Below are 134,136 nucleotides of genomic sequence, written 5' to 3'. Positions count from 1 at the left end.
AGCCTCTAAATTGCGAGAGAGAGTTTCATCACGAGTGAGGACACAGATATTTACTATTCAAGATTAAAGCACAGACACAGCGTAAATATATCTACCTGGTAGATATGCAGCATGCCTTCAAATAAATAACTTAACTGGTGTTGTTCCCGGTTAGCATAATTGGATTGTTAGTGAGTTTATCAGATAATTTAAACCCAGACAACCACAAGCCACAGCTTATGCACCTTAACTTCGTATTATATTAGAAATGTTTCTATAGCACCTCTTAAAATGTAGTAATGAAAATTGTAATTCATTACGTACATTATAAAAATGTTTGAGGTTGTAGGCCGAACTAATTATTGTACCCGGCCAAAATACATCAACTATAATTAAGGTAAATAACTTATTTCTTACAACGTAAATTGAAAATGACGTTCATTTCTGCCCTCTTTCTTTCATGATTTCATACTCGGGTATCACCGCAGTGATCGAGAGTGACTGGGAGAAATTTGTCCATCCTTCACGGCCTGTGACGTAGCCACGTCACTGTGGTTGAATAGCATACGGTCATCGCCTGCCCGCCCGCCCACTTACAGTGCTGGGCGCCTGCGGAACGGAACGCCCAGCGTGAGCTATACCATCAATGTATTCTACCACTCCCATCCATCACGTCAGAATACCTAGTCACTGGGATCTAACCTGAAATGTCCGCCGATTTTGTCATGATGGATTCCTGCACTCAAGTCGAGTAGGCCTACATTTTCAATTGCACCGCGCAACCATTCGTCGTATTACATACGTTATGGAAGTCGTACTGGGGAAAATTTCATTGAGTTAACTGGGACAAAGCCTGACCGAAGGAATGAGGAATTTATTTATTTCAGAGAGAGGGCAGGTTGTCTGGTATCAATTGTCCATGAGTTGATATCTTACTTCACTATATTAAAACCATTTACAGTACTGTCCTAGATTAAAGGGCGTTTGATAGCACTTTTAAATAAATCACCACTCAATGAGGAACGATAGCAAGACACACTCAGCAAATACATGTTGCCAAAATTCGGATACTCTGTTAGTCATCGGGTGCGACTATCAAAGATCGGGTCACTCAAGAACGAACGTGTACGAAAGTTAAGGGGCGTCACTAACAACGTCGAGAAAGTGGGTACTGATGAACTAAAGTGGTATGGCCATGTCCAAAGAAGAAATGAAAACCATTTGGTGGATGGATCTTTGAGAGATGATCAGACACCAGCTTGTAAAGGAAAACCAAGGGCTACGTGGAAAAGATCTTGCGAAAATTTGCCCAAGAAACAAAAATAATCGAAAGCCGGTACACAAACGAAGCGACTACACTCTCTGTACTCGCCGACCCCAGACTGGAGGGAGCTGCTGAATGTCAACTGCATTTACAACAAGTAAAGGAGAAGAAGAAGAAGAAAGAAATTACCCGCATGGCGTGCTGTCTACCTCTTCGTCAGACCCTCCTTTCTGTCATCATTCCCCCTTCACTTCAATAACAAGGGGGAAAATGCACTATCCATCTCGAGTCCGTATCATTGTAGGCTGTCAATAGAATTTTAAAATAAATGTCTAATTTGATGCATATATTAAATGTTGTTTATTGTAATCTACATCACGATATAATTATACAAACAGCGTCAATTTCTACAGACGTTGATCAAAAAATTACTTCAGTGGGAAAGAAAATTTCGGCGGAAGAACTGGGCCCTCTGAAACCCTTTCTTGATCTCTCTGAATACATGGTCTCAATATACTGTATCCATATTCAACGTACCGAGTGATTTGGCCGCACGTTCCGGGTCACGTAGCTGTGAGCATCCATTCAGGAAACGGGCTTGAATCCCACTGTCAGCAACTCTAAGGATGGTTTTCCATGATTCGCCATTTTCACATCAAGCGAATGCCGTGGTCACTTCCTTCCCAGTCCTAGTCCTGCCCTATCTTACAGTCACCATGAAACCTGAGTCCGTGCGATGGAAAGCCAACAGCAAAAGGATGTATTCAATGTTTTGTTACCTAAGACGTCAGATCTGAAAGTAGTAGGATAATCAAGAGTATATCCTAGATTATATGGTTATGATTATCCCTCTGTGAATCACTGGTAGAGTGCCAGCCTCCGCATCCAGTTCAAACATGGCAGATATGTTTTTTTTTTTTTTTTTTTTTTTTTTTTGACGGTGACAATGTTGGCATGTTGAATTTCTACGGTGGTACATTTATTGTTTACCCGAGAAAAATCGTTGAAACCAAGCCACAGACTGTGCAAAAGAGATCCGTTTCTTTGCCCCTGGTAGAGCAAAATGGAACGTCGAAACTGATATGCAGGCAGCCCTGTTGGCATCAAATCAAAACGCTTGAACACATTAGCTGCTAAGGCCATACGAGTATTATTATTATTATTATTATTATTATTATTATTATTATTATTGTTACCGTGTTTTGTGGTAGTTATGCATGAAAGAAGGTGCTGGGTGGTGAATAGGTCTCAAGCTACTAAAGTGAAATTAATTTTAAAATTTAACAAGGTTATATTTTCTTTTCAAAATTAGGTAACAACATGGCAGGTACACAATAGGAAGTCAAATAAGGTAGTTACAATATTTACAGAATTTGGGCTTCGCGCCCCGAGTTCACAATGCTTGGGCAATCAGCTCAGTTTTACCCCAAACACAAGTTTTAACAGAGGGGCAGAAAACCCCATTCATACCTAGGAGTCCTTGCTCCAAATTACACTGAAAAGCCTCCTCGAGGCATACAACATACAATTTTCAAAAGAGCCACTCGCTCTCAAATTTAAGCCTCTCCCAGGCCACACCAAACTTCACCTTCAAGCTGTCCTCAACGGACATAAACAGGGGTAAAATACCCAATCTACTGAGGTCTATTAAACGAAAAGAATGTTAATTAAATGACCTCTAAAATAACAATTTGAGAGGAGGTGAACTTGCACTCCTAATACACTAGATTAAGACATACTTGGCGCTAGGCCGTTAATACAAGGGCTAATCCCATACTACAGAGGTGACTTAATAGCAATTTGATTTACATTATCGAAGAATAGGTTAAGAAAATAAGTACACCTCAAGACAATGTGAGTGGGAGCTCGAGAGGGTTAGCACTCTCTATCCCAGTATGAAGCTTTAAAAGAGAATATATGAAAAGAGTAGTTACATTTTAGGAAAAGATTACATGGTTGAACGCTTAGAACCCGCCCCGAAAGTTAAACTGCTGAGCTAGCAAAGAAAGAAGTTATTAATCGGCCATTACCTTATTGTTGACCGCTGCCGGAGAAAGAGGCGCTTCCCGCCTCCTGCTATGTACTTAACACACTGAAAGATGGAACAGAAGTGGCGCAGAGACCCAAAAACCAGCAGTTTATATCCTCTCGTGGAAGGTTCTAGGCGTTAGGGGAATGAAAACACCCTCCCACAAACTCTTTATTGGGTAGGACCCCGCAACAGATTCAAGTTGGGGGAAGATACACCAGATTGGTCAGAAATTACTAAAAGAAATTCGGGATTGGATAAACCTAAAACAAGGGGAAAAAGAGGGGTATACAGCCAACTTAAACAATAACAGAAGGAAATTTAACAAGAAACAAACATTTGAAATAAAAATTTCTCCAACAAAAAAGTTCTTTGACTCCGCACTAGGTTGCACTATTGTAGATCTTCAGTAGTGTCCTCTAGGAGAGAAAGTTTACACTTCTTACTTCAAGCGAAACAAAAACACATCAAAAATGACACAGTTCTAAAACTCCAAAATTTACAGGTAGTGACATCTTCTGAGAAGATAGAGAATTAATAGCGTAGATAAAGTTCGGACTTCCTCCAGCAGAGGAGTTTCAACTGGCGCACATTTTAAATTAGCGGAGTGGAGGTGTACCGCCCGGTACAGACCCCCCCCCCCCAAAAGTTCCTCCAGGGATGACACATGAAGTCAGTTTGAAACAAGTTCCAAGTTATGATGTGAATATGAAGATAGATTGCAGAAGCATTTATGAGATTTTCTAAATTTAGTTTGTTTCAGTTTCAAAATTTCGTTGTTGCAAGTGAAGTAAAGTCTTTCTGTTTGTAGTAGTTGAATTCTGAGGATAAACTTTTAATACCTAAAAGTGATGAAAAATTTTGCATAGTCCACCAAATATTGCAGTTAAATTCCCAAGTGTAGTCATTACTTATAGTAACTGTCCATGTAGTTGAGGTAGGCTAAGTTGGATGGCCAGACCGGCCGTTGCAGCTTGCGTCCAAAGGGAACCGCTCGGACCCCTCAAGTACCCTGAGATACCGCTCGCCCGCACTATGAGGGGAGCAGAGGTGTTGAAACACGCCGCGCCCGCGGTGAACATATACAGGCTGCGGGCAAGTAGCAGGTCGTGCGCCGCACATCAGCCTTGGCCGGGAGGAGAGCTCCGGCTCGCCGTGCACACGTCGTCCTCGCTGGGGCCGAGGGGGCCCGTCCTCTGCTCCAGATGCTGCACAGCGCCGCGCGGCTGCGGGTGCACTGAAACATTAAAGCTTGGCGGCAGAATTGTGTTGGACCATCATCTTTTTTTTTTTTAAGGGCACAGGCTTGGTGAGGAGGTTGAGGGGTCAGCGGCGTGCAGATATCCATGGCATTTACTTAAATCAAGCCACAGTGTGTATTGAAGCAGGAGAGGGTGCTATTTGAGTTTGGGCAATTCTTGGCGATATGTGAGAAGGCCCCACATTTAAAACAGCCTTGTGCTGAACCAGCTCCACTATTTGCCCTACTAGTTTTGACCAATGGACATTTATTGCGAAGATGGTCAGGCGACCCGCAAGCATAACATTTACGGGGATTGACTGGTCGGCGAGGTGGAGGCCGAGTGTTACTAAAGGAAGGCGGGGGTTCTTTCGCGACACGCAAGGAATCGGCGTATCTAAACCTTCCGCTGAGACGGCCAATGCTTCAAGTTCAGAGAAACTTTGCGGGCACGCCGCGAAACACAAATATGACCTATAGGGAGGTGAAATTCCCTCGACAATAGCCTGTACAATCTGATCTTCAGGAAAATGAAGGGCAAACACCCTAGTATAAAACTTAATGTCCTGTATGAAATCAGCCAAGTTTTCATCCAAGCGTTGTACACGGTAATAGTACTTCTGAATAAGGGAGGACCTGGCCCTAGCAGGGATGAAGTTAGCTAGCAAATGGGCATGGAAATCCTCAATAGATGATTGCTCGGCAATGGCTCTTACTATTTTATCTGAGAGAATACCAATAGCATACGGATAGATGATTTGCAAAATTTGACATGGAGAAAGAGAAAACACAAGGGCATGATCCTGAAATTCAACTAGAAATCTTAAAAATGCAATTACATCACTGGTGGTATTAACAGAAAATTTAGAAATACCTCTGAGCAACATTGCCAAAGGATGAGGCAAGCTGCTAAACCCGGGTGACATAGTAGGTAAAGGTTTCAATGGCAAGGAAGTCAATTCAGAACGGATGTTACTCAATGATGCACGACGTTCAGATTCGTTGTCCAATGGGGCAGGGATAGTTTGAGCAGCAACAGTTATCCTATTAACTTCTCCCTTGGGAGGCGCTTCCTCACTACCTACATTCACCGTGACGGGTTGATCAGTTTTGGGAGGAACCTCCCCCGTTAACAATTGAGTGACCTTGTTCGATAATTCAGACATATTTTTAAGCAGCGTACTAGCTTCCTTCCTCTGAACGTCATTCAGTTTTAGAGACAACAGATCGTTAACTCTATTTGAAAAGTGATATAGCCTAGCTTGCACACGCTTAATTTGATTAGGAGAAGGATCATTTTCATCAAAAAAACTAACTACAGAAGCTAGACCAGTAATATTCTCCGTGATCGTGGAAAGAGAGTCATCAATTTCTTTCTCTCCCAAATTGGGGATGGAAATGGGCAAATCAAGGGACTCTCTAAGCTTGTTAGTGTCTACTGCAACCGTGCCTCCAGATTGCACATTTCTGATAGTTAGTTCATAGATCAACTCCTCTTTGCGCAAATAATTAAGATGGAGAACATCGCGAGGGCCTGGCATGGTGACAGAACAATTTTGAAAAGGTCAAAAAAAAAATTCCAGCAACTGAGAGAATGGTTAGAGTTCGGATCAAAACAATGTCTAGCCGTCAAAAGGGGCTAAATTGAGACCCATTCAACCACGCTCTGCTACCACTTGTTACCGTGTTTTGTGGTAGTTATGCATGAAAGAAGGTGCTGGGTGGTGAATAGGTCTCAAGCTACTAAAGTGAAATTAATTTTAAAATTTAACAAGGTTATATTTTCTTTTCAAAATTAGGTAACAACATGGCAGGTACACAATAGGAAGTCAAATAAGGTAGTTACAATATTTACAGAATTTGGGCTTCGCGCCCCGAGTTCACAATGCTTGGGCAATCAGCTCAGTTTTACCCCAAACACAAGTTTTAACAGAGGGGCAGAAAACCCCATTCATACCTAGGAGTCCTTGCTCCAAATTACACTGAAAAGCCTCCTCGAGGCATACAACATACAATTTTCAAAAGAGCCACTCGCTCTCAAATTTAAGCCTCTCCCAGGCCACACCAAACTTCACCTTCAAGCTGTCCTCAACGGACATAAACAGGGGTAAAATACCCAATCTACTGAGGTCTATTAAACGAAAAGAATGTTAATTAAATGACCTCTAAAATAACAATTTGAGAGGAGGCGAACTTGCACTCCTAATACACTAGATTAAGACATACTTGGCGCTAGGCCGTTAATACAAGGGCTAATCCCATACTACAGAGGTGACTTAATAGCAATTTGATTTACATTATCGAAGAATAGGTTAAGAAAATAAGTACACCTCAAGACAATGTGAGTGGGAGCTCGAGAGGGTTAGCACTCTCTATCCCAGTATGAAGCTTTAAAAGAGAATATATGAAAAGAGTAGTTACATTTTAGGAAAAGATTACATGGTTGAACGCTTAGAACCCGCCCCGAAAGTTAAACTGCTGAGCTAGCAAAGAAAGAAGTTATTAATCGGCCATTACCTTATTGTTGACCGCTGCCGGAGAAAGAGGCGCTTCCCGCCTCCTGCTATGTACTTAACACACTGAAAGATGGAACAGAAGTGGCGCAGAGACCCAAAAACCAGCAGTTTATATCCTCTCGTGGAAGGTTCTAGGCGTTAGGGGAATGAAAACACCCTCCCACAAACTCTTTATTGGGTAGGACCCCGCAACAGATTCAAGTTGGGGGAAGATACACCAGATTGGTCAGAAATTACTAAAAGAAATTCGGGATTGGATAAACCTAAAACAAGGGGAAAAAGAGGGGTATACAGCCAACTTAAACAATAACAGAAGGAAATTTAACAAGAAACAAACATTTGAAATAAAAATTTCTCCAACAAAAAAGTTCTTTGACTCCGCACTAGGTTGCACTATTGTAGATCTTCAGTAGTGTCCTCTAGGAGAGAAAGTTTACACTTCTTACTTCAAGCGAAACAAAAACACATCAAAAATGACACAGTTCTAAAACTCCAAAATTTACAGGTAGTGACATCTTCTGAGAAGATAGAGAATTAATAGCGTAGATAAAGTTCGGACTTCCTCCAGCAGAGGAGTTTCAACTGGCGCACATTTTAAATTAGCGGAGTGGAGGTGTACCGCCCGGTACAATTATTATTATTATTATTATTATTATTATTATTATTATTATTATTATTATTATTATTATTATTTGTTATTCTATTTTTTGGAAACAAGCAATCCGTTACAGAGTTCATCAGCCCCTGGCTACGTCGAGAATGCCACTGCTCGTAAGGGTACCGTCTGAAACTAGGACCGAATGAAACTCATTACATTCGATATCAGGTGAAAAACTTGTAAATACGTATTTTAGTTGTCGAGCACAAGACGAGGAGATCCATGAGAACTAGAAGAAGGTTAAGATATTAAACATGCTTTGGGGGTGACCAATCTTCTTTCGTATTTCACGGGAACTCATATATTACAGCTCTTATTTTTCGAACCTCCTGGCTACCGCAGTAACCTGTTCATTAGCAATCAAGATCGTGACATTTCAGCTATACAGTATGACACAGCTCAAACAACTCGTATACGTTAAAGAATTTGAAAATGTATCTTCACCATCAGTAATGTTAGCAAGGGGCTCATAATCGAGCTTTCAGAATGTCAATACCTGCCGAGTTGACAGTACTAACTGTGTTTATTTTCAAAACCCAGCAGGTTTTTCTCAAGAAAGTGTGTTATTCAAACATGCATTTTGAAACGAGCAACGTAAATTTATCACTTTAGCGACTGTTATGCATAATATTTTATTTTCTACTATGGTGAATTCACTTATTTCAAATTAAATACTTAATTATAAATCATTTTGACATGCCGCGACGCAAATCATCCATGTTTGATTCATGCAATGATGTTTCTTTGTTTTCTTACGTGTGTTGCTATGAAAGATATGAGAGGTTTGAGCATGGTAATAAAACATCAAAATTAATGTTATTTGAAGTAGCGAACAGTCCACTAAACTGACAGAATCGTAGATATGGACCTCCAGTCCCGGATTAATGACATTTATCTGTCGGAAATGGATTAACCTATACATTACTCAATATGGTGATGGCAGCAGATTACGTGAACTGGTAAGGCAGAGGCGACATTTTTAGTGTAGATGGGTGCAGAACCACAGTGCTGTAATCACGCGGGGAAACAGTTCAGTAATACTAAGTTTGGTGTTCCGTGATCCATTATATCTCTGACTATTCGTTTTTACATTAGTATGAAGCGGATTTCAACAATTAGAGACGATTTCTAATTAAAGAGTGCGGGAATTAATTACAGATCGGTAAAGTGCCATTTTCCGTACTCTTTTGAACAGGGAAAGAAGACAATTGTGTCCTCGTATGAAACAACATATAATTTCAGATCTTGTATGTTTAATGCGTTTTCACGTTACGAGCGACCGACACGTTGGCCGAACGAGCGACCGACACGTTGGCTGAATGGTCAGCGTACTGGCCTTCGGTTCAGAGGGTCCCGGGTTCGATTTCTGGTCGGGTCGGAGATTTTAAGCTTGATTGGTTAATTCCAGTGTCTCGGGGGCTGGGTGCGTGTGGCGTTTTCAGCATTTAGAAATCATCCTAGGTAGGGCCCTCATCCTCACAGACATGCAGGTCGCGTAATAGGCCCTCTACGAGATAAAGACCCGCACCAGGCCTCTCCGGAGGCCATACGCCATTATTATTATTATTATTATTATTACCTTACGAGGAATAATAACGGAGATATTCATGATTATTACATTTTTCACAAACTTCCAAATATATTCGGAAATATTAATTGTTCTGTCCAAATGCTGTACAAAACACAGGTTACAGAAATTCCCTATATTTGATGTCATATACATTTTCATCTCATGGGATATGATGACAGAGGTATTCACGAATTTAGGTTTTTTCTTAGAAGTCTCCCCCTTGTGAGTGGAAAGAGTAGAAAACACCTGGCGTAAAATGTGACCGAAACGGTATCCAGAGTCTTTCATCTTGAAAGTGTTGGTTCGCATCTACGGGTTCCCTAGCTGAGTCTGGCATTGCTTATACCATCTTGTACCCCGTTCTTCGCTTTCATCGTTCCTATCTGACCTCCCTTGGTCAACGCTTGTTATTTTCTGACCCCGACAGTATTACGTTTGTGAGGCCTAGTGTGTCTTTCATCTTCACGCTCTTCATGGCCCTTTTCTGTCCTTTACTCATAGGTCCCTATATTCATTCCTCGAAGTGTTGGACCTCTTCCATTTTACTTTTGATTAGCATTAATGGAGAATTGCAGCCTAGTTGTAGTTCCTCTTAAAAACAATCACCACCACCTTCTAGGAAGTCCATCTACGTTGAACATCGCTGACGTGGAAATGTTGTACAAACAAGATGGGCACGAGGTGAATGGCGATTATCAAGGGCGCTCATGCCCGGAGTCAAGGGGGAACCCCCCCCCCCCCTAGCTCACAGGGAAAGGAAAAATCTAATATAGTCAGGAGTTTTTCTTTCAAGAAAATGATTTAAAAGTCGGTATTACGTAGAAGTGGTGGGGGATACCGTGGTTGGTATTCTACCGTGGAGGTGGTGGTGGTGGTGGTGATTATTGTTTTAAGAGGAAGTACAACTAGGCAACCATCCTCTATATAACACTAAACAGAGGGAAAATATGGAAGGGGTCCGACACTTCGAAAAATGAAGGTATCGGCCAAAGTAAGACAAGGGCCACGAAGGGCATGAAAATGACTCCCTAGCCCTCGCAAACCTAATAGCGTCGGGGTCGGAAAAGAACAATAGTTGACCAAGAGAGGTCGGATAGGATAGATGAAAGTGAGGAGCCTGGCACAAGTAAGTGGAAGCAATGCCAGGACTCAGCTAAGGGCCCCGTGGTCGCCAACCCACGCTCCAAAGTTCAGAGCCCCTGGGGCCTCTTATAGTCGCCTCTTACGACAGGCAGGGGTTACCGTGGGTGTTATTCTACCACCCCCACCCACAGGGGGCTTCTACTGTGGAATACGTCGCCATTCATCTTCCAAAATATTAAAAATACTACATACCCCAAGGTCTAGACCCCGTCCCCCCTACAAACTATCCTATGGGCGCCCTTGGCGATTATGGATGTTGTCTTCGTCATTCCTTGCGTAGGATATACAACTACGTGGTTATCAGCTCATACTGGTCAGGAAGATGTAGAAAATGACCATCTAAATGAGAAGGATAATGTAAAAGAGAGGGAAAAGGAGGGAAAAGGGGCTCATGAAGGCAAGAGGGAAAGACTCCCTTCATCACGGATGCCCTAACATCACCGAGCCTCAAAACACTAAATGTGAGGGCTTACACTGTCCTAAGCTTATAAAACTGATCAACAGTAGCACAACACGGATAGTTGTTAACTCAGATGTGTTCTGTCTCTTCGGCTGCCACTCCACTGCAGATAATTGAACGTGATTAGAATTTTGACAAGTACTTAGGGAATGAAAAAAGAAAGGTCGAAATTAAATAGTCTGTCAGCCAAGAGTCACTACATTCTCTTTGAATGCATATGAATATTCGTAAAGCAATGTTTGATAACAGTTCATAGTTACGACTGACGGTATGGTACACTGCACGAAGAAATTAAGGTTATTAACTTTGAGTTTACTAGGCTTATTGTAAATAAGAACTTCATCACGGCGACATTCTTGAAAAAAACAAAAACAAAGAGGAAACATTTTTCTTTCGTGGAGGCCAAGTGAGGCTAATGTTCTCAATTACCTGTTATTGTCCGACCTTGGAGATAAATTACGGTAAAGACCAAGGTGTTCCTTGTTCTTGTTCCAGTTGGTGGCTCCACCGACCATGGGGCATGCGACGGTTGTAAATAATTACTGCAGACATCTTCCTCCTTCCGGTATTTATAACTACTACGAAGAAGAATGTTCAGAAGTCAGTTCGAAGATGGCTTACGCGACGATCTGTGTCTTCTTGGTTTTAGTGACCGTGTTGTGCGTCCTGGGAAGTTTTCTTTCACCATTCAACGCCATTGTGCCAGACATCATTCGGCAGGAACCACAGTCTGTACTGGGAATCCTGTACAGAAACTGCCATGGAATATCCCTGTCACCTGGAATGGAACTCACTCCTTTCCAGGTGAGAACTATCCCACAAGTTCTATGGAGGGCCCGGAAAGACAGTTATTATACTTTGATCATGGTGGATCCAGACGCTCCCAGCCGACAGAACCAGTCTCTGGGTGAATTCCTGCATTGGATGGTGGGTAACATACCTGGAGGAGAATTTCTTCAAGGAGAAACCCTGGTTGAATATCTTAGTTCAGGTACTGGATTCGGAACAGGATTTCATCGCTATACATTTGTGCTCTTCGAACAGCCCGAGATGTTGCCTTTTGAAGACCAGCCTCGTCTTAACTCCTCCTCCATAGCTGGAAGACCCAATTTCAAAGTACAAGATTTTGTTGAGAAATACATGTTAAAAGAACCAGCCGTAGGTGCTAATTACTACCTGGCGCAGTGGGATCCATATGCAGACGAAGTTCAGGCACGGTTGGGTATCACCGACTAGTGTAAACCAGTGCATATTTTCACGTAAATTATAGAGAATATTCATAAAACATTTTAAGGCCATTACGGTGTCGTTTAAAAATGCTGGTGAGCTGTTTTATTCTGTGGAGGGCAGTTTCAAGGACAGGAAGTATTTCGAAATTCTGTATCTGTGTATAACTGAATTCGCTTTTAGCGTAAAATGGTGAAAAGTAAAATTGACTGAAAGATTCCCTCCATGAAAACTCTTAATTGAAAGAACAATAAGTGAATTTGTACAAAGAGAAATTAATTTAACATGTGTATTTGATTCTAAAAGTTCTAAATACTGTTTGTTCAGTATTGTAGCTTTCCGTTTAGGAATAGCAAAACAAACGGACGCCTTTGAATAATACTTTAACTAAGAACCTGTTTCCTCTATTGTATCAATATGTGCTTACTTGATAGGAATTAAATTACCTACAGAATTCGATCTATGTTTGTGTTAGTGACCGTGTTTTAAGAGAAAAACGAAATTCCATCTGGTACTTCAGATTCAAGGTTGTCCACATATTCCTAAAAATATTTTGCAACACTGAACTCCTGTGTAATAATTGGCATGAATTCTACGACCGTGTACTTATTGAAAACCAAACTCCTATGAAGTTTATGAGGCAAGACTTCTTCTAACGTTCATCTAAGTACTGCCCAAGCAGTATTCAGGTAGGATCACAATTGAATGTTTTGTAATAATTCTTTGTAATATTTGTTACACCAAAAATTTGACTGGCAGTGATAAGATTTAAGGACTTTATTAGAAAATAAGACCATTTGTAGTAGATCGTTTTACTTGCTCTGTACCAAGCATGTGACAAATGTAAACAAAATAGTGTGATTTTTTTATCTAATACTGTATATTCAGTTTAGAAACTTGTGCGACCATGTGAAATAATATTGAATCTTGGATATGTAACTATCTTATTTGTTTACATGCTGTCATACTAATTCTAAATTTAAGTATAAAGGAATCAATCTAATTCGAGGCTCTGTACAAAGGTGAAAGTCATAAAAAAGAAACACTACTACACTCTTTTACTGTTTACGATGTATAAGTAAATGAAAGTTTATTATGTGAGATGGCAAAATTCCCCATGTGTAAACAATGCTCTTCATACACAGTCACAATCTAGGTTTGTTCTGAAGTTATACTTTCATTGTTGCTAATTTAGAGTTAACAGGCAGTACCCGAGAGCATTGCAACACATAAAAATCGCAATCAGTTTTAAAAAAATTCAATGGTAAATAATTTAAATAATAACATAAATGCACAATTTAGCCAGTTACACTGTATTCTTCATTTTAAAAGGCCTACATACATTCATTACGACATTATACATTATTTCCTTCCTACAGAAATATCTCACATCTATAGTTGGCCTACTGGAAGTGTTACAGGCGCTTTGTTCCTACGCATACTTACCTTACACCTACAACAAACAGAATATTCCAATGGGTGATAAAAATAGTTACACTTGCGTACTTATGCTCTTTGAACATTATTTTTCTTGGCATTCTCTGGTACTAAGTCCTAGGTTTGTAGGGCGAATGGAAATACCTCATTAATTCACATCTATTTTCAATCTTATACCCAGACCTACGTATATACATCACCACACCTCGACTTCCATCTATTAGTTCAGATTATCCTCTTAATTGAAAGAACAATAAGTGAATTTGTACAAATAGAAATTAATTTGACAAGTGTATTTGATTCTAAAAGTTCTAAACATAGTTTTTTCATAATTGTAGCTTTCCGTTAAAGAATATCACAACAAAAGGAGTCCGACTCGTTGGCTGAACGGTCAGCGTACTGGCCTTCGGTTCAGAGGGTGCCGGTTTCGATTCCCGGCCGGGTCGGGGATTTTAACCTTAATTGGTTAATTCCAATGGCACGGGGGCTGGATGTATGTGTTGTCTTCATCATCATTTCATCCTCATAACGACGCGCAGATCGACTACGGGCGTCAAATAGAAAGACCTGCACCTGGCGAGCCGAACCCGTCCTGAGATATCCCGGCACTAAAACCCATACGACATTTCATTTTACAACAAAAGGACGCCTTTAGATAATATTCTACCTAAAAACCCGTGTCCTCCATTGTATCAACGCATTCACTTGCTAGGAGATAAATTACATAATTCGATCTATATTTGTATTAGTGATTGTTGTTTTCAGGTAAAAAACAAAATTCAAAAATTTCAATCAACACTTTCTCGGGGTTAATGTCAAAAATTAATTTTGTATTTCAGGAAACGTTTAAGCCCTTGAAAACTACATGGCATCGCTTTGAAAGAGAAGTTTCCCAGTGGGTAAAATAAAATAATTATGCTCACGCTTGCGTCCTTATGCCGGTCTATTTCTGAACGGCAATTTCGAACTCCCCTCCTCCGAGCTCAGGTCCGTTGGGAAGTTTAAGAATTTTTATACGGATCCTGGGGGTATCATTTTCCGTGATCGTGGCGATTATTGCTTTAAGATGAATTACAAACCGGTAACCATCCTCTGTTAACACCATTCCCAGGAGGAAAAGTTCCCATCCTTCGAAGAATGAGGTAAAGGTAAGGGTTATTCTGCCCGAAGGCAGGTCCGAACCTCCGCAGAGGTGTTCCTGAGCCGGAGTTTACGTGCGGTAGGATGGCCAGTTCCTTTCCGCTCGTCCATTCCCTTACCCCCACCAACAGCGCGTGGCAACCCATCCAACTCCTGACCACGCCCAATGTTGCTTAACTTCGGAGATCTCACGGGATCCGGTGTTTCAACATGGCTACGACCGCTGGCCTTCGAGGAATGAATGCGTCGGCAAAAGAAAGGAAAGGACCATGAAAACGAAAGACACGCTAGGCCTCACAAACCTAATACCGTCGTGGTCGGAAATGATGAAGAGTTAATCAAGAGAGGTCGGATGGTAAAGGAGAAAGTGAGGAACCGTAACAAGTAAGTGGAAGGAATCTTAGACAAAGCTGGGGACCTATTGTCACCAAACCACGATCCGAAGCTGAGAGCCCCTGGGATCCTCTCTTAGTCGCCTCTTACGACAGGCACCGTGGATGTATTCTACCACCCACCACCCTCAGGGAAATTGTTAATTTCTCTGGTACCAACTTTTAAGATTCTAGGTTTCCTGGGTGTTCTTCATTAGGTTCTTGCCTCTTTTTCAGTTTTATAGATTGCTACATGTTCGACTGCCATTTATTTATATAGATTTAATAACATGGTATTTTCAGTCGTTCAACGTAATATGATAAAAGTTCCAAACTATTTTAAATGTGTGATCAATTTAAACAAGGCAAAACCTTTCTGGAAAGACAATGTCTTCGTTGCGCCTCGTAATACCGTTCTGTGACAATGCTAAGGGAGAAATACTGACCCGCAGCACATGTATCGCCTAGAATGAAAATTCGTTGATATAGTCCATGCAATACTGAACCTTAAATGACAGAATTCTACGCTGAACTATTATCACATAGCGTTTCTTTAAGGCGCAACAACGATATGAATAATGTCTGTCTGTTAGGTCATCAGCCCAGAGGCTGGTTGGATCATCAAATAGCACCACCAAAGGTTATGCGGTTATAAGGAAACCCCAAAAACCAATGGCAGCACCAAAATGAGGCGTACTAGGCAAGATGAGGTGAGGTAGTTTGCCATTGCTATCCTCACTGGGTCAGAAAATACTATTGCAGCACGACTGACCCCATGAGCAGCACCTTTCATAACACTCAGATGCACTAGTCATGCTCTGAATGTCATTACTCAGCACTACCCATACCCCAGCAACTTCCATATTGTTACAGCCATGAATGTTGACTGAGACTTCGGTGGAAGCTACACTTTACTCTGGCCTGTGCCAAGAGATGGATGCAAAAGTACTGTATCCATCAAGAAATGACAGATCAGTTTTTAAAATAACAGGCAAGAAATGAAGATGAAAGACACAAAGAGTGTGAGGATTGAAATATTTGGCTAAATTATAGACACCTGGAAAAGAAATTGTAATATAGAATATTCAATTCAATCTTAATTTAAAGGGAAAGAGAGCTTTCGAGTTTCAATCGTCAAGCAATCATCTAAACCGAGATAAATCAAACCACGTAACTCTCGTCATCATAAAATCAGGCCAATAATAATGCCTTGAAGGAAGAGGGTTAGCGTGCACGACTTTTGATTGGGTGCATTGTCTCTCCAGTGAGGTTAGCAATAAGTGGATTGATATCATCGCCTTTAAACCTATAACATTCAGAGGTTACATCATAGGACAGGACCAGCTTAAGGAAACAAATGTTTGTCACGACGCTCCGACACATTATGGTGCTCGGGGTTCGAACCCACTGTCTTTCAAATGTCAGCTGACAGCTACGTGATGCAAACCGCACAGCCACTCGCTCGATGGAAGCAGATTCAGAGAAGAGACTCAAATCGTTACATGACTTTATTACTCGTCGTGAAGTGACGGCTCCTGACCCTCTCCCACTTAATACCACAGCGCTGACAGGCTTGGCCTACCGAGCGACCGCTGCTTTGCCCGAAGGTCTGCAGATTACGCGGTGGTGCGTGGGTATCCGACGAATACTCTCGGCGTCTTTGTTTTCTAGACCGGGGCCACAATTTCACCGTCAGGTGTCTCCTCAGTCGTTCATCATGTAGGCTCTATGGTCCTCGAACCAGTCCTTAGATCCAGGTAAAATTCCCTTACCTGACCGGGAATCAAACCCGAAGCCTCCGCGTAAGAAGCAGGCCAGCTGCACTTTACCACATTAAGTAAAATAATTTTCCAGTAACTAGAAGAGGAAAAACAATAAACAGTCAACTATGTAAACGAACATGAAAATGAGATTAGTACTACTGATAATACAAGCAAGGTAAAATATAATTTTTAGGCAATAAGTAATGCTGTAAGACTAGTGATTAAAAGAAAAGTCCTAAATTTACGTACTAATCTCATGGATGAAATATTAAAATAGGGAATACACTAGCACAATACAAATGTAAGAAATACCTCTAAATCTTCTAAGTTAAAAAAGTTAAAAGTTTTAGAACCTAACGTTCTGTAATGTATGACAATAAACAACCATTCTACTCACATTCATGCATTCCATTCACACCCAAGTCAGAGTGGAAGTGCTTACTATAAGATGACACTGGTATGAGGAATTGAATTTTTCTTTAGATGTAGCAACGCCAATGTCACTGGGGAGTTCATTCCACCAGTTCATGGCGGCGAACGTGAACGATCTGTTGTATGTTGTGGTTCGGTACAGGGATTTCTAGGGTTCTGCCTGAGCGTATATTGAACAAGTACCGGGAGATAAGGTAGCGAAATCTGGAGGACAGGTACGTAGAAATGTTTTCAGTAAGTATCATTTTACTGTAAGAATAATAATATTTTGTAAAGGTATTCTTTACCTCTACGGCAGCCTGTAGTTGGTACAGCAAGAATATTCATTTTTGAAGGATCTGTTTAGTTTCTAGTTAGTTATTTAAACAACTAGTATCATTAGTGGTATTATTTATTTGTAGTGAATCGGTGTTTATACATTTTTTTAAAATTTACCACCCTTTGAAACTAATTAGAACATTTGATGATGATGATTATGATGATGATGATGATGATGATGAGTGTTGTTTAAAGGGCCTAACAGCTAGGTCCTCGGCCCCTAATGGTACGAAATGAGACGAAATGTAATTGCAATTCATAACTCCAAAATCATCCACTGACCAGAATTCAAACCGTGACGATGAAGAATGAATGGATGAATATGAATTTAAAACAATCAATGGATCCGACCCGCAATGCCTCACCTTCCCAAAAGCTACTGTATCTTAAAAATAGTATTACTGACCAAGGGATTGATTCTAAAGCACAAACCTGAAGCGAGGATGCTTGTTGACTAAAGGGGTCCAAAATCCAGGTCAACGGCCGCTCATAGTGGTACTTATCGCTAGAAAAGTAGAACCATGGTATTTCTCAAGCGGCGGTAATAATCAAAAGTAGCGTAGACACACGGTGTTCCACACACACATTATGGTACTACTCACAAGCATTGTAAGTCGCACAGGTAATGCAGACCTATGGTGTTTCTCACATAATGGCACAACCCATAGGCAACGCAAACCCATGGTGCTCCTCACATAGGTATAATATTCACAGGGACTCGAACTATCTCGTGGTGTTCCTCACATAGTGGGTACTAATCACAGGCAACGCAGACTCACGGTGTCGCTCATATAGTGATACTAATCACAGACCCGTGGTGTTTATCACATAATGGTACTAATCACAGGCAACATAAGCCCGTGGTGTTCCGCATATAGTGGTACTACCACAGGTACTGTAAACACACAGTGGACCGGCTCTCTGCTGCTACTAATCACAAACCTATTGTGTACCTAACATAGTGGTACTACTTGCAAGTAAAGGCAACCCATGGTGTTCCTTGCGTGATGGTAATAACCACAAGTAGTTTCATGGTTCTAATACAACCATCCCTTGGTCGCGCCTTTTAGTCGCCCATTACGACAGGCAGGGCATACGGTGGGTGTATTCTTCTTCTGCGTTCCCCACCCACAGGGTGTAATTAGAAAATTTGTCACGATCAAAGTTATTAACAATGGAGCAAATAAAACATCGAAAAGATAATGTTGTCCGTTTAACTCAGGATCCTCAATGGAAGTATATTCTACATGTGGTTAGGGTGGCGTAAATGTGAGCCTGCACTCGGGAGATAGTGGTTTTGAATCTCATCATCGGCAGCGCAGAAGATGGCTTTCCGTGGTTTCCCATTTTCACACCAGGCTGTACCTTAATGAAGGTCACTGCAGATACCTCCCTAATCGTAGCGTTTTCACATCCTTACGTTGCCGAGAACCTTCGATGAGTTAGTCCTAGGTTAAACAACTAAGAAAACAAGTATCTTCTAAGGTTTTAAACCAATCGTGTAAGGCAAAATGATGGAAAATCCATCTTCTCTGTTGTCATTGGAAGTTCTGTTAATTGAATTGATTTTAACAAAGACATTCAAAGTCACGTTTTTAAATATTTGAGTTATTGGTGGGAAGTTGCTCTTTGAAGGTACATACATACCCATAATCGTGTGTTCGGTAGACTGAAAAGCTTTCTCGATAAGTTACACTTCTTACAATTTGCTAAACGTCACACCGACGCAGATAGCTCTTATGGCGACGACGGGATAGGAATGGGCTAGGAGTTGGAAGGAAGCGACCGTGGCGTTAGTTAAGGTACAGCCCCAGCGTTTGCCTGGTGTGAAAACGGGAAACCACGGAAAGCCATCTTCAGAGCTGTCGTCAGTGGGGTTCGAACCCACTATCTCCCGAATGCAAGCTGACAGCTACGTGACCCAAACCGCATACCCACTTGCTTGGTAATTGCTTGGTCTTTGCGACTTAAAATCATTTTTTTTAAATTTACATCGATTCAATTAGGGGTTAGTAAACTATGGCGTGAAGATGAACTTTTCTAAACCTATACAAATAGAACTATCTTACTAACTACACAGTGATTCACAGAAGCCTGAAGCCAAAACTTTAAGGAATGGATTACAACTATAATTTGGCCTTGGCAAATAGTGGCTGGTCATCAGTACTTAAGTGAAAAAGGAAGAAGAAAGTTTCATGCCACAAAGATAAAGCAGATTTATACAAGAATGATAAGGTTTGCGAAAGATGAAGAATAATGAACGCCACTCTTGTGTTTGTAAACTTGACAGCGCCGAGCTCGATAGCTGCAGTCGCTTAAGTGCGGCCAGTATCCAGTATTCGGGAGATAGTGGGTTCGAACCCCACTGTCGGTCGCCCTGAAAATGGTTTTCCTTGGTTTCCCATTTTTACACCAGCCAAAATGCTGGGGCTGTACCTTAATTAAGGCCACGGTCGCTTTCTTCCCATTCCTAGCCCCATCCTGTCCCATCGTCGCCGTAAGACCTGTCTATGTCGGTGCGATGTAAAGTATTTTTTTTTAAAGATAGTTTGATGAACAAACATTTAATTATGGGAAAATTTCGCCGCACTAGTATCAGTGGCGACGGGAGATTCATAATTTCATAGTCACCCTTTCTTTCAGTTGCGTGAGCCTTACCTTCCTTCCCGCAGAGGCGCGGTGGTTACAACAGGCAGAGTAGTAGCGATATACGTGTCATCTTCCTCTTTCTTCTCTATTTCGTGCTCACTTAGGATGGCGTGACAAAACAGCATGTCAAACGCTGGCAGAGAGCGTGTCCAGCAACTCCCACCACCTGTGAAGGCACCTTCATGGTCATCAGGTCACGGTACCTAGCAACTCGAGTGTGGGACTTAAACACACGACTGTCTCCAAAGTTTATTTCCGGGCAAGCGTCCAGAAAGACGTATACTCAGGGGTTTAGTTGGACTGGTAGGCTACTCAACTAAGAAACTGCTAAATAATCACCGGAAGTTTCCATAAATGTTAGAAAGTGCGCTCCGGTACTCATGAATATGAATATTCATGTTAGTTCTAGTTTTTCCTTTTTCATTTAATGGTTCAGAATTGGTCTCAACAGTCCCAGAATTTCATGTCATTTTGTGACCCGCGAAATGATCTCCTCCTCCCCCTTTCGTCAGCAGTCAACATTATTGCAGTATTCACTGCAGAGTGTAGTCTGTCCCCGAGGCTAACTGGTTAGTATGCTGCCCTTAAGTCCAAGGGTTACTGGATTTGATTTGAATTCTTATTGGTTAATTCTTCTGGATCGGTGACAAGGTATGTGTGCCGTCTTCAACATTAGATTTCGTGCTAGGTTAGGACCTCATCCTCACAGGCACAGATCATCTATGTGCAGCTACTTAAAACACCTACGCCAAGCCTCTCCGGACGCCATGCGCCATTAGTAAAACCTCTCTATTTGGACACCCCTGTATATTAAACCCCTCGTGTCCGCCTCTCTGGTATAGTGGTTAGTGTGTTTAGGTGCCACCGCCGGAGGCCCGGGTTCGATTGCCGGCTCTGCCATGAAATTTGAAAAGTGGCACGAGGACTGGTATGGGGTCCACTCGGCCTCGGAAGGTCAAGTGAGTAGAGAGGGATTCGATCCCTACTTCAGCCATCTTCGAAGTGGTTTCCTGTGGTTTTCCAATCCTCCTCCAGGCAAATGCCGGGATGGTACCTACTTAAGACCACAACCGATTCCTTCACACTCCTAGCTCTTTCCTGTCCCATAGTCGCCATAAAACCTACCTGTGTCGTGCGACAAAAAATAAATTGTAAAAAAAAAAAAGTAAACCCCTCAATATATCGGACGTAATTTCTTGGAACCGGACAAATTTGTATGTCCAATATATCCTCTGTGTCGTGGAAACTGAATCGTGGAAACTGGATGTCCCTTATGGTTCTACCTTGGAGGATTAGCTTGTTAATAGTTCTTTGTTGCTTGTTATTCTGCGCTTCCGATCATCTGGTGTGAGAACACGGTAGAGGTATTCCTTATCAATACACTTAATTTTTTCATGAAATATAACGATGATACTAACTGGAAGCTCTGATGCTTGCAGTGTAAAATATCAGTCTCTGTTCAGTTCAGGGCCGTAGCGGAGAGAGAACTCGGGTGAACGCTGTCCCTCAACTTTCTTAAGAGAAGAACTGCCTTTTCCATGAAAAACATCGTTTCCTTTCTGTACTAGCATGTTTTTTAGTCAAACGTTTGACATCTTTGTCTGATCAATCAGTCACCACTGATCTGCATTTAGGGCAGTCGCCCAGGTGGCAGTTTCCTTATCCGTTGATTACCTAGTTTTTCTTAAATAATTGCAAATAATTTGGAAATTTATTCAACATCTCCCTTGGTAAATTATCCCAATCCCTAACTCATCTTCCTACAAACGAATATTTGCCCCCACCGCAGGAGTTCTTTTGCGTGCCAGGTAATGTACCGACACGAGGCTGACGTATTTGAGCACTTTCAAATACCACCGGACTGAGCTAGGATCGAACTTGCCAAGTTGGGATCAGAGGGCCAGCGCCTCAACCGTCTGAGCCACTAAGCCCGGCAACATATTTACTACAAACCCTAAATACCATGTGCAGAGATCTGTACCCTTTCTTTACAACCCCATTTACGTGATTACCCCAGTTAATATCCTTCCTTATATCAACACCTAGGTACTTACAGTGATCCCCAATAAGGAGCTTCCATCCCATCAATGCAGTGATTAAAACTGAGAGGACTTTTAACCCCATTTAATACCATACCATTGCCTGTTGTCCATCTCACAACATTGTCAAGGTCATATTGCAATTTTTCACAATCTTGTGACTTTGTTATCACTCTATAACAGGGCCTCTCACGCGCCCAAAATCTCACGCGTGCAGACAGCGGCGCAGAGTTCCTATGCACAGTGCATCGGTCCCGCTCGGCTCAACTCAGACCAACGCTTCGTCTCTGGGCTACTCGCCTAAGCTCAGCTCAATTCGGCTCAACTCAGCTCGTATTTGGAGCGCTACGGAGTAAGTGAGGGAGAGGGAGACAGGGGGAGCGAGCGAGACAGGCGTGGGGAAAGAGAGAGACAGTGCTATTGCTCCAAATCGAGGAGTGGGGGTCTGCACTCTGGTCAACCAAGCGAAGTCGTCTTTTGCAGCGTGCACAATGCATGCACCAGGCAGTAGTCAAATGTATCGTGCTATGTCTCAGAGTGAAACGGACAAGCAATGTCTCACTTCGTGATCTAGTGAGTGCAAGTAAAGAGTACGTCTCTATATTCTTTGTGTGCGTTTCATCAGTTGAAAAGAGGCGTCTGAATGAGGCAGAACGTGTTCGGGCAGTGACATTACTGCAGAAAGTTTGGAATATTCGTGTAGTGTCTACAGAGCTTAACGTGGCCGCATCTGTTGCTGGGAGGGTTTGGATACGATTTCGTGAAACTGGTACATACACACGAAAGTCATGCCGAGGGAGAAAACGGTGCTCTGTGACTGCCCGGGACCTACACAATTATCTAAGAGCAGCAGATGGTTGCAGTGTCAGTGACCAAGCAATATGCAACAGACTCCGTGAGGTAAGTTTAAGACCAAGAAGACTTCATCAGGTCCCTCGATTAACTATTCATCACAAGATAGATAGACTACGCTTTGCTGAGGACCATAGGAACTGGCAGCTGAGTCACTGGCGCAATGTATTGTTTAGAGACGAGTCCCGCTTTCGTCTAACACTGTGCGACGGACCAAGCAATGCTGAAAAAATGCAGTTGTTCAAAATGTCCCTCTAATTTTTTGAGCAGTAGAATATACATATATACACAATATATGAGAAAACATTAAGGTCCAATAATACTGCCTTCAGGAATTCCCCTCCAAATGATTAGGATCAGAAACAACTAACTAAGCAAATGAGCAGTAATGTTTTGTTCCGATGGCTAACATAGATTTTTAGGTTGAGTCCCTCCACTTCTTTAGTCAGGAATTAGGCAGTGGTTGAGACGTTTAACCTATGAGAGTCATTTTGTGCAGTGTGTTAAGCGTAAGTTGATGGAATAAACCATAAATTAATAAATCAACCATTCATTCATTCACATCCTAACGGCAAGACCTTTTCGCTGCAACCACATTTGTCTCTCCACTGCTGAGCGTTTCAGGTCAACGTATATTTTTTTCAAATTCAGCCTGTCCATCACGGAATCCAGATACTTCTTCCTCGGCCTTCCTCTTTCCTTCTTATCCAGAACTTTTCCTTCCAGCAGAGCCGTGAGGAATGTGCTATGTCGAAGTGTGTGGCCAAGGAACAGTAAATAAATAAATAAATAAATAAATAAATAAATAAATAAATAAATAAATAAATAAATTATCGTTTGTGTTATGGCGATAGATGTAGCAAGATTGCAGTGGATAAAGAAAAAGAGTTCACAAAACTTTCATCAACGAATTAAATGACGAATTATTTGAACGTTTGAATGCTGGACCTGTACCTTAATTAAGGTCGCTTCCTTCCCACTCCTAACCCTTTCCTATCCCATCGCCGCTATGAGACCTGTCTGTGTTGGTGCGAAGTAAAGTAAAATTGTAAAAGAATAAAAGAATAACCTCACCCTTGTGAAGCCATGTCGAAAATGCTAAAATGTTAGGTCAGTAGAGGTATTTTCTAACTAAATCACTACGTGTGCTCACGGCTGGCAAGTGAGGTGGATTCCGTCCATCTCTAAATGACTCACAATGACTCAATTCAGTATAACATCATCCAAAAAAAGCCTTGTCTGTGATTCTTGTTCTTTACTCATATCATTTATAGGTCCAAGAATCCTTTTTTTTTTTTTTTTTTTTTTTTGCTTTACATCGCACCGACACAGATATGTCTTATGGCGATGATTGGGTAGGGAAGGCCTAGGAATTGGAAGGAAGTGGTCGTGGCCTTAATTAAGGTACAGCCCCGGCATTTGCCTGGTGTGAAAATGGGAAACCACGGAAAACCATCTTCAGGGCTGCCGACAGTGGGGCTCGAACCCACTATCTCCCGATTACTGGATACTGGCCGCACTTAAGCGACTGCAGCTATCGAGCTCGGTCCAAGAATACTGTCCTGCAAGACCCTCTCTTACTGAATCAGATAATGCTAACATAGGTACTCTAAATCTCTAAGTTATATTTCCTAGAAATTTAGCCACCCATGCAGTCACTGTTTTGTTTAGTCCAATGGCACTCATTTTCATCAGTAGACTTCCATTAAATACCCTGTCAAAGGTCTAGGATAGGTCAATAGCGATACAGTCCATTTGACCTCCTGAAAATATCTGCTATATCTTACTGGACTTCTACAAGTTAAGCCTCACGGGAATAACCTTTCCTAAACCCTAAATGCCTTCTATCAGACCAGACAGTAATTTCACAAACGTGTCTACTATTGTCGGAAATAATGATTTCCTAGAGCTTACATGTCAAGTTGATTGGCCTGTAATTGCCCGCTTTATGTTTATCATCCTTTCCTTTGTACATTAATGTAGCAACACCCCATTCATTTGGTTTAACTCCTTCATGCAAACAGTAATCAAAGGTGTACTTCAGATATGGTACTAAATCCCAGTCCATAAACTTTAGTACATCCCAAGAAATCCTACCAATTCCAGCTGCTTTTCTAGCTTTCAAATTGTGTATCTTTTTGTAAATATCTTTGTTATCTTAGGTAAATTTCAATACTTCGCTAGTAATTAGTCACTTCCTCTACCTGGACATTATCCTTATAACCAGCTACATTTACATACCGCTGATTGAATACTTCTGGGTTCTGTAAGTCCTCAAATATACAAACATTCCCCTGTCCATTAATGTATGTCCAACCCTTACTCCGTTTCTCTACGGGGTTGGATATGATGTGAGATTTAAATATTCAGGAGCCGGGCTCTGTGGCTCAGACGGTTGAGGCGCTGGCCTTCTGATACCAACTTGGCAGGTTCGATCCTGGCTCAGTTCGGTGGTATTTGAAGGTGCTCAACAACGTGCCGGTAGATTTGCTGGCACGTAAAATAGCTCCGGCGGGACAAAATTCCGGCACCTCGGCGTCTCCGAAAACCGTAAAAGTAGTTAGTGGGACGTAAAGCAAATAACATTAGTACTTTTATTAACTATTCCGGACGCACAGTTTTCCAACTTACACCACTTTTAAAACAAACTACCTGCTCCATTGATCCTTCTCCTCAATCCTCTACCCTTGACAGGGCTTGGCGGCGTCCATGTTCTTACTGCCCTGATTTTCTTTCTCCAAGTCTTGCGATCTGTCGCTATAAGGCTAGTCTCGTGGAAATATTTCCCAACCAGAGGCTGCAGCTGGTTCACCCCTCTGATTGGATGTCTTCCTCGCGACCTCTTGCCATTCACCTTCCCCTCCACCACAAGCTTCTTCAAGTACCTGTTCTTCTGACGATGTTTTCCAAGTAAGCCTGGCTGATCCGCTCGAGAAGCCTAGTATGGATGCCGAGTTCTTACAGTACGGACGTATTATTTCGGTGTTCAGTCCAAGAAATTCGGAGAATGCGTCGGTAAACCCACATTTCGAAACTCTCCATTTTCCTCTTTACTGCTTGTTTGATTGTCCAGGCCTCAGCTGCTGCATAGGTGGCAATGGGGAGTATGAAGGAGTGTGCTAGTTGCAGTTTTGTGTTGCATGTACCATCAGTCCACTTAAAGGGGCTCATCCGCTCAAAGTCGTTCACTCCTTTAGCGATCGTGTTATTTTCTGCTACTCAACACTCCGCGTGCTCAATTAGCTGCAATTTGGGACAGAGATTTTATATTAATGCTCACTAATATGTAGTTGTAGTAGTGGTTTAAGTTATACGATTAAATGCGGTAGAATATCATTGAGTCCGCCTCTGTGGTGTAGTGGTTAGTGTGATTAGCTGCTACCCCCGAAGGCCCAGGTTCGATTACCGGCTCTGCCCTGAAATTTGAATCGTGGTACGAGGACTGGAACGGGGTCCACTCAGCCTCGGGAGGTCAACTGAGTAGAGGTGGGTTCGATTCCCACCTCAGCCATCCTGGAAGTGGTTTTCCGTGGTTTCCCACTTCTCCTCCAGGCAAATGCCGGGATGGTACCTAACTTAAGGCCACGGCCGCTTCCTTCCCTGCTCCCGGGCTATCCCTTCCAATCTTCCCATCCTCTAACAAGGCCCCTGTTCAGCATAGCAGGTGAGGCCGCCTGGGCGAGGTACTGATCCTCCCCTCTAGTTTTATCCCCGACCCAAAGTCTGCCCTTGAGGTGGTAGAGGTGAGATCCCTCGCTGAGTCCGAGGGATAAACCAACCCCGGAGGGTAATCGGATTAAGAAGAAGAAGAGGAAGAATATAACTGAAGAAGTACACAATAGGGGTAGAACAGATGTAAAAAAAAAAGTTTCAAGACGTGTAAACCTACATTAAATCCACCCAAATAAACAGAAAAACATAAGCATAAAAACACGAATTTTACACATAAATACAGGGGCGTAACAAATGTGATACGGGCCCGTCTGCCAAAATAAAAATTTGGGCTCCCTCAAATAAAATGTAAAACCTATGAATAAAAGAACATAAACGTAATTACAGTCAGTAGAACTTACGCAATATTTTGTCAAATTATATGAACAAAGGGATTATTCAGTATTGTAAAATTATTAAGAAATAACGTTTCATTAGGTTTCATTTGACTGTCTCCGTGATTTAACGGCTAAGTTGCTGTACTGCCAACGCAACGTACACCACTTATATGCTCGTACTTAAAATTGGTTTCATTTTTTAGTAACTACAGACTTATACTCTGTAACCGATACTGAATTCACATTTATAATAATTTATTCGATTACAACCCCAAAAAATATACGAACAAGTTAATTCAAGAAATGTTCGAATAAAGTTTGAAAAATTACAAATCGCACAATTGATAAGGTCCGCCTCTGTGGTGTAGTGGTTAGTGTGATTAGTTGCCACCCCCGGAGGTCCGGGTTCGATTCCCGGCTCTGCCACGAAATTTGAAAAGTGGTACGAGGGCTGGAACGGGGTTCACTCAGCCTCGGGAGGTCAACTGAGTAGAAGTGGGTTCGATTCCCACCTCAGCCATCCTGGAAGTGGTTTTCCGTGGTTTCCCACTTCTCCTCTAGGCAAGTGCCGGGATGGTACCTAACTTAAGGCCACGGCCGCTTCCTTCCCACTTCCTCGTCTATCCCTTCCCAATCTTCCCATTCCCCACAAGGCCCCTGTTCAGCATAGCAGGTGAGGCCGCCTGGGAGAGGTACTGGTCATCCTCCCCAGTTGTATACCCCGACCCAGAGTCTGAAGCTTCAGGACTCTGCCCTTGAGGCGGTAGAGGTGGGATCCCTCACTGAGTGTGAGGGCAAAATTGACCTGGAGGGTAAACAGATTACGATACGATACAATTGATAAGCCTATAAATTACCCCTGGTGTAAGTACACAATGTTATTACTATGATCGCCTGACGAGGAATCGCGTACATGCGGGGTAAGGGGTGAGAAGGGTGAGCATGGCTCTTGCGCATGCGCTAATCTCAAGTCTCAAGGCCTGACAAGAGACATCGGTTCCGTCCGCGGTGATTCTTGTGAACTAAGTGCTGCTGTGAAGTTTCAAATCGGCAGTGCAATTGTGCTTTAGTTACACTTTTACTGTAAGTACTCCATAATGAACAGTTTAATAATGAACACGCATCTCTTTCAGAGAGCTCGCACCGTTTATCACAACTGATGTTTGTAGCTTAGTGTAGTCTCTGTTACTCGTGGCGTACCTACAAGCTGTCACGACTCCTCGTGAGAGGCAGATAGTACCTTTGCGCAAAGAGAGCTCGTTCGAAACTGTATTGATTGATTGTTACTACATGAAGTTATTGTTAGAATTAGAATATAGAATAAATGTGTGAAAACATTAAATGATAATAAAATGTTGTGCATAATACGATCCCAGGTATAGTACACGTCAAGAAAGTGTCATTTTCTAAAATATGATATTTTGGTATCAATTTTCATTCCTAAAATTATTTTTGAATAATTTAATACAGGTCTTTTGTGATCATGTCGCGAAGATTCGACAGACGTCAAGGGCAAGTATTTTTTACAGCTGTGCTGTGTTACATTCGACACAGTTACGATAACTGCTGCTAGACGCAACCGGATGGCAATTCCTCTACGTACTGTACCCGGATGAGAGGGGCCCTAGTTTTCATGATTTGATTTTTATAAGATAAATGCATATATATGGGAATATTAAGTTATGTACAGTGTCAGTTTGGTGTGGAAAGAAGAATTTCGACATAGCCAGACGTGGTCATGACAATCCGTCGCCACAGTTAAGGCTGTCATTATGGGGAGAATATTTCTTGGTCAGAAAGTTAAGAGGATTAAATCTAGAGCTCACAGCAACAGAAGTAATGACTATAAGGAAGTGAAAGAGCATTTATTTCTGAACAAGAGCGAGGCCAGGTGAATCACCGATACGGAGAAAATGACGAACTAGACTTTCCAACGCCTCGAGGCATTTGTGTTGTCAAGTTGCAAGGAAGAGATTTTAAACTAATCGCTGCAGTGTTGACCAATGGCAAAATTTATCAGAGGCACGCAGATGAACCAACGTAAGAGAAACTCAGAGTGAACTCCAGTTAGCTTCTCCGATAACAATAATTAAATTATTCCAACCACAGAATTGAATAGAGGGGATTTTTGTGATATCATTCCCATGTTGATTAATTGTAATAAATTAAAGTAATGAATTATTGGAAATGACCTATGCTATCTCGCCATTGGTCAAGATGATCACGCCATCAGGGACGCCGACTTAGCGCGCGAAAGGTGGAGGACAGGAATCAAGTGATATCTCCGTGATCACCGAACGATATGAAAACAGAATACGACACGTGGATGTGTGTCGCCAGTTTATTAAGTGGGATAAATTAAGAGATCCAAATCCACCTGCATATGCCAATTTAGGATAACCAACCCCCTCCCTATGAGATGACCACGGATGACCCCGGCGGGAAACCATATCGTCCATAAATAACCAGCAGTGGGACCTCACATCACCAGTTGTTACCAGTCACCAGTTGTTACCAGTCACCAGTTCTTATCGGTCACCAGTCGTGTCAGTCGTATGAAGTAGTTGAGACTCTGACACGTTGACTCGGTAAGTCAGTACCTCGGGACGCATTCCAAGTCAGTTAGAGCTGAAAGTACGTGAGTTGTTATGAGAATGAAGACGAACAGTGAGATTATCCATAGTACCGAGTGTAAATAATCAGTACAACTGTATGTTGAATTTAATACATGTCATCTGATTAAATATAAATAACTAACGGAACGCCGATAGTACTTTTGGAAGGCAGTGTGCGGAGCCTGAAGTAAATAGCTCAAGATAGACGGTGAATAACTCTCCGAGCAGGGAACTGTAGGAGCTAGGCGATTATCAAGACGGCTTAGAAATAAACCAGGAAGTGCCGTTTGAAGACGCGATACGCGCCGGTTCGAATGAAATGACACTTCGTCGTAATGTGTCACGACGTGTGTTTCGGGCTCATATGAAGAATATATTGTGCGAGTGTCATGGGTCTAGACGCACCTATAAGTGTTCTTTTTTATTATTATTCTTGTATAAATCACTGTAAATTATTTAATAAGGTGTTAATCATGGGTAATCGCCCAGAAGTGTTTTGCTGTGTTAATTTTATATTGTGCGACATGATGTCCGAATAAATCACATGGGGCCATGAGGCTTCTCATCCGCTACGAGACAATGGAATTCTACATCGGAATGAGTACACAAATTTAATATTTGGGGATGTTATCGCGACTAAACGGGGTTCAGTGTAGATTAATCATGGTTACTTAACATGGTTCGCCTCCCGAATCCATGATTTATTTAAGACAGACGGACGAACTAATTTACATTAACGTAATTATGGGTTAACTTAATTAATTGAGTATTTGTTTGTTGTATATAATGCAAATATGGGATATATTTCTTTTAATTAATGCATGCTGTTTGTAATACTTTGATTTAAGTTCATTTCAAGTGTTAGATTTCTTTTTGTGCTAACCCATTTATTTGATTTTCAATCACTGCGGTGATTATTTATAGGTTAGTATGAATATTTGTTACCAGACAGCCAGATTAGGAAAGTGCCAGAGAGTAAATTTTGTGTTGCGTACGGAAGGTCATAATAATAATAATACTGCTTTATGTGCGTTGTGTGTTCGCAAGTTCTATAATAATAATAATAATAATAATAATAATAATAATAATAATAATAATAATAATAATAATAATAATAATAATAATAATAATAATAATCATATTGTGTGCGTTTGCAAGTTAAAGTATAATAATAATGACAGTGCTTCGTGAGTTGGCTAATGCATATAATAATCAATGTGGAGATGACATGTAGCGTTAAAATATTTAATTCAGGCAGTAAGTTTGATTTTACGTAAATTGTTGATTTCACGTTTTTGTACTATATCTTAACCATTAAAATTTGTTTAAAAGCGATAGAGGCACGTGAATTAGAATGGTTACGATATGTTGAAAGCCCCGAGTGGTTTGAGCCCATATTTAGAGTTGGAAGTCATGAGGGACGAAAATCCGGCTTGAAATAAAATTGAGCCGTACTGTTTGTAATGATGAATTAGATGAATCTCAAGGCCTAAGATGATATAAAATGCCGATTCCGGTGTTATGAGTGGTAGAATCCACGCACCGAGGATTAATTTACGAATTACATGTTTGAAGAGTTCCAATAAAAAAGGTGGACTTCAAATGAGTTGAAAGGAATAGTTTAGCAATCGCCGGCATTGGAGGTATTTGCCCAGCCGCGATGTGCCACAGGTTGTGAGATGTGTCTTGGGAGGACATGTGTCCCCACAAAATTAACGGCAGTACGAAACTGAAGGTACGGTCCCGAATACCGTATTGTCCCGACCGATATAAAGCAGATCTTGGTGGTTCATAACGGGATTTAACATATGTGGCAAAATAGTGGAGATTAAAACATCAAACTTCCCATTTTAATAATAATAATAATCCAAGTGAATCTTGTCTTAAATAAATTGCTTAGTGCCAAAGTAGACTGAAACTGTAAAAGCTTATGCATTAAACATAAATATCGCTAACGGTAGTGTAACACGTGAAATTAAGTTACTATAATAATAATAATAATAATAATAATAATAATAATAATAATAATAATAATAATAATAATATGAAAAGGAATAATAGGAAGAATTTATTCGATTAATTTGAGAATAATTATGGTGAGATAAATGTAAAATATTAAACCCATGATGAATAAGTGATGCGATAATGATAATCTCCACCGATGGAAATAATAATAATGATAATAATAATAATAATAATAATAATAATAATAATAATAATAATAATAATGAAAAGTTGAAGAAGCAGAAGATGAAGAACTTGCAATAGTATTTTTGAGAATAATAATAATTGATGAAAGATAATTAAGATATTTTGGACGATTATTCATTGTAAGAATAATAATAATAAAAATAATAATAATATTTTATTACGAAACTGATCATAAATTTATGAGCATAAATTACGAGGAAGAACGACCCTTCGTTTAGAACGTCCGCAAGGGTTGGCATATAATCATCCCGGATGACAAATGATAATAATCAAATATAGGATTATAATTGAAATTAATGATAATAATAAAATATTTGATGGTAATCACAGAATATGATAATGATCAGATAAAGAATGATAATTATTTAATAATCATAGGAAGATATGATAGGGACAGTCGTCATGTGTCGAACTGGTCAGAACCAGATGTTGGGTTTCCACGTGGGAGATTGTCAGCGGTAGATGCGAAATAATCCACGGACGGCACATGTCTTCGTTGTCAGAGCGTAGTAATGAACCTTTCCGTACGTCTTGTCGTATTAACAAGTGTAAATATTGAAATAGGCTTTGAGTTAATGAGCTCTACCTGGCATGTTTGTAAATCTGGAAATAATAGGCTAGAATTTGTCCGTACTATAAATTTCCGTTTTCGATACGATAACATTTCCACGGTGGATGTCCAGCTCACCAGAATGTACATACCGGAAGTGTCTCATGTCCAAACAGAACGAGGAGATGACAGTAAATAGTTACTGTCATGCCTTCGTCTCCGAAAGAAGATCTCCAGCGGTGAAACGTCCACTCATACGGATGTGAATTCGACCCCCAGTAACCAATTGGGGCGAATTCACCAAATATTGTACACTACCAGAGTAGTGAGGTGAATCCAAGTATTATGTCATTTATTTTTCAGGATGGAATTTTCCCAATGTAATAATTGTCATCATGTGTAGTTTGCAAAATAAGTTAATAAATTGCTCCTCATTGCAATTTCAATAGGAAACAGTTTCTATATCTTTTTATTGTAGTTAGTCCAGTATGCCCATGAAATTTAAGTTGTCACTTCCCAGTCCTATTGTGGAGTCTAAAATTTGTATCCATGAATGAGTCGTTTCTCGTTACCTTAATTTGCATGCCCCGTCCATCCCTGTGTTCATTTGGTGCGCCGATATATAATTTGATTTTCTTTATTAATTTTTTTTAAATTTTACGAACTGATCACCCCTGAGATTAAGGCTAGTCTGGGACTCAGGAGGTGAGGAGCGGGTGCAGTACAGAATGTAAAAACAAACTATTTCGTCGCGATCTGATCTGACAATTTCTGTACAGGGTGACATTAGGCTAGATATAATATTATTTTTATGTTTTTGGGAGGAGTCTGCGGGGCCACTTGAAAGACCGGGCCCGCCTGTATTGCAGGCCCTAACTTTAGGCCCGTGCAAAAATATACATTAAAATGCATACATATACAGAGAAATACAGGAAAAAGTGCGAAAAGTACATAAATATATAGAAATACTGAGAGCAACAAATAGGAAAATTCCCCTCAGTTTTAATTACTGCATTGATGGGGTGAAAGTTTCTTTTGGGGATCATTATAAGCACCTAAGTGTTAATATAATGAAAGATCTTCATGGGGGTAATCACATAAATATGATTGTAAATAAAGGGTACAGATCTCTGCACGTGGTTTTGACGGTATTTAGGGGTTGTAGTAAGGATGTAAAGGAGAGGGCCTATAAGTTTCTGGTAAGACCCCAACTAGAGTATGGTTCCAGTGTATGGGACACCACCAGGATTACTTGATTCAAGAAGTGGAATAAATCCAAAGAAAAGCAGCTCGATTTCTTCTGGGTGATTTCCGAAAAAAGAGTAACGTTACAAAAATGTGGCAAAGTTTGGGCTGGGAAGATTTGGGAGAAAGGAGACGAGCTGCTCGACTAAGTGGTATGTTCCCGGCTGTCAGTGGACAGATGGCGTGGGAGGACATCAGTAGTGATTCATACTGATTGATAGCATGTGATACTAGCCATATAATATAAATGTTATACCTAAATAGGATCCGTAACTGCCGCCATGATGAGTTAGCATAATACAGTAATAAGTAGACCCGCATAACATATAATAATATCTAATAGGCTTTCTAGTGACGAAAGAATTCCTGAATTTCAGTTGGACAGTTCTCGAGATTAGCTCCCGTATACAAACGAACTCATAAGCTTTCTCTCCGTGTAATATCCCCACAGATATGGTAATATTAGAGGTAGAGAAAGGTTAATTTCACCACCAGTGCAAGCACACCCAGTTTTATTACAGTAAATTAGTGGCATTTCTCATGTTGTACATTTAAAATAGTGGAACTTCGTTGAAAACAGTTGAAGATCACTGGTGTAGACGATACAATTGCCAGCTGGCGAATACCATTATACACACGCTCTCTGTTTCCCATATTGACTGGCAACTGTAGTTTAACCTCATACAGTAACAATATAATTTTTGTTTGAATTATACAGGCTACAACCGATTTATCGTTACAAATTACCGTCGTACACCTAAACTAAAGAATCCTGTAGTCTATAACTATTTCATTTGATTCTGATAACACGCAGATAATTTACCATTAATAGTCTAATGAATGCACAGCCACACGGTAATCACCAACTCTAAGATACAGTAATATAAGAGTAGTGCTGTAGGCTGGTCACTGAAACTTGCTCCTGCTGTGAAAATCTGCAGGGACTTAGACTCCACATAGTCCTTTCTAGACAACAGGCTTTACATTTGCAATTTACTAAGCCCGTTACATCCCTGTACGGCATCCAGTCCGGGTAGCTCAGCTGAACTCACTGGGTGAGCTAGACCTCGTGAGTTTGTTTCCCCCTGTGACCGTTCACAACGTCACCTATAGTATGTCATGATATCCAGGAGATGAAATATGCCGTTTTCCACGTCATTCTACGATAAAAATTGTCCAAGTTAGGATTTTTCCACCCGTTCCGGGACACGAATGACAGTACGCTGACTCGCGCGACCCAACTCTAGTTGTCGGTAATTAGCACCGAAGCATTGCAGGAGCGCTTGTACTTGAAGATTTCTCACTCCAACCGCGAGCGAGATGAAAAGAGACGCGTTATCACGTGACAGAGAATCTAGGTCACTAGCAGAGCTCATGGAGGACATCCAAAGTAAGAACTAACATTATATCGTAATTCCCTCATTCATTCACCACTGCCAACTCGCCGAATTCAATTGCTTTTCACCAGACAATTAATATAATTCACACAATACTTAACGAATAGCCACGTGCAAACATTCATTTGAATCAGAGATTTTTACACATAATTATGAAGACGAGAAGTGCTCTACATAATTTAAAGAGCGGTTATGACGCCGTAACAAGGGTGCGCCTAAATTGTTACCAGATGTTGGGTCATAACCGCGGCAACGAGCTTAAGGATTCCCCTAGCGCCCGTCATCACCCATCGACAGAGACCAAAGGACGCTTTTAAGTTTGCTTGAGAATCCACAAAGCTATTTTAATAAGATTCACTCAGTGAAAATGGGAATACAGGAGCTACAACTTGATACCCCGTTCGATACTGTACGTTACATATCACCGGAGCGCATTGCCAGTTTCAGGGTATCTTGCCTATATATTACGGAGCTGCGAAACAGACATTATCAGTTCATTTCAGTTCGACATCAGTTCGTCAGCAGTTCGTCGTGATTTGTGTGTGAGTTCTTTGTGAAGAAATCATTCTGAAGTGTGAACAGTATACTACAGTGATGTATTAAAATCTGTGATTTTATGTGGAAGTAACCACAATCTAACTAAGCTATTTACGTGTACAGTGTAAGGTACAGTGTGCCGCTAACAAATTTAGTAGAAACGGCACGAAACCGTGATGATCGTTGTCCGTGTGACGAGGGGTCATGCATCGAGCCACATATATGGCTAAACTAGTACGGCTCAATTCACATAAATAAGCACGTATTCAGATAAGTGCGTGGAGCGAGTGTATCATAAACGGAGGTGAAATATTTAGAAAAGTGAATGAACGGCCCACTGCCGGCAATGTATAAGGGCAGTGTATCGTCAGATAAATCCCTAACGCAGTAAAGAGCTCGACCTACCTATGACAAAGTGCAGTGCAGTATGCCTGAATTATTGTTATGTAGTGCGAGAATGTTAACATAGTAGTAGCGTATCCAGTGATATTTGTAAGTGAACCAGTGAAACTTCAGGGCCTAGAGTAACTATCAATAAGAAGGATAGGTAGGTGAGGAAGAAATAATGTCGGACTTCAGAGCCATAACCGTCTTAGGCTGGGGTGCTCGTGTCATTGAGCAGATCCAACGACATATTTAATCTGTGATGTATGTAAACTAACGCATTCACATGAAACAACTTCCCCTCATTTACATAAGGAGTCTACAAGAAAGTTGGAGTGAAAGAGATATCTAGCTGCCTGTCGGAATTTCTCTCTGTGTAGCAGAGAGAACGAGACATCTAGCTGCCTGCCGAAATTTCGCCTTGTATAGCAGAGATCGTCTGGAACTTCGCACGAGATCAAGCCGTCATGTGCGTGACTCACCAATTGTTCACCAAAGGACTTCACCTCGCTGAGGGCATCATGACGACCGATTAAATGTGTGCTTGTGCCATCCAGTAAAGCTGTGCTCATAGTTCCTGAAGGATGTGTACATTTCCAACTATTAGTATCTTTGAACGTCGTATCCTAGTGTAACTACAAAGTAAATTTGCATGTAGATGTAACGTAGATCGCCAATGTGCTACTTCAGCGGGATGACAGCATTTTATTTGATGGATTTTTATAGGAGATATTTCTTCATGGTTGGGGGCAACCATACTTCATTTCTGTTTATTTACCATGTTGGATATTGTCTCCCAATCCCTCACTGTATAGTTATACCATGCACAGTATCGTCTCCTTATTTCCCCTTTAAAATACATAATACCATGTTCCGTATTGTCTCTTCATCCCCCCATGTATACTTATACCAAGTTCCGTAAAGTCCCCTTATTCCTCGGTGTGTAGTTATGCCACGCTCAGTACTGTCTCCTTATCCCATGCTGAGACCAACTCGTCCGGTCCTGTATAGTTTTGCTATGTTCCGTATTGTCTCTCTATCCCCCATGTATAGTAATCCCATGCTCCATATCGTCTCCTTATTCCTCCATGTATAGTTATCCCGTGCTCCGTATCGTCTCCTTATTCCTCTATGTATAGTTATCCCATGCTCCGTATCGTCTCCTTATTCCTACATGTATAGTTATCCCATGCTCCGTATCGTCTCCTCATTGCTCCATGTATAGTTATCCCATGTTGCGTATCGTCTCCTTATTCCTCCATGTATAGTTATCCCATGCTCCGCATCGTCTCCTTATTCCTCCATGTATAGTTATCCCATGCTCCTATCGTCTCATTATTCCTCCATGTATAAATATCTTATGGTCTGTATTGTCTCCTTATTCCTCCATGTATAGTTATCCCATGCTCCATATCGTCTCCTTATTCCTCCATGTATAGTTATCTCATGCTCCGTGTCGTCTCGTTATTCCTCCATGTATACTTATCTCATGGTCTGTATTGTCTCCTTATCCCTCCATGTACAGTTATCCCATTGCATGTATCGTCTCCTTATTCCTCCATGTATAGTTATCCCATAGCCTGTATGGTCTCCTTATCCCTCCATACATAGTTATCTCATGGTATGTATTGTCTCCTTATCTCTCCGTGTAGAATTATCACATGCTCCGTATCGTCTCCGTATTCCCCCATGTATAGTTATCCCATGGTCTGTATTGTCTCCTTATTCCTCCATGTACCGAGCTCGATAGCTGCAGTCGCTTAAGTGCGGCCAGTATCTAGTAATCGGGAGATCGTGGGTTCGAGCCCCACTGTCGGTAGCCCTGAAGATGGTTTTCCGTGGTTTCCCATTTTCACACCAGGCAAATGCCGGGGCTGTACCTTAATTAAGGCCACGGCCGCTTCCTTCCACTTCCTAGGCCTTTCCCATCCCATCGTCGCCATAAGACATATCTGTGTCGGTGCGACGTAAAGCAAATAGCAAAAAAAAAAAAATTTCCTCCATGTATAGTCATCCCATGAGCTGGATTGTCTCCTTATTCCTCCATGGATAGTTATCTCATGGTATGTATTTCTCCTTATTCCTCCGTATATAGCTATCCCATGCTCCGTATCGTCTCCTTGCTCCTCCATGTATAGTTATCCCATGGTCCGTATCGTCACCTTATTCCTCCATGTGTAGTTATCCCATGCTCCGTATCGTCACCTTATTCCTCCATGTATAGTTATCCCATGCTCCGTATCGTCTCCTTATTTCTCCATGTATAGTTATCCCATGCTCCGTATCGTCACCTTATTCCTCCATGTATAGTTATCCCATGGTCCGCATCGTCTCTTTATTCCTCCATGTATAGTTATCCCATGCTCCGTATCGTCTCCTTATTCGTCCACGTATAGTTATACCATACTCCGCATCGTCTCTTTATTCCTCCATGTACAGTTATCCCATGCTCCGTATCGTCTCCTTATTCCTCCATGTATAGTCATCCCATGCTCCGTATCGTCTCCTTATTCCTCCATGTACAGTTATCCCATGCTCCGTGTCGTCTCGTTATTCCTCCATGTATAGTTATGCCATGGTCTGTATTGTCTCCTTATCCCTCCATGTACAGTTATCCCATGGTATGTATCGTCTCCTTATTCCTCCATGTATAGTTATATCATGCTCCGTATCGTCTCCTTATTCCTCCATGTATAGTTATCCCATAGTCTGTATTCTCTCCTTATCCCTCCATGCATTGTTATCTCATGGTATGTTTTGTCTTCTTATCCCTCCGTGTAGAGTCATCACATGCTCCGTATCGTCTCCTTATTCCTCCATGTATAGTTATAAAATTGGTCTGTGCTGTCTCCTTATCCCTCCATGTATAGTTATCCCATGGTATGTATTGTCTCCTTTTCCCCCGTGTATAGTTATCCCATGCTCCGTTCGTCTCCGTATTCCCCCATGTATAGTTATCCCATGGTCTGTATTGTCTCCTTATTCCTCTGTATAGTTATCACATGGTCTGTATTGTCTCCTTATTCCTCCATGGATAGTTATCTCATGGTATGTATTTCTCCTTATTCCTCCGTATATAGTTATCCCATGCTCCGTATCGTCTCCTTGCTCCTCCGTATATAGTTATCCCATGCTCCGTATCGTCTCCTTATTCCTCCATGTATAGTTATCCCATGCTCCGTATCGTCACCTTATGTCTCCATGTATAGTTATCCTATGGTCCGCGTCGTCTATTTATTCCTCCATGTATAGTTATCCCATGGTCTGTATTGTCTCCTTATTCCTCCATGGATAGTTATCTCATGGTATGTATTTCTCCTTATTCCTCCGTATATAGTTATCCCATGCTCCGTATCGTCTCCTTGCTCCTCCATATATAGTTATCCCATGCTCCGTATCGTCTCCTTATTCCTCTATGTATAGTTATCCCATGGTATGTATTGTCTCCTTATCACCCCTGTATAGTTATACCATACTCTGTATTTTCTCCTTATCCCTCCCTGTATAGTTATCCCATGATCTGTATTGTTTCCTTATCACCCTGTATAGTTATACCATACTCTGTATTTTCTCCTTATCCCTCCCTGTGTAGTTACACCATACTCTGTATTTTTTCCTTATCCCTCCCTGTACAGTTATACCATGACCTGTATTTTCTCCTTATCCCTTCGAGGCCAAACTCCCTTCGATAGGCTCTATTCACGGCAGCAGGCCATACTGTCCTCACGGCAAGGAGAAAAAATGCGGTTTGTAGCTCTAAAGTATCTTTCATTTTTAACATCCATCTCTCGTGTTATTCCGGAGCTGTGTATAATGCGGCGACATTGGCAAGCCTGTTCAGTGCATTGTGAGGTCGTCGGAGCCGTCACCATCTAGGATCTGTAACCTGTTCTTCACGAACTGGCAAGAAAAGAATGACCAAAATAACCGCATGCGCATATACAATAGTTCGTTCGTTCGTTCGTTCGTTCGTAATCTGTTTACCCTCCAGGGTCGGTTTTTCCCTGGGACTCAGCAAGGGATCCCAACTCACCGCCTCAAGGGCAGTGTCCTGGATCTTCAGACTCTGGGTCGGGGGATACAACTGGGGAGGGTGACCAGTACCTCGCCCAGGCGGCTTCACCTGCTATGCTGAACAGGAGCCTTGAGGGGGATGGGAAGTTTGGAAGGGATAGACAAGGAAGAGGGAAGGAAGCCTTAAGTTAGGTACCATCCCGGCATTTGTCTGGAGGTGAAGTGGGAAACCACGCAAGACCACTTGCAGGATAGCTGAGGAGGGAATCGAACCCCCCTCTAATCAGTTGACCTCCCGAGGCTGAGTGGACCCCGTTCCAGACCTCGTACCACTTTTCAAATTTCGTGGCAGAGCCGGGAATCGTACCCGGGCCTCTGGGGGATGGCAGCTAATCACACTAACCACTACACCAGAGAGGCGGACATATACAACAGTTATTTACGTTATAAGAAGAGGTGGCACCTATGAGTTGAATACTTGAAACAATTTCACCTTGATGCATAAAATTATAAAGTTCATTATGGTGTGGGTTACTGTAGTCACGTCCTAGTTCGTGAACCATGGGCAACGGCTGAGTGGCCTAGTGAGTGGTCTTGAGAGTCGGGATACCAGTTGCTATGGAATGGGAGTGGGCATCTCGGACATATTCTGAGTCATGGCCCTCCTTGTGCTCAGGCGGCTAGGACTATAAAATTCACCGCCGGTCCATAACCCGTTAGAGGAGAGATCCTCACTTACTTCCATTTGGCAGGCGAAGGACTCCTTGGAAACAACTTGGCGAACGAAATGGAATTCGATGGGGAGCTGTCAATATTAATGGGGCCTATGGAAGAAAGAAAGTAGAACTGGCTGAGTCAGCAAAGAGGATGCATCTGGATGTGCTAGAAGTAAGTAATATTCGGGTAAGGGGAGATAACGAAGAAGAGATAGGAGATTATAAAGTGGGTGTTAGAAAGGGAAGGGCAGAGTCTGGGGTAGAGCTCTTTATCAGGAATACCATTGCACGCAACATAGTTTCTGTTAGGCACGTAAATGAGCGAATGATGTGGATAGATTTGTCAGTTGGAGGAATTAGGACTAGAATTGTCTCCGTGTATTCACCATGTGAGGGTGCAGATGAGGATGTTGACAAGTTTTATGAAGCATTGAGTGACATCGTGGTCAGGGTCAACAGCAAGGATAAAATAGTGCTAATGGGCGATTTCAATGCGAGAGTTGGGAATAGAACTGAATGATACGAAAGGGTGATTGGTAAATGTGGGGAAGATGTGGAAGCTAATGGGAATGGGAAGCGTTTGCTGGACTTCTGTGCTAGTATGGGTTTAGCTGTTACGAATACATTCTTCAAGCATAAGGCTATTCACCGCTACACATGGGAGACTAGGGGTACCAGATCCATAATAGACTATATCTTAACCGACTTCGAATTCAGGAAATCTGTTAGGAATGTTCGAGTTTTCCGGGGATTTTTCGATGATACAGACCACTATCTGATATGTAGCGAACTACGTATCTCTAGGCCTAGTGTAGAGAAAGTTAAATCTGTCTGCAAACGAATAAGGGTAGAAAATCTGCAGAACGAGGAAATTGGACAGAAGTACAGAGATATGATTAGTGAGAAGTTTCGAACAGTAGACAGTAAGCAGGTTCAGGGTATAGAAAGTGAGTGGGTGGCATACAGGGATGCTGTAGTAGAAACAGCAAGGCAATGCTTATGAACAACTGTGTGTAAAGATGGGAAAAGGCGAACATCTTGGTGGAATGATAAAGTGAGAGCAGCTTGTAAACGTAAAAAGGAGGCTTATCAGAAATGGCTTCAAACAAGGACCGAGGCAGACATGGATTTGTATGTAGATGAAAGAAACAGAGCGAAACAAATAGTTGTTGAATCCAAAAAGAAGTCGTGGGAAGATTTTGGTATTAACCTGGAAATGCTAGTCCAAGCAGCAGGGAAACCTTTCTTGGCAGCAATTAAGAATCTTAGGAAGGGAGGGAAAAAGGAAATGAACAGTGTGTTGAGTAATTCGTGTGAACTCATAATAGATCCCAGAGAATCACTGGAGAGGTGGAGGGAATATTTTGAACATCTTCTCAATGTAAAAGGAAATCATCCTGGTGGTGTTGCGAACAGCCAAGCTCATGGGGAGGAGGAAAATGATGTTGGTGAAATTACGCTTGAGAAAGTGGAAAGGATGGTGAAATGGTGAAGTATAGTGGGAAAGCAGGGATGAAATGGCTTCATAGAGTAGTAAAATTAGCATGGAGTGTTTGTAAGGTACCTTCATATTGGACAAAAGCAGTAATTGCACCTATATATTCTAACCGTTCATTACCATGCCATAGGCATGTTAGGAGATTTAGTCAATTATATATGCCGTTTTCCGCAACATTCTGTGATATATAATGTCGTAATTAGCAGTCTACATGCCGAACCGGGGTGTGATTTGCGATACGCCAGCCCGAAGGGAGCCGTTTCCTGCGCTGTATCGAGAAAAGGATAGCGCATTACCGCTGGACCTTGAAATCGCGCTCTCTTTTCGTGCAAGTGAGGAGGAGAGATGACGCTACGCGTGGAAATGCAGGTTGCTGGAGACTGGGCTCAATTAATGTGTGTTAACCCCTGAGAAATAAGTGTCCATTACTAATTCAACACCGCATTCATTGGTGCCACTTCACCATAATTTACTAAAAAGAGGAAGAAAAAGAACACCTACATCTGAGATAATTTCTGGAAATTTATGAGTCAGGTCTCATTCGAACCGATGTATTTAATGCTGATTGTTGATGCATATAAATGCAATACTTTAATAGTGAATCGGTAATGACGCCTGTCATACAGTAGTACGCAGATTAAAGATGACTGCCGAAATCTGACAACGTGTGGAAAAAAGTGGGAGGTCTTGCGTGATGAACCATGACGCGTGAATTTCTAAAAGGACGCTTTTGAGATTGTGAATGACCCACTGATCGTTTTGTTTTTATATGAGATCAGTAGAAAGTAGGAGTCATGAGCTATTATTTGATTGCTTCCACGTCGTTGAAAGATTCCGTTTACCATAGCTTCATTTGAAACAGGGGCGTGGTTTACCTTCTCTCCCCCCCCCCCATTCAGTCCGGATGCTATAAGTAGAACTTGAACTTAGATACAATATCCCATTGTAATTTGTGTAGCCGCAGTACTCACACGTTAGGAGTGAACTTGGATATCAGTGTATGAGGTGTTGTGTCAAGGAAGAAAAACACATCAGTGCGATGTAAAATATCGCGAAATAAGCCGTGTGGTACAAGATAATGTACAGTATTGATGAATAGAAGTGTTATCTCAATATTTAATCTTTTAAATATCGATGACAGTCAGTTGCGGCTCATGATGCAATCATTAGTGAAAGGGCAAGCGCATTAGGTTGTTTAGAGGTAGTGAGACAGTTAATTACGTTCAGTAATTAATAGTGACCGATCTAAAGCATTTTAAGAGTGAGTGATGTTCAGTAAAATTGAAGAATTATTCCTGATAAAATTAGCATTTGCATACTCCATGGATACTCGTGGTGATAGACTGTGTGATTAATGGGGAAATGAACAGTGATTTATACAAACTTGCCACTCTTTGCAATAATCTATTCAAAGTTATTAGTGGATCTTATCACCAGTAGATTCCTTTGGAAGTACATAAACGGTGCTTAGTAATTGATTTCCCATTTTTGCCTGTATATTCGTGAGTGATCGTCGAACCCCGAGATCTGGAGCCTACGTGAATCGCGTCTAAGTGCCTGCAGTCATTTCTACAGGGGACGTCTACAGACTCCACTAAGAAGACGACAATTCGAGACATGGATCGTGTTAGTATGAAGAGGAACCAAGGACAGTCAAAAAGAAGAACACTCATCATGGTGGTGTAAAATCTAAGGTGTACCTCGAGATGATGGTAAACCATACCCAGCATTCGATAAGTACATTTAATTTGAATATATTAAACCACGAGATTTGCATGCCAGTAACAATTTTTATTTTGTAAATATTAAAATGTTATAATTAATAATAGTAAATGTAGGGAACACTATACGCGTGTGACTGGGAAAAGATTATTTATTATTTTGATTAGGGTTTTTAGGTGATTCAAGAATAATCATTGATATTTAGCAGGCTTATTTGCATGAATTATTATATAGATCCCATAAATTCTTAGTGTATATGAAGCACATATTTTGAGAAGAATACCGCTTTAGCTAAATTTATAATTTCTTCGTAATGTTACCATCTGGTGAAGATTTTCATAATAATTTGAATATAAACCATATGTTTGCTTCAAGGTGATTCAGGTATTTATAAATCCCATGTGATAATAGATGATCATTGAAGATGTCCCAAACCGAGGTATTGTGTGAATTATATAGATATGCGAGAAGAATTAAATGACCTGTAAGAATGGAGTCTTCTCTGTAAATTACTAGAACGGATTTGAGATGCAGTGGTATGATATGGAAGGTGAAGCTTGTGATGTTTGAGATGTTGGAATGATAAAGGATTATAATAATTATGGCTGTTCTGATATAGGCTGAATATATAGCCAGATAATGAATAACAAGAAGTGGTGGCTCTCAAATGAATGCGTACTTGAGAACGAGCCGAGATGATATAAAGGAAAAATAAAGAAAGAAAGAAAGAAAGAAAGAAAGAAAGAAAGAAAGAAAGAAAGAAATGAGGAGTTCAATGTGTTCTTGTAGCCGCAGAGCTGGACACACAGCTATTGGCATGATTGACAGATTTACAACGAAAGAACTTGTAGGGTCTGAGGGAGTTTGTGTTGTTTCCAACAAGCTTAGCGCTCACTGCAAGATTCCTTCCATTTACCAGTGTAGTATCGATTCCATTCTAATGATACGTTATGAGTAACATGGATAATTTTATGATTTTGCGAAGGATAAACCCATCCCCAGTTTTATGCATTAAATTAGCTCATGATAGGAGTTTCAGATTTTTTCACCTCGGAAGCTGAAGAACCTGAGTTCGATTCATGTTGGAACCATGGATCTAACCTGATACTATGGCTTCATTAAGCCATATCTTCAAGATGTATTGTGTGCTATATGTTTGATTATATGTTTGATATTTTTTCTGTGTAATGTGTTTACGTGTTTTATTATTCCCAAATTGTTTTATGGTTATGGGTTCGATACCAGCGGTGATTGATTTTCCTTTGAATATAATTTGTTAGGTAAACCCAGGATACGCGTATGTGTACAGTGTAATATATAATTGTCATGGCCAAACAGACCATGTGTTTGATATACGGCGATGCAATCTCGTGTGCAAAAGTAGATGTACTTGTGGGAATGCATACATTCCACAACCATGATGATTAATGGTAGTTAATTAACAAGATGGATGCCATTTAGTATCCATTATTGATCAGTTTATTAAAATAATATAGATGCCATTTAATATCATTGTTATAAATAAATGAAACCAAGTATCAATGCGTATTAATCAAATGATTTAAGGTATGCCAAGCAACAACGACAACTGTGAATAAACTAAAAGGACGTTAAGGCATACTATATATAATTAATGCTTCTGTCTTGATTATTTCTTTGTTTATGTGTTGTAATATGGCATCTTCTCGTGTGATTTTATCAGTATAATAAAATGGGGGACACGAGAGAAACCTCCCAGTAGGGTGTATTTGCATGTGATATTGTTATACATCCGGGTGTCTCCTGGGCAACGGACTAGGACTCTTCCTAGACGGTTGGTTCTCTCACACCAGAAGCAGAACTAATCAATCTTAAAATGTATTTTAAGAAACGGCTCTTTTCAGAGCCATCCATGACAATAATATCCATAAATATTGAAGGCCTGTCAGCTGCCAAAGAGGAACTCTTGAAAAAACTATGCCAAGATCAGAAATGTGACGTCTTGTGCATTCAGGAAACGCATAGGGATGAACATCAGAAACGTCCAAAGATTTCAGGAATGATTTTAGTTGCAGAAAGACCTCATGCAAAATATGGTAGTGCTGTATTTGTAAAGCCAGACATCCAGATCATCAGTACTCATCATACTGAAGATAACGACATCGAAATAATCACCGTGGAGCTAAGCAACATGACCATTACATCTGTGTACAAGCCTCTAAATGAAAAGTTCTCTTTCTCACCACCTGCAAATTTTGGCAATCAAACAAAGTCAATAGTAATCGGTGACTTTAACAGCCGTAGTCACTTCTGGGGATATGCTCAAGAAGATGAGAATGGAGAGATCGTCATTGCATGGGCTGAAACTCAGGAGCTATCCCTTATTCACGACAGTAAGCTTCCCTCCTCCTTCAACAGTGGAAGATGGTACCGAGGGTATACCCAGATCTTCTCTTTGTAAGCAACTGCTTTGTGCAGCAATGTTCTAAAGAAATGGGTTCACCAATCCCAAGAACACAACACCGGCCACTAATATGTCACCTCTCTTCATCCATAAGACCACACGAAGTTCGGCTCAGACGGAGATATAACTTTCGAAAGGCTGACTGGAAAAGGTTTTCCAGTATGTTGGATGAGAGGATAAAAACTGTGTCTCCTATACCGCAAGATTATGACAAATTCATTGATATCGTGAAGTTCTGTTCACGGGCATCAATTCTCAGAGGCTGCAGGACACGCTACCTTCAAGGTATAACTCGTGAAACAACTGCTCTGCTGCATGATTACTACAGGCTTCACGAAGAAGACCCATTTAGTGAGCAAACGATGCAAGCAGCACAAAGTGTTCTTTCCTCTATCTCCCAGGCAAAGAAGGAGACATGGATGAAGTTGATGTCTGAAGTCGATATGGGTAGGAGCAGTCAAGAAGCTTGGAGACTTTTAAAACGCTTGAGCAATGATCCTACGCAAGGTAACACACATGCCAATGTGAGTGCAGATCAAATAGCACACCAACTTTTGCTTAATGGAAAACCAAAGCTTTCCATGAGAGTAGGGAAGAATCCTATAGTCAGACAACCAGACAAGAGCAATGAGTTATCTAAGCATTTCACACTAACTGAACTGGAATTAGCTCTCAGTAAGTGAAAGATTGGGAAGTCAGCGGGACTCGATGACCTTCGAATGGAACAAATTAAGAACTTTGGTCCTATTGCGAAGTGCTGGTTGCTAGAACTCATGAATAACTGCGTTCAGTCTTCCATGTTATCTAAAATATGGAGAAAGACTAGGGTCATAGTCATTCTAAAACCAGGCAAAGATAAAAATGACCCTAGGAGCTACAGGCCAATCTCCTTATTATGCCATCTTTTTAAGATTCTGGAGAGACTAATCCTCAATAGGTTGACTGATAAAATCGAGCCACTTCTGATTCCACAGCAAGCTGGATTCAGGAGAGGGAAAAGCTGCACATCGCAGGTGTTGAAATTAAGTCAACACATAGAAGATGGCTTTGAAAGCCGGAAAATCACAGGAGCTGCATTTATAGATCTCTCGGCAGCATATGATACTGTTAATCACCGAATTCTCCTTGGAAAGGTATACAGCATGACAAAGGACTTCCATCTGACTTGTGCTATTAGAAACCTACTTCAAAATCGAAGTTTCTTCGTTGAGTTCCAGGGAAAAAGGAGCAGGTGGAGGATACAGAAGAACGGACTACCTCAGGGAAGCGTGTTGGCCCCAATGCTTTTCAATATTTACACAAATGATCAGCCTCTTCCTGCCGGGACGAATAGTTTCATCTATGCTGATGATTGTGTCATCACTTCTCAGGGGGATAACTTCGAGGCGATTGAACAAACATTGTCCACAGCTCTAGACACTCTTGCTGGCTATTACAAGAAGAATCAACTAACACCAAACCCAACTAAGACGCAAACCTGTGTTTTCCATCTAAACAACAGAGAAGCTTCCCGAACTCTGAAGGTCACTTGGCAAGGCATAACATTACGACACAATCCTACCCCGAAGTACCTCGGAGTCACTCTGGATCGTGCCTTAACCTACAGAAAACATTGTTTTAACATCAAGCAGAAAGTGGCTGCTAGAAACAATATTGTGCGGAAGCTAACTGAAACATCTTGGGGAGCACAATCAGACACAGTGAGGACATCTGCCCTTTCGCTCTGCTATTCCGCAGCTGAATACGCATGCCCGGTGTGGTACAAATCTTGCCATACCAAAGCAGTTGATGTAGCACTCAACGAAACCTGCCGCATTATTACTGGATGTTTGAGACCTACACCTTTGGAAAAAGTGAATTGCCTTGCAGGGATAGTACCTCCCGATATTCGCCGTGAAGTGGCAGCCAAGAAAGAAAAGAGAAAGGTGTTGACATCGGAAGCCCACCCTTTGTTTGGATATGAGCCACCACGCCAGCGGCTTAAGTCTAGGAAAAGCTTCTTGAGAGTAACCGAAACACTTGCAGGAACAGCGCAGCAAGCAAGAATTCAAGAATGGTGCGTCAGGAGTCAACATACGAGGATCAGTCAATGGATGACCCCAAAAGAGGAACTCCCTCCTGGCCATGTCACAGATTGGGTGAATTGGAGAGAACTGAACAGACTGCGCTCTGGTGTTACGCGGTGCAGGGTAAACCAGAAGAAATGGGGTTTCGAAGTGGACAGTACCTTGTGTGTATGTGGAGAAGAGCAGACCACAGTCCATTTGCTGCAATGCAGTTCATGCCCATTCAGCTGCACAACAGAAGACCTGGTTAAAGCGAAGCCAAATGCACTTGATGTTGCAAGGTTTTGGGATCACATAGTTTAATGTGGCTCTTCGCCATCGGAGTATTTATATTATGTTTTATGTTTTTCCTTATCTTTAATTTTAAACTTATGTATGCTTCTGACACGATATAAATAAAGTATAATAAAATGTTTAGCAAATATTTTCAACGAAGATTCTTCTCATTTAATAATATTAGTGTATGCCTCTCACATTATAGAGAACCCTACTTTCGTTATATTTTATGTAGTGCCTACTTTCTTTTTCGAACATTCCACTGCCCGTATGCTTGTGAGCTCCAGCCGTTGACGCAATGAAAGTAGGGAGGACGAGACTTCAAGCCCGGGAAATGACTTCTGAAGGTTCTCATCCAACAATTTCATCTAAACATCTATTTGTAAAACCGAATTATGTAATAGTTGCCCTAATATGCCCGGGATGGGTACAATATATCAGCAAGGGGACAGGAAGGATTGCAACAACTATAGAGGTATCTCATTGATTAGTATACCAGGCAAAGTATTCACTGGCATCTTGGAAGGGAGGGTGCGACCAGTGGTTGAGAGGAAGTTGGATGAAAACCAGTGTGGTTTCAGATCACAGAGAGGCTGCCAGGATCAGATTTTCAGTATGCGCCAGGTAATTGAAAAATGCTACGAGAGGAATAGGCAGTTGTGTTTTTGTTTCGTAGATCTAGAGAATGCATATGTCAGGATACCGAGGGAAAAGAAGTTCGCTATACTGGGGGACTATGAAATTAAAGGTAGATTATTAAAATCAATCAAAGGCATTTATGTTGACAATTGGGCTTCGGTGAGAATTGATGGTAGAATGAGTTCTTGGTTCAGGGTACTTACAGGAGTTAGACAAGGCTGTAATCTTTCACCTTTGTTGTCCGTAGTTTACATGGATCATCTGTTGAGGGCATAAAATGGCAGGGAGGGATTCAGTTAGGTGGAAATGTAGTAAGCAGTCTGGCTTATGCTGACGACTTGGTCTTAATGGCAGATTGTACCGAAAGCCTGCAGTCTAATATCTTGGAACTTGAAAATAGGTGCAATGAGTATGGTATGAAAATTAGCTTCTCGAAGACTAAATTGATGTCAGTAGGTAAGAAATTAAACAGAATTGAATGTCAGATTGGTGATACAAAGCTAGAACAGGTCGATAATTTCAAGTATTTAGGTTGTGTTTTCTCCCAGGATGGTAATATAGTAAGTGAGACTGAATCAAGGAGTCGTAAAGCTAATGCAGTGAGCTCGCAGTTGCGATCAACAGTATTCTGTAAGAAGGAAGTCAGCTCGCAGGCGAAACTATCTTTACATCGGTCTGTTTTCAGACCAACTTTGCTTTACGGGAGCGAAAGCTGGGTGGACTCAGGATATCTTATTCATTAGTTAGAAGTAACAGACATGAAAGTAGCAAGAATGATTGCTGGTACAAACAGGTGGGAACAATGGCAGGAGGGTACTCGGAATTAGGAGATAAAAGGCTGATTTAGGAATGAACTTGATGGATGAAGCTGTACGCATAAACCGGCTTCGGTGGTGGGGTCATGTGAGGCGAATGGAGGAGGATAGGTTACCTAGGAGAATAATGGACTCTGTTACGGAGGGTAAGAGAAGTAGAGGTAGACCAAGACGACGATGGTTAGACTCGGTTTCTAACGATTTAAAGATAAGAGGTATAGAACTAAATGAGGCCACAACACTAGTTGCAAATCGAGGATTGTGGCGACGTTTAGTAAATTCACAGAGGCTTGCAGACTGAACGCTGAAAGGCATAACAATCTATAATTATAATGTATGTATGTATGTAATGTATAAAATATTGTTTTCATACTATGTTGAATTTTTTTTTAATAATATAAAAATTATGTTCAGTTCAGGGCCCTCCATTCAAAAAGTCGACGCCATTCACAAAGCATTCGGTATGATTCCAGAATCAGTTGATGAATATATACTGACTCACTCGCATGACCCAGTGTAGCCATCTGGAAAGTTCCTAAGCAAGTATTTTACATGCACTGAAAGATGGTTTCTATTTTTTTTATATTCGGATAAGTTGAGTAAACAGTATCGTTAAATTTTCCACATTGTTTTGAAGCACATAAATATGTAGAATTTGTCATACTGTAGAACGAAATAACAGTAGTTAACATTTGAACTTTAATTGCATTGCTTTCCGTAGCTCGATGTAATTAATAAATCCATTATCTAGCATTAAAAACAGGAAATACTCAACCACAAAACGGGAAGTACTGAACACAATTTATACAGATAAACGATTTGTTCAAGGTAGAAAGATATGTGATACAGATAAAGATCTCCATGCGGTATCCTTTAATTAAAATATAATGCGGAAAACCAGCATTGTGGTGACAGTCCTTGTGATTTAATGAGAGACGATAATTAAAATGTTCATTAGTGTGCTTCCGTGATTATTACTTTTTTCGGTGAACAAAGCGCTGCCAATTATAGTATTGTGCTTCATTCTCTCCTAAACATGGGTCGTAATTGGCTGTGCTGTTTACTTCTGGCAGTGACCGCAGTTCGATTCACGCTTTCAGAAGACTTGTTCGACAGTTCTTCTTACGATCCATGTGAGTGTCCTGATGGTGATTTGTCTAAACGTTGCCTGTGCGTGTACATAACGAACTGCGATTCCTCCAACTACATAAAAACAGAGGGTGTGTTTGTTCAGAGGTAAATATAAATTATTGTATATTGCCAGAGTTCCTTCCATAAAATATTTTTGAGAAGGAGGATGTGCCTTAATTTTGTATATTCTCCATAATATATTCTTAACTAATTTTGTCTATCTTCCAATAGGAAAGGGTCTGGCTATGTAAGTGCCTATATATTACTAACTAGCTGATGTACCCGAGCTTTGCTACGGAATTCTACACTGTATACAGAATTCTAGGTTAGGTAGTGTACACGTTGTGAGCAGGATTGTAATAAATTGCATAGCTCTTAACGTTACCCTAGAAACGCGACGGGGAATTCACCAAACGTCTTTCCCCATATGAAGACTGGGTTAGGGAATTTTCATTGGAATGGTAGGCCCGCTTGCCTACCATCAGTCACAATCAGGTTGGGGAGTTTTCGTTTTAATGGCAGATACCCGCCTTTTTACATCCTCAGAAAGACTGTCTTAGTGGTTTTCCCAGCTGAAATAAACATAGGTCATCACAACGACGTCGGTAGGAATGGCGCGATTAAAAGTAATGCTTTCATATGAAATACTCGATCAAACCACACATTTTCTTACTTTTAACGAAGAGTACTACGTTGCCGATCTAACAGTCCAAATTTTCAGAGGTAGAATGACCAAGCTGCAGACAGCCGTGATCCGTGAACATTCTTCGTCTTTCTTCGGGGCGGAGGGGTGGGGGGCGAATAGTGGAAAGTTCCAGGATAAAAACTATGCCCTTTTACTAATCTGTTTCCTGGGAGTAACCTATGAATCGGGAAATCTCAATTCACTACACTGGCGGCGGAAAAATATATCTGACTTTCAGGCAAATTTTTCCTCCAAGCCAGAGGAGAAACCACCTTTCACTGCTAATTTGGAACAAAATGAATGTACAATTTAATATGTGTGAAGAGGAAGAAGCTTTCCTTAAGAAACGGCTCTTTTCAGGGTTGAATTTTGAGTTATTTAGTGAACTGTGGTGCTTTAATTTGGAATAGGCCTAAATAGTAATTCTAGACCACGTACTACTATTGTAAGTGAGCCTCTGCCTTAAGTGTGCACACTGCCCATCCAATCAAATCAAATCAAAATCTCTTTATTTGCAAATGAGGTGTCTACCTCGGTGGCAAATGGTACACTAAAATACATTATTGTCAAGCACTAAATTTTAAATTAACAAGAGAAGAATTTTTTTTTCTAGAATACAATAATATACAATTTATGCTAACAATTTTTTCTATTAAACAAACAGATCATCCTTAATAAATTTATATTGTTTACAAAATTCTACTTATAATATCTCCTATACTTACAAACATAGTCAACTCATATACAGTATGTGGAATTACTTCAAATAATACTATGCAAATGGTATAAGATTAAAATTTACATTGCATTTATTTACTTTTTTTGTTTTTTACCCATTTTGGAACCTAAGTAGCATAACGACCTGCTGCGTCTTAACCAGAGCCCACTTTTGCCACCACTTTTCAGAGTTCCTGAAGGGCCTTCACAGCTACGGTAGCGGTCCCAGGGCCCTCGAAGTCCCCACTGTACTTCACCCCTACAGGCAGTCCCCTACTTTGGCTGTCCAAACTCCAAGGACCAGGGGATGGAATTAATTTATTTTAACACACATTTTTTATTTACAATAGCCTGCACTGGTCGAATGCCCTCTAGCATTTCATTTATTTTCCCTGTTGCTGTTTATTCTCTTCTTGAATACAGCGCGTCAGAGTAGGTATCGAATAGCTGGAATACTATGATGAACCAGTTTGTTACGTACCAGCAGTATCAGAAAATGTATGAACCAGAGGAATGCTATGGTAAGGAAGAAAGTTTTCTAACTAACCAGCTCTTTCCCGCCAATATCCAGTCAGGCTGTTCTACTCGGTACGCAGCAGTAATCCCATCTATCGGAGTTGAATGTCAGCATAAGAGACAAAGAACATCACAACAAACAATGATCAATACCGTATCGACTATGATAAGAGTGGTATTTCAGAGTCTAAAGAAAACTGAATGTGAAGGGCTACAATATCGGATATTGTATTCTCATAACTTTTGTTATGTAGTACTTTTCGATAGGACCAATAACATACGTATTTAAATATTAAATTTTAGGCGCCTTCCCCTAACTACAGTTTCATCCAGGGTGAATGAAACTGTTTATATATTAGACTGTAGTTTTTTATTCCCCGACTCTATATACCGATTTTCATTAAATTCTGTCAACCCATTTTCTCGTGGCTCGGCGTTGATATGGACTTAGCAATACAAATACAATCTGTGTTATCATAGCCGGTACAGTAAAAATGTATAAGACATAAATGATCGGAAATTTAATTCTATATAACTTTAGTTATGTAGTATTTATCGATACGATCATTAATAATATAAATATTTGAGAATTAAATTTTAGGTCTTCCCCTAAACTACCATTTCACTCAGCGTAAGTAAAATGATTTATAGCCTAGATTGTAGCGGCTCATCCTCCGAGTATACATACCGATTTTTTATTAAATTCTCTTCAGCCGTTTTCTCGTGATGCGTGTACATACATACAGACAGAAAGACAGCCAGACAGACAGACAGACAGACAGACAGACAGACAGACAGACAGACAGACAGACAGAAATTACGGAAAACTAAAAAGGGCATTTCCTTGTTACTTTAGACATGATCAATACAGAAATACCATTCTTTTCATATTCTGAGCAATGTACAGACAAAACTCTTATTTTATATATATAGATGTCTGGTCTTCAATTTACGAGAATAATGAAGACTATGAAACACCCAAACCCCATGGTACTACAGCCCTTAAAGGACTTTGGCCTACCAAAGGACCGCTGCTCAGCCCGAAGCCCTGCAGATTACGAAGTGTCGTGTGGTCAGCACGACGAATCCTCTCGGCCGTTATTCTTGGCATTCTAGACCGGGGCTGCCATCTCACCGTCAGATAGCTCCTCAATTCTAATCACGTCGGCTGAGTAGACCTCGAACCAGCCCTCAGGTCCAGGTAAAGTTCCCTGACCTGACCGGGAATCGAACTCGGGGCCTCCGGGTAAGAGGCAGGCACGCTACTCCTACACCACGGGGCCGTCGAAGACTATGAAGGTGAATCATAGGTTATAAACTTCATGGTTCTGATCCGTATTGAATTGCAAGTACAATGTAATTATTTATTAAATTAATGTAGTAATTAATGTAGTAATGTAGTAATGGTCCACCTTTCAATTTAGAATATTACATATTATAGTATTGAAAGGTGGACCATTACTACATTAATTTAATAATTACATTATGAAGGTGAAGTAATTAAAAACTCCATAGCAGGGCATGAAATTTGAAGTAACCACTATAGATACCTTGGTCACCACTAAATTTATTCCTCACAAGTATTGTAGAATCGAAGTTATAAAATAGTATCCTTCCTTCTTTTTTAGTTTATTGTACACAGCAAAAATATTAAAACAAAATTCATCAATGGTATCCTCAAAAGTTACTATGAAATAACTTACTTCTAGACTGTTAAAACTGAGCGAGTTGGTCACGTGATAGGGGCGTGGAACTGTAAGCGGGAGATGGTGGGTTCGATTCCCACCGTCAGCAGCCCTGAAGAGTTGTGAATAGCCGGTAAAGTAGGTCGAAAGTGCACCAATGATATAATTTTTTTAACGTCTAGATCAGTATAGAAGTCTTTATGATTCATATTTATTATAAGCTGGATTTCAGCACTGAAGCATTACATGGATGTGGTTTCCTAATTTCATACCCAGAAAATGTTAGAGCTGTACCTCAATTAAGGCCATGATCAATACCCGTTCCAGTCCTTCCCCATCCCTTCTTTGCTGAAAACCTTCGATGTGTTAATGTTATATTAAACTGCTAGTAAAATTATGACTTTTACAGGCCAATTCACTCTCACTTTGTTTGGAAGACACGTGTGTACAGTACGGTGATCGCAACTTCTTCATTGTAAACATTATAAAAGGACAGAAGATTTCTTTATTCTCCAATGGTGGTTACTTAATTCCTATATCATATGAATCAAACTGACATGAAGCACTTATAATAAGCGTCGACTTGACTGAACACTGAATTCGCGAACAGTACCAGGAGCAAAGGATAAAACCATTTTTAAATAACGGGAACGGATATAAGATTTCTAATACTATAACACAGTACAAGAAACATAATCAGTAGTAAATAACTGTTGTCCACTGTCAACATTCATAACAAGTTACAAATATTAAAACTCGGTCACCTGTTTCAAATTCTTGGTAGCCAATTTCTGGCAGCAAGAAATTTCGCAGCCTGTTCCACAGGATCCTTCAGTGCTGAAATCCAGTTGATATGAATTATTATAATGACTTATGTATGATCTAGATGATAAAATAATTTACCTCACTGATGCACTTCATCGGCCATCCACTACAGCTCTTAATGTATGGGGTATGAACGCCCCTCAACAAGGCGGGACTGTCTAAACTGTATATGAATGCCCTATATATCACCATCACCAATTATTGCCTCATTTCTTTGCACCCTTGATATTGCATCCCTGACAAGACGTCGCCACCCAAAATGGTTTTCAGCTGAAAGCCTAGCAATCCTCTTTACTTGAACAAGCCATCTACTTGCGTTTCGTCCTCTAGGTCTTCTAACTTCCACTTCGCCTTCTAAAATAGTTTTTTTCTAAAATTTCCCTTCCCACCTCAAAATGTGTCTTAGGAACCGAAAAAAGCTGTCACTCACACGGCAAGATGTTTAGCGATATTTAGTTATTCTATAGTAACGGTAATGTTTGCATGTTCTTTAATGTTGATTTGGAACTGGTGGAAAAGGAAATCAAAGAGGAATTTAGGAATGGAATCACAATCCAAGGAGAGGAAATCAAAACTCTCAGATTTGTCGATGATATTGTTATTTTATTTGAGTCCGCGTAAGATCTGGAGAAATTGCTGAATGGTGTGGAGACAGGCTTGAAGGAGTACAAGATGAAGATAAATAAACGGAAAATAAAAGTAATGGAGTGGAGTCGGACGAAGTCAGGTGATGTAGGAAATCTATATAAATAATAACATGTCCTGACTGACTGACTGACTGACTGACTGACTGACTGACTGACTGACTGACTGACTGACTGACTGACTGACTGACTGACTGACTGACTGACTGACTGACTGACTGACTGACTGACTGACTGACTGACTGACTGACTGACTGACTGACTGACTGACTGACTGACTGACTGACTGACTGACTGACTGACTGACTGACTGACTGACTGACTGACTGACTGACTGATGAATGAATGAATCGTCGTCGCCGAGCCAAAAATATTGGACATAAAGAAATGAAATTTTGGGGATACTTTAGCCTATATTAGGGTAAAGGTGCTCACTAAGAGAGCATTTTTTGATATTCCGCCGCTAAGAGGAGTGAAAAGGGGGGTGAATTGTGTAATATGAGCATATCTAGATGTCAAAACTTAAAAGTTTACAGATGTAAAAATTGCTATATATATATATATATATATATATACAGTATATCTCATACATTTTTACAGACGTGAAAATTGGTATTTGGAATCCCCTGTAAAGGTAAAGAAACACAGATCATTTATTTTCGGAAATTCTACATAAGGGGAACTGAAAAAGAGGGTACATTTTTAAATAAGAATATCTACAGAACATATTATAAACTTAACATGTTACAGACGTGAACATTGGTATGTTTAATCTTTTAAAAATAAAGAAACATGTATTTTACGTTTTCGGAAAAATCACTGAAGGGGTGGGGGTAAAAAGTGCTTAAATGGGGTTCAATTATTTTTATAAAAATAGTGATATCTCAAAATTCCAGCTGCTTTTGTAGTTTTCAACTTTCGTATCTTACTGTAAATGTAATTGCTGTCATACGTAAATTTTAATACTTCTTTAGTATTAATCACCTCCTCTATCTGGACATTATCCTTGTAATCAACAATCTTTCCATACTGCTGACTGAATATTCTGCCTTTTGAAGATCCTCACATACACACTCACCTTGTTCGTTAATGATTCCTGGAATGTCCTTCTTGGAACCTATTTCTGCCTGGAAGTACCTATACATACTCCTCCATTTTTCACGAAAATTTATGTGACCGCCAATTATGCTTTCCATCATGTTATCCTTAGCTGACTTCTTTGCTAGATTCAATTTCCTAGTAAGTTCCTTCAATTTCTGCTTACTTCCACAGCCACTTCTAACTCTATTTCTTTCCAACATGCACCTCCTTCTTAGTCTCTTTACTTCCCTGTTATAATATAGTGGATCTATACCATTCCTTACCACCTTTAAAGGTACAAACTTATTTTCACATCCATCAACAATATTGCTTTAAACCCATCCCAGAGTCTGTTTACATTCTTATTTGCCGTTTTCCACCGATCAGAGTTAGTTATTAAAAACTCTCTCATGCTTGTTTTATCAGCCATGTGGTACTGCCTAATAGTCGTAATTTTAATATCTTCCTTTCTTTCACATTTATTTCCAATTATCACAAAAACGGCTTCGTGATCACCATCTACTACTTCGGTCTCTCTATAGAGCTCATCTGGCTTCACCAGCACCACATCCAGAATATTCTTCCCTCTAGTTGGTTCCATGACTTTCTGAATCAGGTCCCTTTCCCATATTTAATTATTCGCCATTTGTTGGTCATGCTTCCTGTCGTTCGCATTACCTTCCCAATTGACATTTGGTAAATTGAGATCACCCGCTACAATCACGTTCCTTTCCTTATCGTTTCCCACATAGCTGATTATCTCATCAAATAATTCTGAATCAGCATCTGCGCTGCCCTTTCCTGGTCTGTACACTCCAAAAACATCAAGTTGCCCATTATCTTAAGAGATGAGCCTTACCTCTAGAATTTCGTGTTTGTCATCTTTAACTTTTTCGTAGCTTACAAACTCTTCTTTCACCAGAATGAATACTCCCCCTCCTACCATTCCTATCCTATCTCTTCGATACATCCTCCAGTTTCGTGAGAAATTTCTGCATCCATTATATCATTTCTCAGTCAGGATTCAACTCCTATTACTATATCTGGTAAGTATATATCTGTTAAATTACTTAATTCTATTCCTTTCTTTACAATACTTTTACAGTTGAGCACCAACATTTTTATGTCGTCCCTATTTGATTTCCAGTTCCATGTTCTCTTAACACCGCTCCCTAGGCCACCCTGTTTCCCTGAATGTACCTCCCTATAACCCTTCTAAACAGATTTCCTAAATTATAAGTACCACTGCGATTTAAGTGACGGCCATCTGAGCGCAGATCCCTATCTTCTACCCACCCATTAGGATCTAGAAATCTCACTCGCAGTTTCCCACATACCCACTCCATAGTCTCATTTAAATCCCTAATCACCTTCCAGTCAGTATCCCTCCTACAGAGTATTCCACTGATAACAAACTCCGCTTCCTTAAACTTCACCCGTGCTGCGTTTACCAGGTCCCACATATCCCCAACTATTATGTTGGTACTTATACCTGCTTGGCTTACGTTCTTAGTACCAACGTGAAACACTACCACCTTCTCCTTTCACTCCTCCTTCTCTTCTACTTTCCTCAACATCTGCCTTAACTTAATTCCTGGATAACACTCTACCCTGGTACCCTTTCCTCCACACACTTTCCCGACATGTCTAACGATGGAATCCCCTATGATCAGAGCCTCAACCCTACCCACCTCATTTGATCCCCTCCCCTCCTGGTCAGTCCTATCTTTCCTGACAGCTGCAAAAGCTACTTCGTCCTCACTTTTCTCCATCCCATTACCCTGTTCCACCTGTCTTTTCCTATCCACTACTCCACATTTCCCTTTCCTACCTCTTCCCTTTCTCTTACTTCCACACTTCTCAGCAACAGTTCCCTGTTCCTCATCTTCCCTCGGTTGTTCTACCTGCAATGACTCGTACCGATTTCTCACCGACACCTGTCCTGAATTCTGATCCTGAATTGAGCCCTTAGCCTGCAATCTCCTTCCCCTTAAAATATTAGACCACCTGTCTTCTACAATTACCCCCTTTCCTTCCCATCCCTCTATTACACCTACTGTACCCTGTAATTTTTTTGAGGGAGGCCTACTTTCCTTCCTGTCCTCTGAGAGAATTCTAATTATCTCTTTCAAGCTCTCCAACTCCTCCCTCATACTCCTTAATGCCTGGCCACACCCACAGTACCTACATTCGCACTCCTTAGCCATTCTTAACTAAGTAATGAAAAGAAAAGGAAAAATAAGATAACTTATTCTGTGCAAAATAAAAATTAAAGGAAAGAAATATTGTCTAGGTTAGTTCACAATGGTCACACGACAATAAGTTAATTAATATAGGCTACGACTACACTACAATACCGCTTAATTGTACGATTTTTTAATCCCTATAACACGCTAACAGGATGAAAATTGCTGTTAATTACTGGAAACAGAGAATAATACACAAGAATTACACAATTCTTAACTGCAGTTTAGTCTACCCTAATTTCAACAACAGAATTCTAGTAAGATTAGTCTACCCTAATTTCAACAACAGAATTCTAGTAAGAGAGTTACTGCAGATACCACAGTAATGATACTATACACACAAATATTTCACAGTAATAAAATAAATACACTATTTTCTAATAAGATACTATAATACACTACAATAATGTTAAACTACGTTCAGACTAAGTACAGATACTACAATACACTACAATAATTTTAAACTACGTTCAGACGTATTCTAATTACAACAGGTCATTACAAAGCACAAACAGAGAAGAAAATTACCATTAAAGTTCGATATTCGCAAAACTACTCAAAATTATAGAATAGGCACTCTAATTTCTAATAAGTTACTATACTACAATAATGTTTAAGCTACGTTCATACGTATCCTGGCTTATTACTAAGCACAAATAGACATGAAAATTCCATTTAGGCCTAAATTAGATATTCGCAAGAACTACCGGTAGGTACTCAAAGATTACCAACAAAGTTAAAACACGTAGACAGATTAATATTAGTACTACTTCATCCTACTATGCTGTAATAGAAATGAAACCTGCCTGCAGTTTTATAAAGCTATTGTTATTCCAACTGCGATTTATACCAGTAAAATATGGCCAGTTTCAGTACAGATGGCTCGGAAGCCAAATGTGTCCCACCAACGCTTACTATGTAAAATGTTGAATGTCCCTTGGTATGATTTCATTTCAAATGAAATTTTCCAGCGAAGTGAATTGAAAAGTTAAAGGATATTGCGACGATCGAAGCATGGGTCTACTTGGAAACATTCTACGATTGCCAGAAACTACATAATATTCAAAGATTGCAGTCAAATGGGTACCATTGGGAGGCAAGAGGAAACAAGGAAGACAACGAAAAATATCACGTCGAACATTTCAAGAAGACCTTTGAACAGCTGGAATGCGGAAGGTCTGATGTCAAAGTGAACCAACTACAAAATTGGAATTTATCTGTACCTTTAGCAATATGGAATTGCAAATCAAATACTACCCAGACATCTCTGCAGACTTCAAGGCAACAAGAATAACGTACCGATGATATATGAATAAAAAAACTTTTCAATTAGGCCTATAGTTTTCTTCATTCTTCAAAATAAATTTAAAAGATATACTGACAAATGTTAAATATACAGTTGGTTCACTCTGGCATCAAACCCTGCAAATGACATAGAAGTTGCTGCTTCAGACAAGAGTCGGTGGAGGAAGCTTGCTGCTCTAAACGCCCATGGGCGTGAAAGGATCTAATGATGAGGAGGGGTTAGTATTAGTAAGGAACTGAAATAGCGATTTCACAGGAAAACGTGTACAGGATGGCGTAGAATACAATTTCAACCCACTTGTTTGCCTAATTCTTTTCTGTGATGGTGATGGTTATTGTGTTAAGAGGAAGCACAGGTGGGCAACCATCCTCTCTCTTAAAAATCTTTGAAGAATGAGGGTAACATTGACAGGAAAAGCCACGTGGGGCATGAAAAAAGGAACACTCCTTAGGCCTCGCAAACTTAATACCATCTGGTCGGAAGAGAACAAGAACTGTCCAAGGGAGGTCGGATAGGAAATATGTAAGAGAGCAGTCTCTCACAAGTAAGTGGAATAATGTCAGGCTCAGCTAAGTGATCTGTAGTCGCCAATCCAGGATCCTAAGTTGAGAATATTTCGGGATTCCCTGTCTTCAGTCTCCTCTTGTGGCAGTCAAGATATACCGTGGACGTATTCTACAGTCCCCACCCACAAGGGAGATAAAGTCTATATGAATTTAATGTAGTACATTACTAGAAAGAGAGAATGTCCGCCAAAAACCATGAGAGAAAGAAAACCAACCACTGACTTTTCGCATCTTCTCTTATTGATCATAAAATGAACGATCGCGAACTTTGGTATAATACTGAAAAAGATGGAAAGTTCACCTATAAACAACATTTTTGAACTCATTTTAGCCGCCCATAGTGATAGTTATGCCTTGTTTTTTATTTAATTTTAAAATATAAGTCTTGTAATCTCAAATGTTTGCGACAATAAGCACATCAGATAAATAATCGGTACGTGCAGTTGCGAGTTAAGCGACTATAATCTTCAGTCTTCCAGACAGCGTTGTAAGGAGCGTCAAAGGTAACACATTTAACTAGAAACATATGTTTCTTTCAGGAATGCCTAATCATGTTACCGAATACTGAAATATTGAATTGATAATGGGTAATGGCGTGGCGTGAGGGTTGATGTTACCATCACACTTTTGGAGGTCGATTGCTATGTTGTCGATCAAAACTCACTTGCAATTCGCAAACCTCTTCTGCATATGATAAAAGTATGCACCTGAAAGTTTTCTTTATGTTTTCTTATATATATATCAATGATATATATAAAGAAGTTGAATCAGATGTAAGGTTTTTCGCAGATGGTGTTATCCTGTACAGAGTAATAAATAAGTTACAAGATTGTGAGCAACTGAAAAATGACCTCGATAATGTTGTGAGATGGACAGTAGGCAATGGTATGATGATAACCGGGGATAAAAGTCAGGTTGTGAGTTTCACAAATAGGAAAAGTCCTCTCAGTTTTAATTACTGCGTTGATGGTGTGAAAGTTCCCTTTGGGGATCATTGTAAATACCTAGGTATTATTATAAGGAAAGATCATCATTGGGGTAATCACATAAATGGAATTGTAAATAAAGGGTACAGATCTCTCTGCACATGGTTATGAGAGCATTTAGGGGTTGTAGTAAGGATGTAACGGAGAGAGCATATTTGTCTCTGGTGAGACCCCAACTAGAGTATGGTTCCAGTGTATGGGACCCTTACCAGGATTACTTGGTTCAGGAACTGGAGAAAATCCAAAGAAAAGCAGCTCGATTTGTTCTGGGCTATTTCCGACAAAAGAGTAGCGTTACAAAAATGTTGCAAAGCTTGGGCTGGGAAGACCTGGGAGAAAGGAGACGAGCTGCTCGACTAAGTGGTATGTTCCGAGCTGTCAGTGGAGACATGGCGTGGGAGGACATCAGTAGACGAGTTTGGAAGGATCACAATATGAAGATAAAGTTGGAATTCAAGAGGAGAAATTGGGGCAAATATTCGTTTATAGGAAGGGGAGTTAGGGATTGGAATAACTTACCAAGGGAGATGTTGAATAAATTTCCAATTTCTTTGCAATCATTTAAGAAAAGGCTAGGGAAACAACAGATAGGGAATCTGCCACCTGGGCGACTGCCCTAAATGCAGGTCAGTAATGATTGAAACGAAAAGTTGGGTTAGTGAAGTTGTTTCATGTGTTTATCTGGAATTGCAAACAGATGGTCTTGCTTTTATGGTTGTTGTTGTTGTTGTTGTTGTCATTGTACTTCCTTTTTTAGCATTTTCCCGCTGTAACACGCATCTTAATCCTACTAATGCTACTACTACCAGTACTCAACGTTTGCCTCCCAGAGTACAATATGTGCAATTTTAGGGAATTCAAGAGTTTTAAATACACTGACTGAGCAAATATCATGGGATAGCGGAGCACTGATGCGCAGGTGTGTTGTCTGCGCACCACACGCCCCCTGTGCCAGCGGCAGTTGTATAGGAGACCTTGTGAGCAGTGGCTGTGCATGTGACAGGTGTAACATGGAACGTCGTCGTGAGCTGACACCGTTCGAACGGGGTATGATGGTCGGTGCCCGACGGATGGGAAGTGCGATTTCGGTAGTGGTGCGGGAATTCGGCTCCGCACGATCAACCGTGTGCAGGGTGTATCGTGAATGGTTGAATGCGGGTGTCACCGTCCACAACAGACGTACGACCAGCCGTCCAGCCACCCTCGATAACCGCGACCGGTGACAATTGAGACGGATTGTCAATAGTGACAGACGGGCAACCGTGCAACAAATTACGGCTCAATTCAATACGGGCCGTGCTAGACACGTCTCCCAGTGAACAATCCGTAGGAACATGGGTTCTATGGGGATGGGAGCCGCGCCGCACACGGGTGCCACTGTTAACCCAACGTCATCGGGCACAACGACGCGCATTTGTCGTCAGTCACCAGTGTTGGACACTGGAACAATGGCGTAACGTGATATGGTCGGACGAATCACGATTTCAACCGCACCATGCCGATGGGAGGCACCGTGTATGGCGCAGACCACATGAAGCGATGGATCCCGCCTTCCTTGAAGGTGTGGTCCAGGGCGCCTGTGTCTCTGTTATGGTCTGGGGTGCACTTTTCCTGGTATGGAATGGGCCCCCTACTTGTTCTGAAAGAGACATTGAATGGTACGCAGTATGTAGAGCTGATCGGAGACCATCTCCACCCATTTTTGGCCTTCCAGCGCCCAGACGGTTCTGCGGTGTTTCAAGATGATAACGCGCCGCCACATCGCTCCCACGTCGCCCGGGAACGGTTCCAGGAACATGCAGCGGAGGTCCAACGACTGCAATGGTCACCCAGGAGCCCTGATATGAACCCTATCGAGAATATCTGAGATGTCCTGGAACGCAGGCTCCGTGCCATGGATCCTGCACCCACGAACAGACCAGCATTGGCGGCCGCTCTGCAAACGATTTGGTGTCAGCTGCGTCCAGAGGACTACCAGGGACTTGTCGACTCACTTCCACGGCGTCTCACTGCAGTTCGCAGGCCAGAGGAGGCCCCACACGCTATTAGGTGACTATCCCATGACACTTGCTAAGTCAGTGTACTTTAGTGCGAAAATAACACAGTGTAACTGGGAATTTAGAGGCAGTTCAACAGTTAAAAGCTATTTGGTCAACAACAGTAACAACCAAGACCAAACTGCAGTTTTATAAAAATACTAACTGCACTTTATACCAATAAAACATGGCCATTTTCAGTATAGATGGCTCGGAAGCCAAATGTGTTCCACTAACGCTGACTACCTAAAATGTTGAATGTCGCTTGGTAAAATGAAATGAAATGAAATGGCGTATGGCTTTTAGTGCCGGGAGTGACCAAGGACAAGTTCGGCTCGCCAGATGCAGGACTTTTGATTTGACTCCCGCAGGCGACCCGCGCGTCATGATGAGGGTGAAATGATGATGAAGACAACACATACACCCAGCCCCAGTGTCAGCGGAATTAACCAATTATGGTTAAAATTCCCGACCCTGCCAGGAATCGAACCCGGGACCCTTGCGGCCAAATGCCAGCACGCTAACCATTTAGCCATGGAGCCGGACTGTCGCTTGGTATGATCTCATGTCAAATTAAATTCTCCAGCGGAGTGAGTTATAAAGTTAAAGGATATTGTGACGATCGAGGCATGTGTCATGTACATTGTTTCCCCTGAAGGGGGAAGCGGGCCTCTTAAACCGCGTTTTATACCAGTAAAACGTGGTCAGTTTCAGCGCAAATAGCTGGGAAGCCAGAAGATTTGTGATGGAGAAGGAAATTTGCGGTGAAGGTTAGAGGGTTGGCGGCAGTGGCCTATACTAGGACCTGTCGCGGCATTCGCCTTAGTGCAGGAGATATCAGGACAGCCGATGGTGGGAACAGCTCCTATCCGTCTCCCGAATGCAGAGGCGTAGAGCCTGTGTAAAGCCGTGGCCACCCCTCCTCTGCTTGGTTACACGCCATGTAACACGGCTGACTGCGCCATCTGCTCGTTGATTGACTATTTTCAGATACTGATATAATTACAGTATCCTGGCGTCTTTGTTTGAGTCACCCACCTTGCCTTGTTCCGCACAACCTGCGGATGGCAAGCTGTCCTGCTAGTGGTGTTAGTTGGAGCTCTTTGGAAACGTCCATACCAGCAGAGTTCGTCTTCACAGACCTTCTCAAAAACCGAGGCTACACCAGTACGTTGCCTGATAGTGTCGTTCTTAATGATGTCAGCTAGATATATGCCCATTATTAGAGGCATGATTTTTTCGCATTAATTGATGAACGATTTCGCGAGAAGGATACTAATTTTCGCGTTATTTCGCGAAATAGATATTGCCGTATCGCTTTAATTTCGCGTTAATGAAATTCTAAAATTAATCATTAAAGGATTCATTACTATCACTGATCGTTGATTGTGGAGGTTTAATTAATAGACTGTACATACCTGCTACATACTTTTGAAGCCATTTCCGGACTGCAGGGTGGTTTACCTTCTCCAGCGGGATGTTGGCTTTGAGTAGCATCGCTGTTGTTTCGTGAATAAATTCTATTTTTTCACTCTTAGCTTTCTTTTCCATATTTAATGAGAGTTCTATTGTTGCCTGCCGTTTCACTGTTGGAGTGCTAAATTTACGTTCTTAATGTTCTTTATTTTTAAAACAATGTTTTTCTCCTACTCGATACGAACATTACAAAATCTACACATTAAAATATTGCTTTCCGAAACGTATAAACCTTCACTCGCAAACTGTTTCGCTCTGCTGTGCACCGTAACACTTGTTGAGCGACCCATCTTCGCTACTGTCTGTGATCACTTTCTTAATTTTACCTGACCACGAAGCCGAAATACATCAGTCAATTGTGATACTTGTAGACGTCATTAGGGATTCCAGGATTGCACAGTGCCGTGAGGAGACAGGCTGGGGTGGGATTACCAACAACGACAAGAACAACATTCCAAACATTTCGTTTGGCAAGAAGCCTGGAGTCCGCCTCTGTGGTGTAGTGGTTAGCGTGATTAGCTGCCACCCCCGCAGGTCCGGGTTCGATTCCCGGCTCTGCCACGAAATTTGAAAAGTGGTACGAGGGCTGGAACGGGGTCCACTCAGCCTCGGGAGGTCAACTGAGTAGAGGTGGGTTCGATTCCCACCTCAGCCATCCTCGAAGTGGTTTTCCGTGGTTTCCCACTTCTCCTCCAGGCAAATGCCGGGATGGTACCTAACTTAAGGCCACGGCCGCTTCCTTCCCTCTTCCTTGTCTATCCCTTCCAATCTTCCCCATCCCCCGCAAGGCCCCTATTCAGCATAGCAGGTGAGGCTGCCTGGGCGAGGTACTGGTCATTCTCCCCAGTTGTATCCCCCGACCAGGAGTCTGAAGCTCCAGGACACTGCCCTTGAGGCGGTGAGGCGGTAGAGGTGGTACCCCTCGCTGAGTCCGAGGGAAAAACCGAACCTGGAGGGTAAACAGATGATGATGATGATGAAGAAGCCTGGAGCCAACCCCTTTTCTTTGATGCCATGTCTTAAAGAGATTTTCCAGAATAATAATTATAACATATTTCTTTCCTGTTGATGAATCTTTGTCGCTTTCCTTTCTTTTTCATACATAATCTTGAAACAAAATGTCAAGTTCGTTATTCACTCAGATTTCGCTGTAATATCGCGCTCATCGCGATATAATTGAATTTCGCTGTAAAATGGCTTTATCGCTTTAATTCGCTTTAATTCGTGAACATAATACCCATATTTCCTTAACCAGTAACATATGATTCGTAAAGATATCGCAAAATCGCTTCAAAATATTTTTTGTCGCGTTTATCGTTTATGCGAAAAAATCATGCCTCTACCCATTATCCATCGAAACGCCATCTTGTCCATGGTGTGGAGGGGGTGTTCCACACTTTCACGAATAGCCCAGCACTCAGTGCCGTATAGTGTAAAAGGTCTTAGAACGGTCTGATTTATCTTTGGTTTTAAACGTGTGGCCATTTACTTGTTTGTAAATAAAATCATGAACCAGACACGAATTCGTTTCAACATTGGGAACGTGATATTATTGTCGGAGAATATTCTTATCTTCTTTGCTGGATTTTGAACTCGTAATATACACGTCGGGTCAATTTTAATGACAGACGCTTAAGAAATTTATTTATTTATTTATTTATTTATTTATTTATTTATTTATTTATTTATTTATTTATTTATTTATTTATTTATTTATTTATTTACAGATCAAATGTGCCTTTAACGAAGAGGTGCAAAGGAGCAGAGAAATGCTGTTTTCCCCCAGACGATGATAACGATTATGAGGGAGAAAAAGAAAAAACAGAAACGAGTACAGCAAGTACGACAATTAAAACTCCCCCAAGTACCAAAATACCTGAAGTTTCCCCTGATGTGATCGTACTACCTCCAGAAAACACAAAAGGAGGATGTGGCGTTCGCAGACTCGTCCCAAGAAATCGCATCTACAGTAGCAATCCTTCCACATCATTCGGCGAGTTTCCTTGGATGGTAGTTATATTTTTATATCCAACTCTTGAGTTACATTGTGGAGGAAGCCTCATCAGTCATAACGTTGTTCTTACTGCAGCACACTGTGTGCATGGGTAAGTATTACTGATACCATGTTTTAATTATTTGTATGTCATACAACATGTTAAAACGAGCAACGGGAACATGTATTTAATCCTCTCGCGCACGAATAACTTATTTTAGTCGGGTTGATTTTTACATATAAACATACACTTTCATTACCGTGTAGACCAGGGCCTCTCAGGGTGCATGCGCTTGGTGCGTGCACTGTGCACGGTGCAAAAGACGACTTCGCTTGGTTGACTAGAGTGCAGACCCCCACTCCTCGATTTGAAGCAATAGCGCGGTTTCTCTCTTTCCCCACGCCTAAACCCGCTCGCTTCACCTGTCTCCCTCTTCCTCACTTGCTGCTTAGCGCTCCAAATCGGAGCCGAGTAGCCCAGAGAGGAAGCGTTGGTCCGAGCCGTGCCGAGCGGGAGCGATGCACACTGCACGGAGCTCTTGCGCCTCGATTTGCAAGCGTGAGATTTTGGGCGTTTGAGAGGCCCTGGTGTAGACTGTAATGCCCTTAAGCATTCAGTCCGCAAGCTTCTGTGAACTAACTACACGCCTCCACAATCCTCTATTTGCAACTAGCTTTGTGGTCTCGACCATTTCCACACTTTTTATTATTAAAAATTTAAAAACTACATCCAACTATCGTCACCTTGTTCTTACCCTCTATGGCCAAGTTCGATATTCTTCTACATAATCTGTCTTCTTCCATTCAAACCGTATGATCCCACCACCGAAAACAGTTTACAGTTTCATCCACCGAGTTTATTCCTAACCTCATCTTTATCTCTTCATTTCGAATACCCTCCTGTAATGGTTGCTATCTCTTTGTACCAGCCATCATTCTTTCTACTTTCGAGTCTGTTTTCTTTTTTTTTTTTTTTTTTTGCTTTACGTCGCACCGACACAGATAGGTCGTATGGCTACGATGGGACAGTAAAGACCTATGAATGGGAAGGAATTGGCCATGGTCTTAATTAAGGTACAGCCCCAGCATTTTACTGGTATGAAAATGGGGAAACCACGGAAAACCATCTTCAGGGATGCCGACAGTGGGGTTCGAACCCACTATCTCCCGGATGCTTCATGTCTGTTACTTCTATCTTACGAATAATATATCCTAAGGTTACACAGATTTCACTCCCTTACGACAAAGTCGGTCTGAGAACGGGCCGACGTAAGTTTAATTTCGTCCGAGAACTCACTTCCTTCTTGCAGAACACCGTTGATCGCAACTGTGAATTCACAGCATTAGCTTTGCTACATCATTCAATTTCACTTAACATATTCCTGGAATAATACACATCCTAAGTACTTTCTTCCTGTTCCAGTTTCGCGTTCCCAACCTACATTCAGTCTTCTTACGTTTCTTCCCCATTGTCAAGACTTTAGTGTCGGATATATTAATTTTCATATCATACTAGCTTCACCTCTTTTATTGTTCAAAGATATTAGTCTGCTGGCTTTCAGCATAGTCTGCTGTTAAGACTAGGTCATCGGCATTGGCCGAACTGCTTACTACACTGCCTGACAAAAAATTGAAGCACTCGGAAGAAATGGTCGGATGTCAATGTAACTTCGAACACATACACACGATCGGCGTGCATGTAAACGATTAGAGTTTCTATTCTCTGTGACAGGTAGAACGACGGCCAGAGCGTATTAGTGTCGTTTTCAGCTCTGATAGGGTATGTAAGGGGCGTGAACAGCATCAGATGTTGAGTGATCACTGTGAAGGATACGGAGACGCCGCATACTCGTGTGAAACAGCGTTATCAGCTCCTGTAAGAGTTTCAAAGGGGCCGTAACGATACATACTGTCTTTTACAGGGTCATATAAACAAATCAGTCCTTGGAAGCTATGAAGTATGCAACCTTACCTCATCCCAGGCAACCTGATGTTAAAAAAATTATTGTGTGGGATTCGAAACTTCTACGTCGAGCACTGTCCACTATCACATATCTCCCCGCCCGCTTACTATGCGAGCTACTGCGACACTTGACCTACGGCGCCCACTTCCCAGCCTATATGCAGTACCGTGCTGTAACGGATCAAACACCCTATATAGATAATTAAAGACAATTGCACGCTGGACGCCAGGCTTCGAAATTAAATGTAATTTGAAACCGAATTTAGATATAAAAAGTCCTAAACATAATTTAATGAGACTATCTCGGTCGTGAGGTATAGGGATACTAACCATTAAATACCATGTGGGAAAACATAGGGAACCTATTAAAAAGTCAATTATTTAACGTCGTAAAAAGAAAAAAGTTTTATTTAAAAAAGATGAAATTACGTAAAAACGAGTTTTTACCAAAATTAAAAATTACTGACTGAGATTACAATTCATTACTACCCGCGCGGACTTGCGTTAACAGGGATTACTAATGCTCACCGGAGTTGATCTTCTCGTAGTCTGCGTTCGTGATTGATCGTTGTCGTCCCTCTTCCAACAGCATCATCCTCGTCATCTGCTTTATGGAATGGATTCCACCCTGAATCTATCACTCCCTATTTTGCTGAGTAACAAAACATAGTACCAGCCTTACAATGTGAAATTCCACATCGGAATTAATTGAATAGAGAGAACGGAAAACATCCAGTCCGTCTATATTATACGAACTTGTCTTTCTAAATAATCTGCGTAAGTCTCACAGAGCCAATAAGAAATGTTGAGTATAAGCACATCGTAAGTGACGCACTCAGAAAGCAGAGTGACTCTAAAAGCCCGTGGACTACCTGAGAATGGAGACTCAAGAAAGCTGGATGCAGAATGGAGAATACAGAATGAAGAATCCCGAATGAACTTCAACACGCCGTGTAGATCTATATAAATCCTCTTCAGATTCCCACTTCCTCCCTTGGTGTCACATGACATCTCATTCCAATGAGAGCCGATATACGTCACTACCCTCTCGATATATTGATGAAGTGTCTGTCCTTAACAGAAAAAGCCCCCCTGATAGGAGCACGTGATATGGGGTAATTTAGCGTCGCAACAACGAAATTAGGAATCTTCCTCTTGCTGTTGCGTACGTTTCCAAGAACCATCCAAAATTAACCTTCCTGGACTATTGCGAAACACCAAGTAGCCTGTTAGCGCAAGACCTGAATTGACATTACCACGGAATATTCGAATATATTACAATTAAAAATTATATCTCGTTCTTACGTACAATTACAAAAATGATGATGATGGACGTTAATAATGAATAAAATTACATATGATACATGATACATAGATATACAATTAATTCGGGTGGGCAATCAAATTATGTAAATGTCGTGACGACCACGATTATTACATTCGCCCCCCCTGATTCTGACATGCGGAACACATAATGTCGGAATCACTCACAACCTATTTATATACAGCATAGAAAATATACTGGTTTGTCATACATCGAATCATCATTCACAGTTTGTCAAATTTACACTCCTCTCGACTTTAACATGCCAACTATGTATACATATATTTCAGCCTCCACGCTCTCGAGTGTTCAACCGTCCTTCAACTTCCATCAAAAATTCACACATTGCACAATTACAAAAAAAAACATACCTAAAAATACCACTATACACATCTCCTCTGATTTCTTCACACTGAAGCGTTCATGAGTTTTAACATTGTCTTCACCAGATTAAAATGGCACAACATATAGCGCAACCACACGCTATTCAATATGTGAGAGCATCATTTCACCTGGTGTCATCCAATACCAAGTGTATCCTCACACATGACCCTACAAGCACTGTTACACACGTTCACCCACACGCCGTTGGAACATGTAACCGTGGTACCGCAAGGCCTCTCATGGCACACATTCGCCTGCGATAACTCTATTTTACAAAAACAAACTTTTTACGTAGGTATTCCTATTGGGCAAATCTGAATTCTTTTACATTTACAAAAAACCATGGCATCACATACGCGCCTATTGACATTACTCACGTGCGCAGCAGTACAGTGAGCTCACTCCAGACAACACACCACGCCCCCCACATGTCTACAGACATAACCCGGAAAATCCACTTCTTACATACATACAGCTGATACACAAACACACCAACACTTCGACACAGTAACCAGGCTGACTTCCCTTTATCTACATTCTATATGTTCGCCTTCGTTTGTCACATACCTCCGGAAACTACGAATGTTGTAGGACCCAAGTAAAACATTTTCCCCGTCAGCTAGTTTATAGGCACAAGGTCCCAACCTCTTATGGATACTGTACGGCCCCTGATAGAAAAGAAAGAACTTCTTGATGACTTTTTCCTCACTGCACGACTGCATGGGTACCCTTAAAACCACAAGGTCACCTACTTCAAACTCATCCAATAACCTGCGTTTCTGCTGTTTCTTACGCGCCTCGCCAGATTTTACGATATTTTCCCTGGCCAGTCTCACGTAAAATTCGGCGTCCCGCTGAGGTTCCTCAGTAATGCCTAATACCCTCACCAGTTCATTCTGGGGTTTCCTACCGAAATGAACCTGTAGAGGTGTGAGTCTGGTACTATCGTGTTGGACAGCATTAACCCATGTCTCGATGAGCGATAGTTGCGCCACCCAGGCAGAATGCTTTTCATGTACCAGAGCTCTAAACATACGGCCTAATTCACGCATGACCCGTTCACTCATGTTACCTTGAGGATTTCTAACAGGTGACTGAACATGAGTAATTCCTAAATCTTTCATAACCGACTTCCATTTTCTCGAAGTAAACTGTGGTCCGCTATCAGAAAGTATGCGACAAGGAGTACCAAGTTCAGGTATGTACTTCTCTTGGATTATACGGCTACAAGCTTTTTCTGTTGCTTTCCTCATAGCGTACAATCTGACCAACTTCGAGAACGCATCAATCATGACAAAAACGTACTGAAAGCCGAATTGTCCTTTAACAAGGGGCCCAAATAAATTCACACATACCAAGTCTCCCGTTGTTTTAGAAACTACCGTTTGACGTGGCCCCTCCAGGTAGCGGTTCGGAATTTTGCTCCGCTGACACGTCACAAGTGGCCAGAATTTTCCTGATTTCTCTTCCCATCTTGTCCCAGATAAAGTTCTGCTGGATCTCATATAGAACTTTACTTGTACCGTAATGCCCTAATTCACAGTGGATAAACCTTACCAATAGAACACGGAGCGATTTGAATACACATATTGCCCACTTGTCTTCGCTACACTGTCTAGCTAAAAACCCGTTGACTAATTTATATGTGTGTCCACCGCGTGTCACCGTAGCTTGCTCACTTTCCAGAAGTACAGACAATGGTTCCTGATATTCATCGTCTTTTGATTGCTCTACTAACAAGTTACGCAATCTTTTCAGAGCAGGTTCATTGTCCTTGCAGAGGTACGCACAGACTAATATGCCTTCCTGTGGCTTAAGGATCTCTCCTTCTTTACACAAGTTCTAATCCCTGGACAGAAGATCGGCAAGGACATTGTTCTTTCCTTTAATATGAGACACCGTAAAGTCATATTCCTGTAAAGCCAGTATCCACCTACTAACTCTATTTGAAGATAACTTACAAGTAGAAATAAAGGATAAAGCATGATGGTCCGTCCTTATTTCAAATTTAGTGCCCAGCACATACATCCTAAACTTGCTAAGCGAATACACAATACTCATAAATTCCAATTCAGTAATAGAATATCTCTTCTCACATGCACTCAACCCTCTAGACGCTAAGGATATAATTCCTAAATTTCCATTTTCGTCTTCTTGACATAGGGCTCCTGCCACTCCACACAGCGATGAATCAGTTAGTAAAACATATTTCCCATTCTCCGTAGGGTACTTGAGTACAACAGCCTGCCTGAATCCTTCTTTTAGCTCCCTTAATGCAGTATCATGATTTTCAGTCCATTTCCATTTACTGCCGATTTTCAAGAGTTCCCTGAACGGCTCAAGTAAATAAACGTATCTCAGTACGAACCGTCTAAAAAAATTGCATACCCCAATGTAAGACCTAAGTTCCTTGATATTTCTTGGGGTACTAGTATTCAAGATTTTCTCGATTCTCGTATTCTCAGGCGTTACTCCCGCTGCAGACACACGGTGTCCCAAAAATGTGACCACACGCCTCGCAAAGACACATTTTGAGAGTTTAAGAGTAAATCCAGCGCGTTCGAGCTTCACAAAAACCCTCTCCAAATGGTCTAAGTGCTCTTCAAATGTGCAGGAGCCTATTACAAGGTCATCGATATAAACCGTGGCAAACTCACCAGTGTCCCGACCTAAAGCAATATTTAATGCTCTAATCAACGCCGAGGAGGAGTTTTTTGTCCCATACGGTACTCGAGTGAACTGGTATAAATTATACCTATGACTTGAAAGCAGTGAGATGCCTATCTTCCTTTCTCAATGGTATCTGCCAGAAACTACTCCTGAGATCAACCGTAGGGAACCAGCTTTTCCCATGAAAACTCTGAATGAGCTCCTCAATCGTATGAGACTTTAATTGATCCCCCCGTATCCTCTTATTCATCTCGCGCCCATCGATGCACAGCCTCACACAATCATCATTTTTTGGGACAATAATAAGAGGATTAGAGTTCTGACTACATGATGGCTCTATCACACCGTCTGATAGCATACTTTGTATTTGCTCGTCTACTGCTTTGGAAAACTTGTGTGGAATGCCATACCTCGGTCCACTAAAAGGACTACTATCCAGTACAGAAAAAGAATGCTCATACACATGAATTAGGCCAGGTTTCACAGAAAATACATTAACGTGTTCAAGCAACACCGCCAACAACTCGTCTTGCCGTCTTTCCTCTAAGCAACTCTTGCTCACAGCTTCCCATAATGCGTCCTTTTGACCCTTATCAACCAACACATGACATAGAACGAAGCTCTCACTAACTTCTTCTTCTCTGAAGCTCTCTCTAGCTTCCTCGATGGCTTGTGAAACCCTGACAACACACCCCATGGCACGATCACCCTGTTTCCCCTGAATATCACCCTCAAAAGTGACTTTAATATGAGTCTCGTTCCACGTTAAGTTAAGCACAACTTCTTGGTAATCTAACTGTGCTGAGTGTGACGTCAGCCAGTCACATCCCAAGATGATATTAAATACAAGATGCGGAATAACTAAACATATCTGAACCATAATAGAACCAGCAATACTTATAGGTAATGCCACCTGCTTACATACTTGTTTGGACTTCTTGCCAACAGCAGTGATGATATACGTACTCTTAACTGGCATTTCCTCCACATAAATACCTCGTTGTACAAAACTCATATACCACTCATAACTAACGCATGATCTCTGACTACCTGAGTCAATAAGTGCCTGAACACCCGCCCCCCATACTTTTAACTTAACAATGGGATTAACCACTTGCTCCTGTTTATTAATATATTCCTGCTGTGGCTCAAACATTAAATCATCTCTTACATCTAGGTCATACGATAACTCCATAACACAACTTCGGGTTATCGGTGGATACGGCTGAAATACAGACCCTGAATCACAGCCCGTACTTAGTTTAAATGTCTTACTTGGCCCTGACCGTTCGTCTCGCTAGTGCTCACATTCCTATCCACCTGTCGGTTACCTGTTTGCTGATCCGCTCGTTGTTGGTTCCCGTTACTCCTAGGGTTTCCTTGATTTCTATTTTCGTAGTTCGGCTGCCTACGGTTTTCCCTGCGCTCATACTGAGGGGCATAATCTTGCGCGTTCCCGTTTCTACTCTCCATATTTCCCAACCCATCAAATTTAGTGAGCAGCTGTTCCATCTCCTGAATAGTGCTAGTTTTCTGCATTACCGCTGCAGTTCTTACTCGTTCAGGAAAATGCCTGAGTAGTAGCCTTACTACGTCAGTATCCGTCACTATCCCAGCTAAATTCTGGCATATCATGACGTGAGCCAAGAAGTACTCCGTCATGGATACCCCCTCATTCGCCCTAAACTTGCCAAAAACGACTCTTTCCTTCTCACGACTCTGAATTGTCTCGCTCCAGTATTTTTCTTTAAATTTATTCTGGAACTCGTTGAGATCTTTCATACTGTTACGGTACACCACGAACCAGGATCTCGTTTCTCCCACGAAAGCACTGCTAATAATTTCCAAAACCTGCTCCCATTCAGTATACCCCTCATTTATGTTTCGCTCAAACCGCTTCTGAATAAGGTTAAGGAAGTCCAGTGGGTTGGTTTGTTTCCCGTTAAACTTCGGTAACTCCTCTTCTCTTACGTAATTTCCTCCGTGTTTCACCCCATCACAGCTTTGTTTCTCTCGTATCTCCCGTCTCAGCTTCGCTTCTACATTATTGACTCTCTCCTCAACTTTCATATCTCTACCTTCTATCTCACTCAACATGCTTGTCTGTTTGTTTCTTAACGCTTTAATTTCACTTTCCTGTGTTTCTACTCTCTCCCTAGTTTTATTATTTTCCTTCCCAATAACTTCTAAAAGTTCGCTTTTTTGCTCTACGAACTTCTTATCCACCTCTCTCTTATGTTGTTCAGTCTTCTCATTCTGTTCTTCTAACCGTTTATCGCAATTCTCACTCTTTTTTAATAGCTCGCTTATTTCCTTACTATGTTCCTTCATTTTTTTTATCAGTTTCTGCTTTGTACTCTCTAAGTTCGCCACATAGCTCTTTCTTAGTTTTCTCTAGGTCTTCCTTAATTTCCTTCCCCTGCTGCTCTAATTTTTCATTGATTTTCTTCCCCTGATCCTTCAACTCCTTATTTAACTCTTTAAACATAGACTGTATAAAACCTCTTAACTCAGTGCTATTTTCTTCGGTGGTAGGGATAACCTCCGCTCCGCCCCCAATTTATTACCCTCTGAGTCATCATGTTGAGCCTGGTTATCTGTCTTATCTACTCTCATCTCCTCTAGAGACTCATCTACCATGTCTTTATCGTTAGTTGACGAACCACCTCTAAGCACACTACCATCACGTAACATCATACCTTGTGTTTGATCTGCCATGATTCTCTAACATCAAACATATACTGAAATATTGAAATTTATTGATAGCACTTTCACCCCTTAAGAAAACACAGACCCTATCTTCAAATTTGCCGTTCCCTATATCGTATTTAATGGTTTTCGCGCCCCACGTTATGGTGTCATAATGTAACGGATCAAACACCCTATACAGATAATTAAAAACAATTGCACGCTGGACGCCAGGCTTCGAAATTAAATGTAATTTGAAACCGAATTTAGATATAAAAAGTCCTAAACATAATTTAATGAGACTATCTCGGCCATGAGGTATAGGGATACTAACCATTAAATACCACGTGGGAAAACATAGGGAACCTATTAAAAAGTCAATTATTTAACGACGTAAAAAGAAAAATGTTTTATTTAAAAAAGATGAAATTACGTAAAAACGAGTTTTTACCAAAATTAAAAATTACTGACTGAGATTACAATTCATTACTGCACGCGCGGACTTGCGTTAACAGGGATTACTAATGCTCACCGGAGTTGATCTTCTCGTAGTCTGCGTTCGTGGTTGATCGTTGTCGTCCCTCTTCCAACAGCATCATCCTCGTCATCTGCTTTATGGAATGGATTCCACCCTGAATCTATCACTCCCTATTTTGCTGAGTACCAGAACATAGTACCAGCCTTACAATGTGAAATTCCACATCGGAATTAATTGAATAGAGAGAACGGAAAACATCCAGTCCTTCTATATTATACGAACTTGTCTTTCTAAATAATCTGCGTAAGTCTCACAGAGCCAATAAGAAATATTGAGTATAAGCACATCGTAAGTGACGCACTCAGAAAGCAGAGTGACTCTAAAAGCCCATGGACTACCTGAGAATGGAGACTCAAGAAAGCTGGATGCAGAATGGAGAATACAGAATGAAGAATCCCGAATGAACTTCAACACGCCGTGTAGATCTATATAAATCCTCTTCAGATTCCCACTTCCTCCCTTGGTGTCACATGACATCTCGTTCCAATGAGAGCCGATATACGTCACTACCCTCTCGATATATTGATGACAGGAAAAGCCCCCCTGATAGGAGCACGTGATATGGGGTAATTTAGCGTCGCAACAACGAAATTAGGTAGCTTCCTCTTGCTGTTGTGTACGTTTCCAAGAACCATCCAAAATTAACCTTCCTGGACTATTGCGAAACACCAAGTAGCCTGTCAGCGCAAGACCTGAATTGACATTACCACGGAATATTCGAATATATTACAATTAAAAATTATATCTCGTTCTTACGTACAATTACAAAAATGATGATGATGGACGTTAATAATGAATAAAATTACATATGATACATGATACATAGATATACAATTAATTCGGGTGGGCAATCAAATTATGTAAATGTCGTGGCGACCACGATTATTAAAGTGCTCGCGGTCTCAGCGTCCACCTCCTGTTTTAAAGTACGTGTTCTGAGTATCTGTAATCGTTTTATGGGTTCATTGGAGGTACCCAAAATGAATTAATAGTGGCGCTCACGATTTCTGCTATCTTCTCGCCCGTAAACACATATCTCGTTATATTACCCCGGTTTAGGGAGAGGGACCGATGTCTTTCAGAATTGTAGTAAGTGTGAAGGGATGCATAAAATTGAATCTCAAGGGGCTAGTGGACTACCCAGTATAGATAATGGTTGCCTTGTTGTAGTTCCTCTTAAAACAATGATCACCACCATCAGTCCCGTTTAAAAAAACAAAGTTGATACGTGTTTCTTGGCAATTACCTATGTGATCGAGAGGAATAGGACAGTACTTTATGAGCCCCTTAATACAATTTAAGAACTTGAAAACAGAATGTCTACATCTTTAACGGATCTGAAGATATTTAAGATGAACAACTTAGGTGAATCTCCCTGTATATATAAATTTTCTCTCGGAATATAATAGCATAGTGAGCCATGTAGCGACCAACGAAAGTATCATTTCATGAATAGAGCAGAGGTAACTTGATTTCAGACTATTTCTCATCGTTAGAACATTCGAGACGCGGTCGTTCGAGTTATTCTTCTCAGGATGCGGACCAAATTAAATGTGAAGATTCCAGGCAGTTTGCCCCTATCACGTGGAAAATCTCAAAAGATATCTTGTCTAACAACTGATTGGCTTATGAAGAACATCATGTTGTGCTTCGTAATTTCAAGCTAAATAGAAAAGCTCTGCGTCTTTTAGAGGTCTAGGTTTTGTATATGATGGGGCGTTTTTAACGATTTTCATAGCCATAAACATACGACGAATTACATCTGCCTACATTAGCCGCAGGTGAGTGCCTGAATTTCTTCTTTCCAGTAACTCGCAATAAAACGTCCTGTGTTCCTGGAGACCCACCTTCACTGGAATTTTTCTCCTCAGCAAGTTCTTGAGGAAGAACTCTCTTCTCTATCACTCACAGAAAGACCGACAATTTTCTTTTCCAGGCCGACGCATATGAATTGCAACGAAATCTTTCTTTGGGCATAAAATTCTCGAGTCCTTCACAGGAACTGCAATCAGAGTTATGTGTTTTCCAAAGATACACGTCGTCGTGAAGGATAATTGCTTTCGGATTCGTCATTCAGCAGTTGTTTTTTGTTTGTTTGTTTTTTTGCTTTTTCGCCACTCCGTAGCAACGCCACAAATCACTGATATAATACCGTATGTTTAACAAGGGCCGCCTCTGTGGTGTAGTGGTTAGCGTGATTAGCTGCCACCCCCGGAGGTCCGAGTTCGATTCCCGGCTCTGCCACGAAATTTGAAAAGTGGTACGAGGGCTGGAACGGGGTCCAGTCAGCCTCGGGAGGTCAACTGAGTAGAGGCGGGTTCGATTCCCACCTCAGCCATCCTCGAAGTGGTTTTCCGTGGTTTCCCACTTCACCTCCAGGCAAATGCCGGGATGGTACCTATCTTAAGGCCACGGCCGCTTCCTTCCCTCATCCTTGCCTATCCCTTCCAATCTTCCCATCCCCCTACTAGGCCCCTGTTCACTATAGCAGGTGAGGCCGCCTGGACGAGGTACTGGTCATACTCCCCAGTTGTATCCCCCGACCAAGAGTCTGAAGCTCCAGGACACTGCCCTTGAGGCGGTAGAGGTGGGATCCCTCGCTCAGTCCGAGGGAAAAGCCGAACCTGGAGGGTAAACAGATGATGATGATGATGATGATGTTTAACAAGAATCACAAAGAAACCCGAAATATCGATACGTGTATCGCGTTGCAAGATATGCCGAAAACGCAGTATCTGCAGTTTGCAGAGCGGAGAGAAATTCTACATTCTGACTGATGAAATGAGCCAACGGATCCCTTGAGATCTCCGAAGTTAAGCAACATTGGGCGTGGCCAAGATTTGGATGGGTTGCCACGTGCTGTTGGTGGGGGTTAAGGGAATGGAGAAGCGGAAAGGAACTGGCCACCCTTCCTTACGTAAACTCCGGCTCAGGCACACCTCTGCAGAGGTTCGGACCTGCCTTCGGGCAGAATACACCCTTACCTTACCTTACTGATGAAATGAAATGAAATGAAATGAAATGAAATGAAATGAAATGAAATGAAATGAAATGAAATGAAATGAAATGGCGTATGGGCACAGTCTAATATAGTCTAATATATTCAGTCGCGAAGCTCTAATAAGAGGAAGGTTCATCCATTTGACAGCTGGAGCGACACTAGCACCTCTAGCGGCGAGGTAGAGGCAACTTGCTAGCAGACAACAGGGAAAGAATTGCCACTACAGTCTAAAATGGTCTTAACTTCTGAACCATTCATGCAAATAATGTCCTGACAAGGTTATTGTAATCCTTATGAAAGAGTGGAGGAGGTCAAAGAATTTATTTCGATGAGGAGTTCGAGGATAATATCGAAATGTTTATTTAATCTTTAGGAGTTATGTTTTTTCACCGCGGACTATAACATAAAATCGCTTCTAGAGGCCAACCGGTTCGAAATAGGTATATACCATTACGGACTTTTTTTGTAGAGGTTTTTATGCTCTACATTTCGTACGCTTACACTTGGGGTCTATCGTTGACGGTTCAGGCAGCGTAAGCCAAGAAGGCAAGTTTCCTTCAGCATTTTCATTTAGTCCTTGTGTTACATGTTTCTTGAAACAATCCCTCACACACTTTTCTTTCGACTTGTCTAGATCACATCTCCTTGCATTCCTTCCTTTCTTCAATTTCTTCAACTTCAGATGGCATTTCATGAACGACTGGTGGTGGTCAGTGCCCACGTCTGCACCTGGCGAAGTCCTGCAATCCAACTCCTGGTTTCAGAATCTCTTCCTAATCATAGTGAAGTCTATTTGATACCTTCCAGTGTCTCCAGGTCTCGTCCATGTATACAGCCGTCGTTTGTGGTGTTTGAACCAAGTGTTAGCAAGGATTAAATTAAGATCGGTGCAGAATTCAACCGGCCGACTTTCTTTTTCATTGCTTTGTCCCAATCCCAATGCTCCTACTGTATTACCTTCTCTTCCTTGGCCTGCAACTGCATTCCAGTCTCATCACAATTACATTCTCTTCACCTTTTACATATTCTAGGCCTATTAAATCTTCTATATCTTCATAAATTCTTTCGATTTCTTCATAATCCGCTGAACTAGTAGGCATATCGGTGAAATTTGTCTAAATAATAATAATAATAATAATAATAATAATAATAATAATAATAATAATAATAATAATAATAATAATAAATAACCATTGCAATATGATTAAAATAATCAAGTATGAATAAAATAAATGTTTAATCGCCTCATGCCTGGGAGTCAATAGTTATCCTATTATTATTCATGAATAAATAAATAAATAAATTTTTAAAATGAATAACATAATTAAAATAAATTTAATAATAATTAATCGAAATGTCAGTAGTATGGGCGCCAGAGTTAACCAGAATGAATCCATGGAATTTCAATAAAGCTTCATAATTCTCTCTCCTAGGGCGTGTAGATAAAGCTGCGTGACTGTGCGAGTTGACCGTGCGGTTAGGGCCGCGCAGCTGTGAGCTTGCAACCGGGAGATAGTGGGTTCGAACCCCACTATCGGCAGCCCTGAAGATGGTTTTCCGTGGTTTCCCATTTTCACAACAGGCAAATGCTGGGGCTGTAGCTCAATTAAGACCACGGCCGCTTCCTTTCCACTCCTAGGCCTTTCCTATCCCACCGTCGCCATAAGACCTATCTGTGTCGGTGCGACGTAAGCCAATAAAACAAAATAAATCTGCATATTGGTACATCTACTTCTGAAAACGACTAAATAGGCAGGAACTGTACCTACGTTCATCAGTAACTTCACTGATTCTAAAATAACTATATGCAATAGCACCTCATCAACACACCAAAATATACATAAAATACACTCACAAAATACTGCTGGAACACTCCGTATTTACAACACCAAACAGTGGGAAACCAAAGCGAGAACTAAGCTACCATAAGCAGTCAGTCCATATACGTATATAAATGCTCTTCACTGTGTCTATGAATCAACACAACTTGCATATCCTCATAATTAGCACTTGTTATATCGCACAGATACTGCACCTTTATAATACTGTGTTCACTGTTTAAAACACTTGGTTTAAGGATACATTCACTCGAGCAACACACGCTTGCTGTTCCAGAACATAAATTATGGAAAATCTGAAACACAGTACCCCATACCTTTCACCAACGTCTAAGACACCAAGCCGCCACAAGTGATACAATACCAAGTGCTTAAGCACTCCACAGTTTGTAGCTCAACCACGTTCCACAAACATAATAAGACCACGTTCCACAAAAGTTACATCTCCTCTCACTTCCACCAAAGATTCAAGACAACTATGTTTCACAAAAGTTGCATCTCCTCTCACGTTCCACCAAAGATTCAAGACAAGCGTGTTTCACAAAAGTTACATCTCCTCTCACGTTCCACCAAAGATTCAAGACAACTCATTTTTCATCAAATGTTACATCTCCTCTATCTATACCTAAGATTTTAGATCAACTGCTCCGCTGTTTTCGGTCAAGTCTAGATTGATCCTGGCCATCCAATCACGAGTGGAAGATCGTCTTGCAATACCAAAACCACGCCCCGAACCACCTCCGGGTCCCAAGACAATAACATCAACGGACTCTGGGCAGTTCCATATGACTCTCGCAAAGTTTCCGAGTTGTATAAATAGCACTGTTCCACGTCCGTTTGTACAAAACAAATTACTCATATCACATATGAAGACCTTCCAGCTTAAAATATTTAGAATATATATATATATACAAATGAAATAATGATGATAACAATACGAATAATGACAACAATATATCTTACTTCTGAATACAGTGCGAGGGTGTGATATATGTACTGTATTATCACATAGGCTGCACTATTGTGGCGGACATTGGCATTGTGTCTATCTTGACAACAATAATCCTTTCACTATGGTGGTCGTAGTAGCTTACCCGCTGCTTTATTTTCTTATTCATTATTAAACCAATTCCTGCATTTTCCCTGTTTGTTTTTGTGTTGATAATTCTGCAGTCACCTGACCAAAAATCCTACTCTTTCTGTCAACGTACTTCGCTTATGCCAACTACATCTAACTTTAGTCTATCCATTTCCCTTTCCCTACCACAACGATTCAAACCTCTAACATTTTACGCTCCGAGTCGCAGAATGTCAGTGTCCATCTTCTTGATGATTGCTCCCTCTCGTGTAGTCCTCACGCAGAAATCCAAATGAGGGACCATTTTACCTCCGCAGTATTTTACCCGGGAGGAAGTCATCATCAGTACATCCTTTACACAGAGAGAAAGCTACATGTCCTGGGGAGTTAGTTGCGGATGTAGTTGCCCGTTGCTTTCAGCCGTGTAGCAGTATCAACACAGCTAAGCCATGTTGAATATTATTACAAGGACATACCAGTTAATCATCCAGCCTGCCGCCCTTGCAACTTCCGAAGGGTTGCTACCCGACTTTCGATGAACCATTCGTTAGTGTGGTCTCTCGACAGATACCCATCCGATGTGGTTATACCTGTGGCTCGGCTATCTGCTTTATTGGGACGCACAAGCCTCCCCACTGCCACAAAGTAACATGGTTCACATGGGAGGACCTATTGATAGGACCACTAACCAGCCTAACATAGATATTGAGAAATTAAATTTTAGACCTTCCACTAAACTGCCATTTCATTTAGCGTGAATAAAATTATTTACAGCTTAGATTGTAGTTTCTTATTCCCCGACTGTAGATACCGATTTTCATTGATTTCTCTTCAGCCATTTTTCTCGTAAAATGAAATGGTGTATGGCTTTTAGTGCAGGGAGTGTCCGAGGACAAGTTCGGCTCGCCAAATGCAGGTCTTTTGATTTTACACCCGTAGGCGACCTGCGCGTCGTGGTGGTGGTGGTGGTGGTGGTGGTGATGATGAAATGATGATGAAGACGTCACATACACCCAGCTCCCGTGCCAGCGAAATCAGCCAATTATGGTTAAAATTCCCGACCCTGCCGGGAATCGAACCCGGGTCCCCTGTGACCAAAGGCCAGAACACTAACCATTTAACCATGGATTTTTCTCGTGATGCGCGTACATACATTCATATATACACAAATACATACAGAGATGGCAGAAAAATAAAAAGTGCATTTCCTTGTTACTGTGGACACAATTTCTTTTTAAATCCTGAGCAATGTACAGACAAAATTCTTATTTTATATATACAGTATATATTAGAGACACTGCGAAAATAAAGGCGAGCTAACATCGGACAAAAATGATCTTATTTCAGGTCTTTTTTACTCATAAGTCATGAAGAAGAGCAACGTGAATGCACACGTCTCTCCTTTTGATAATAAACAAGAAAGAAAATCGAACAAAGGCTTTGGGCAAAACGAGGCTACGAGTACGAAGGGCGAACTCAATAGCTCTCCTTGTGTTTACATAAGCGTACGGAGGTGCCAGAATTTTATTTCGCAGGTATTCCTTTACGCACCGATAAATATATCTGAGCACCTTCAAATATCACCGGACTGAGCCAGGAATTAACCCGCCAAGGTCAGCGCTCCAGTATCTGAGCTACTCAACTATTGAAAGCTTATCAAAACTGTCCCTTTATGTCCGTAGCCATACAGTGTCAGAGATAATAGAACAAAAGAACAACAATGACGACATGATTGACTAGGAATAAATAAGTGATACAATCTTATTTTTGTAATAGAAGATTGTTTTGAGAATGTTTCAGCTTCCTAATTTGTTCATTGGAAATATTCAGCCTTTAAAAACATTACAAAATGTAGAATAGAGGAAACATAAAATTATTTAGACCTAGACACATTTCTATTCGCAACGCCTAATATCATATGAAAATCAGTATCACAACTGCCATTGGGATACTTGTGAAAGTGTAATTACCGCAGTGCTGATATAACTACCATAAAATTCATGTGTGAGTTACTGTAAGGTTATCAACACTGTCTCTTTATGCCCGTAGCCGTAGCGAGTCAGATATAGTAGTACGGGCTGGAGACTGGGATCTAACGAGTAAGGCAGAACCGCTAAAACGTATTGACGTTAAGGTAAAGAAGATAATACGACACGAGAACTTCCATCCACAAACACTCATCAACGACGTGGCACTACTGGTTCTTAGCCACTCATTACCGCGCAGAATACACATCGATACCATCTGTCTGCCAGAGAAAGGTGCAACATTTGCTGGCCAGCGGTGCATTGTCACAGGATGGGGATCCAAACAAGGAGGTAAGACTTCATTCTCTTTCAAAGTATTTACATGTTTAAGTTATTAACTTTTAGTTACTATGGTAGTCTAAAATTCGGAGGAAAGAACGTGAAATATTTGGCAGAAGTGAATAAAATGGCCGTCCGGTTGTTTCCTATTAGCAGAGTTGCCAACTTCTTGTTGGTATCACGTGGTCACTTCATAGACATTCACTAAAATAACAAATTGATATGCCTTTGCTGGCGAGATGTAGTGTTTACAGTGCACTATGTCTTCTGGTATGGGCTATATCAAATTTGTTACTTTCATTGACCTGTCTCAGTCTCATCCTTGGCTTTGACAATATGAAAGTGACTGAGGTATGAGTGATGCTAGTAATGCCATTCCTTATGCAGCCAGTCCCTGTTATGAATGGTGTGAAAATATCGCTCATAGGGTCGGTTGGTGCATGCATTTCAGTGGGCTTGGCAGACTGATATGTAATAACAACGGCTGGCTCGGTGAGAAAAGCAACGGGAAACTACCTCACTCCTCATTTCCCTAGTACGCCTCTTTAGTGACGCCTAGGCTATTTATGACAGCTGTTGGCTAAGCTGCAGAGGATCAAACCAGTCTTCGAGCTGAATACCCAACATACAACACAGAACAAATAGATATTACAAGTAATTATTGTCTGCAGAATGAATTTCTGTCAGTTCTTTACGTCTGTTTGTTCATTCGTTCATTCGTTTGTTTGTTTGTTTGTTTGTTTGTTTGTTTGTTTGTTTGTTTGTTTGTTTGTTTGTTTGTTTGTTTGTTTGTTTGTTTGTTTGTTGACTAATGCTAGATAATATTTACAGAAGTGATGATAATAATATTAGTCCAACTCCTTGGCTGGGTGGTCAGCGTTGAGGCGTTCGGTTCAGAGGGTCCCGGGTTCAATTCCAGGCTGGCCTAGTGATTTTAATCGCGTTTGATTAATCTTCTGGCTCAGGAACGGCGTGTTTGTGCTTGTTCCAACATTCTACTCTTCATATTCACACAACACACCACACTACCACCCACCACATAAACACGCAACATCCCTCCACATCAGGAAGGATATCCGGCCGTAAAACAGGGTCAAATCCGTATGTGCTACGCAGTAAGCACCCGCGACCCCACATGTGTGGGAGTAGTAGAAGAAGACGACAATAATAATATTAATGATTACGATAATAGTAATCATGATAGAAACAATGAGATTAAAAATTCGTAACACTATGCACATGTAAAAATCTGTATCAGTTACATAGAAGTCTTCGAAAACGAATTTCAAATTGTATATATGAGTAGCCCATTTGCAAAACCCGCTATATGCACTATAAGAACTTTTTGGGTATTGTTGAAAAATCTGTACAAAGTATCATAAACCTGATAGAAAGTTGATTCCTTTTCCAAAAATTCACAAAAAAAAAAAACTTGAAATATCTATATAGGAGCCCATAATCTCATGAACGTAGGAAGTCAGCTATTTAAATATTGATTCCGCACATAACTGGTTTTGCAACTGTATAATGCATATAGCAGGTTTCGCAACTCAATGGGTAGCCATTTTGCTTTTCTGATAGTTTGCAAAATCTGCTATTTTATGATGATAAGGACTTGCAAAAGGATAGAGACGGGCTTTGAAAACACCAATATTCGTGAAAAAATGTATTTCGACGATGTATTACCCGTTGATTAACATCCATTAATAAATTACAACCAGTTCACAAACTAGTTTCAAAATTAAACAGGAATAATGTAACATAAAATATGACGAGTTGAAATCTATTGACTTCAAAAGGTGTTAGTTAAACAGTACTTTGCAAAAACTTGCAAATTAAATAGTCTTTCATATTGAGACAAAACAAGAAAAACTTGCAAACTAAATAAAATATTCTTTCACATTGAGACAAAATAAGGAAAACTTTAATTGTTCATTTGGCCGAAAATAATACCCATCAGTGTGAAAACATCAGGTGAGCATCCAATAAATCCTTGCTTATGTGAAATCAACATCCTCTTTCTCCATCAGTTCAAAATCACTCTGACTCTTGTGTTCACAATCGTCATCCATACAGCCTTCTTTCGTAGCAATAACATCAGCTGCAAAGAGCGTATTGTAGAACTGCAACTTTTCATTTTCACCCCAGTTTTCACCAAAGTGGAGGCACAAAAGTCGCCTGATATCCTTCAGTTTTGCTGCCTTTACTTGAACAGTTTCTTCGACGTTTTCAATACAAGCGTTTTGCCTGAAGTTTTGTCCCTTCCTGCAAAGACTTTTAGGTTCACAAATGTCAAAGTTGTAAAACGGATCGCCTTGAACTAAAGTAATGTTCTTGCTTTTGCCACGCGTGATCGTAATTTTCTTTGACTTCTGGAATTTGAAATGCCATTGCCCTGGCTGTTTGAGGATTCCATCACAGTAGGATTTCCAGTTACGGACTGAACAACTTCGACCCAAATGGATTATGGTAACATAGCTCTCTAACACTTTTGTGTAATCCTCTGGGCTCTCAATCACATCCCTTTGCCTGAATTCCCTCTCCAATTTGCCGAAAACTCTGTCTGGTGGAATGAATGAGTGCCCAACAACAGGGAACCAAATCTCAACAGCTTTAGCATGCTGAGGAGCTTCAAAAAGCAGTCAGTGAGACAACATTCCGAGCATTGCTTTATTTTTATTCTGACCGCCGCATCCGTCAGAGAACAAACGTACAGTTGTAACCTCATCTAAAGCAGAGTTGCATAGTCTGTGATGCAGTGCTGAAGCAATTTGGTTACATCCCTTAGGATACTCATTTATGGTCCAAAAATAGCTAAAAGTGTTTCTTTTATTTTGTGGTGATAATGATGAACGCTAGCATATGGTGAAATTTTAGAGGTAGGGTTGGTGGGAGTAGTAAGCTGCCTGATCTGGAGTTTTCGGAAGTACTATATTTTCTGACAATCGTAGCTCAGTGTTAGTGCATTTTCCACTTCAAGCCGAATCTTATCGTAGAAAGCATCTGCTCGTTTCTCGTTTATTTTTAACTGGAATTTTAAACCATCTCTCTTCTCTGGAGATATTTCTTGCAAAATCTTGTTCTGAGTGCACATGCAAGTAGAGCATTTGTCTAAGTATGGACTGTCAAAACTGATATTGAAGTTTTCTATGAATATCATACGGAAAAATTCATATTCAACGTAGAGATCATCACTTGGTGTATCTCAACATACATTTTCCACATCTTTTTTGTGTTCAAATCACTAGGGAAGTACTGTCGTTTAGTTTTCTTTCCCCGACAATAGTGGCTCTGAATTGGTTTCAAAGTTTTAATAAATGCTTTCACTGCTTCACGTTTTGGCTTATGTACTTCAGTTCTACGGTCAGCACCTCGTGTTTCAGAAGGTGTAGAAACTAGATAAACAACACTATCAAGATAAGACGAGAACGACCACAGTGCCTTCCGTTGGCGGGTTCAAAAGCAAACAAATGAGTGCCTCAGAAGCTGCTACCTTCATAGAGTAAAGAATCCTATTCTCTGCTCGCTGTCTTCTTGCCTTGATGTTACATAAATATTTATTCCTAGAGAAAAGAAGTCAATGCAGTGAATAGGATAATTGAGCTGGTTTTGCATCTGCATAATCTCTGACAAGATGGAGGCCGTAACAGCTGCGATAAATATAGCGGCTTTTGCATCTCCATATGAATATAACTGGCTTTGCAAATGTATGGCCGATGCACATAGCGCGCTTTGCAAATAACTGAACTTTTCTCTTCCAGTTTTAGAAGGACAAATAACGCATTATGCAACTCAAATTTTAGTGAAATATTTAGGTCTTGGAGTAATGAATGCTGGGGAACCAAAAACTCGAAATCGAATTTTCCGTCATATAGCGGGTTTTGCTAATGGGCTACTCATATATTCGAATTTAGCAATAATAGTAATAATAATAATAAACAAATAATGACAATAATAAATCTATATAAATAAAATTGTTTCTGTTTGTCTGTTTGTCTGTCTGTTTGTCTGTTCCACCATCACGTCGAAACGGCTGGATAGATCTCAACCAAACTTCATATTTAGAGTATAATGACCCCGGGGAAGGTTTCGATATGCATATCATTTTAAAATCTTTGAAAAGACGGGGGTTTTATAGGAAAAACGGTTTTCCTCCATTTTCTCTTATACTATTATAGGCAAAATATCGAATTTGTCGTATAAGGACGAGACAAAGCTCAATTTAATCCTCTTGACGCAAAGAACAAAACTCGGTAAGCCCTACGGGCCCGAAAACCATGTTTTAAGGCCCTAAAACCAACCGTTACGGAGATATTGGCACCACACTACCCCTGCTCTAGGAATCGGATAAAGAAATGAACTGCCGTAACCATGGCAACGTCAGCTCCAGGATTCTAGAGCAGTGAGATTATGCATGTACGTTTGGGCATAGCTGTCAACCAAAATAGGTACAAATAAGACTTAATATCTGGGAAAAAAATATACTGTTGTGTAAGGCACTCATAGGACTCCTTTGGGCGGGGATGGAAAGGGGGTGAAGAACGAGTGTAAAAATCTATATAAATAAAATTGTTTCTGTTTGTCTGTCTGTTTGTCTGTTCCACCATCACGTCGAAACGGCTGGATAGATCTCAACCAAACTTCATATTTAGGGTATACTCATCCCGGAGAAGGTTTTGATATGCATATCATTTTAAAATCCTTGAATAGACAGGGGGTTTATAGGAAAACCAGAATGGTTTTTCCACCATCACGTCGAAACGGCTGGATAGATCTCAACCAAACTTCATATTTAGAGGATACTCATCGCGGGGAAGTTTTCCATATGCATATCATTTTAAAATATTTGAATATATGGGGGGTTTATAGGAAAATCAGAATGGTTTTTCCACCATCACGTCGAAACGGCTGGATGGATCTCAACCAAACATTGTATTTAGAGTATACTAATCCCGGGGAAGGTTTAGATATGCATATCATTTTAAAATCCTTGAATAGACGGGGGGTTTATAGGAAAACCAGAGTGGTTTTCCCACCATCACGTCGAAACGGCTGGATAGATCTCAGCCAAACTTCATATTTAGAGTATACTCATCCCAGGAAAGGTTCCGATATGCATATAATTTTAAAATCTTTGAATAGACGGGGTGTTTATAGGAAAACCACAGTGGTTTTCCTCTATTTTCTCTTATACTATTGATTTTCTGTAAACTTCGTTTACCGTACATGAAACGTCTCTTCATTATAAACAACTTTCATTATGTTCATAATTTACCTTACTCTTCACATGACGGAGAAATTTACAATTTTCTGCTGGTATCATGCTCTGCATTTAGTGACCGACAGACCGACAACGAACCTACAGGTTACCATGGCAACGTCTCTGACTGCATGCCAGTAGGGAAGTAACGTATTGCCATTTTCCTCATCATGCTTTTAAATTCGTGGTTGTTCCTTGGGTAGATGGCAAGAGAGGCATCAATCGGCTCATCTGCGGGATATTGGCGGAATATCGTTGGAGGTTATAACCGCCCTCGAATAGATTAAGTAATAACACCATTAGTCATCTTCATATTTGTTTACCTAAGAATCACTGAACCTAAATTTCTCCTCTGTTAGCGCTTTATTATATCCATAACTCACGGCATTTATTTATTTGTCGTTATCCGGCTGTCCTCAGTTATAATCCATTTTCTATTAGTTTCAACATTCTTAACTGTATTATTTTCTTCCTTAATTACGCCGTATGTACGTGAATGCTAGAAACTACTGGATGCATTTCCACCAAGATTCGTATTTAGAATACACCTGTCCTTGATAGGTTTCAGGGCAAATATTGTTTCTAAATGCCTGAACTAACTGGGGGTTTATACGAAACCGAAACAGTGATTTTGCACTTCCAAAAAATATACACAACAAAAGTTTATGGAAGTCTACCTACCTTGGTAGAAATTAATGTCTAAACCTTTTTTTCTCATGTGCATCATTTCGATACGAGGATCAATAAGGGAGATATCATTAAAGGACCGTTTTTCTGTACAAGTCCCATCGGACTTAACTCACGAGCGGGTGCGTGTAAAGCGTATTCCTTACAACTTGAAAACTACTGAAGACATTCGAAACAAAATTTATATTTAGCATCGACCTGTCCAAAGGTAGGTTTTAAACGTAAATAACATTTCATGTTCCGGAATGGACTGGCGGTTTATAAGGAACCGAAATGGTGATTTTACTCTTCCACAATATATACAGAACAAGACCAACCTGACTGGAAATCGACCAAACCTGATGGAATTCCACCTCTAAACCTTTTTTTTCATGTGCATTTTTTCGTCAGGAGGATTAATAAGGGAGATATCATGAATGGTCACTTTTGCAGGTTAAGTCCAGCGGACATAGCCCAAAAGGTGTTTTACATGGAGCAGATTCCTTATCTATATAAATCAAATCGTAACGACTGTGTACCTCTACACTGACTATTTTGGCGAAATTTTCGTACAGCTTTCCGTTTAAGGGGTAATAATAACAATCTCCATAATTTTTGATTTCCTGAAAGTCCTAATTTTTACCCGCCTCGCCCAAAATCCACATTGTGGCATAATCTGCCAGAAGAATAAGAAGATAATTGAAATTTGACAAAATTATACGTTTTAGCCCGTAACGAATGAAAAATCCTATATCATTAAATTTTTCACTTTTTATCCCCGAAGAATATCGAAATATGCAGGCAATTTTAATGATGGTGCAGACCTTCGGAAATTCCTATCACGTAACGGATTGCACAATCTCCGTTCAATCTGGAATGATCTACAACCTTGGTCTTATGACTTTATGCCGTATCTGTATCCCTTTTACGTTTGATTTTTCTCTATTAATCGATGTTAAGTCAATTTGGAATTTTCACATGCATTATTCATACTTTCAATTACTTATATGAAATACAGAATCATCAAACTCTTCACGAAAATTGGCCCACTCAGTAGCCATATGTGAGCCAAATGCTACGTATGTAGCTGTCACATTATTATCCGAAAAGTAATGTAATGTGAGATGATCTTACAAAACCTTTACCCTGTTCCACGTTTCTAAATCTGACCCAAGAATAGATGACATATCATTGGACCAGCCATTTAGGCCACGAAATCCGGCGTGTCTTATGGTATAATCCTTTGTCGATATGACGTATGTTTAGTAGCAGTTAATCTGTAAATGAAGGTCTTCAATATTGTAAACACGCATATACTTTCGTATGTCGATCTATATATATTCACTGATGTCGATTTAGCGATCGAGAAAGGGTCGGTCTGCTATTGTAATCAGAACTCCCCACACCGACTTTGACTGGCAGTAGGAAAGGGTTCCTTCTCCAACTCCTGTGTAACTGTCATTAGTAAGGAAGGCCTACAATTGTAATGAATAGTTCCCTTCTCGATTTGACTTGCAGAAGGTAAGTGAGCATGCAGTTTTGTTTAAAACTCCCCTACCCGATTGTGTTTGGCAGTAGGCAAGGGTGCCCGCCATTATAAAGAAATGTACTCATCTAAAATGTGACTGGCATTAGGCATAGTGGCCTGCTATTTTGATGGAAACTCACCAACTTGGTGTGACTGGCAGTACGCTGGCTGGCAGTAGGAAAAGGGGCCTGTCATTATAATGATAACTGCACAACTCAATTTCGAGTGATAGTAGGGTAATTGCCTGCCATTATAATAAAAACTGTAATCTGTCTGGAGGTAGGAAAGGGGGGCTGCCATTTTAACGAAAACTCCCCAAATCGATTCTGTCCGCATAGTAGGCAATGGGGCCTGCAATTATAATGTAAACTTCCCAACCTGATTGTGAATGCCAGTAGGCAAGTGAGCCTGCCGTTATATCACAAATCCGTAACAAACACTTTACATTGGAAACGTACGGGGACCTCCCCATGCTCTTTCTCGGATAACGCTAAGAGACATGCAATTTTAAAACTATCTTATTTACTGCATGTACACTATTTACTTCGATATTCGAATACAATGTAGAATACCGTAGCGAAGCACGGGTACATTCGCTAGTCTATCTTCTATCTATCTATCTATCTATATAAATAAAATTGTTTCTGTTTGTCTGTTTGTCTGTCTGTTTGTCTGTTCCACCATCACGTCGAAACGGCTGGATAGATCTCAACCAAACTTCATATTTAGAGTATACTGACCCCGGGGAAGGTTTCGATATGCATATCATTTTAAAATCTTTGAAAAGACGGGGGTTTTATAGGAAAAACGGTTTTCCTCCATTTTCTCTTATACTATTATAGGCAAAATATCGAATTTGTCGTATAAGGACGAGACAAAGCTCAATTTAATCCTCTTGACGCAAAGAACAAAACTCGGTAAGCCCTACGGGCCCGAAAACCATGTTTTAAGGCCCTAAAACCAACCGTTACGGAGATATTGGCACCACACTACCCCTGCTCTAGGAATCGGATAAAGAAATGAACTGCCGTAACCATGGCAACGTCAGCTCCAGGATTCTAGAGCAGTGAGATTATGCATGTACGTTTGGGCATAGCTGTCAACCAAAATAGGTACAAATAAGACTTAATATCTGGGAAAAAAATATACTGTTGTGTAAGGCACTCATAGGACTCCTTTGGGCGGGGATGGAAAGGGGGTGAAGAACGAGTGTAAAAATCTATATAAATAAAATTGTTTCTGTTTGTCTGTCTGTTTGTCTGTTCCACCATCACGTCGAAACGGCTGGATAGATCTCAACCAAACTTCATATTTAGGGTATACTCATCCCGGAGAAGGTTTTGATATGCATATCATTTTAAAATCCTTGAATAGACAGGGGGTTTATAGGAAAACCAGAATGGTTTTTCCACCATCACGTCGAAACGGCTGGATAGATCTCAACCAAACTTCATATTTAGAGGATACTCATCGCGGGGAAGTTTTCCATATGCATATCATTTTAAAATATTTGAATATATGGGGGGTTTATAGGAAAATCAGAATGGTTTTTCCACCATCACGTCGAAACGGCTGGATGGATCTCAACCAAACATTGTATTTAGAGTATACTAATCCCGGGGAAGGTTTAGATATGCATATCATTTTAAAATCCTTGAATAGACGGGGGGTTTATAGGAAAACCAGAGTGGTTTTCCCACCATCACGTCGAAACGGCTGGATAGATCTCAGCCAAACTTCATATTTAGAGTATACTCATCCCAGGAAAGGTTCCGATATGCATATAATTTTAAAATCTTTGAATAGACGGGGTGTTTATAGGAAAACCACAGTGGTTTTCCTCTATTTTCTCTTATACTATTGATTTTCTGTAAACTTCGTTTACCGTACGTGAAACGTCTCTTCATTATAAACAACTTTCGTTATGTTCATAATTTACCTTACTCTTCACATGACGGAGAAATTTACAATTTTCTGCTGGTATCATGCTCTGCATTTAGTGACCGACAGACCGACAACGAACCTACAGGTTACCATGGCAACGTCTCTGACTGCATGCCAGTAGGGAAGTAACGTATTGCCATTTTCCTCATCATGCTTTTAAATTCGTGGTTGTTCCTTGGGTAGATGGCAAGAGAGGCATCAATCGGCTCATCTGCGGGATATTGGCGGAATATCGTTGGAGGTTATAACCGCCCTCGAATAGATTAAGTAATAACACCATTAGTCATCTTCATATTTGTTTACCTAAGAATCACTGAACCTAAATTTCTCCTCTGTTAGCGCTTTATTATATCCATAACTCACGGCATTTATTTATTTGTCGTTATCCGGCTGTCCTCAGTTATAATCCATTTTCTATTAGTTTCAACATTCTTAACTGTATTATTTTCTTCCTTAATTACGCCGTATGTACGTGAATGCTAGAAACTACTGGATGCATTTCCACCAAGATTCGTATTTAGAATACACCTGTCCTTGATAGGTTTCAGGGCAAATATTGTTTCTAAATGCCTGAACTAACTGGGGGTTTATACGAAACCGAAACAGTGATTTTGCACTTCCAAAAAATATACACAACAAAAGTTTATGGAAGTCTACCTACCTTGGTAGAAATTAATGTCTAAACCTTTTTTTCTCATGTGCATCATTTCGATACGAGGATCAATAAGGGAGATATCATTAAAGGACCGTTTTTCTGTACAAGTCCCATCGGACTTAACTCACGAGCGGGTGCGTGTAAAGCGTATTCCTTACAACTTGAAAACTACTGAAGACATTCGAAACAAAATTTATATTTAGCATCCACCTGTCCAAAGGTAGGTTTTAAACGTAAATAACATTTCATGTTCCGGAATGGACTGGCGGTTTATAAGGAACCGAAATGGTGATTTTACTCTTCCACAATATATACAGAACAAGACCAACCTGACTGGAAATCGACCAAACCTGATGGAATTCCACCTCTAAACCTTTTTTTTTCATGTGCATTTTTTCGTCAGGAGGATTAATAAGGGAGATATCATGAATGGTCACTTTTGCAGGTTAAGTCCAGCGGACATAGCCCAAAAGGTGTTTTACATGGAGCAGATTCCTTATCTATATAAATCAAATCGTAACGACTGTGTACCTCTACACTGACTATTTTGGCGAAATTTTCGTACAGCTTTCCGTTTAAGGGGTAATAATAACAATCTCCATAATTTTTGATTTCCTGAAAGTCCTAATTTTTACCCGCCTCGCCCAAAATCCACATTGTGGCATAATCTGCCAGAAGAATAAGAAGATAATTGAAATTTGACAAAATTATACGTTTTAGCCCGTAACGAATGAAAAATCCTATATCATTAAATTTTTCACTTTTTATCCCCGAAGAATATCGAAATATGCAGGCAATTTTAATGATGGTGCAGACCTTCGGAAATTCCTATCACGTAACGGATTGCACAATCTCCGTTCAATCTGGAATGATCTACAACCTTGGTCTTATGACTTTATGCCGTATCTGTATCCCTTTTACGTTTGATTTTTCTCTATTAATCGATGTTAAGTCAATTTGGAATTTTCACATGCATTATTCATACTTTCAATTACTTATATGAAATACAGAATCATCAAACTCTTCACGAAAATTGGCCCACTCAGTAGCCATATGTGAGCCAAATGCTACGTATGTAGCTGTCACATTATTATCCGAAAAGTAATGTAATGTGAGATGATCTTACAAAACCTTTACCCTGTTCCACGTTTCTAAATCTGACCCAAGAATAGATGACATATCATTGGACCAGCCATTTAGGCCACTAAATCCGGCGTGTCTTATGGTATAATCCTTTGTCGATATGACGTACGTTTAGTAGCAGTTAATCTGTAAATGAAGGTCTTCAATATTGTAAACACGCATATACTTTCGTATGTCGATCTATATATGAGTAGTCCAGTTACAAACATGGCCACCTCCATTTCTTAAAATTTTTCAGGAGAGGCAAAAAACTGTTTAATACATTTCCTACTTACCTTTTGAGTTAATTTTTTGAATGCAGATTCTCAGCAATATCAGAAACATATTTACATAAATATTTTTATATGATATTCCATACTTAAGTAGAAAATCACTGTTGAAATATGGAGTTGGCCAAGTTTGTAAGTAAACAATGGAGCTGGCCACCTTTGTAACTGAAGTCCACGCCTAATGCACTGATTTAACATAGTAAAATGGTCAGTAATTCTAAAATTTATGACAGATGCATTCAACAAACACGTAATATGTAAAATTGTCAATTTTAATGAGGAAAATGTGGTTATTTTATAAATGAGACAAATATAAGAAAGTTGATCTTTCATACATTCTATGATAGTTTTCAGTTTTTTGAAACTGCAGAATCACTTCAACAACTTCAAAATCACCCTCAGTATTCTGAATGAGACATTCACAACAATCAGCCGCTGCAGGTACCTCTGGCTTGGTGTCATTTTCATCAATAATCTTTTGAAACCATTTCAGTTTCTCATGTTTGTTCCACTCCTCTCCATAGTGTTTCTGAAGCAAATTTCTCACATCTTGTATCTTCAATGGCTTTACTCTGATGCCAGGAACTAGTTCTGTAGGATTTATATCTTTCGGTCGTTTACCTTTTACCTCTACCGTTTATCTTTTTTCGTAACTGACAAAGACTGCGCAATCTCGAAATTGTTGTTGAGTTCCCCACTAACAGTAATCGAGTTTGACTTCCTTGTAAGCACAAGTCTTTTAATTTGTGAAATTTTAAAGTGAAGTGCTCCAGAAACTTTCACACACGTTTTAGCTTCAGCTTTCCAATCAAGATTATTCCAGTGGGTTTTCAGGAGCTTTACCATTCCATGTTTCCTAAAAACATCGTGGTAGTCTTCTAGTTGAACAATTGTACCCACCTTCTTTAGATCTCTTACAATTGTTCCAAAAACTCTATCGCTCGGCATGTAAGAATGGCCAGTGATATTTTTCTCCATATCACAAAGTAGCCTTTTGATGTATAATTGCCTAATTCCTTTTACGGAATTAACAACAGCAAAAAATTTCTAGTACAGCAATCGTTCATATCACACAATATCAACAACCACTGTTTACTTGCAGTTCCCACAAACATCTGTGCCAGTCACGTGATTAAATTGAAACTTATGATTGGTCGACGTGGAATTGGTCGATTTTGTTACCAATGCCTTAAGGAGTTGGACGTTTATGTAACTTAGGTTGATTTTATAATGCTAAATTAACACTGTTATGGCCGATTTTGATACTAACTAATCTCGTAATGAGATTCCCCATATTCTTTACTGTATGAATCGGCAATAACCCCGATTTTAAAAAAAATGGAGTTGGCCATGTTTGTAACTAGGCTACTCATATATTCACTGATGTCGATTTAGCGATCGAGAAAGGGTCGGTCTGCTATTGTAATCAGTACTCCCCACACCGACTTTGACTGGCAGTAGGAAAGGGTTCCTTCTCCAACTCCTGTGTAACTGTCATTAGTAAGGAAGGCCTACAATTGTAATGAATAGCTCCCTTCTCGATTTGACTTGCAGAAGGTAAGTGAGCATGCAGTTTTGTTTAAAACTCCCCTACCCGATTGTGTTTGGCAGTAGGCAAGGGTGCCCGCCATTATAAAGAAATGTACTCATCTAAAATGTGACTGGCATTAGGCATAGTGGCCTGCTATTTTGATGGAAACTCACCAACTTGGTGTGACTGGCAGTACGCTGGCTGGCAGTAGGAAAAGGGGCCTGTCATTATAATGATAACTGCACAACTCAATTTCGAGTGATAGTAGGGTAATTGCCTGCCATTATAATAAAAACTGTAATCTGTCTGGAGGTAGGAAAGAGGGGCTGCCATTTTAACGAAAACTCCCCAAATCGATTCTGTCCGCATAGTAGGCAATGGGGCCTGCAATTATAATGTAAACTTCCCAACCTGATTGTGAATGCCAGTAGGCAAGTGAGCCTGCCGTTATATCACAAATCCGTAACAAACACTTTACATTGGAAACGTACGGGGACCTCCCCATGCTCTTTCTCGGATAACGCTAAGAGACATGCAATTTTAAAACTATCTTATTTACTGCATGTACACTATTTACTTCGATATTCGAATACAATGTAGAATACCGTACCATGGCAACGTCAGCTCCAGGATTCTACAGCAGCGAAATTATCTATATAAATAAAATTGTAGGGGGTCCGCTGTCTGTAATTTCTTTTGTTTTGCCAATTTTTCAGATATTTATCCGTTTTAGGTCAACTCAAGACCGAATCGGTGGTTTTTACGTTTCGTGTCTGTTTGTTTGTTTGTCTGTTTGTCTGTTTGTCTGTTTGTCTGTTTGTCTGTCTGCTTGTCTGTTCAACCAAACTTCATATTTACAGTATACTTATCCCGGGGAAGGTTTCGATATGCATATCATTTTAAAATCTTTCAATACACGGGGTGTTTATACGAAAGCCATCACGTCGAAACGGCTAAATAGATCTCAACCAAACTTCATATTTAGAGTATGCTCATCCCGGGGAAGGTTTCTATGTGCATATCATTTTAAAATATTACAATAGATGGGGGGTTTATAGGAAAACCAGAATGGTTTTCCTCCTTTTTCTCTTATACTATTGATTTTCTGTAAACTTCGTTTACCGTACGTGAAACGTCTCTTCATTATAAACAACTTTCGTTATGTTCATAATTTACCTTACTCTTCACATGACGGAGAAATTTACAATTTTCTGCTGGTACCATGCTCTGCATTGAGTGACCGACAGACCGACAACGTCCCCCTGTGGGTGGGGGCGGTAGAATAACAAGAGAGGTGTCAATCGGCCATTCTGCGGGATAATGGCGGAATATCGTTGGAGGTTAGGCCTATAACCGTTCTCGAACAGCTTCAGTAATAACACCATTAGTCTTCTTATATGTTTACCTAAGAATCCCTGCGCCTAATTTGCTCCTCTGTTACGGCTTTCTTATATCCATAACTCACACCAGCATAATTTATTGAGGGGCATAAGTAAGAGCAATACATTCACTTGGTATTTACATATTTGTCGTCATCCGGCTCTCCTCAGTTATTATAATCTATTTTCCATTAATGTCAGATTTCTTAACTATTATTTTCTTCCTTAATTACTCCGTATGTATGTTGATTGATTGATTGATTGATTGATTGATTGATTGATTGATTGATTGATTGATTGATTGATTGATTGATTGATTGATTGATTGATTGATTGATTGATTGATTGATTGATTGATTGATTGATTGATTGATTGATTGATTGATTGATTGATTGATTGATTGATTGATTGATTGATTGATTGATTGATTGATTGATTGATTGATTGATTGATTGATTGATTGATTGATTGATTGATTGATTGATTGATTGATTGATTGATTGATTGATTGATTGATTGATTGATTGATTGATTGATTGATTGATTGATTGATTGATTGATTGATTGATTGATTGATTGATTGATTGATTGATTGATTGATTGATTGATTGATTGATTGATTGATTGATTGATTGATTGATTGATTGATTGATTGATTGATTGATTGATTGATTGATTGATTGATTGATTGATTGATTGATTGATTGATTGATTGATTGATTGATTGATTGATTGATTGATTGATTGATTGATTGATTGATTGATTGATTGATTGATTGATTGATTGATTGATTGATTGATTGATTGATTGATTGATTGATTGATTGATTGATTGATTGATTGATTGATTGATTGATTGATCGATTGATTGATTGATTGAATCCCAGCAGAAAGGCGTAATTGTTCAATACAATCCTCCACATTCGGTTGGCCTCAGGAACGGCATACGATCTTAAAATTGGGCCAACTCCCGAGATCTCTCAAACATAAGAACACAAGTCGGATGAGAGAAGAGAGTGGTGATGGTGCTGATTTTTGTTTCAAGAGGAACTACAACGGGGCAACCATCCTATATTAACAGTAATCAGTGACAAAAATGGAGGAATCCGACTCTTCCGAAATTAAGTTATCCGCGAAGGGCGTGGAAATGAGGCCTCGAATGTTCTTATGCCGTCGGAGTCTGCAAAGAACAAGAATAGACCACGGAAGTTCGGATAATATAGCTAAAGTGAGGAGCGTGGCATAAGTAAGTGCACCTAAAAGGGTCCGTGGTCGCGAGCCCACCCTGCCAAGTTAAGGACCCCTGGGGCGATTTCAGGCAACTGTTACGACAGGCAGGGAATAACCCGGATGTATTCCTCCCCCCCCCCTCCCACCATCACCACGCTACAGGCGGTTCACAGAAACGAACTACGATGCACACGCTACGCAAAATACAGTAGGTCACTATAAACACCAACAGCAATATAAGGAAAGAAATTACGTACAGATGTTACATGGAAATCTTTCCTTTATAAGAGAGACAGCTATAAACAAAGAAATAAGATACACGTGCGGTTGTGTGCTACACAGTCACGGTGCTCCTGTGGGGAAAACCAACATCTACTGTCGTTCTCTATATGCGATTTTCTATTTTACGCAATAAAAATATCACACGAGAACACTTTTACGTATTCTAAAAGCAACTTTATTATCGCTACGAACTTATCCTGTCAGATAGAAGAAAACATTCAGTGCCTCTCTCGGAATACAAAAAAGAAAACAATCGCTCTCTAAAACAATCTACATAGAATTTATACATGTTTTACATCAGAGATCTAATGGTGCTGTTCCTTGACACCATATTGGAAATCTGTGTGCCGTACGTCCGCACGTTATACGTCCATGGACACGAAACATAAATATAATAACATAATAATTTCGGCTCATCATAAACCTTCAAAATACCAGTATTGAAGGTTTTATCCTAATTAGGATACCTGTCCTACGACACTACTGCGCAACCAATCTGGGCCACCCATGAGTCACAGGCAACAGCTACTTCGGTCAGCTTCAGCAGTCTATATCATCCATGTCGATAAGCGTAACCGAAATCAATATTGCTCTGAGCAAAAGGAACTTGACTGCTTAATGGTATTCACACTGGTGGCGCTTAGTTCTTCTCTGTATTACATTGTTACTTTCTAACTGAGATTGTTAACATATCTATGTGAGTGTTCATGTCAGTTATTGCGTTTAAAAATATCTGAAATATTGTTTCCTGTTTCAGAAGTGTTGCGACGGTACGTTAATTTATTTCCACTTTAGAAATTTTCGGATACTCTAATTTCATTGGGAACCACTGCATCTGAAATTCTTTTCTGGGCGGGGTTTGTGGTTGTTATTTGGAAGCATTTTGCGGCCTTTCCCTTTCTTTTGCCGATATCTTCATTCTTCGAAGTATCGGATCTCTTTCAATTTCGTTCTGATTAGTGATAAGGCAGGATTGTTGAGGAGTTGTCCTTCCTTTTGAAACAATCACCAATACGGCCATTTCAATTCTGTTGCTGATTGCGATTTTTAACCCCTTTGTGGACTTTATCTTCCTTTTCCGATATCTTCATTCTTCGAAGTATCGCATCTCTTCATATTTCGTTCTGATTAGTGTTAACAGAAGATTGTTGCGCATTTGTACTACCTCTCGAAACAATAATCACAACTACCTCTATTTTGTTGACTATTACCCCTTAGTACTTCCTGCCTTCCCAGTTTCTGCTCTGGGAGGGGTTTCTGTTTTTGATATTTTCGAGCTCATTGCGGCCCTTCCCTTTATTTTGCCGATAACTTCATTCTTCGAAGTATCGGATCTCTTTCAGTTTTCTTCTGATTAGTGTTAATAGAGGATAGTTGCCCCGTTGTACGTCCTGTTAAAACAATAATCACCAACACCACCGTCACCAACAGAAAATAATCACCACCACATGCACTTTGCTGCCCATTACAGAGTTACTGATTGGGTTTCGACACTTTTGTGACTGTTCCTTTGACCATGCCTGCTAGGAAGCGAATTAACATTGGACGGTCCATATCAAAAGCTAAAAAAGTTAAGATATTGAGGGCTTCCGAGACTGCTTCAGACCGCGAGGCCAGACTCAATGCAGACAGACTGAGGAAGAGCACTCACCGTGATTCGGAGAGTGCTTCTGAGCGCGAGGCCAGGCTTAGCTCACAGAGAGCACGCCAGTCCACATCTAGGGCGTCTGAGACTGCTTCAGACCGCGAGGCCAGACTCAGTGCAGACAGACTGAGGAAGAGCACTCACCGTGATTCGGAGAGTGCTTCTGAGCGCGAGGCCAGACTCAATGCAGACAGACTGAGGAAGATCACTCACCGTGATTCGGAGACTGCTTCTGAGCGCGAGGCCAGGCTTAGCTCACAGAGAACACGCCAGTCCACATCTAGGGCGTCTGAGAGTGCTTCAGACCGCGAGGCCAGACTCAGTGCAGACAGACTGAGGAAGAGCACTCACCGTGATTCGGAGAGTGCTTCTGAGCGCGAGGCCAGGCTTAGCTCACAGAGAACACGCCAGTCCACATCTAGGGCGTCTGAGAGTGCTTCAGACCGCGAGGCCAGACTCAGTGCAGACAGACTGAGGAAGTGCACTCACCGTGATTCGGAGAGTGCTTCTGAGCGCGAGGCCAGGCTTAGCTCACAGAGAACACGCCAATCCACATCTAGGGCGTCTGAGACTGCTTCAGACCGCGAAGCCAGACTCAATGCAGACAGACTGAGGAAGAGCACTGACCGTGATTCGGAGACTGCTTCTGAGCGCGAGGCCAGGCTTCGCTCACAGAGAGCACGCCAGTCCACATCTAGGGCTTCTGAGACTGCTTCAGACCGCGAGGCAATACTCAGATCGCAAAGATTTAGACAGATGCGTTTAAGAGAAACAGAATCAGAGGATCAGCGGATGGCTCGAATGGAGCATGACAGAGAGCACCATTCCCTCACACGCGAAAACCTAGCTGCGGAGGAATATTCTCAGGCGTTAACACAACGACGAAGTACCTACGCATCGTTAAACGAAATGCAAAATGTCCAGCAGGAAGAGAAAAGACAACGTGCAGCAGAAAGACGTTCATCAGAGACCACTGATGAATATCTCAGACGGTTAGATGAAGATAGAGTGAGACATGCCAATGTTAGAGAATTACATTCAACGTCAATTGAATCTAGGTGTCCTAATATGATTCCATGGCATGAAAAGCAGCGAAGTGCATTTGCTTATAACTCTCTTATCGACTACCATCCAAGAGCCCATATAGGGTCTTTGAGTAAAGTGTGCCCTTTCTGTAGGGCTCTCAAATGGAAGCAAGAGCCAGAGGGAATGTGCTGCTCTTCCGGAAAAATTAAATTAAATCATCTAACTCCTCTACCGGAACTTCTTATTTCTCTGTTAAATGGGACGCATACTGACTCTCGCCATTTTCTTCAATTTGTGCGAGCCTACAACAGCGCATTCCAAATGACAAGCTTCGGAGCTACTAAAGTAGTGGAAGGAAATTTTATGCCAACATTCAAAATTCAAGGACAAGTATACCACTTAATAGGTTCACTTCTCCCTGCAAACAATGAAAATTCTAAATATCTTCAAATATATTTCATTGCAGACCACAAAGCACAGGTAGATCAAAGAACAGCAATAATACCAAATTTAAAAACCCATTTAGTTAATGATTTGCAGGGCATGTTACATGATGTGAACCCATATGTCAAGGAACTGAAGACAACTCTAGAGACAATGCCGGACGGTGACACCCACACGATTGTGATCCACGCCGACCGAGTTCCTGCTGGTGAGCACAGAGGCTGTTATAATCAGCCGACAACAAACGAGATAGCTGTCATATTGGTTGGACACGAATGTGATAAGCGAGACATCGTGCTTCGGACAAGAGACCAGGGCCTGAGACGAATATCTGAAACCCACCGATCATACGACGCTCTTCAATATCCCCTGATGTTCCCTCGTGGAGATGATGGCTACCACTTCCTACTGTACCACGTAGACCCACGAACCGGAGAACTAAAGACCCCTCTCAAGAAAACATCTTCTCTTCAGTTTTATTCTTATCGTATAATGATAAGACAAGGCGAGGTAAACTACTTACATTGTTACCGTCAACTGTCCAATCAGTTCTGGGTAGACATGTATGCTAAAATAGAGACTGAAAGGTTAGTCTATATCAGAACACACCAAAGGGAATTAAGGGCTGAGAGCTACATTCACCTTAAAGACGCCCTGAGGAAGGACGAGGGTAACATGGCAGATTTGGGACGGTTAGTCATTTTACCGTCCACTTTCACTGGAGGACCCCGATATATGCACGAGCGATCTCAAGATGCACTCTGTTATGTGCGAAAATACTCATGTCCAGATCTTTTTATTACAGCTACAACTAATCCAAAATGGGAAGAAATTGGTAATGCCGTATATAATGGTCAGTCAGCGAATGATCGTCACGACATTATTACACGTGTATTTCACATGAAATTAAAATCTCTCATGGACTTACTAACCAGAGAACAAATATTTGGGCCAACTCTTTGTTTTATGTACTCTGTTGAATGGCAAAAGCGTGGCTTGCCTCACGCCCACATATTATTATGGCTTGAGGACAAGATACGACCCGTCGATATTGATAAGGTTATTAGTGCTGAATTTCCAGATCCTGATAAAGATCCACAGCTTTTTAACATAGTTAAATGTCACATGGTCCATGGACCATGCGGATCTTTCAACGTAGGCTCACCATGTATGAAAGGTGGACGATGCTCAAAACGATACCCACGAGCATTCGTCAATGAAACTGTCACAGGGAACGATGGGTACCCATCCTACAAGCGCAGGATTCCTTCTATGGGTGGCTTCACTGCACGCCTTATGATAAATGGACAGGATATGGAAGTGGATAATAGATGGATAGTGCCATACTGTCCTGTTTTGTCTAGGGTATTCAAAACACACATCAATGTTGAATACTGTAGCAGTGTTAAGTCCATCAAATACATCTGTAAGTACATCAACAAAGGAAGCGATCAGGCAGTCTTAGGTTTGCAAGACAAAAATGATGAAGTGTGCCAGTATCAGAGCGGAAGGTACATATCCAGCTCAGAAGCAGTTTGGCGAATTCTTTCATTTCCTATCCATGAAAGGTATCCTCCAGTAATGCATTTAGATGTTCATCTACAAAATTTTCAAAGAATTGTCTTTACTGCAGAAACGGCTCATGACATAGTAGAAAATCCACGTAACACCACCTTAATGGCATTCTTTAACTTATGTCAGACAGATGATTTTGCTAAGACACTGTTGTATGAAGACGTTCCCTCTTACTATACGTATAACAAACAGCAAGGTACATTTGTAAGAAGAAAGAAAGGAGTACCTGTGGTAGCATTTTCGGGCGTTAGAAAGCAGCACGTAATTAGCCGAGTGCATGCAGTCCATCCTAATAATTCCGAGTGCTTCTATTTACGCATGCTTCTGTTCACTGTCAGGGGACCAACATCCTTCACTGACCTTCGCACCGTCAATGGCATACTTCACCCTACATATCGGAGTGCATGCAAAGCCCATGGATTACTCCTGGATGACTCTCAATGGGAAGAGACACTGAAGGAGGCGATAGTTTCACAAAGCCCAGCAAAACTTCGCCGGCTTTTTGGCATATTGTTAGTCTTTTGCAGTCTCTCTGATCCGTTGGATCTGTGGAACAAATATAAGGAGAGCCTAGCAGAAGATTTCTTACGACAACTTTCCCCCTGTAACGACGGTACTGCTCATGAAATGATCGCCCATGTGGAAGACAGATGTCTTCAAGACCTCGAAGAATACGTTCTATCGATTGGCGGTCAGCCTTTGAACATTTACGGCCTTCCTTCCCCTCAGATCTTACAAACGTTAAATGCTGACTATCTCAGGGAAACAAATTACAATAAAGAAGCGTTAAGGTCTTTTGTTCTATTAAATGAACCAAAACTTACAAATGAACAGACTGTAGTATATCGGGAAATATTAAACTGTGTTAGAAATAAGGAAAGTAGAATGTTTTTCTTAGACGCTCCGGGCGGAACTGGAAAAACATTCCTGATTAACTTACTGTTGTCTAAGATCAGACAGGATAGTAAGATTGCTGTAGCAGTAGCCTCTTCGGGGATCGCAGCCACTCTTTTACCCGGTGGCAAAACTGCTCACTCGATGTTTAAAGTGCCTATAGATCTTGACTGCACAGAGTCACCAATATGTAACATCACAAAACAAAGTAACATATCCAAGGTTCTGCAAGACTGCAGTCTTATAATTTGGGATGAATGCACTATGGCTCACAGAAAGGCGATTGAAGCAGTTGACCGAACGCTGCGGGACATCCGAAACAGTGATAACTTCTTTGGAGGTGTCCCTATCCTCTTTTCTGGTGATTTTCGTCAAACGTTACCGGTTGTTCCAAGAGGGAGCAGAGCAGATGAAGTGAACGCTTCATTAAGGAGATCATCACTTTGGCCAAATATCAAAAAACTGTCTCTGACACAGAATATGAGGGTACATCTAGGTGGTGATGAAAACATACATACATTCACTGAAATATTGTTGTCGATTGGGAACGGCTCACTGGGAGACAGTAACGGGATCATTACTCTTTCTGATGAATTTTGTTTGTCGCTTTCTAACCTTGAAGCTCTCATTTCATCGGTGTACCCGGACGTAGAAAATATTAGGAGCAAACCCATCTCATGGCTCTGCTGCAGAGCGATCTTAACTCCAACTAATGAACAAGCGGCGTACATTAATTCGACTATCCTCACAATGTTCCACGGCGAGGAGACAGTTTATACGTCTGTCAATGAAGTAATCAACTCTGACGACGCAGTTCACTATCCTCCTGAGTTCCTGAATTCTATAACGGCTCCGGGGCTTCCATCGCACAAAATTACCTTAAAGATCGGCGCACCAATCATACTCATGCGCAATCTCAGCCCACCTAATTTGTGCAATGGGACAAGACTTCAGGTAAACGCCCTCCACAAACATGTGATAGAGGCAACTATCATGACTGGATGCGGTGAAGGAGAGTCAGTTCTTATCCCGCGGATACCACTAATCCCAACCAACTACCCGTTTGAGTTCAAGCGTCTGCAGTTTCCAGTCAGCCTCTGCTTTGCGATGACTATTAATAAATCCCAGGGCCAGACGTTGAGTATTGCTGGACTTGACCTCAGATCACCCTGCTTTTCCCACGGGCAACTGTACGTCGCATGTTCCCGAGTCAGCAGCAGCAAGTCCCTGTTTATATGTGCACCAGAAAATAAAACACGAAACATTGTTTATCAAGAGGTTCTTCAATGACTCTGTTCTTCCTTCGCTTCAGTACGTGTACTGGTGACAAATTAAATGAAATTGATCCCATAAACGAATAGACTCCTAATTATGGGAAGATCATCAGTGTTACTTAATTTTTCCAAGCACACTGTTGATTATCTGGAAGTAGAAATGGGGGCATGCCAACATAATGAAAACTGGCCAAATCGACACTGACTGGGAATAGGGAAGAAGACCTACGTTAAAATGGGAATTCTGCGAATTGACTGCGATTGGCCCTAGGTAAGGGGGTCTGCCCTTAAAATGAAAACTCTCGAGCTTGATTGACACTGGTGGTAGGCAAGGGGGAGTACTATTATAATTAAAACTCCTCAACTCGATTGTGAATTGCAGTAGGTAAGGGGCTTGCTATTATAAAAATCCTTCCCAATTCGACTATGACTGGAAATAGGAAAGGAGATCGGCCGTTATAATAGCAACTTCAAACTCGACTGTGACTAGCACTGGTAAACTCTACCAGCATTGATGATGAAAACTCCCCATTTTGAATGTGACTGGTAGTAGGCAAGGGGAACTGCTACTATAATTAAAACTCCTCAACTCGATTCTGACTCGCAGTAGGCAAGCGGGACTACCATTATAACCAAACCTCGCCAATTACACTATGACTGAATATAGGAAAGAGGGCTGTGGCTATCGATAGGCAAGTGGGCCGGCCATTATAATGAAACCTGCGCAAGTCCATTGTGACAGGCAATAAGAGAAAGTATGCCTGACATCATAACTAAAGGGTGTATTCTGCCCGAAGGCAGGTCCGAACCTCCGTAGAGGTGTGCCTGAGCCGGAGTTTACGTACGGTAGGGTGGCCAGTGCCTTTCCGCTCCTCCATTCCCTTAACCCCACCCAACAGCGCGTGGCAACCCATCCAAATCTTGACCACGTCCAGTGTTGCTTAACTTCGGAGATCTCACAGGATCCGGTGCTTCAACACGGCTACGGCCGTTGGCTGTCATCATAACCAAAGCTGCTCAAATCTACTGTCTGTAGCGGTAGGGAACCTTCCACCTCGACTGTGACTGGCAATAGGCAAGAGGATCTGCCACTGTAATGAAAATACCCCACGTCGGTTGTGACTGGCAGAAGGTAAGGGGGCCTGCCAATATAATTTTAACTCCTCAACTCAATGTTTTTCGCAGTAGACAAACTGGAATAATATTACAATGAAAACTGTCCAACTTCGTTGTGACTGCCAATACGCAAGGGGGCCTGGCAATATAATCAAAACACGATAACCGGAAATAGGAAAGAAGATCTGCCGTTATCATGGGAACCCCCAAATTGACTGGGTTTGGCAGTAGCAAGGGGACCTACTTTTATAACCCACACGCCCGAACACATTTTTGATTGGTAATAGGCAAGAAGGCTTGACATTGTCATGAAAAATCGCCAACTTGATACTAACTGGCCATAGGCAAGCGGAAATGCCATTTCAATGAAAACTTCGCAAATCAACAGTGACTGGGGATAGCAAAGACGACCTATAATGATAATGGGAACCTTGAAATTCGATTGTGACCGCCTGCCCACCAGTGGGCCTGCCATTATATTGAAGAACCCTAAATACATTTCGCTAACAGTAGACAAATGGGCCTTCTTTTCTAACCGAAACTTTCCAACTCATCTGACTGGGAATAGCAAAAATGATCTACCGTAATAACGGAAACCCTCCACCTCGACTGTGACCGGCACTAAGTAAGCAACCGAGCTCGATAGCTGCAGTCGCTTAGGTGCGGCCAGTATCCAGTAATCGGGGGATAGTGGGTTCGAGCCTCACTGTCGGCAGCCCTGAAGATGGTTTTCCGTGGTTTCCCATTTTCACACCAGGCAAAAGCCGGGGCTGTACCTTAATTAAGGCCACGGCCGCTTCCTTTCACTTCCTAGGCCTTTCCTATCCCTTCATCGCCATAAGACATATCTGTGTCGGTGCGACCTAAAGCAAATAGCAAAAAAATAAGTAAGCAGAACTGTCATTATAATTAAAACTCCCAACTCGACTCTGACTTCTACTCGAACTCCCCAATTGGACTAATACTGTCGGTAGACAAGTCCGCTTGCCATTATAGTTAAAACTCCCCAACTGATTATCATTGGAAAAAGGAAACAAGATATCCCATTGTAATGGGAACTCTCCAACTCGACAGCGACTGGAAGTACACACGGTGGCCTGGCATTAAAACGGAAAAACTCCATCACGTTTTTGATTGCTAACACCCAAGGCCACCTGCGATTTCATGATACTTCCCCAACTACACTATGACTGGAAATAGGGAAGGTATTTTCATTATAATGGCACGTTCCCTTTACTACTGTCAGTCGCAGTCGAATTCGAGTGCTATCATGATGCCGTGTCATAAGAGGCGACTACAAGCAACCTCAGGGGCTGTTAAGTAGGGAGTATGGGTTGGCGATCGCGGGGCCTTAGCTGAGTCCTGACATTGCTTCTGTTTCCTTGTGCTAGGCTTCTCACTTTCATCTATCCTTTTCGACCTCCCTTGGTCAACTTTCGTTCTATTTCAACTCGCACGGTATTACGTGTGGAGGCCTTTCATTTTCACGCCCTTTGTGGCGAGGGGGGGAGTGATATATACAAATAATCGAAAATAGTGTCGAATCCATAGATTTCGGGGTCGCTGACATGAATACTGACACTTCGGATTTTTTAAAGTTCAACTTCAGCCCCCTTTGCGGTGGGGGCGTACAAATATAACCTACTATGTGGAAAAAGTACTGTGGGAGCAAGACGCCCCTAGAACCCCTCGGTAGGGGGGTGAAATATAATATATATATTAATAAATTGAAGTCGCTTTGGAGACTCACCTAAGGGTCCGTGGTCGCGAGCCCACCCTGCCAAGTTACGGGCCTACTCACTGCCTTTACAGTAATTTACGGAGGAATCCGTATACAATGTAGAGTACCGTAGCGAAGCACGGGTACATTTGCTAGTATATATATAAAATATGAGTTTTGTCTGTACATTGCTCAGAATTTGAAAATAATGGTATATCTGTATCGGTCATGTCCATAGTAACAAGAAAATGCACTTTTTACTTTTCCGTAATTTCTGTCTGTCTGTCTGTCTGTCTGTCTGTCTGTCTGTCTGTCTGTCTGTCTGTCTGTCTGTCTGTCTGTCTGTCTGTCTGTCTGTCTGTCTGTCTGTCTGTCTGTCTGTCTGTACACGCATCACGAGAAAACGGTTGAAGAGAATTTAATGAAAATCGGTATGTGAAGTCGGGGGATGAGCCTCTACAATCTAGGCTATAGATCATTTTACTCACGCTGAGTGAAATGGTAGTTTAGGGGAAGGCCTAAAATTGAATTCTCAACTATTTATGTTATTAGTGGTCTAATGAAAATCGGTATGTGAAGTCGGAGGATGAGCATCTACAATCTAGGCTATAAATCATTTTACTCACGCTGAGTGAAATGGTAGTTTAGGGGAAGGCCTAAAATTGAATTCTCAACTATTTATGTTATTAGTGGTCGCATTTTAAAGAAAATGGGTATGCAAAGTTGGGGAATAAGTTGCTACAATCTAGGCTATCAATAAGTGTATTCACGCTGAAAAAATGGTAGTTTAGGGGGAGGCCTAACATTTAATTCTCAAATATTGTTGTTATTAGCAGTCCTATCTTGATGAAAATCGGTATGCAAAGTCAGAAAATAAGTCGCTATAGTCTAGGCTGTAAATAATTTTATTCACGCTGAGTGAAATGGTAGTTTAAGGGAAGGCCTAAAATGTAATTCTCAAATATTTCTTATTAGAGGTGCAATCGATGAATGCAACATAACGAAGTTTATATAGTATTAAATTTCCTATTATTCATGTCTTATACATTGTTACCGTACTGGCTATGATCACAAACATATTCATGAATTTGGATTTTTGTTACTAAGTCCATATCAGCGCCGAGTAACGAGAAAATGGGTAAAAAGTATTTAATGAAAATCGCTATGTAAGTCGGAGAATAAGAAACTACAGTTTACGGTATAAAATATTTTACAAATCACAGAGTCGAAAGAAAACTAAATGTGAAGGCCTACAATATAGAAAGCTCCTAACATTGATCAACAATAACATTACATTGACCATTGTTTGTCGTGATGTGCTTTGTGTCTTCTGTTGCCCCTCATCTCCTGTAGACAGGAGTACTGCTGCGTACAGAGTATTTATTATTTGATTTACGTCGCGCCGACATAGATAGGTTTTATGGCGACGATGGGATAGGAAAGGACTAGGAGTGCCTTAGGCCTTAATTGAGGTACAGGCCCAGCATTTGATTGGTGTGAAAGTGGGAAACCACGGAATACCATCTTCAGCGCTGCCGACAATGGGGTTCGAATCCACTATCTCTCGGATGCAAGCTCACAGCTGCGCGCCGCTAATCACACGGTCAACTCGCCCAGTCGTACAGAGTGGAACAGCCTGCCTGAATATTGATGGGAAGTAGCTGGGGAGTTAGATAACTTTCTTATTTAGCATGCCATTCCCCTGGTTTATAAATTTTCTGATACTACTGGTACGTAACACACTGGATCATCATAGCATTCGGGCTATTCAATCCCTACTCTGAGGCACTGATTGGAATGAACAGTGTGCATATTTAGCGGAATAATGGAAGATGAGTGTTCATGGCAATCTGCGGCCTGGTCATCCCAGCTCTGAAACTTTGGACTATTAGATTGGCACCGCAATCTAACCGCAGCACTGTTCGTTAAAAGTGATAAAACGTGCGGCTTTCCATTTGATCGAGTATTTTATATGATAGCATAGCTTTTAATCGCTAAATTCATATTTACGTTTTTGTAATGACCTATGTTGATTTCAGTTAGGAAAACCACAAAGTCAGTCTTTCTGAGAATCCCGTAGCGAAGCACGGGTACAACAGCTAGTAATAATATACAATCAGCGCTGCTTGGAAAATTCCAATGAATATTGTAACTTCCTATTAAATGGTTATAATTCAATATAATAAAGATGTATATTTTTACTTATCTTATAATGTACTGCGCAGGACTACGCAAGCCGAAACATATGTTGTGATTAAGGGGGGGCTCGCGCGCATGTGTGTGTGAAACTGTGTTCGAGATTAAACGTTTCGAGCTACGTACTCTCTGTGAACAGCGAGTGATCGTCATTTCGTAAACGTGATCGGATATTCCGCTTGCTCAGCCTGTCCACGGTAACTAGAAAAGAGATGGTAGGTATCACGAGACGGATGCGCAGTACATTGACGTGGTCATGACGTCAGTGGACTCTCCCTCCCATTACACTACGCATTGCTTTGCGCGTTTATGTCAGTCTACAGTATATACTCTTTGGTGTCAGTGTTTTCATACTAAGCAGTGAAGTTCGGTACATTGCTATTCGTCTGCGATTTGCACATTGTTTCTCGAATTATTTAATTACTGTGCTTTCGAAGTTTGCGAATGTTTTAAAAGTCGCGAACTCGTGCTTATCGTTCGTGAGTGAAGTGTATTTCAGTGCATATGTCATGCCTGTACTGTTAAGATGCCGTGATGTGCGGTTTCAGGCTGTACGAACCATCCTAGCAACGCAAAGAAGCGGTAAGTTGTCCTTTTATAGTTCCCAAAAGACCCAACGCTGCACAAACAGTGGGTAGATTTTTGTAAAATAAAATATGTTTATAAACTCAAAAATTGCACTGCTCCGAACATTTTCTGCTCTCCGATTTTAGAAAGATTTACAACATGAACTGTCAGGCACTTTCTGAAAAATGTAACAGTTCCTTCCCAATACATTCCCATAATTTCTGTATAACAGAAAAAGCAGAGAGAAATACACTTTAATAGGATACTTAATTTAAATTCTTTCGAGTAACTGGGGGCTATAAATACCAAAATTTCCAGTATGTTGGAAGGTATTTAAACAGATTAGCAAACAGTTTCACTATTCTGGCTTTCAAAGTAGGTCTGCAATATTTACAAAAGCACACAAACAAAATAATAAAACGAATAATTTTATTCGATATCTTAGTGGATTTCATGTGAAAATATTGTGTTACAACGTAAACGTATTTGTGATAAGGAAGATAAACGGGGCGCTCGGCGCAGTGAATTGCAGTAATTTGGAGCGGCCAGCAGACTGAAGTCCACTGACGTCACATGTTCCTGGCCGGGTGCGCATGACACCTACCGTATCTCTTCCAGTTACTGGGAGCCTACCTTCCAATCAATCACCACCGATCTACTAGATGGCAGACTGACTGTCAGATTCCCTACGGTATCTAATGAGATGGGGCGAATGTTTTCTCTCTAAATCGCGATTGTATGGTCAGAGATTATTTGTTATTACAAGGAAACTGTGTATGTTGGATCAGACCGACTGAATGATCAAATAAGACATCACGCTACACGCCTTCCGTTCTTACGTATACTGTTCACAGCATGACAAAATGAGTTATTCTAGACAGAAATTCGTCAGTTTCCTCGTTTGTGCTAAAAAACAGTTCTTAATAGTATGCACGTTCATATACATAGCGCACCAAGTTTGCATACTACGCATTAGCTTTCATTATCCTTGAAAAGACACAAAAGTATTACAACCCCAATATTTTTATATTCATATACGGTATGTGCCAGTAAAATGAGTTTGTGGAGTGATCAGTTCTGTTCGTGTTGTCAAAACCTCATTTTCGGTACGAAGTATTTTAGGTAAATTTGATATAAATATGGGTAGGCCTATACTTCTGCACTGTATACATCATAATCCGCTAACTGCTTCGTGCTGCAATTTTTCAGCTATTAATTAAAGTATTACCATTGATTTTGTGGCACATCGGTTCTAAGCATTAAATTTAGGATGTCTTAGTTGATAATTCACCCACGTTTCATTGAAACCTGTCCAGTCAACTCCCTTGCTAGGATATTTACTGTTGAACACTCTTGCGATATCAAGTAGTACTGATTATAATTTTTTTACATTATTGACCTATCCAAGGCTTTTGACAGGATAGATCGTGGAATATTTTTACCGAACGTTAGGGCGACTGAAGGAAACAAAAAGTAACAGAATGGATGGCTAAATTTCAACAAAATAAAACCCAAAATTTGGAGTAATTGAAGCGTTATTTGATCACGTAATAATGAAGAGGGGTTCCTGAAAGGCAATGTTATTGGACCTCTGTATTTTCTTATATTTATATCTATCTATATATATGAGTAAAGAACTAGAATCACATATAAGGCTCTTTGCTAATGACTGTACGTACTGTATGGAGTAATAAATAAGTTTCAGGATTGTGAGTGACTACAAAGAAACCTTGACAAATTTGTGAGGTGGCCAGCAGACAATGGTATGATGGTAAACAGGCAGCAACGTCAGGTAGTAAGTTTCACGAATAGAAAAAGTCCCCTCTCAGTTTTAATGACTAGGTTGATGGGATGACAGTAACTCATAGACATCACCGTAAGTATATACGTGTTAATATAAGGAAAGATCTTCTTTGGGATAATCACATAAACGGTATTGTGAAGAAGATGATACAGATATCTTCACGTGGTTAAGATGATATTTAAGAGCTATCGTAAGAATGTAAAGCAGAGAGCTCGTAAGTTTCTGGTAAGACCACAATTAGAGTACGGTTCAAGTGTATGGGACCCTCGCCAGGATAACTTGGTACAAGAACTGGAAAGAATCAAAGGAAATCAGTACCATTTGGTCCGGGCGATTTCCGACAAAAGAGTTGTATTACCAAAAAGTTAGTAGTGTTACAAATATGTTGCCAAGTTTGGGCTGGGAACACTTGTGAGAAAGGAGACGAGTTGCTTGACGAAGTGGTATGTTCCGAGCTCACAGTAGAGTGATGGCGTGGAATGATATTAGTAGACGAATAAGTTTGAGTGGTGTTTCTAGAAAATATCACAGTATGAAGATAAAGTTGGAATTCAAAACCAAACCAAACCAAAAGGGCGTTGGCGTACCAAGCGACCGCATAGTACAATACTTCGTCGTTAGTATTACTAGTGGGGGCAGGAACGAAGAAAGTGTCAGTGAAGGTGTAGATGGTCTTAGGCACCTAGGGGTCAAAATATGTAGGATAATTTTGTATAAAATCTAGTTTAAGTATGCGTAAATATCCCTGACCTGGCCGGGAATCGAACCCGGGGCCTACGCGTAAAAGGCGCGCACGCTACCCCTACACCACGGAAAGTTGGAATTCAAGAGGACAAATTAGGGCAAATATTCGTTTATAGGAAAAGGAGTTATGGACTGCAATAATTTACCGAGGGAGATGCTCAGTAAATTTCCACTTTCTATTATTTAAGAAAGGACTAGGCAAACAACAGATAGGGAATCTACCACCAGGGCGACTGCCCTAAATGCAGATCAATGGTGATTGATGTTAAACATGGAGGATGGTATGAAACCTACAACATACAAATATAAAATATCAACACCCTCAGTGGCAAAGCAACACATAACAAACAGAATGTAGGCACAATAACCCATGCTGATCTGAAAATAACACATTCAGCAAATGTCTGTATTGTGATAAGCAACTAAATTTATAAATACAGGTTTGATATCTAAATAAATAATGGCAACAACTCTTTAATGTACGATGATTATTTTCCGAATCATGCCCACGTCCTTGGATCTACATATTTAATTTTAGCATGTCAATTGCTCATTGAGCACCCATTGAGGTGTCTGGTAGTACTCCGATGACTAGCTGTGCTTTATCAAGGTTATTTACTTTATAAACGGACAGAATACATGCATATATACATACTGTACCTGTGCGGAATGGGCCATCTTATCATGATATGGATTGATAGGATACTGAAATACGTATTGGGAAGCTGATGCTCACATTCTAAATAGTGCCACAGCTGCAAGAACATTTAGACGGACCTGGAGGCAGGAAGATTTTATGTACAATAGAAATATATATTTCCATTGCGAAAATCCTGGCTAGTTGAGCTGTTGATCTCAGTAAAAATCACACGAAGTTCTCGCTACCTTATTTACGCGAGTGGAAAGGGGAGAGAAGTAACAAAGACGCTAACCGCTCCTGTACCGGGATAAGAATACTATTATTCCTCCACAAGGCGAGATTGCACAACGCCACAGGTTCTGAGAAATGATGAAATAAATTTCCCCTAGCCTACGGGCATATATTCGTAGATTGGCTACGGGAACTTTTAAAAGACCTGCTTTACTTTCTGGCCAATGACAAAATTCTGATGACTCCTGGACCTCTAGGTATACCGGCTTTGAATCTGTAAATATGAAATACGGCTATCTTTCCAATTAAAAATAAATAAAATAATCACAGAACTTCAAATGTGGGAGTTTTAGAAGATCTTCTTCGTGATTATTGACAATAATTTTAATAAATTAAGGTATCCATTCCTAGAAATTGACCCCAGCTGGACTGCTATTGGACAGAGCTACACCACGCCAGTAGCGATGCTAATAAATCCACGAAACATAGAAGAAGGAAGTCTATTGATATATTAATTTACGATCGATTCGTGATAAGGTTACAATGTGTCAGATTATATTATCAGACCGTTCTGTGGTAACAAGACGAACATCCAGGTCAGCCTCCAAATACCGATTTAAGAAAACCATCCCTCCCCTCTTTCTCGGGACTGACCTCTGATGAACCGGAAGAAGAGGGAAGAATAATACAAATAAGACGGACCGGAGCAACTAGACACACAGCAGGTGAACAGAGCTGAAGGTGGAACCTCTACTGCTCAGTGTCAATATATCCGCGCCGAACTTAAGCTATTTACAGTATATAACTCGGAGTACTTTCAGTTCATATTGGTGATATAAACTTTGATCCGTTCAGTTTGACTGTTAGGATGATGCTTGTAACGCAGGAAGTAATTGAAAATAGTAACAATTATCGACAGATGCCGGTAGCATTTGTAAGAAGGCAATGTGCCCAGCCTGCACCTCTAATATTTCGGACGGTCAGACTTCGTCATATGTGGAGGAAACCGAGTCAGCATAGCGAACACTAGACGGCATAGACAACGATTTCCTGGAGTGCCGTGTTTGATACCCGCGAAGCGCGTCGGGTCGCATGATACGATACTTCGTCGCTAGTATCAACAATAGTTACTAGTGCGGGCAGGAACGAAGAAAGTGTCAGTGAAGGCGTAAATGGTCTTAGGCACCTAGGGGTCAAAATATGTAGGATAATCTTGTACAAAATCTAGTTTAAGTATGTGTGTGTGAAGTATCATTGCATAGGATTAATTGAGCTCCATTTCCTGATGGCCTACACCATGCCACAGTAAGACGGATGGGGCCCGTAGCCCTTTGCTGTCCAACGCAAGAAGTCTACGCAGTGATGAGTACCATATTTTGATTAATCATGTGGGAAAGTTATCGAGGTAAAACGGGGAAATAAACAGATTAATAAAGGTTACTTAACGTAACACATGGGCCGCTTCTCGGTTCCATGATTTAATTAAGATGTGACGGAGGGACATAATTAGATTAACTGCAAATATAGGTTAAATCATTTAATTAATGTTCGTTGCTGTACATAAATTTAATATGGGTTAAATCGTTTAATTAAAGTTTTTTGCTGTACATAAATTTAGGGGTTGCCTGGCTGAGGCGGTAAAGGCGTACTCGGTTCACCCGGAAGGACGTGGATTCGATTCCCCGTCAGGAAGTCGAAGAATTTAAGAAACGAGATTTCCACTTCCGGAGGTGCACATGGGCCTGAGGTTCACTCAGCCTACACCAAAAATGAGTACCAGTTTAATTCCTGGGGGCAAAGGCGGCCGGGCGTAGAGCTAACCACTCTACCCCATCAAGTGACGAGGTTACGGATAATGGAAGCCTTTGCCTTCAACCCCTCCAAGCGCCTTCATGGCCTGCACGGGGATGACTTTGCTTTTTTTTTGCTTGCTGTACATAAATTTAATATGCGTTAAATCATTTAATTAATGCATGTTCTTTTATACATAATTTTGCTTTGGGTTTATTAACTTGTTTATTGTTTGTTCGGTCAATGTTATAATTTAGTGTTAGGAATTAGGTATGTTGTTACAATAAATCCAGAGATATGAAAGTACCAGTGTATTTAAATGTGTGGTTTACGTAAAGCAAAGTCATCTCCGTACAGGCCATGAAGGCCCTTAGAAGGTAAAGGCTTCCACCTCGGCACTTGATGGGGTGGAGTGGTGCGCGCCGTGATGAGGATGACGTGATGATGAAGACGACATATACACCCAGCCTCCGTGCCAGCGAAATTAACCAATTAAGGTTAAAATCCCCAACCCTGCCTGGAGTCGAACCCGGGACCCCTGTGACCAAAGGCCAGCACGCTAACCATTTAGCCATGGAGTCGGACAATATTACTCTGATGTATGAGGATGGAGAGATGTCTGCATCAGGGATCTAAAAGAGCAAACTACGATGAAATATACTGTATAGTGAAGCTACGATGAGATATATAATAAATATACGAGGAACACAGAGATTGTTAGTGGCCGGGTACGAGAAAATGGAATTATCAGTCCGTGGGACGTAGGCAGATTAAGACTTACTTACGGAGAGTACAGGGATCGCACCCCGTTATAGTACGTACGAGAAGGACAGACTGCATGTTTAGTTATTTGAAGTATTACGATCTAGAGATTAAAAAGAGGTTGATAATCCGCATAAGTGACCGTAAGGGAGAATGATAAATCATGACATATTTAACGAATTTAGAATGGACACACAATATTATTATTATTATTATTATTATTATTATTATTATTATTATTATTATTAATATTGTTGTTTTGACGATCGTAATAATAATAATTAGAGCCCGGATTCCCACGCAAATGTATGTTCTTAAATAAGCTAGTTACACTCCTCAAACTTTGTAAATATTCGTTTTATGACTTAAGGGTTCCAAATTGTCTTTCTTTTTCCTTGCATGTTTGCATGTTTTGGCCCTTTTATGAGAAAATTCATGCGTAGTGCATATTGGGACGTTGGTATTGCACAATATGACTTTTCTTCTGACTTTGGAGCATATACAACCTGTGACAATAAAATTCAGTGAATGAAGTCAGAACGGCTGATTCGGTAACATTGGCGACAGGCAAAGCTGCACCTGTATAGCAGCCGGTTTTGACCACCTGCTCCCAACGATGTTCAGTTGCACATCGTGTGTGCGCCGTGTAAGACCTGTTTGACACAGTGCGTGTTTAGTGCGTTGGATCTGAACTGCGAACAGGAACATGAACGACCAAAAGATCAATGTACAGTTTTGTTTTAAGCTTGGCAAGACACCGAAAGAAACGCATGCGATACTGGTACGTGTTTATGAAGATCAAGCACTGTCCTTGAAGTGTGTGTACGAGTGGTTCGCCCGTTTTCGAGAAGGCCGGGAATGCTTCTGACAACCGCCGTAGCGGAAGACCGGCGACCGCCGTCAGTGACGAAAACATTGAGAACATTAATCACGAACGATCGGCGATTAACTGTGCGCATAATAGCGGCTGAACTGCAGATTAACCGTAAATCCGTACGACAAATCGTTACCCAGAAGTTAGGGAAGAGAAAAACGTGTTCTCGTCTTGTGCCACATCACTTGACTGACGATCAGACGCAGGCACGTTTAGAGGCTTCACAGGATTTTGTCGAAACGATGGGTGCGACACCAGATTTCTTGAACTATATCGTCACTGAGGATGAAATCTGGTGTCTCAGGTAAGAGCCTGAAACGAAACGGCGAAGCATGGAATGGCGTTCTCCGGGATCCCCTTGTCGAAAAAAGGACAGAGCCGAAAATTCACGCAACAAAAGGTTGCTCATCACCTTTTTCGATAGTCAAGGCATTATCCACAAGGAATTTCTGCCTGAGGGAAAGACCTTTTGAACACCATCCCAAAGGAAGCCTTCTTGCAAAGTTTCCAGGACATGTATCGCCGGTCTCAGCAGTGCATAGTTATGGGAGGGGACTATTTCGAAGGACAGTAAGGTCACTGTCGTGCATTGTTCATCTATGTTGATATTACAGGACTATTCACCGAACTTTATTGTCACAGGTTGTATAATGTTAAGTTGCATGAGAGTGTCTTTCATGAATATTGATTTGCAGAGTTTGGGATCGTTTAACTACGTTATATTTCTGTTATTGAGAGACGGAGAGAAAAAGAATGTATTCCTGGCATCCTGCCTGACAACCAAAGTTAGCACGTACGCTAGAGATCATATAATCCAATTAATCCGATTATTGAATTTTTTCCATCAACGAACTTAGTGCCACTGATTAGGCGTAATATCACTTAATTGACTTTTTCCGGTTTTAGGTCGTAGGCAATTTCCAGTAGATGACGCTGCTCGCGTTAAAGATGTGCAAGTGGAATTCAGCAAAAGGAATGTGCAGCAAGACTTAATGTACACTGACTTAGCAAATGTCATGGGATAGTCACCTAATAGCGTGTGGGACCTCCTCTGGCCCTGCGAACTGCAGTGAGAAACTGTGGAAGTGAGTCGACAAGTCCCTGGTAGTCCTCTGGATGCAACTGACACAAAATTGTTTGCAGAGCTGCCGCCAATGCTGGTCTGTCCGTGAGTGCAGGATCCATGGCCCGGAGCCTGCGTTCCAGGACATCCCAGATATGCTCGATAAGGTTCATATCGGGGCTATTGGGTGGCCATGGCAGTCGTTGGACCTCCGCTGCATGTTCCTGGAACCATTCCCGAGCGACGTGGGAGCGATGTGGTGGCACGTTATCATCTTAAAACAGCGCAGAACCGTCTGGGCGCTGGAAGGTCAAAAATGGGTGCAGATGGTCTCCGAGCAGCTCAACATACCGCGTACCACTCAAAGTCTCTTTCAGAACAACTAAGGGGCCCATTCCATACCAGGAAAATGCACCCCAGACCATAACAGAGACACAGGCGCCCTGGACCACACCTTCAAGGTAGGCGGGATCCATCGCTTCATGTGGTCTGCGCCATACACGTTGCCTCCCATCGGCAAGGTTCAGTTGAAATCGTGATTCGTCCGACCATATCACCTTTGCCATTATTCCAGTGTCCATCCCTGGTGACTGGCGACAAATGCGCGTCGTTGTGCCCGATGACGTTGGGTTAACAGTGGCACCCGTGTGCGGCGCCGGCTCCCCCCATACAATCCATGTTCCTGCGGATTGTCCACTGGGAGACGTGTCTAGCATAGCCTGTGTTGAATTGAGCCGTGATTTGTTGCACGGTTGTCCATCTGTCACTAATGACAATCCGTATGAGATGTCGCCGGTCACGGTCATCGAGGGTGGCTGGACGGCCGGTTGTTCATCTGTTGTGAACGGTGACACCCGCATTCAACCATTCACGATACACCCTGGACACGGCTGATCGTGTGAAGCCGAATTCCCGCACCACTTCCGAAATCGCACTTCCCACCCGTCGGGCACCGACCACCATACCTCGTTCGAGTGGTGTCTGCTCATGACCACGTTCCATGTTACACCTGTCACATGCACAGCCACTGCTCACAAGGTCTCCTATACAACTGCCGCTGGCACAGGGGGTGTGTGGTGCGCAGACAACACACTTGCGCATCAGTGCTCCGCTATCCCATGACATTTGCTCAGTCAGTGTATATAAAATAAAATTTTGGCAAATTACCTGCTAGGGTAACAAAGTTGGAAAGTACAGGTCTACCCCTTGTCAAATTTTTAGCAGTTATTGAAAACATTTAAGTGTGTCTGCAACCATCGTACGGAGAAGTAGCTGCGGCAGCTAGAGATAAGCTGAAAAATTATCCGTTCAAATCCTGATTTTGAATTGGCCAACATTATAAAAGACCTAATGTGTGCTGAAAGTGCAAAAGACGTCAATTTGACCTCACTTTGTCGCAAATATCTTCATTTAAGTATGCACATTTCAATTCTTGTTAAGTACAAAGATCATTTCCTGTGTTTAAGAATGTGCTGATAGATAAATGGGTGTACTTAAATCAGACAATTTGGAGAAATTACACTGACTGACAGAGCAAATGCAACACCAAGAAGGAGTGGTCAGAACTTTATGCCAATTGCAGGGTAGACTGACGTCACTGAGGTATGCTCATGATGTGAAATGCGCCGCTGTGCTGCGCACGTAGCGAACGATAAATGGGACACGGCGTTGGCGAATGGCCCACTTCGTACCGTGATTTCTCAGCCGACAGTCATTGTAGAACGTGTTGTCGTGTGCCACAGGACACGTGTATAGCTAAGAATGCCAGGCCGCCGTCAACGGAGGCATTTCCAGCAGACAGACGACTTTACGAGGGGTATGGTGATCGGGCTGAGAAGGGCAGGTTGGTCGCTTCGTCAAATCGCAGCCGATACCCATAGGGATGTGTCCACGGTGCAGCGCCTGTGGCGAAGATGGTTGGCGCAGGGACATGTGGCACGTGCGAGGGGTCCAGGCGCAGTCCGAGTGACGTCAGCACGCGAGGATCGGCGCATCCGCCGCCAAGCGGTGGCAGCCCCGCACGCCACGTCAACCGCCATTCTTCAGCATGTGAAAGACACCCTGGCTGTTCCAATATCGACCAGAACAATTTCCCGTCGATTGGTTGAAGGAGGCCTGCACTCCCGGCGTCCGCTCAGAAGACTACCATTGACTCCACAGCATAGACCTGCACGCCTGGCATGGTGCCGGGCTAGAGCGACTTGGATGAGGGAATGGCGGAACGTCGTGTTCTCCGATGAGTCACGCTTCTGTTCTGTCAGTGATAGTCACCGCAGACGAGTGTGGCGTCGGCGTGGAGAAAGGTCAAATCCGGCAGTAACTGTGGAGCGCCCTACCGCTAGACAACGCGGCATCATGGTTTGGGGCGCTATTGCGTATGATTCCACGTCACCTCTAGTGCGTATTCAAGCCACGTTAAATGCCCACCGCTACGTGCAGCATGTGCTGCGGCCGGTGGCACTCCCGTACCTTCAGGGGCTGCCCAATGCTCTGTTTCAGCAGGATAATGCCCGCCCACACACTGCTCGCATCTCCCAACAGGCTCTACGAGGTGTACAGATGCTTCCGTGGCCAGCGTACTCTCCGGATCTCTCACCAATCGAACACGTGTGGGATCTCATTGGACGCCGTTTGCAAACTCTGCCCCAGCCTCGTACGGATGACCAACTGTGGCAAATGGTTGACAGAGAATGGAGAACCATCCCTCAGGACACCATCCGCACTCTTATTGACTCTGTACCTCGACGTGTTTCTGCGTGCATCGCCGCTCGCGGTGGTCCTACATCCTACTGAGTCGATGCCGTGCGCATTGTGTAACCTGCATATCGGTTAGAAATAAACATCAATTATTCGTCCGTGCCGTCTCTGTTTTTCCCCAACTTTCATCCCTTTCGAACCACTCCTTCTTGGTGTTGCATTTGCTCTGTCAGTCAGTGTAATTGTTTCAAAAGGAAATGAAAATGTAACCATGTTGAAGTGAATTCTGACAGTGCATATTTTCCAGTTTATTGAGCAAGTTTTATCATATGTGAGTGCATGAATGCATGCATTTTGAGATGTGTTAATGCATGGAAATCCGGGCTCTAGTAATGAACAATCGAAGGATCGCCGTTATGTCTCGAAGTAAGTAAGGCGCTAGCTGCTTTGAACTGTTCAATTAGCGTACTGAAGTACTACGTGGTCGTTGCTGTTCGTGCGATATTTTATGTAACATAAAATGTTGAAAAGGATCAGTGTTGCCAACTTATATTTTCAAGATAAGCTAAATACTACTAAAAATTCGCTAAAATTACGCCAAGATAGATAGATAGATAGATAGATAGATAGATAGATAAAGAATGGGTGAACCCTGCCAACGCAGGGCTCCACACGTAGGTCTGTGAAGACCCTTTTTGTCCCTTAAACGGGTTTGCCTAGTCCAGCCCTAATGCTCCTATAAAGGATACCAGAGTCCGGATGTTGGCATTCCTGATGTCTTCCAGGCTCACGAAATGTAGCCAAGATATCGATGTCTAGTGCTTGCAAGAGCCCCGCACTGACACAACACATGCGCGGAGGTCTCTTCCTCCCTGCCGCATCTTCTACACATCGGATCCTGACTCATTTTCATGATGTGTAGGTGTCTCTGTAAGGTATTGTGGCCTGTCAACAGTCCAACTACCATTCGCATTCTGGTCCTATTCAAATTCATCAGGACCTTTTTATAACTTTGGCTAGGCCCTTTGATGAGTTCACGCCTGCCTTGCTATGGTTAACTTCTTCCAAATGTGTAAGTGAGACTGGTTTGTCCACTGGGATATTACCAGTTTCACGCTTCGGAGTGACACTCCCAGGAAGGGCTCTGGTCCTATGAAAGGACCTTTTGAGCCTTGTTTCGCTAGTTTGTCAGCTTCTTCATTTCCACGGATACCTGTGTGCCCAGGAACCCATAACAGGGCAACTGAGCTAAGTTCACACAGCTGATCTAACATCCTTTGGCATTCCCATACCATTTTTGATGTTGTTCTAACTGCGCATAGTGCTTTTAACGCTGTCTGGCTATCACTGTAAATGGTGATGTATCTTCTATGTCCAGGCATGTTCCATACATATACAGCACAGGCCAGTATTGCATATACTTCGGCCTGGAAAACAGTAGCATGTTTACCCATGGGAAGAGACAGCCTTGTCTTAGGCCCCCAGACCCCGGCGCCTGTGCCCGTCTCTGTACGCGAGCCATCTGTGTACCATGTACATCCCCCAGACCTAAGACGGGCCCCAGCATCCGCGGTCCACTCCTCCCTTGTGGGTACCACCACTGTGAACTTATAATTCAGATTAAAACTAGGTTTCATCAGGTCCCCGATCATCATTGTCGTAGGGCAGGTCTGGTGAAGACTTGTAAGAATAGAGGCATGTCCTCTATTCGGATTCTTGAAGGACCATCCTCCGAGTGACCAGAGGCGGTAAGCACTCATTCCCGCTATTTCCTTAACATATAAATGTAAGGGGGAAGACCTAGGATTGCCTCCATTGCACATAATGGTATAGTATCCAGTGCCCCTGTTATTCCTAGACACGCAAGTCTTTGGAGACTGTTTAACTTGGTGGTCACAGTTTTACTCTCCGAACCTGGCCACCAGACTAAAGATGCAAAGGTGATCGTGGGCCATACAATAGAAATATAGAGCCACTGGACTACCTTAGGTCCTAGGCCCCAAGTCCTGCCGACGGCCCTGCGACAGGCCCACATAATCTTGCGAGCTTTATCCACTTTATTGCCACTTTATTGCCTCAAGGATTATCGTAGGTACTTAACTGAGGTTGTCTTAACATTTTTTTTCCCAAATAGGAAAGGCTCTAACAGTCCGTCTAGCCTCCTCCTCCTGGTAAATACCACGAGCTCCGTCTTGTCGGGATTAACCGACAAGTCCGTGTCGTGGCACCACCTTTCCACCCTACGTAGGGAGCTCTGTATGAGCTCTGAAACCGTACTGGGTAAATTTCCCACCGCCATCAGGCTAATGTCATCTGCATAGCCTTGGGCGTAAATTCCTCCAACATTTAACCTGGTAAGTAGTTCATCCACTACCAGACACCATAATGTTGGTGATAATACTCCTCCCTGTGGACACCCCCTGTCTATACTAGCTCTCAAATTCCGCCAAGAAATCCGATCTCAAATAATGAGCAATAAAAATGAGGAATAATAATAATAATAATAATAATAATAATAATAATAATAATAATAATAATAATAATAATAATAATAATAATAATAATAATAATAATAATAATAATAAAAGTAAATGTCTGCACTCACCTGATCTGTGAGTTTCACTGGGAACTGGGATTAACCCCCTGTCCGCGAGCCGGCGAGCTAAAACTTGTAGACGTTTTAGTGCCGGGTGCAAACTAGGTGAATCCCCTACCTTAGGGGCCATACAAAGAACAGGCCATTTAATTAAACGTCTTCCTTCATAGCATAAATATAAATGATACTCTCTCACAGTTTCATTATCTGTCGTCATTCGTCAACTAAGAGATAATTACCCTTTCATATACGTTATAAATGTATGATACCATGATGTCATAACATCAAATCCAAATAACACGTTTTCCTCATATGACTGCTAGCTCCTGACAAGAAGTACGGAATGGCTCGGAGAAAGACTGGAGTACAAATTAGAAAAAAACGTAAAATGGATAAAACACTAAATTCCGCTATAATAAATTTATAATTCCGCCAAAAAATCCGCTGTCCGCTAAATTATATATTTTTCCGCCGACAGTCATGTAATTCCGCCAAATTTAGCGGAAAATCCGCTAAGTTGGCAACACTGAAAAGGATTTTGAATATCGAATGTGAATCCCTTCATTTCACGGTCATGTATTAGCTCTCAGATGTTTTGAAGGTCGTAATGTATTGATTATTTCATTTTAACTCGGTCGGCTGACTTGATACCAACCGGTAGACTGACAAAAAATATGTTAAAAATACAACAACTAACTCGCTCGCCAAGTTCCAGAGTCCAGACACGTGCTTCCCCCGACACAGCCTGCGTCACAGACACGGCACTCAAAAATGTCAAAGACAATAACTGTCACATCATGTATGTATGTATGTATGTATGTATGTATGTATGTATGTATGTACACTGACTGACAGTGACAATGCAACACCAAAGAGGAGTGGTTCGAAAGGGATGAAAGTTGGGGAAAAAACAGAGACGGCACGGACGAATAATTGATGTTTATTTCAAACCGATATGCAGGTTACACAATGCGCACGGCATCGACTCAGTAGGATGTAGGACCACCGCGAGCGGCGATGCACGCAGAAACACGTCGAGGTACAGAGTCAATAAGAGTGCGGATAGTGTCCTGAGGGATGGTTCTCCATTCTCTGTCAACCATGTGCCACAGTTGGTCGTCCGTACGAGGCTGGGGCAGAGTTTGCAAACGGCGTCCAATGAGATCCCACACGTGTTCGATTGGTGAGAGATCCGGAGAGTACGCTGGCCACGGAAGCATCTGTACACCTCGTAGAGCCTGTTGGGAGATGCGAGCAGTGTGTGGGCGGGCATTATCCTGCTGAAACAGAGCATTGGGCAGCCCATGAAGGTACGGGAGTGCCACCGGCCGCAGCACATGCTGCACGTAGCGGTGGGCATTTAACGTGCCTTGAATACGCACTAGAGGTGACGTGGAATCATACGCAATAGCGCCCCAAACCATGATGCCGCGTTGTCTAGCGGTAGGGCGCTCCACAGTTACTGCCGGATTTGACCTTTCTCCACGCCGACGCCACACTCGTCTGCGGTGACTATCACTGACAGAACAGAAGCGTGACTCATCGGAGAACACGACGTTCCGCCATTCCCTCATCCAAGTCGCTCTAGCCCGGCACCATGCCAGGCGTGCACGTCTATGCTGTGGAGTCAATGGTAGTCTTCTGAGCGGACGCCGGGAGTGCAGGCCTCCTTCAACCAATCGACGGGAAATTGTTCTGGTCGATATTGGAACAGCCAGGGTGTCTTGCACATGCTGAAGAATGGCGGTTGACGTGGCGTGCGGGGCTGCCACCGCTTGGCGGCGGATGCGCCGATCCTCGCGTGCTGACGTCACTCGGGCTGCGCCTGGACCCCTCGCACGTGCCACATGTCCCTGCGCCAACCATCTTCGCCACAGGCGCTGCAACGTGGACACATCCCTATGGGTATCGGCTGCAATTTGACGAAGCGACCAACCTGCCCTTCTCAGCCCGATCACCATACCCTTCGTAAAGTCGTTTGTCTGCTGGAAATGCCTCCGTTGACGGCGGCCTGGCATTCTTAGCTATACACGTGTCCTGTGGCACACGACAACACGTTCTACAATGACTGTCGGCTGAGAAATCACGGTACGAAGTGGGCCATTCGCCAACGCCGTGTCCCATTTATCGTTCGCTACGTGCGCAGCACAGCGGCGCATTTCACATCATGAGCATACCTCAGTGACGTCAGTCTACCCTGCAATTGGCATAAAGTTCTGACCACTCCTTCTTGGTGTTGCATTTGCTGTGTCAGTCAGTGTATGTATGTATGTATGTATGTATGTATGTATGTATGTATGTATGTATGTATGTATGTATGTATGTATGTATGTATGTATGTATGTATGTATGTATGTATGTATGTATGTATGTATGTATGTATGAGTTGTTGGGAAGACCACGTTCTGATCTGAGTCCTCTGATAATGGATTTTTCAACCTTTGTCATCACAGTCATTGTTGTAAGGCTACCCACCGTACAGCCCTGATCTATCACCGTGCGACTTTCATATCTGTGGTCTGTTGAAGAAAGAGAATGAAGAATCACCGCCTCTATTCGGACAATGAAGTAATGGACAGTATTCGCAACTTGTTCCAATCTCAGGCAAAGGAGTTCGACAAGCAGGGTATTCACCACTTGGTGATACAGTAGAACAAGTGCTTGTCTGAATTTGAAGATAAATTTTGAAATGAACTTTGTTTATTTAAATCGGTTGCCTTTGATCCGTTTTCGTTTTATCCACCCTTATATATCCGCCATATTCTCCTAATATGTTACCTAGCGACTTCTGCTTCCCTCCCTGGCTGAAAATAATGCTGAAATGCATAATAATATTGACGCCTTCAAGAAGGCTAAGGTATAAAACCTAAATAGACTACCAGAAGTAACTCATGAATTTTCGACCATATTGGGTATATGGAATGTTCTGGTTGAGATAATAGGATGGCAGGTTCAATGTTGTACAGTATATGTTTCAGAAGTGTCTGCATATTGAGTATGTCGTGCCTTTTATTAATATTATTATCATAATACTTTATTGTTGTTATTATTATTATTGTTGTTGTTGTTACCGTGTTTTGGTGGATCAGCAGAGGTGAAAGAAGGTGCGGGCTGGAATGGGTCTAACTACAAGTCCGAAAGATGCATTAAAATTTCAATAAAGGTTATATTTTCAAAACTAAACAATGGTGGCATAGAATTTTTGAGCATACAACAAATAACAAACAGTTAAATCAGGTACAAAATCAATAAGTCCAAGATTAGAGAACAACTTAATGATCTGGGCTTCAAGCCCCACCGTACACAACTCTGAGCTCTCAGCTCACAATCACCAAATACCAAAGGGCAGAAAACCCTTAATTACCTGGAGCTCTTGCTCCCGCTTAATAATACCAGAAAGAGCGGACCTGCTCTCAATTTTACAAGCCTATCAAAGGCCACAACAAACTTCACTACTAACTGTCCTCAAGGCACACAAAGAAACAGGGGTATTTAATACCCAATCTACAGGGCATTCGCATGAAGAAAACAAGACATCAGGTTAAGTTACTGGCCCAAAGTACAGCAAGGACTGGAGGCGTGAACTTGCACTCCTAAATATACATTTTAAAACCTAAGTGGCTCTAGGCCGATGCACAGGGGCTAATCCCTAGCTAGGGAGGTGACCCGTATGAGAAAACTTTAATACATTAAAGAAGAGAAGAACGGTTATGAAAACGTAGTACCTCCATTTCAAAATGAAAGGGAGCTCGAGAGGGTAAAGCACTCTCTATCCCCGACTTAAAGTTCAAGAAAACAGAAGTTTAGCAAGAAAAAGGGTTTACATGTTTAGTAGTTTACATATTAAAGGTTTCGAACCCTCCCCGAGAGTTACACTGCTGAGCTAGCAAGAAATTACTTTGTAGAAGAGCTGCTGCTTGAAGAAAGAAGCGCTTCCCGCCCCCTGCTACATATCCACACACAGAGTTAGATGTTATACGAGTGGCCCCGAGACAAGAAAATCAGCAGTTTTTATACCCTCGTGGAAAATTCGAGACCTTTCAAGAATGAGTAGACAAACCCCCTCAATTTTTATTGGGTAGCTAAAAATTACACATCAACATCGAAGAAGAAAGACACTATTGGTCAAAAATTAATTAAAGAAATTCGGGATTGGCTGAGTTCAAAACTGGCGGACAGAAAGATTAATATTGCCAACCCCAAAAATAAAAGAACAAAATTTAGTAAAGACAAAACTTAAGAATACAAAATGTCTTCAAGAGAGTTTATTCCATTGCGCCAGAGTGTATTACCATAGTTTTTTTTTTTTTTTGGTAGAGACATCTGTTAGAGAATGTTCACACTTCTTGATCAATGAAAAACAAAAGCAAATCGAAAACACTCAATGACCTCTTCTGATAACTAGTAGAGTTAGTTCAGTGGTTAAAGTTCCGGGTTTCTCCAGTAGAGAAGTTTCAATTGGCGCAAGATTTGAACTTGCGTCGCGTAGAGGTGTACCGCCCGGTACAATTATTATTATTATTATTATTATTATTATTATTATTATTATTATTATTATTATTATTATTATTATTATTATTATTATTATTATTGAATTTATCTGACCTTAACATCAATTTTCAGGAGCCTTGAACTACACAACAACGCTAAGCCAAGTAGAACTGCCAGTTTTGGAGCACAAAAAATGTCGAGATATGCTACGTAAGACGAAGTTTGGCAGGTACTTCCGTCTGGACAAGAGCTTTTTGTGCGCTGGAGGAGAAGAAAATAAGGGTGCTTGCTTGGTAAGAGGTTTTAGTCTTATATTTGTTATTAATGAACTAGGATTTTAATGTTCTTGTACCATTTTCACAGTAACTTAGTCTTATACGAACTGTTAGTGTAGACCTACTATCAAAGCTCTCGAGATCTCTCGACACCTCCAGTGAGCGGCAGTCACTGCGCTAGTCTCGATAAATCTCGTGATCCCGTCTCCGACCTCCCATCACCATAGATTATTTTAACCATTCCCGTTATTAATTGTATATGTATTAATTCTATCTAACATTAAGATGATCACCAGTCCTAATTAATTTAAACGTTTTTCACGTGTTGACCGACTAAAAAGTACAACTGGACAACACTGAAGGATTTCTAGTCTAACCAAACCTTGCTGTTTTCTGTCTACAGAAAGATGGAGGTGGTCCCCTGATCTGTGAGTCAGACAAGGACTCGGACCGTTATTATCAGGCTGGAGTCGTCGCTGGGGGTCTCGCCTGCGGAGTGAAAGATATCCCCGATGTCTACGCCAATGTGGCTTACCTCAGTGACTGGATCAAGGACAGACTGGATGAGCAGGGCCTGAAAAATGAAGCAATTCATCCATGAATTTACTAGTGGAGTACAGTGAACACATTCATTACCCCAGCTGAAAACTAAATACCGTAAATGAATAAATAAATGAATCAAACAATCACAGCCCAACCACATTATTTTTCCAAATTGGTATTCACAGCACCATCGTAACAGAAGCTACAGTACATTTTAAACAATGTACTTACAGTTCGTAATCGTACGGTCATGATTTTTACAGAAATGTACTGGGACATACGTTTTCCTTTAATTTAAAATCCTAACCTAAACTGAGTGAGCAAAAGTTAGCAGGTATTTTACTGTAGCCGAAGTTTTACTGTTTCGCGACGACAGTCGTGGGAAATTATTCCTCGTTATGAGTTTCATTATGATAGCCGTATTGGAGTACAGAATGTAAAAGTTTCAAACGAATTTATTAAAAAATCGCCATTCCAATACTTTACAATCTTCAAGTTTAAGATACAAATATTACATATATACAGTATGTTAAAATGGGATATGTTTCGCTTAGGCTTTGTAAGCGTCTTCAACCATACTTAATCTAAAGCTAAGTCAGAGCCCTGAATTGGGTTCCTCATTAAAGTATAATACATGTTTTAATACAAGGTAAAACAGATCGTCCCAAACAACCAACAATGCTAGTCACCTCTCTGTCAACACTAGGATTTTCAACACGCGCTACATTGCGAATTTTCCCACATCTGAGGCTTTATTGAACACCCTATTTATTGAATCTACGCTAGAGAGCTCACGACTACAATCTATTACAAAGATTATTCTAGAAGGAGACACAACACCTCTATACTGATGCTTCAAGAGCCTTTTGACCTTATCACGCAACCACTTGGAGTTAACAACTCTACTGTAAATCTACGTACCCGATTCTCAATCAACAACGTTCGGAGATTTATTTTTCGATATTTTAATGAATCCACGCTTCATTAATATCAAATAACCTGAACAATCCAAATGTATGTCAGTAGGTATATTGGATGGTTCGGCGGCCTCCGCCTCCACCGGCTCCCAGGGGCCCGCTCTTCTGCCTCCACACGGGAGGACTTCCCAGGGTCTCGTTCCTCCGCCCGCGGGAAATTTGAATTGGTAAACAGAGCCACGTGCTTTTTGACAGCTATCATCGACAACAACGCATCGCTAACCTCACTACTGCCATCTTGTAAGGCCTAAACCTCAATGCTGCAAACTTAATCTCACTAGCGCGAGATTTGAATTGGTAAACAAAGCCATGTGCTTTTTTACAGCCACGTGCTTTCTGACAGCTATCATCGACAAG

At 41.3% G+C, this 134,136-nt stretch overlaps 1 protein-coding gene across 1 annotated transcript; it reads left to right on the top strand.

The window, feature by feature from the left end:
- The first annotated feature begins 51,300 nt into the window (after positions 1 to 51,300).
- On the top strand, positions 51,301 to 132,943 carry LOC136874480 (phenoloxidase-activating factor 2). The gene is made up of 5 exons (XM_067148108.2): positions 51,301 to 51,500; positions 67,891 to 68,268; positions 85,690 to 85,958; positions 132,117 to 132,277; positions 132,663 to 132,943. Exons 1-5 carry the CDS (start codon positions 51,301 to 51,303, stop codon positions 132,858 to 132,860), a joined length of 1,206 nt encoding a protein of 401 aa, XP_067004209.2. The 3' UTR covers positions 132,861 to 132,943.
- The last annotated feature ends 1,193 nt before the right edge of the window (positions 132,944 to 134,136 follow it).

The sequence above is a fragment of the Anabrus simplex genome, chromosome 5 (genome assembly GCF_040414725.1).
Source record: "Anabrus simplex isolate iqAnaSimp1 chromosome 5, ASM4041472v1, whole genome shotgun sequence".
NCBI classification, from domain to species: domain Eukaryota; kingdom Metazoa; phylum Arthropoda; class Insecta; order Orthoptera; family Tettigoniidae; genus Anabrus; species Anabrus simplex.
This window is presented reverse-complemented; position numbering and strand designations above follow the sequence as displayed.

Coding starts and splice junctions, on each gene's coding strand:
- LOC136874480 (XM_067148108.2), top strand. CDS start 51,301: ATGGGTCGTAATTGGCTGTGCTGTTTACTTCTGGCAGTGACCGCAGTT. Junction 51,501..67,890: donor GAGGGTGTGTTTGTTCAGAG/GTAAATATAAAT, acceptor ATTTATTTACAG/ATCAAATGTGCCTTTAACGA. Junction 85,959..132,116: donor ATGGGGATCCAAACAAGGAG/GTAAGACTTCAT, acceptor ATCAATTTTCAG/GAGCCTTGAACTACACAACA.